We start from the raw sequence: 106918 nt of genomic DNA on the forward strand, positions 1-106918 counted from the left end.
TACCGGGACTGAGTCATTTAAAAGGCCTGGTAAATGATTTTTCTGATAAATATTTGTTCCCACTAAGTTGGCACAACTGTACTCTATATTAACCCAAAGTTTGAGCGCGATCTTTCATTTAGTTTGTTATCAGCAGTCAAAAGTATCGGGTATATTTACTCTAGTGCGTATTGCAACTTTTACTATGGATTTTTTTTTTAACAAAGAATTTATCTAAAATTTGTGTTGCGAAAGAAATTTAGAGTTCAGACATGTTGAAAATGTTGCAGAAAGCCTACGGTGACTCTTCTGTCGAGAATAGGGGCATTCAGGTGGTACGAAGCGTTGAAGACTCGCCTCGCCCTGGACGTCTTTCAATGTCGAATACTAAAGAAAACATTGAAAATCGTCATTACAGCTTGAGAGCTTGTACGTGAACTAAACATCTCTCACGAGTCAGTTCCAATCAATTTTTGGTTGATGAATTGGGCAAGAAACACATATCTTTGAAGAATCTAGGCCATCATTAAAACAAATGGAACAACTGCAGGTTAAAAATTTTGTGTGAAAATAAAAACCATTGTGCTCTCTTGCCTGTATAAACACTAATGAATACCTCGGGAAATGTGTCAGCAAAGGCAGGATCGCGGTGCCTGTTCATGTAGTTGAGGAGTGGGGGTTGGAAGGCTGGGGAGGGGGGCACGAAGGCCAAGCTAACGGCCAGTAACTCCCACCCTCGCAGTAAGCTGTCACGCTGGGGGTTCTCTGTAGTCTGGCGACACAGCTGAACATACAATTCATCTCGCAAACTGTAAAAGATAATCAACATTATTTACTATAAAAATTGTACACACCGTAAGAAAGAGTACATTATTTCAGAGCATATGAAGTAGTAATTTTCAGTGTAAACTACGAACATCAATAGTTACTTTCAGCTTCATACTGAAATTATCTCCTTATTATAAGGTTTAAAAACAACAATTAATTCATCATCATTCCCTTTCCAAATCAAACGGTGCATAGGGCACTGCATTGGTACACCGATTGCAGCGTATCTTGATCATTTTTGTTACATGAAGGTAAGATGATCAGTCTTACGATTCAGGTACCGGCCCGGGAACTATGAATATGACAATAAACTAAACAACCAAAAATATAATTTTAGCAAACAATGCATAATATCATAATAATACATTCCTAATTTAAATTTTTCAAGAGACCAAGAAACCCGAGATGGGAGTGTTTAAAAAAAATCATGAGCCTAGTTTTATTTCATATTTGCGCATTAAAAAGAAAAATTCTATAAATTGTTTTGACTGCTAATAAAAATAGTTCATTTTTAAATGACAATATTCGATACAAATAATTCTGTTTTAATGTTTTCTATATCAAAAAACTCAAGGTTGGGTTTGAAATGTGTGAACCAATAACATTAAATGAGTATTCAAAAACTACACATAAAAAGTATTAAAAGAAGAAAATATTCAGATAATGTAAATTTGACATTTCACTTAAACATTATTTTTCCAACTGATAAAAAAATATTGTCTACCACTCTATTGTAAAGTACATATACATTGTCAAAAGAATACAGAATCCAGACTTACGCAGGATTAGTGTAAGCAGAGTGCAGTAGATCTATTGCAACTGAGTTAAGCGTCATGCCGGGTCTAGCCTTTCTATCTCCCATATATATCTGGACCAGTCGGAACACCTCAGCCGCTGCCTTCTTGTGCGCCTTATCTCTCCTGTCCCCCAACATGGGTTGACTGATTCCAGAACATGTCCACGAGAGCATGTCTCGCACGGATGCCTGGAATTCAAATTACACATTTCTTTATTATTAAGAATAAGCAATACAAAACTCTACTGTCAAGAAAGAGTAAAAGTAATAAAATCTATATATTATGTTTATCTTTATAATTTATCAGTAATTTTCCAAAGTTATTTTTAGTATGTTTTGGCAAGCATTTTGAAATTTTAGTAGAGGAATTATTTACATATAGATCTTTGTTAGTATTTACAGGAGTATTTAAGAATTTATTGATCGATTTTTGTTTTAGTTTTCTATTTAAAAGGGTTTCAGTTCATGTTGGCGGGTGGCCGTTATGTATTGCAATTTGTTTAATAAAATTTAAATAATCGTGTAACATTCAACCCCTTAGCTCCTCCACTTCGTAATCCCTACCACCACACATTCTGCAATATATCGCTGAATATTATCAACCTAGTTTTATTGCATGTTCAGACATTATGGTGTCTGTATCCCCTTCAACTAACTCAGCATATAATTTATGTATTTTTTCATAAATACTATGTATACTACGGTGATGGTAAAGGTGAAAGTGTATTTTAGTATTTGCATGTTGATGCAGTGAGAGTCCTGGCGAAGAGACGGGTATGTCTCGAAACCGGTAGACATAAAAAGTCGATAAGTGGTTAAATACTAATATTTATTAACATTCATTAAAAAGTTTGACCAAAAAATTAATGCTTTGAACATAAATAATAAAAACATTTAAGCTAGAAAGTAAAAATTTTTGGTAAAAGTTCACTACAATCTTCCTATTTTATATATAAAAGGCAATGTTCATAAGTGTGTCCTTGATAGACTGAATACCTACTGGGCCGATTTACATGCGGTTTTCAGCGAAATGTAGTAAATGTTTTTTTTCATCGCTGAATAAGGCTGCATTAGCCGAGAATGCATATACAAAAAATTGAAGGATGTAATTTTTTGTATATAAAAAAAAGTTTGTTTTTGAATGTTTCAAACATTCGTTGTTTATGGATCCCAATCAATTCCTTACAAATTCTACCCATTTATTACTTTTTACTGAATTTTTGGTAATACTAAAATAATTTTAACCGACATTCAATACATTTATGAAAATCGCATTTTTACATAAAGTACACCCCTGTTGGTAGAAGAGCTGAGCTTGACATTTGCAGAAACAATTCTATTTTTGAAAAGTAAGTATTTTATGTTTTGGAATTCATACAAGTACCTAGGTTCCTACTTATCAACGAAAAGTTACACCATCTTTTTTCCTTTTATCCGAACAGTTTTTACACGCTAACACGCATAATCCGACATTTGGGTTTCAAATGAAATATAAAGCTCAGGTCAAACCCGGCTGGCGGTTAAAGAACAACTAAATACGCGTTGGCCATGACTTAAGCGTTTGGGCATGAGTTAAGTGTCATAATTTTAGAGGGCTCAGGGTGTGTCCATGTGTACTAATAGGTCAATGGTTTTATTTAAGAAAACCGAACCTGTTTCTTTGGTTACGTAAAAGCATTATGAAGCAAACTTTGTAAGTATACCTTATAATGCTTTATCTCGAGAGGAAATGCGCTCTGACGTTTCTTCATACAAACATATTCTCGTATTTTCACCCTGGATTATGGCATTAAATATTTACCATTGGCGTGTCTCAATAGTTTTGCTTTACTGATAAAGTTTACTAAGGGAACTAGAATCATCCAAAAACCCATAAAAATTACTAGTTTTATCTGCGGTCTTCGGGTGCGCGGTATACAAATATGGTAACTATTTTTGAAAACCACAAAACATACCGATACAGAAAATTTCATTCTGATACTCGGAAACGTCGATATGATCAATGAACAAACAAAAGGTACGAAATGCAGTTGTCTTTTTCGCATAGCATCAGGGAGGCATCTACAAGACAGTGACAGGAAAACAACATTCAAATACCTATTTATCGAAATTCCCTGTCACCACATATCCTCACAATTTATGTCATCCGAAACAAAAAAATAATCATGTATATGTACATATCTAATTTTAACTAAATACAATAGTTGATATCCAACTTTCGATTGTGTTCATTTAATATATATATAAGAGTATGTACTCAAATCTAGCAATAGCAAAGCATTGCCGGATTCAGCTCATTGATTATAAAAAATAAACGATAAATGATTTAAGTAAATTAAAGTTTCAGTCTTATTTTTTTTTACTTGTTTCTGTTCAACTTTTTTCCCTATACGCAGATAAATGCATTGTGTATACTCTGTGCTCTTAATACAATTTTCTGTGCTGTTCTTACCTTTTTCCTAAATATTCCTTTGGAATGTAGATTTAGATTGTCCTGAGCGAATTTCTCGATATCAGTTTCTTTAAGGGTGTGATGGAGGGCAGGATGCGACTTTACGGGACTATACAACTCCTCACACACGGCCATGGGGACAGATGGCAGTGGTACCGACATCCCCATACCCATTCCCATGCCTGTGCCACTAGCTGACTGAAATATCATAAAGTAAAACATTACAAATACATATTCAAACATTTTGTATAATGTTTACACACAGACAACATAATATGTAACATAAACACAAAAAAAACTACATACCCTATGAACACCAATTGGAGGTTCTCTCTCCTTTTCAAATCCAACAAAGGTATTGTAGTATGACACACCGTGATTCATATATTCTGTAACAGTATAAAAATAAATCAATTTATTTCAAACCAAAATTACTAATAATCTTTATATTTATATTTCCTCTGTACGTGTGATGTCACCGAACTCCTCCTAAACGGCTTAACCGATTTACGTGCGGTTTTCAGAGAAATATAGATCTTTGCGCTGTGCGTGTTCGTAGATATAAAAATCTTCAATCTAATATGTAAAAAAGAAGTAAGGAGCATAAATGTTTTATTCATCGATCTACCAGGGTTGCATTCGAGGAGAATGCATTTACAAAAAAATGGAAAAATGTTGTTTTTTTTGTGTATAAAAAAAGTTTGTTTTTGAATGTTTACAAACAGCATTTGTTTTTTGTGGATCTCAATCAGATTTTTTGCCTAAATTGATTATAATTTCTAGGTATTTATTTATTTTTACTGGATTTTTGGTAATAGTAAAATAATATTAAATTCAATACATTTTTAAAAATCATATTCCAATGCAAGTACACCCCTTTGTTTGTGAGAAGACCGGAGTTTGACGTTTGCAAAAAGAATGCCATATTTAAAAAACTATTTAGTTTATGTTTTGGAATTCAACCATTAACAGGTACCTAGTTACCTACTTAAATTCAATATTATATGAATATTAACAATTTTTAGTTTTGAAATTTAATCACACAATGAAAAGTCTATTTTCTTTTATCCAGACAGTTTTTGCACGCTTTCACGACACAATCGGACATTTTTCTTGAAATTTCTTTTGGTTTCAAATTAAATGTCAAGATCGCGTCAAAACCCGGCTGGCTGTTAAATAAAGACTAAATTCATGTTAGGCATGAGTTGAGTGTCATAATTTTAGAGGGCTTAGGGTAAAACGCAGTCTGACTTTTCTTCATTAACACGTATTCCCGTATTTTCTCCCTGGATTATGGCACTATAGCAGTGATTTTTGCATGATTTTGATTTGAGCACGACAAGGACTCTTGGGCTAGGTTGTTTGATCGTTAATAAAAGTGGAGTTTTACCATAGTTTAATTTATTAACGAATTCGGTTTTACTATCAATGCGTTGTTTCACCCCCTTTTTTCTTAAGGAAAATTTAACCTGTTTTTTCGATTCCAAATCTCAAAAATGGAATATTATATTTTATTCATTTTTTACACATTACACTGTGGAATGTGACTTTGCAAATGTCAAAAAAGCAAACAAATTAAACCACGTGACAAAATGGCATATTTAAACGGAATAAAATAACATCGGTAAACTGAATTCAATAATAATTATAAAGTGACAATTTCGTATAATAAAAACCCGAAGAACAATAACAATATTTTAATATCTTATTTAAAAACAACTATGATAAGAAAAATTAAAAGACAACAAAAATACGGTAATCCAACAAACTCCAAATGGCAGGCAAGCCAATGTTAGAGCAGGACAATGTCTGTAGGGTCCGCTAGTTATTAATAAAATAAATCAATACAATACAGTCCTCTTTAGAACAAGTCATCAGTGAGGAGTACTTTTAAATCAAAACATTTAAGACTTAATTAACTAAGACTGCGCTAAAAAATTCCTGCGGAGACGCTGCTACATTAAGTAAAAAAAATATATATTTTGAAATGCGGGTATAAAAAACGAGTTAAGATATGATAAGAGAGATATATCAAGTCCTGTATTCTACATAGACTTAAGTGACAAGTTTTAAGGAGGCATCTGTTACTGTCATTGTAAACTTTTAGCTTGCAACTGTTTTATTTTTTTGTTTAATAACTGTTATTTATATGGGTAATATTTCAACAATATTCGAGTTTATACTATCTTTCTCTAGTAATGTATTAACCATCATGTCTGTGGCTGGGGGGAGGAAGCGGCGCCGGCGGGGGCTGGTGCTGCAGGTAGGTATCGTTGGAGCCGGAGCGGTCCGAGTCCTCGTTGTCTGGCTCGTGTCCCGACAGGGAGCGTGCCCCGGAGCTGGATCTTGAGGAGTGGAGGGAGTCCGAGTCTCCGGAACCGCCCTCCAGTGGGTCACCCACTCGATAACAACCTGAAAAATGGTAAAACCAGCATATCAAAAATACAAATTCAACATTTTTAATAATACTAATAAATAATAGGGTATTTTCACTAGGGAGGAATATCGCATATAGCATTCAACACATTCATTAATTCATTCATTGTGAGGGATTTTTCAAAGACTCTTTTAGTGTTTATAAAAGCACTAAAATAAATCATTTCATTCATAAATAAATACAGAGGTCATATATGTTTTAATGCAGGGTTCTCTAAAAACATCTTTAATTTGTCAAATATGATAAATGATAATGATGTAGGAGAAGATATTGTGTCCCTATAAAAAACAGTCTGCAACAAAAGTGTCCCTGCAGTTTATTAGTAAAATAAGATCTTTATGTATATATACATACATATACAATCTATTTTTTTAACCCTAAATAGCAAATATGCTGTATCTTTTTGCTGTGCACAATGATGATCATGTTGTAGCTTGTCAACTCAGTGCTCGCCACGGTCTCTCAATACAGTTATGTCCAGCAACGTTTGTTTCACATATCTGAATAGTAAACATAATAAAAACCTTCATTTTTGTTTATTTACATGTATGTAATAATTAATAATATCTCATATTGTATTATTATTTCGTAAACACTCTTTCAATAATGTGTAATATAAATGGCAGAAATGCTGTGTATAAATAAATATGTTTTTAATTAGGAATATCTATCACAAAAATCGTTTGTCGAATCAACGAATGGGGTGTTATACGAACATTCGGTGTCCAAGGTTAGTATCAAAAACATTTTCCACTTTGTGGTGACACACACATAAACCACTTTAACTTTTGAAGTCTTATTTCAATATCACTAAATAAAAATAATTTTGACATTTTACACTATAAAAAACATTGCTTTCAGTAACGGCTATGAATCAGAATTAATTGATCATATTTTAAATAAAAAAAACTTCAACTCAAGTATAGAAATAAATATTTATATTGTTCTCAAAATTCTTCAAACAATAATGATAATTGGTATAGAATCTTTTACATTAACTCATTTACTAATAATATCACTCATATTTAGCCTAGCAACATTAGGTCAGCATTTTATACTAGCAATAGGGGTGGTGCTTTTAGAACAAATATTTTACCGGCCGAAAAAATACAAAAATTAATTATAAAAATTATATTAAAAAAAACCGTCTACTTTTGCCACGGTCCGATTGTTTAAAAAATGTACGGTTTTAGATATAAAATCGTTATTTAAAAATAATTGTTTACTTCAAATCCATAAAGACAACATAAATAGTAGTGTTTCTATGTCACAAAACGTAGGTACGCGACCTAGAACAACTAGTAACACCTTAATTCCAAAATTAAAAACAACTACAGCACAACATCATTATACTTACAGAGAAATATTTTTCTTTAATTAAATGAACAAAGGAAAAAAAATAAGTGCAGTCAGGAATACTGCACTTATTTTTTTATAGGAAGTGAAAAGTTATATTCATAATTCTTTTTTGTTTAGCACTGATTGAAAACACCTTATATATTTTTTGGAAATTTATGTTATGCTGAAAATATTTACTAATTCAAAATAAAATAATTATTGTAAGACGTCACTCCCCATTATGTACACAAGAATTGTTTTTTCTTTTACGTAATGGGAAACGTTGATGTAAATATTTGTATTTAATTTATATAAAATTTGTATTTAGTTCTGAATAAACTATGAAATTATTTTTTTTAATTACTTAGGTAAAATCTTATCAAATTGTAAAGATAAGGATGATAAATTAAATGATTCCAGAATTTAAAAATTAAATTATTTAAATAGCCCAAATTTCTATATTGCAAAAAATTTCACATAAATTTAAAATTATAATCAAAGAATAGATAAGATAATAATAACTTCTCAGAATTCACAAATCATCTTATATCCTAAATCCACAATTTTAATCAAGAAACTGGTGTAGAAATGTTATATATTTATAAAAATGATCTTCGTTTAGACAATCTAGAAAGATTGTAAATAAGTAAAGCCATTAACCGAAAACTCTCCATAATAAATAATCCATTAAATTTAACTTAGAGTCCTCTTTTAAAAATATTCCTGTTATGATTCATATTTTTCTCTTTCCTAATTTCATTCTTCCGTTTCTTTCTTACAATATTTAATATTACAAATAGCAACACAAGTAATTCCAAGTTATTTCAAGTCCCGATAATGAGGAAGTAACCTCGAAACCGGCCGACGTAAACAAGTGGTTTATACAAATTTATAAATAAATAAGAGTAAATAAAATTTATTTCAAACCATCAACTACGATCCAATCGAAAGCAAAATATGTATTCCAAAAATGAAGAAAGTTACGATATGAGTCCATATGAGTGAATCCTGTGAGAGAAAAATGTCCGCAAACTTATAACCATTATCCAGTTATGTTAAAAAAGTTAAGCCACTCCTCTGTCTTAGTCCCATTTCAATATTGTCATTAGGTATTTTTCTTTCTTTATCGGGGTTTCTAGCAAGGAAATCTAGCGCAGAACCTTCCTACTAGAAATATGAACTTTACCTGATAATTTGGCTTGCTCCAAAATGTAATGTCGCAAAGGTAGAAGGTGCTGCATATGTAAATCCCAGTTGGAGTACAATGGAGAGGTGTTACCGTTTTCACAGCCACTGCCACTCTCCAGTGTGTCCATTGCAGTAGACACTTCTAAAAAAAAAAAAATTATGTACTTCAGAGTGTAAAAATGTGTTCAATTAGAAACGTGCAAACAAACTTATACTTCCTCGTGATCATAGAACGACGGATGTGCGAAAAATGCGACATTGACTTTCTTTTGTAATCGATCTTAAAATGGTTTTAAGGCTTTATATTCCAGTTATCAAATGATATACTTTTCGTTGTAAAAACAAAAATTAACCGTTCTCATGTTAAGTTGAAGAAAATCACATGCGTTGTTGTTCTAGTTAGTTTAGCGTGATTTTGATTTTGTTTACTTTTGTACATTAAGTTTAGGTATAGTCGATTTTTGTTCTTAAAAATCGTCAATATTTGTTATTACATAAAAGTAAAACACCCCTTACAAAATTTGCAGGTTCACCAAGAGACATACGTATCGATGTTTAGGAAATAAAGATGGATCGACATTTATTATATTTATTTGTATTTATTTCATTTTTATTCAGTGGCTAAGTAGCCATTGGAAAGTTCAGGTGAAAATCCCGCAAAAGAAAATCGAGTGGAGATCGGTCAGCCTTATGGTGTACTGGTTTTTGCATTTGCCTGGCATTAAATAAATAATTATAATGCAATAAACATCAATCCACCCTATGTTATTTTATCACGCCGAGTGGATTTTTTCCATGGTGTGAAATGGGCCAATCACGTGATATCACGCAGTGGACTCGTGGTCATGTCTCCTTGACTGTGCTTTAGAATACTTTAGTATAAGAACCACGTAATTGGTTAAAAACACGTTTACAATAAAGAAACCACTTTCTCCATAATTGTGGTTTGAAGCCTTTGTATTAAACACAGTTGATATTTTTTTCACTGTAAACACAAGAAAAACAAATTTTATAATTATAAATTGTACATCATGGAAGACCGTGTTGTTTGAAAATATGTACATAAATAGATAATTAACACAATCAGGCATTTTTACATGATTTTATGTAACATAAACTACTTTTAAAAAAAAATTGATGTCACAACCCGGCAATATGTAGATAGAATGATTGAGTGTCTCGGAGGAGAGGTCTTTGCCTTTTTTATTTTTTTTTTCTTCTGTTATTAAGACAATACCTTGCCACTATATCTTGTTGATTTAAACATTTTAGAAATAGGTTTGCTACAAAAAAAAAAGCATATTTATATACTCAAAATTATTTTGACTTACTTTGTTTTCTAGGACCCCTCTGCCTTGGTTCAGATTCAGTATTATCATTAATAGGTATTTCTCTTCCTTTATCACGATTTCTGTCTTTGTCCTTATGACGATCTCTTTCTCGCTCTAATTCCATGTTATGTTTATCTATATTGGGTTTGGTCAAGTGTGGTTCCAGAGAAAGAGATTTCATGCCAAATCCCACACCTAAAAATACAAGTAAAATAAATTAAATAATACCTTTGCTATTAAATTGATTTATGATTTAGTATACATATTTTAAATGGTGCAGTACCTGCTGGTGTATGAGCATCTGGGTGGTGGTAAGAAGACTTGGAAGAATGACTATCAGGAGTGGAACAAGTCTGCTTCCCTGTGGTATTATGTTTTGAGCTCGAATGTCTTTCGGGCTCAGCTTGTTGCTTCCTGCAGCAAAATATTGATGGTAGAATCATTAACTTTTACAATCTGAAATAGCACTTACACTGCAATAATTTCGATTTACTTTATTGCATATTAAAAAAACACCCGAAACTTTTTTTAATAAAAAATAATTTACTGAATTTTTTTTACTTTTTACTACACTCCATTTACATTTTTTGTCAGTCCCTTGAAAAATGTAATTTGGGGGTTTTAATGTACATATATATGTTTTTAATAACTTTGAGAAGCAGGTAAATGAAAGAATAGGTAACCTAGTAATGTCTTTAGGTGTCCAAGCAGGTGCGGTGCGTGGCTGTTCGAGGCTCGCTTGCCTGAAACCCTTGTCACTGTACATGGCCTGCTTGTCGCTCGGGTATCCACGCTCTAAATTACGCTCTAATAATTTCTCCTCTATGCGTTCCTTGTCAATATGCCTGCAAAACATCAACAAGAATAACTCATAAAATTGAAACTTATCATATCAAATTTTTCTCATAAGTAGTTATAAGATATGTGTATATTTCTTTCTATGTACATTTTTCATATTTAAAATATATTTTTTTAACGACACTGGAAATTTGGTAGAGGAAATTGCTGTTTATTGAAATATTGCTCGATTGTATTTGTTATAATATCGCTAAAATGCTACAATAAGATATTGCTATAAGAACATGAGAGTTACCTGTCAGAGAACCTATCCCGCGCAGTGCGGTCCAAGTGGTAATGGTGGCGCTGGCGATAGGCGGCCCGGTCCAGACTCTGTTGTTGGGTGGGGTGGGGGTGGGGGTGGGGGGAGGCGTGCTCCGTGGCCAGGGAGATGGACGACACCAGCGAAGGCCGCCCAGACACCTTAACACACCGAACAATAGCCATCTTATACACATAATATCTTATTTACTATTGTATTCAGCTATAAATTAATATAATACATGGGAGTCGTAAACGTAGGGGTACCCAAAAGAAACCGAACTAATATTGTGGTAGGCGGAGATTTTGTAGTACCGGGTTTGCCCGAAGTGTTGTGTAGAGCCAACCTTTTCCAGTCAGACTGCCAAGTGTCCTAGCTGGAGAAGGTTCCATTTGGCGGGTGTGAATTTTTTCATGACAGTTGTTTTGTGTGGTTATCATTTTTGCAAAGGATGATCGAGCGCGCGGCCATGAAGTTTTGCTTTCTGCTGGGGAAAACTGGACAGAAACTCTCGAAATGTTAACAACGGCCTACAAAAATGATGCGATGAAGTGTTTGTGGTTTTCCCGTTTTCAAAGATGGGAAATGTCAGTTAAATTATTTTTTTTAGTTATAATTTTTTCTTTACATTTTACAATAGGTATGCATAAGTTACAAATACAAAAAAGAACCGTTACATAAACACAAAAAAAAAACCCACAAAGGCATGGCATGGCCTGTGTGTGGGGTGGGGTATACATTTCATTTAAATTTAAATAAAGGCTACTAGGAAGAATACAATAGATATCAAAAAATTAAAATTAAGTACTTTTTGATGACCAACCCCGCTCTGGACGACCTTTGACGACCTGAACCTATGAAAATGTCACTAAACCTAGACACAAAGACCGATGACAGACCATCGAAGAAGTTATGGAGCTATCTGGGGGGCGATTGCAAAGGCTATCTTCATCGAAACATACCGAGACGGTATACGAGGTGTGTCCAATAAATACACCGAAATGATCCAATATGGCGGCTATGACGCGTACTAGACCTGTCAGTACATACTAATGTACCTACCTCAAAACTTAAAGATAGAGCTTCAGTAGAGTATCTTCATAATCACTCAGGAAAATTTATCTGACATCATGATGAAGGTATAATGTCCTTAACTTCCGATTGTAATCGTGGCCCTGTTAGTGATTTCAATTTCAGTGCAGCGAATTTTAATCAAAGATTTAGGGATAAGAAGGGTAGCTGCAAATTTTTTATGAGAAAAGGTATGACCACTGTACCCCATCCCCCCTATTCACCCTATCTAGCCCCCTGCGACTTCTTTTTATTGAATGAAAAGATAGATGAAAGGATAGCGTTCAGCCGATTGCTAAGGTGAAGAAAAAAACGACAGAGGGGCTGTCAAGCATCACGAAAGATGAATTTAAAAATTGTTTCCAACAATGGTAAAGAAGATTGGACAAGTGCATTAGCACCAATGGAGAGAATTTTGGAGGAGATGAATGTTTTTTTTTTGGAAATTACTTTTTTTTTTGTCGGTTTCTTTTAGGTGCCCACTCATATGTTCATAAAAATATGCAAGCAGATAGAACATTAACATTACATAAGATTCCAAGGAGAACTACAATATTTGACATTTCTATGTCAAGCTGTTTCTGTCATTAAATTATTGCTAAACAATATACTTTGTTATCTATATGTTATTTTGAAATATAATAAATTCAGTGGCACTAATTTTACATTAATTTATCACAATGTGTGATACAAATTGTTGTTAAAAAAAAGGCTAGTTGTTTCTGCCATTTCTAAATTTGGCAATGTAAAAATACCTGCGGATGTGGAGTATGAGGTTGTAGGGGGCTGCCTGGACTGTGGGGGGAAGACTCACAAGATGATGTAACTGGTGCACCGCTGGTTTGCTTCACCTAGAAAGCAAATATCATCCATCAATTATTTTTATACTTATATAAGATGCCTGCCCACTCGAGGTCCTAAGCAGTTTTATATGGAAAGAAAACTTTACTAAAACTGTTCAGATATTGACTATTTAAAAAATGTTGTCATGTGCCTGCAAAAATTACTAAAATACCGATTTTAATTCATTTTTAAAAACATTCTGCACACACATAAAAATGGCATATAAAAAATTGACAACAAACCACTATGACAAAATATATTCATTTTTCTAATCATAAAATCATTGAAATTGATTGAAATCGTATAGAATTTGCGCTACCATATTTGTATGTAATAATTCTCCGTTTTATTGTACATGTTTCAACAGATCATCGATCCGATTTAGGCACCAAGAAAAGGTGTATGTGTACGTGCGTGCACGTGTGTATTACACATGCACGCATACTACAATAATGACCAAATAGAAAAATTTACTGCGTATTATTATGGTTATTAGGATATTAAAATAATATTATTTCAACAAACCTTTCGGCGTGACAAAGGTGTACTTTCGACGGATTTAAAATACTTCTCGTGCATAGAATCATCTGAAGCATCTTTACGAGATGACATAAAACTACCGCTCCTATTTAAACCTGAAAGTAAATGTTATCTTTAAGTAAAATAAATATGTACAAGTATTAAAATATATAACAATATGTAACTAGTAAAAAATTACAAAAAAAGATAATAGAACTTGAAAAACAATATTTTGAGTATGTCCAAATGTTTGTAGACAGGTTGGATTTTCGCCCTAAGGAGTTATTAAGATTTCAATTTGTTGCAACAGAGAGGAAAATCATTTTTGAGAAGAGAATGAAAAAGAAATTTCATGTTTACTGTAAGATGATGTAAATAGATAAACATGTAATAAAAGTAAATGTAAATGTTAGTTTATACACTAATTGTAATATAAGTTAACTTAAATAAATAAAAAAATAAAATTTAAAATGAACTGTCATTGTAAATGCCTAGACTTTCATATACTTTTCCCAATATTTTTCCCTCTCTGTTGCGACAAATTTAGATCATAATTAAACTTGATTATTCATAATTATTTTATATTTCAGGTCAGTCAAAAAGTTTGAGGGCATTTTGGGTTTTGGCTCAGCTGGCTCAGCGAAAACTTAAAAAATCCTGCCAAAGTCCCTTAAAAATCGAGGATGTTGACTGTTTTCTTCGATCATCATAGTGTTGTGCAATCGGAGTTTCTTCCAGCAGGCCAGACAGTCAATAAGGAATACTATTTAAGCATATTGAAGCGTTTGAGGAAGAATATTCATCGACAAAGGCCAGATTTATGATAAGATAACTCTTAATTTTGCATCACAGTAATGTGCTATATCTCCTTGTTTGCGATTGTTTATCTGAAAAGAATGTAAAAATAATTCCCTATGCACCGTATTCACCTGATTTGAGTCCATGTGACATTTTCCTGTTCCCGAAACTCAAATTACCACTTTGCAAAAAGCTTTTTGACTCGATTGAGGTGATAAAAGAAAATTTGCCAAAACAGCCATTCCGAAATCGGCCAACGAGAAGTAGGAAAAAATGTTGGCATATGTGTATTGCCTCTAATGGTGATTAGTTTCAAGGGTATTAAATAAATATTTATGAATAATTGAGCTAAGGTTGCTTTTTTTACCGATTCTGGATCACTTTTACCATTTTTTACTAGTTTATAATTTAAATAAACCTAAAATATTCCACACATGAACAAGATTTCTTTGTAATGGAAACTTTTATATTAAGCGTATTTCACAAATAAATAAAAAACACATAATCAAAGAAGTACTTATGCATTAAAAAAATTTGGAAGGCGCTGATAACCATCTAAATAAAATTAAAATCGCACCTCATAGCGTACAGGACACTACACTGGTTAACAAATTGCAACACATTTCAAATTTTCGTTCACATTGTGGAGGTCATCACCATCAAGCCGTAAAGTTGGCAGGGCCGAACACCGTTCTGGCCCGCAACCCGTAACCTGACGCAACATCAGCTCGGACAAGTAATTAAACGTCGTGCAGCGAAAGAATATGCACATTTCATCTTGACATTTGGTGTCGCCCGTCCACCAGCTCCTCGCCAGTGTTTGCTATTGTAAATTCTTTCGGTACAAAATTGTAAGAATGTAACTCGCGTGTATCTTCTCAAAAAATAACTTCAATTGTAATCCATCTTTCTCATTTAACCTTAAATCAATTCACCCATCTACCCACCAAATGGTTACCCGGCGATTATAAATCTGCACTTTTAAACATTTAATTTAAAATCCATATTTTTTCAATAACCGCTTGGTTGGGTAGCGAAAAGTCAGGATGAAATTGTCCCGGAACAATCAAAATATAATAATCACTTCTAAAAAGATTATTCATAGCTAATTTTTCATATATTATTAACCAAGGTCTTTTTATTCCATTTATTTTATTATTTTTACTCACAAATAATAATTGATTTTAATTCTTTCATCCTGGTAAAAACACGAGATGTCTTAGATGTCATAGAAAATGACTTTTTTAAATACAGTATTGCTTTTATATTTCCACTTGTTACCTTTTTCACACCTCATAGCGTACAGGACACTACACTGGTCAACAAATTGCGACACATTAAAAATTTTAGTTTACATGAAGACGCGATGTCTTATAAAATGATTTTTTTAATAAATATTCTATGTTACTGGATAATATTAGATACTGTTGGATTATTACTAACAACACATGGCAAAACATCAATACCAGAATAAGAATGATCGGCACTGATGTTTTACTGATTTACTAAGCCGTGTGTGAAAGCCAGAAAAACATCTTCAATATCCACCATTCTTATTCTGTTAACAAAATTTAAATAACAGTTCTCACCAGAATCTGGAGGGGGGGGTTGCGGTGGGTTGGGGGGTGTCTGGGTAGTTTTCTTCCTAAGCTGAGGACTACTGCAGCTTCCTGCTAGAGGAGGCGCACTCGCCCTGTTCAGGCTACCGGCCTCACTCCCCATCCTGAAGTCAGAAAACAAGATCGATCAATAACGGATGTTTCACTCTGAATATAATCAAATGAGCAGTAGGCGTAAAATACGAAGCTCGGAATTATAGTGTTATACAAAAAAATCTCCATATGCGATACACACAGTTGATGAAATTAACAAGTATCAATTCCTCAAAAGTGCCCACTGGGCGTGTTTATAAATAAATAATACAAAACGGGATAATCACCTAGAATCAGGTTTGTGCTGTGGAATTGGAATAGGTAAACCAGCTTCCTGAAAATTCAAAAATAACATTTAACATAATAATTGTTTTTATTGCCCATCTAGTTTCAGGAAATTTAAGAGCAAATAAGATCATTATGCAATTTTTTTTACCATTGAACAAAAATTACCATGATAAAATGCACAAATAAATGTCATTTGTGTATCAATCTAGTTCTTTTATGTTAACATAAGTTATGTCTGTTTTTTTCCAAATTTAAAAATTAAAAGCAAAATGGTAAATGTTATATTTCATTCGAAAGAAAATTTTCTGCTCAACAAGATATTGCGTTTGATTTTACATTAAGCATATTATTTTATTTTATTACAAGCCTTCAAAATGGAATGTCAAGTAGATGAAAGTGAGCAATTTAGACACATTCTGTTCGCATTCAATCGAGGGAATGAAGCTGCCAAAGCTGCTCGCGATATATGAGCAATGTACGGAGAAATGCTACTAATTATTAACAAATTTGTTGTAATTATTCTTATGTTATGTCCTCTTGTTAACATACACAACTTATGTTAAAACACGATAGGAGAATATTTGTGTGATTTACATAAGAATTTCCATTTTAAGACCATTTTCAATTAGTTGTAAATAACCATGCTAAAAATGGAAAACAAGTTGCGGTAGATCTCCTAATCAGAAGACCGCGACACAACGAGAACCCATCTCAATTAGAACCACAATATTAATTATTTTGATGGTTTACTCCATAATATGCATTATTAAACCTTAAGGGCCCCATTTAATATAGTGATCTCGTTTTACTTTGGTTTAATTTGTTCAGTTTTGATTAAAACGAAGTAAGCTGTTACTTGGAGCCTTCGGTAGGGTTGCGCAGCACTGCTGATGCTGCTGTCTGAAGAGCGGCCCGAGTCCGTGTGGCGAGACACCCCCGGAGGCCCACCGATCACACCGCCACTGCCACGAGACCTGCGTCCATCTGCGCTGCATCTACAATGGGTTACATTTTTATTCATCTCACAAGTCGGCATATTTAAATTAACAGTTTCCATGGCAAAATCAAACATTACCAATAGGCCTAATGTTAAAATTAATATCTTAGCAACATGTCTTATTTACACAATTTTTAAACAATCAATAAAATATTTTAGAATAAAATTGTTATGCCCTTCATATGCATAAGTAAAATTAATGCTGCTTTATGTAGCCAACCACGGGTGTTAAATCCATTTTAAACAATAAATAATTGATCGGGTACTTGCATCGGCTCCTGAACTGAACTCCTGTCCGTCTGCGATGTTGTTGTCCCAATGAAAGGAGGTGGAAACTTACAAAACTAAATAGTGGACAACTCAAAAGGACAGCGGGCTGACTGTGCCCTAGGACCCGCATCGTCTGCTCTTAGATTTGAGAGGTTGTCAGGGACAAATGGTTTTAGAACGATTGGGATTTTGCACAGAATTGTACCTACTGTTGGTATTAGGACAATGAAGAAGTTCAGCGCTGCGGTAAATTGGATATAAAAATGTTTTCTTACACACGGCAAAAATTGGAGCATTTAATTAAAAATTCATAAAATTAACTAATTTGAACTATGTCACAAGTTCTAACAAATAATGCAATGATAGTGTTGTGATAGATGCCTGGTTTACAGGAACCAGACTCACCAATCAGCAGAACTAAATGAAGAAAACTTGTGAAATCACAGGCGGAGTAATTTCAAAAATTACAAAACTTATAAAAGTCATAGCGCTGATAATACAATACATAAAAATATTAAAACTATTTTTGGCTTAGTTTGATAGTCTATTAAAAAATAAAAGTCCACCTAACTTCCTCATTTTATGAGGGATCAATGGTGTTGTGACAAAAGGGAACTTCATGTGAGTTCGATAAGGTCATGTTAGAATCTGCGTTAGGGTTTCACAAGTATTGTCTTGATAATTTAATGTACTAATGTGCTCTAGAATGCTTTTCTTTAGTTGTTTGAGCGCGTGTTGTATTGGGCGAACTCTGTGAATTTTATGTATAATGTTTCCTAGATGTATAGGGGATTTATGTCATTGTTTATTTTGTATTTATCACTACGTTCTTCTTCCTTTCGAAGCGGGGTCCAGGAAGTATGGCGACCAATTTGGAACTAACACCATATTCCTTCATACGGGGAAACTAGAACAAGGTGAATGTATCATGCCATCTTGTCGTGCATTTGATTGATCACTATTTTCGATCATTATTTTCGCAGTTTAAATGTAAAGAAATATCAAATTTTTGCTAAATTAGTTTTGTTTTTTATTGATAGTGAATATGTAAAACTGAAGAAAGATACTAGTATTTATGAAAACTTTCGGGAAAGGAGTGGGCGCTCTCATTGTAATGTTCCTTTAGAAAAGATTTTCGCATTAGCAGGACAGATGGAATGCCTGATATATTTCAAAGACTAACAGCAAACTTTCAGGTATACATCAAACAGTAACATTATATACATCTTCAAAGTAATAATGCGCGCACTACCAGTTGTAAATATGCTATTTCCCTCTATTGTCCGCGCGTGTGACGGATAAAAATTATCTCTCTCGCTCCCAAATATACACGTATTATCGAGAGTGAGATGTAAAGAGTGAGCGAGAAAATTATATATTAGGATTACTCTTTTACTACGAACGCAACATGCGACACATTGGTAAACTTTCTGTTGTATTGGTGATATCTCCGATTTTTGATAAACCGCTTTTTATGTTCCCAATAAGTATTAATTGTTTTATAAAAAAAACGTTTTTACCGGTATGTAAATGTATAACGAAGGAATACCGAAAATCTCAACCCATCATTTATTATATTTATGAAGATATTAAAGTTATTAGATGCAATGTGTACTAGCTACACATCACCAGGAGAGTTAACCAACGGTCAGGTAACGGATGGTTTCATCGCTGTCCTTGGCTAGCGGATGTAATTTTCAACCCAAGTACCTACGGCCTGTTGTATTGATGTAATCTGTAGCTAACTTCATGGTCAATAATCATAGAATGGTTTTTATCCATATGAGTGACTCTACTAGGTTATTACTCTAAGATAATATCTATCTTTTAAGGAATTAAATAGATATACTCAAAAGCAATTACAATCCAAGTTGATATTGATTTAGCGATTCTCTGCCTGGGTACAGCCCATTGTTTTGCTGCAAACTGTAGCTAACTTCTTGTTTGAAAATCCTACTTCAATTTTTGTGAGTACAGGCAGCTCTATAAGCGGTAGCGTGCATTATTACTCTAAGCACACATCGAATGTTAGGATTTTAAATTGTTCTTTTAAAATAAACAGTGCTGCAGTGGGAGGATTCAAATAGGTACTAATATATTTTCACAGATTCACCACCATTAATAGTGTTGGTTTAACAACAATTTGTCATAAATATTAACAGGAGTAGCATGTACTTCTGCTGCCCACTCCGTTAGACACCCCGCCATCTGTGAGTGACGGGGGGAAAGTGTGTGAGTTACCTGTGGTGATGCGTGCGGCGGGAGTGCAAGGGGCTAGTCTGGGTATGGGTGGCATGTTTGCTACCCAGTGGGGACACTTTGCTACCACTCCCACTTCCACTGCTCACTCCGTTAGATACCCCGCCACTCATAACATCTTTTAAGGGAGTCACCTGCAAAATGCATTTTATGTCAATATTTACGTATTTGGAATAAAATTGCAAACCATCACGCAGTTTCCCCGTAGGGATAGGCAATGAGGACAGAATGCCACACCACTCTGTCTTTTCATACAAACCTCACTTCTACATTTATACGTCTTCTCCTATTTTTGATATGTCCATCTTTAAGTATTTGTTGGATTTGATATGCTAAGTTTTTGTCAGTCTTCTTCGTTTTATGCATCCATCAACATTCACATGGTTTTTCTTTTGGCCATTCTTTCACTGTCTTTCAGAACTCCTTTCTCAATTTTGTCGATAATGCCTATCTCAGACTAGATGGATCTCAATATTTGTGCACCTATTGTATTCACCTATTATATCCCCATTCATCAACAAATCACTCACCTTGCATATATCGTAGACCTCTGTAACCTCTTCATTGCTAGCAAAGAGCACAGCATCATCAGCATACAAAAGACAACTGACAGTTAAAACACTCATTTCTGCTCCCATCCATAAACCTTTCATTTCTTTCATACAGTTATGGATGTATAGGAACAGCCACGGGGACATTACACATCCCTATTTGACTCCTTTAGGAATTTCAAACCACAATGTGAACTGTAAATTTACCCTTACAAATGCTGTGCTGTTGTTATACATTGACGCATTAGTCTGTATCAGGTTTCCGATCACTCAATAATATGATTAAACCTTAGAGTAATAATATGCCACTGGCTAAGTCACCTACACGAACAAAAACCATTAAATGATTAACAAACATGAGGTTAGCTACAGCTTACAGCAATACAATGGGCCATAGGTACTCGGATTGAAAATTGCAAATGGAAGCCGAGACCATCCGTTACACGTCTTTTGTTAAACTAAAAACCAAACAAAAATTTGGAATGCTTTTGTTCTATGCAATAGATTTAAAGGGCTTCTCTTTAAGCAGGAGTGAATTATTACTCTCGAGGATAAAACATTTTATATTTTTTCTTGGTTAACTCTTTTTGCAGATCAACAAATGCGCAAAAAAGCTTTGTATATCCCACACTCTGTATTTAGTCACATTAATAAAATAATACAACAAATAACAGAACATACCTGAGGTCCCGCCAGGTTTGAATTTGTTTGCGTCGAGATTTCACGTCTTTGCTGAGGATCGGTGTTCTGTTTAAGTGTTTGTAATTTAGCAAGTGGTATGATGTCGCAATCCACTGGCCTGTGCCATACTGTTGTCTGTAAAACTCATATGTTACCCAATGATATCAATTAAGATAATAATTTAAATAATATTATATATATGTATTAGTTCATACCTGTGTTGTAGCATTATAATAGTAAAATCTATGAGTATTATTGTCAAACAACTCCCACCACTGTGAAGAGTCTGTACGTTTCACATTTACACCCTAAAATCAATAAATTACATATAAATACTATTCGTATGAATTATTATTGAAGTTAGTTCGGAATATATAATTGATGCTCATGTTACCTCGGGTGGATCCCAGACACATTCTCCTGTCGTCAGATTGGCATACATATGCTCCTTCGTCTTCGGTTCAATTATTTCCACCCAATCGACCCTAAAATGTGTATAATGCATAGTGAATCGTGACAAATCGAAATGAAATTCCGTTTACCGGTAGTTTTATTCTGGGTGTGACATTACAGTGTCGAAATGCATTTATCGATTTTGTCAGAAATTTATTCGATAATTCAACAAAACCAAAAACATTTTTCCAAAAAAATCTAACCTTTCTGAAGACATTGTGACGTTTTTGTTATACAAAGATTTATGAAATAAATTTACATTGTATTGAAGGTTAAAAAAATAACTAATTAACAATATTTCAGTCCAGGCCGAAACAAACTAGGAATCCATTTTGGATGTTTACGTTGAAAATTGGAAACGAAACCTCGCGGATAATTTTAGAACTAGGCATTCACACAAAAAATAATGTCATATAAATATGTTCCAGGTACCTACTGTAAATACTGTTTTTTTTATGGAAATAGTCACAAATGAGTTTTTGCTTTGAATAATTGATCTTTGAGATTCATTGTTATCAATTTAATAATCGAAAGCAGTTGACGTACAACGGAAAATAGCATAAAGATTATTTTTTATATGATCTTACTTATGGACGTTCCTCACATATATTTTATAAAAGATTTTCGGACAAGTAACGAATGTTGGTAAATGGCTTAAGCTAGGGTTTCCTAGGACAGCGGTGCCCGTATCTTTACGGCCGTAGTGAACGGTGATGCGGTGGACAGCCGTCGTAGAGGTTGCTAGAGAGTGGTTTTATTTTTTAACGGTGTTATCAACACCGTTTTCTTAGGAAACAACTCTCTTGTCACCGTTACGACGGCTGTCCACCAGCCGGACCATTTCGATGAAATTCTACTTATGTGGAAAGTAAAATGTTTTGCGAAATTTATCGATGCAAAGGTGAAAATAATGATACGGATTATTACTGGGATGGTTACACAAAGCAGGATTTTTTTTTTCATTCTTGCGCAGTCATAGGATTATCTTTTATCTCTTTCACTCTCTGAGGGATGCGCCCGACGTGGTAACGGCGCTTCACAAAGGAGGTAATAATGATAATGTTTCACTAATCAGATAGATAGAAAATTTGCCCCAGACTACCTACCTCAGTAAAAAATGATTATGCTAGCTTAAATTCATCTACATGACAGACCGACAGATGCCCGTCTTTGTTATTACACTACACATTTATAGTTAGAAGTTTTATTTTTCTTAAAGAAATTGAAAATATATTTAGTTTGTAAACTTACGTAATAAAAATGCTTATATTACCAAACGTCTTGCCACTACAAAGCGCATGGAGTGATAAAATTCATGTGCAGTGAAATGTATTATTTAACTTTATTAATGTTTTTCAGTATATTTCTAAAACACAAATATGTCTTGGATGCTTTTTTCTTACGTTTAAGCTTAGAAAACATTCGATGAACTGTCAGAACAGGTGACGATTATCTTGTGTTCGGCTTATTCGAGATTTTTTTTTTTAAGATGGGTTTTACCATTTTTTGCCTGTCCAGAATGGTAAATCATACATCCTCCATCGTGACCTTGGTGGTGATTTCAGAGACAACTTTGAAAACACAGCCAAACTAGAATGACTATAAAATGGTTTCATTTTTGGGTTGATTCTGAAAGCTCATATTTTTTGCCGCTAAATCGCCAAATCGAGCTATTTAAAGTAGTCGAAGTATGTGAGTCTCTCCTTTATGCATGAATCCATTCGTTTGCTTTATTTCTTTTATACTTGATGGTATTTTGGTGCCTAATTTAATACTTTTAATAGTTTTCCATATATCTTTAGTATGTGATAACCTACTAATCATAAAATAGTTGTACGATTATACCTACCAGTCTGTTCATTATTACAAGAATTTCCAAATAAACAAACCAGCCGCGTGATACCCGATGGAGAATAGCCCGTTTCACACTATCATCTTAATCTAAACGGCAAGGTAAAATTATAGTGGATTGTCATTTATTAGAATCGTTAGTATCTTTTTAAATTTGATAATATTTGCATTTTTATTTTTTTTATAAAACTTTATAGTTAATGACTTTGATAAAAATATTAATAAAAGCCTCGGTTAAACATTATTAAAAAAATAAATATAAGCGTTTTTAGAATTTACCCAAATATTTCAATTTTGGTGACCATTTTTAAAGAGATATAAATAATTCACAATAAGAAAATGGAAACCAAGTTGGGGTTGAGTGGGATTCGATCCTTGGTCCTCTGATCCGGGAGTCCACACCACTAGCCACAGGATCACAACCCGATTCAAATAATATATTAAAATTTAACAAAAGATATTTTAAAGATAATTATATAAAAAAAAAAAAAAATTAGCATGTACCTACTCTTAAGTAATAATCCCGCAAAAGGAAATCAACTGGAAATCAGTCGGTCTCATGGTGTACTGGTTATTGCGTTTGCCAGGTATGAAATAAGTAAATAATTGTAAAACAATAAATATCTATTCACCGTATTGCATTTTATCACGCAGAGTAAATTTTTGCCGTGATGTGACTATTCATCTCTATAGATGCAAGGCGGTAAAACTACAGCGGAATTTTACCAGATTTTGGTTAAATATGGTATTTTTCGGTAAGAAACGAATTTGACGCACTAATTTTTATTTTTCAAAGATATTACAAATACGAGTAGCTTTGTTTCAAGACACTTTACATGACTACAAAAATCAGACTTAGATCCATCGGGTGGTTGTCGAGATTTCTTATAAGTATGGGACGTTCAAGGTCATTCGGTATGTACTTTTTCCACTTTTTTTTATAAAATAGGTTATTATGTTTTAAAACTTAACGGGATCGGTGGATATAAGGTCCTTAGTAAAACCTTAAGTTTGTGACCTTGAACGACCAGCGCTCATGCCACGATTTTGAAAAAATGGTGCTTAAAATCAGTTTTTTGTGTATAATTACATCCCTGAAGTTTTGTAGAAATTTTTTTTACAAAAGTCTGAGAAAATAAAATTTACTTAAAAATCGTTTTTTTATTTTCTTCTTTGGACCAATATTTTCCAAGATACACATTTGAACTAGAGATGAAAATAATCGACTAAATTTACTAATCAAATGATTAGTAATCGAATTAATAATTTATTTTCGGGAGAAATATCCATGCTTTGGGAATGCTAGGTACTTTTTTTTCCTTTATAAGAAAGAGCCTTCTACCAAAATGTGATAACATCGGCCAAAAACAATTTACATAGATTTTCAAATTAAAATTAAAAACAGCACAAATAGAAAGGAATATCAATATGAACACAAGCAAAAAACGATACCTACATTGTATAAAAACTTCAAGTTAGTTACATTTTAGAATATTTTCAAATGTTTTGAATTTTTATTTTACTTTAACTATTAATATTATATGAAAAACAGAAGTCACGTTCTTATACGGATTTTATTTCTAGAAAGCCGGGACATGAATACGAAAAAAGTCGTGTGTTTATTGTAAGTAAACCTCGACAACCACCCTATGGATCTAAACCTGGTTTTCTTAGTCATGTAAAGTGTCCTAAAACAAAGCTACTCGTATTTGTAATATCTTTGAAAAATAAAAATTAGGACCTCAAATTCGTTTATACCGAAAAAAAATTACCGTTAAATACCGTAAATTACAGTATTTTACCGCGCCTTATGGTAAAATTACCTAATTTTACATCCATAGGTGTGAAATGGGCCAATCCTGCGATATCACGCAGTGGGCTCGTGGTTTGCACGTGCACAGCGCCAGTGGTCCAGTCTCAGTGAATGTATTTTTAATACGTAGAACGTAGATAGTCTATGAATCTGTGAACTGTTTATGACAATATTATTTTGTTTGTGGTTCGAGGATTAGTTTTTGTATGTCACGGTGTCACTATCACAGAGAAATAATACTGAAAGTCACTATATCTGTAGCGCTGGAATCTGTGTCTAATCTGTGGTTTATAGTGGGTTTATCTTTGTCTGTCACCAAGCTGTCACTCTTTACTTTTGCTGTCATAAAAAAAGGTAGATTTCATATAAAATAATACAATTTTAGCCGGTAAGTCATGCATGTGTAATTGTATATTATTGTTTTCGAATAGAACGTTGCTTTTTTATCGATAAATGTTAAAACAGCATTTCCCAACCGCCGGTCCGCGGACTGGTACTGGTAAAAATCGCCATTTGTTATTTTTATACATGCATTACCGGTCCGCAAAATTTTTCTCCTATTTTCACCAGTCCGCAAGCTTTAAAAGGTTGGAAAATACTGTGTTAAAGGGTACCCATATCACAATTTCTACAGGCTATCAACTTTACCATTGTGTTAAAAGGTACCCATTTCATAAAATTTTCCAGAACCCACTCAATTCACAGTAGTACCTTAGCCTCAGAGTAATAATACGCCACCGCAAGCGAGAGTGACCTGATGTTTGGGAGCGAAGTATGGACTCGGAAAAACAGGGATGAAAGTAGTCTGAATGCTGTCGAAATGCGATCTCTCAGGCGAATATGTGGTAAAACTATGTACGATACTAAACAAATGTTGAGATAGGTACATTATGTAAGGCTGAGACAAGTATTATCGACAAAATCAAGAAAGGAGCTCTGCGCTGGTTTGGACATGTAGAGCGAATGGACAGCGAAAGAACGGCTAAGAATATTTACAATGCGAATGTTGATGGATACAGAAATAGAGGAAGACCGAGAAAGACATGGCATGACTAAATCCAACAAATACTTGAAGGTGGACATGTCAAAAGTCGGAATAATCGGCGCGCGCGCATGAGAAGATGTATGAATGTAGAGGAAGCGAGATCTGTTTGCAAAATTAGAGTGATGTGATGTTCTATCCTCTCTGCCTCCCTTTACGGGGAAACGGCGTGATGGTTTGTTCTTGTTGTTGTTGTTGCAAGCGAGAGCAAATTATTACTCTTAGACTTTAGCTAACCATTTATTCTATAAGGAAATCATTCAATGGAAATGTACAGAAAGAGAAAAATACAGAGATATTGAAATTGATTAATATAATTGACTAATTGATCCATGTCTGCGAAATATTTTTAGGTTTTTTTTTCTTTTTTCAAATGCCATGTTCATAAATGCATAAATTAATGCTAAAAAGTTTTTTAAAACTCCCATGCTGATAGAAATACAATGTTTTCTTAAAATTATCTCTGTTTTAATAAAACTCTTAGGTACCTTTTATTATTCATCGATTCAATGAAATAAATATGGGATATCGCTTATATAATCTTGTAAATTACAAATGTTTGTTTCTCTAGAGAAATTATTCAAAATACCAATACTTATTAATCTATTTTCCTTAAGAAAGTATGAAATTAAATAACTAAATGTTTCAGTTTTTAATGGTTTCAATCATTTTTGCAGACATACCTAAAATATCTGCAGAGATGCTGAGACTCTACTCAAAATTGCGATATTCTTCACCAAGTTTAGTCAGAACATGTCTAAATCGTAGTCTAAGTAAATCGGCCACACGATTATCAGTCAGACCGAAGCCGGTTATTAAATCAAATATTTTTTCAGATATCATGAGTGCTAATTCTGAGTTTGTGCTTCCAAATAATCAGCCTATAGTAGAGTTGGACTGCACTGCTGCATTTAACAGTCTAACGGATAATGAAAAACTGTACGCCCATCATCTGAGCAAGGTTCTAAAATACTTTTTTATGTCTTTAAGTGTCTCATTACTATTAGTAAATAATCAAAATTATCTTTCCTTTTCTTATACATTTTAGGCTTGTTGGACTGGGGGCTCAATTGTTTTAGTGCAAACTAGTCCCGAATCTCCCTTAATTTTCTCTTTGCTGCATAGAATTTTTACTTCAGAATCTCTAGAAAGTCTGAAATCGGCAGCACTATCTCTAAATGTCACGGATGAAAATTTTACGGTGAGACATTTGAATTAAATTGTAACTGTAGAAATTTTCACATGGCTTTCGAGACATAACAATGTTTTGGTTATAGGCATTTCTGGTGTATTCTTGCGGCTTATTTTCCAATTCTGGGAATTATAAAAGCATCGGAGATACAAAATTCATTCCAAACTTATCGAAGGAAAAGTTCTTAGTTATAGTAAAGGCTTCAAAGGCTTATAAAAACAACCCGGAACAGATAAAGAAGTTATGGAATGACTGTCACGAGCGGATTTTTTCCCTCACAGACCGCCTTAAGAGTCTCGGTCTTGGGGACAAGGTACATCTTTTTTATAATTCTATTAATATTTCCAGAATATTTTGTCTCATGTTGTTTTGTACATATCACATTCTTACCATTTATAATGAGAGGTGTATTTTTATCTACAATTTTTAAAAAAATATTAACTTAATGTGTTTAAATACCCCCTTTTCATAGGGAATATCAACTTACTTCTCTGGTAATTGTACTATGGAAGATGCAGATTTGGTTGGAGATTGGCTCCGATCTCGAAAGTTGGAAGCTTATATTTGCAGAACTTGCAAGTCATTAACAAAAGAAGGTTTGTTACGTACATATTCATAAAATCATATACTTTATTTACATTCATAAAAAATATTTACAAAATTGTAACATATTTCCTATTTTACCTTTCACAGCCGATATAATATAATATTTTCAAAAATTAAAAAATAAAAAGATTTAAATAAGTATATTATTTCAGGAACACCGCTGTATTCAATTCGTTTGGCAAGTGTCGAGAAAGGAGTTGATAGTAAAATAACACTTGATAAAGTCCTATACAAAGGGGCATATTTTGAAGTGGTGCGAGGTGATTATTCACCTATTCTTCAACAAGTTAATCAACACCTGGAAGAAGCCAGTAAATATGCAGCCAATGATAATGAAAAACAGATGTTGAAACATTACATACAGAGTTTTTCCCAGGGCGATTTGGATGAACACAAAAATGGTAGTCGTTTCTGGATTAAAGATAAAGGACCTGTTATTGAAACGTATGATTGTTTTGTATTATTTATTTTTTACGGGTTGTAGTCATGTAGTGTTGTGGGCTCACAGATTATTGGTCCAGGGTTCAAATCCCACTCTACGACAACTCAATTCCCATTTTTCCAGCACAAGTTATTAACAAATTTTATGAAATCATCTGAAAATTAAAACATTTTGGTAAATAGTAAGAATCTTTTTTTTATTTTTTAAATAAATATGCTTACAGTAGTGTGTGTTAACGGTTTTATTAAAGGTATATGGTTATATAATATTTTTCTGACAAAATCTGAAATTCTATTCCACTCAATTTCCATAAACTTATGGCAACGCCTAATAAATATTCAGATTACAATATTTTTTTGATGTTTTTGTATATTTAACTTGTAAAATTTATAAGTCCACAAATGGGCAAAAATGATATTTTAGCGTTTTCTGTTATAAATTCAAATAATCTATATCTGTGTAAAACTTATGTATTCATACGGTGTTCCATTATTTACAATAAACATGGAAAAAACCTTTGTTACTGAAGTAAGTTTGGAACTTAGGAGTTTCACAAGTTAGACCGACGATATATGCGCTGTATTTTGTTTAATTGTAACAAATTTTATTTTGTTTTAGTTACCAAGGATTCATTGAAACCTACCGTGATCCTAGTGGACAGAGGGGTGAATTTGAAGGTTTTGTTGCAATGGTAAATAAGAAAATGTCTGAGAAATTCAAAGCTCTTGTAGATAATGCAGAGAACTTCCTCATACTTTTACCTTGGGGTAAGGATCTTGAGAAGGACACATTCCTACAGCCAGACTTCACTAGCCTCGATGTCCTAACATTTGCCGGTAGTGGGGTACCTGCTGGAATTAACATTCCAAACTGTGAGTTTTTAAACTAATGTATGCTGAAATTATTTTTTAAATGTCCTTTCACTTCAAGTATCTAATATTTTCCATATAAATTTTTTACGCATATAAATTATTATTAATTTAAGAGTCCTTCTCTCTAGAGAAACCTGTTTTATTATGTTCATGTCCTGATTTGCTAGATAAATCCGTGTTAAGTTGGGACTGTATACACTAAATATATACATTAAAGTGATATACATAGATAAATTAATTTATATAATTTTATTATACTGACATATACTCATAAAATACAACTGATAATAAAAATACACATGAGCAATTTAATTATACCAATGGTTCAACAATTTTAAGATCAACTTAATAATTTATTTTTAAATTATGTTAAACTTTTCCTTGTTGTTTGCAATTCATGTATTTTTGGTATAAATGAAATAATACAATTATTAGAACTGTTGCTGGCTTGAATTCTGTTTTGAATTTATTCATTCAAAAGAGGAATTAAAAGATTATGCCATTCAATTGTTATCAATACATATTTCTAGCAATAACGATAAATATTTTCTCAATTACTAAATAACAGTAGATAAATTGATTTATTTTATAACAAGAAATTTAGAGTACAATAGAAAGGGTTATCCACTGCTTTCGATATTTTCGATGGTTCATTTTAATTTACCAATGCTTTTTTAAGTGAATTTATTTATACCACCATATATTTTTCAGTCATGTTATATTAGTGTGTGTTTTTATTATCAGCCAATGAACTCACAACTTCATTCTTAAGTGCCTCTATCACCACAACCACAAGTTGTTGTGATCATCTAATTATAATGTTGACAGATATAATATATTTTTATCAATAGTTTTATTATTAGTTTCTTTTACCATTTAAGATTTTTTTTTTTTAGAATTATGTATCTGTGTGTAGATAAATTTGGTGTGTAATGATTTAATTTGAATGTTGATTTGATCACAAATGTTTATTTTTTACTTAGAATGACTTAAACCCTTGTTACTCATTGTGAGTACCTTGTAACATGTTTTTTAAGTATCTAAATCCAAGACCGAGCTGCAAAATTATGCACTCGATCACCTTCGAATTTAGCGAGGCGGTTGACACTATTGTAGGTCTCGAAAACTAACTAGATTATCTGTCCTTTTGTGTCAAAGCGGCCGGCATGACAAGCTGCAAAATGTAGACCCGATTTTACAAAAAAGTTTGTCTGCCATGTAGACGTAAGTAATGAGGAACTTTAGCCCTATGGGAAATTTGATACAATAAATGTTTTCTTGCGCACGGTAAAAATTGGAGCATTAAAATGTACAGCTAAGTTTCCTGAAAATGTATGAAAAAAAAAAACATTTTAATTAAAACAGACTACTTTGAATGATGTCACTGGTTCACATGAATCAACCAATGATATGAGAGCTATGGAAGATTTCCAATTTGCTTGCCATTTCCAATGGGAAGAACTGAATGATAATAAGCTAAAAAGAACCCCTGACGTCACAGGTGGAGTTATTTCAGAAATACAAAACTTTAAAAAATCGTAGCGCTGATAATACGATATATAAAAATAAAAAAATTTAAAAAATTGGCTAAGTTTTTTAGTCTTAACAAATAAAAAACAAAAAAATCACTGAACTTCCTCATTTTTTAATTTATTTTTTATTTATTATAATTTTTTCTTTGCATTTTACAATAGGTATACACAAGTTACAAATACTAAAAAAAACTATTACATATAAAAAATTTATTCTTACGCGTAGTAAAAATTAGAGTATCAAATTGTACGGTGAAGTTTAAAAAATAATAATAATGATTTTAATAAAAACTTTGCATGACGTCACTAGTTCTTCCGAATCAACGAATGATAAGAGAGTTTTGATAGGTTTCCGGTTTACAGTAGTCAACTGACAAATCAGCAGAACTCATCGAGAAGGGAAGAGAACTTGAGACGCCACACGCGAAGTAATTTCAAAAATACACATCACGGTCACCCAGTAACATTTTATTATTTTTTAATCAATTCTATTATTCCTTCCATATTTATGATGAAAATAAGATTATTATTTTACGTTGTTATTTTATTACATTTTTTCTTTCGATAAATGATTGTTTAAAAAATGTATTATTATCAAAAACTAAAATGTTTGTTTAAATGCAGACCTTGCTATACAAGTATTCCCTCGACGTCTTTGCCCAACAATAGTGAGAAGATATGCAGGGAAAAGTGTCAATGTAACCACGAACCATATCTTTCTTAACATCAGAAATTAAGCCAATTTTTAAAAGCCTGGATATGGATCATCTAGATTTGTCTCAATAATTATATATTTGTGTATATTGACATTGGTTTTTGAGAAATTCCCAAGGTGCCAATGTAGAAATTTGAGAAGTCTTCTGAGGGGGTTTTATCAGACACTCGAAATATTATTCCAAGAACGAAGAAATCCCGAAAAGGGCAAAGGCATTTCGATAAATGAAAAGAAAGCAAAGTGCCAATCAGGTGAAGCAAACATTAATAGCTGGGAAAATTTTCCAGAGAAAGTTCCCCAAACAAAAACAAAAAAAAATGTTACCAAGCAACATGTAGCAACATTACAGAAGAGCCAATTAAAGTTTATTTTCTTTTTTTTCCAGAAAAAATCTCATGCATAAATATTATTTTGGCATTGTTCCTACATTCATAATTTAAATGAAAATACGAGGTTCTTTATTTTTTATAATCTTTAATTGGCTCTTCTGTAAAGTTGTTACATGTCGCTTGGTTACTTTTTCCTTTTCAGTGTTGATATTTTTTCCTCCACTAAATTTGTTGGCATGCCCGGCTTATGGGCTTCTATGGAAGTGCTACTAGTGGCAATTGGTATTATGTGAACAAAAAAAAATTATCTGCAGAATAAACAATGGACGTAGATATTCCTAAGAGTTTTTTTTTATTATTAAAATTGATTTTTACATTTTAGTCAACTGAATTTACTAATAAACTGAATGTGAATTAAAATTACATGTTCAGATTAGGGGTAGTTAGCTTCTTCCGAATATGACGATTTCTTAATTATGGTTTTTGGCTGTGGTGTAATAGCTAAGGCACTAGTCTCACACGTTCAGGGTTTCGGATTTGATTCTCGGTGAGATTTTTCTCAAGCCCGGGTGATCTGTGCTGTAATTCACATCTGTAATTGGACAAAAAACACTTTATAATATCGTTTTTACAGTAATTATTTTGAAAACATTTATCTATCAATAATTATGGTTAATTATGTACGATTTGATTTTCCTTAGATGATGAAATCCGTCAAAGTGAGGGTTTCAAGAATGTTTCCCTTGGGAATGTGATACCAGCTCACTATAAAGACACTGTAACACCTTTTCTAACAGAATCGGATTCCGATCTTTTGAACAAGTATAGAGTTCCATCTTTTGAGGTAATTTAATATTGTTTTGACTTTATGAATCATAAGTTGAAAAATCATTTTGGAAACAAATTTCTATTTATATGTTTCTAGGTTCAAGTAGGGTTACATGAACTTTTGGGTCATGGAAGTGGAAAATTGTTTTATCAAAATGCAGACGGTACATTTAACTTTGATAAAGAGAATGTTAAAAATCCTCTTACAGGTATGTTTTGGTTTTTTGGTATCATAAATAAGTTTAAAAATGGCCAAAGTATAAAACCGATGATTTTACGTGAGAAACAATAAAACATTGTCCTGAAAAAAATTTATGATACAAATTGATATTTCATTGTCATAGTATCAAAACCATCACACTTGCACGGACTTAATTTGTACCTTACAATATGGTTTTAATGGATATTAAAAGTTTTAACTTTGGTCATTTTCAGAATAATATATTAGATTACTAACTCATTTTACAATGAAATACTCTTACCCGTGTTATTTCTTCAACAAATGTTTATATATTCAACAATTTTTTTTTATGTGAAATAGTTTTTTTTTTATTTGTTAAAAATAAATAGGTATTGAATTTATTGATTTTTTTATAATTCCAAGGTGGTCCTATTGAGTCTTGGTATAAGGATGGAGAAACTTATGATTCCCAGTTTACAAATATCGGTTCAACCTTCGAAGAATGCAGAGCTGAGGCAGTCGGACTATATTTGTGTTTAGATAGAAATGTGCTCAAGTAAGTAAAACCTATATTTATTAAGTTTTGCATTATTTAAAACAATTCCAAACAAAAAAAATTCGGTATCTATCCATAAAACCTCTTCCTCCGTACATTGTCACATATGTTTTTCAATATTTTATTTTTATAATATCTTATTTTACATTCAAATGACTTACTTGGATCTTATTTCACATTCAAAGGGAAAAAAAACTAGATTTTCATGCAATATTATTTTGAGTTGCTGCGTCTAAAAGTTGTAAACATATTTTTAAAAATCCAAACCGAAATTATGTCTTAAAATTAAAAAAATTACATTTAAAATTCTGTCCCATGCTATTTTATTTTCAATGAAATTTTCTTTCCAGGGTGTTTGGATACGAAGGGAAAGTAGCGGACGATATCATTTACACAAATTGGTTGAGTTTGCTATGGAACGGAGTTGCCAAAGCTACAGAGATGTATCAACCAGCTACCGAGGCTTGGTTACAGGTAAGGTTTTTAATTGAATTAGAATTTTGAAAACAGATTTCTTAACACATTTTTAACTCTGGTGTTTTTTTATATGCAATAGGCTCACGCTCAAGCTAGATTTGTTTTGATGCGCCTATTAGAACTTGATGGCGAAGGGATCCTTAAAATTACAGAAACTGAACCTGGAAAGAATATGTTAATGACTCTGGATCGAACTAAAATTGAAACAATTGGAAAAAAAGTTGTTGGTAAGATAAGTTTTTGATTGTCAAACTATTATGATAATTTTTCAAGTCAACAAAGTTCTAACTTACACAAATAATTTTCCTGCCAAAAAATAAAATAATGCTTTGGGCTAAAGCTGAAAATTTAAGAAGTGGCACCATGCATGTAACGTGAGACGAGGACGACCTAGGAAGACGTGGCATGATCAGATAAACCAAAATCTTAAGTCTGGTCATGTCAAAAGCAGACAGAACCGAAGGGCATGTATGCATGGCGGCCTCCGTGGTGTAGTGGTCAAGACGCTTGACTCACGCACGGAAGGTTCCGGGTTCGATTCCCGGTGAGAACACAAAAATTAAAATGTAATTTTTCTCAAGCCTGGGTGTTCCGTGATGTAATTTACCACTGTAATTGGGCCTCCTGGCCTGTTGTGGTGCAAAAAAAATGTATGACAAGATGTATGAATGTGGAAGAAGCTAGGAATGTATGCCAAGATAGACGTGTGTGGTGGTCCATTCTCTCTGGGGTAGGCCCCCACGGTGAAATGGCGTGATGGTAGTAGTAGTAGTAGGCACTATGCACTATGCATCTGTTCACTAGGTATTTGAAGACATTTTGCTATCAATTGTTTTCAAAAACTAAATTAACATTTCGTGCATATTTTTTGTTAAAAAATGTTGTTAAATTTTCAACTATGTATTATTTTGCTCAAAAATGTTGGCACCCTGGTGTTGATTTAGGGCTATTTTTTAAAAAAGCAAGTTTTTTTAGGTGATTTCCTGTTAAAGTTGCAAGTTCTGAAATCCACTGCAAACACAGATGGAGCGAGAAAACTGTTCGCTCATTACAGCGAGTTGAGGGAACCTTGGGGAAGGTGGAGAGATATCGTACTGGCGCATAAACAACCACGGAAGATTCTCGTTCAACCCAATACCAAATTGGAAAGTATGTATTTTCTTTATATTATCAGTTTTATGAATGTCACTTTCCGAGCCATTCATATTTGTCCAATGCCAGTATAGGTACATTCCACATTACTATGGTTTATGGTGAGTTCTATCCGTTATAAATAAAAATAACTACATATTTAGTTGATGTAAAATCTGTATTGTAAACTCACTGAAAATTTATTTATTTATCTAAACATGAGCAAATTACGATCCCACCGTATGTAAGCTGTCTACTATTTTGAAAAACTGCCCTAGGTCAGTGATATATTATATTTAGATATGACATTCTGAACAACATAGTTAAAAAATTTGGCTCAAGATTTCTTAGGACGCGGAAGGTAGGGGGACGGGGTAAAAACGTTCATCCAATCAGAGGAGACCCGAAGAGGTATTTCGGTTTTACTCGGCCGGCATCGGCCGTCGTCCACTGACAGGGGTGGCACAAATAAAAATCAAATCTTTTTTCCAAGTTGTAAAGGTTATGATGGCAATAATAACAGTTTTACTACTAAAAATTCAACAACATAAATTCCAAGAGAAACGAAATGTGAAAACAACACAGTTTTTACAGATACAAGACAATATCATTAAATTTGGCAAAGTTATTATTATGAAAAGTAGAATCTGGATCTGGGAGAGCTTTTGGGTTTTTCCCAATGCCGTATCGTAGATAATATTTTTGTGATGCCTACCTATTTATATTTTAAAGCTAAACTCAAACCTTGTAACATGGAAAAAAGAAAGGAGCGAAGGTAAATGTAAAAGAGTGGGGGTTGTCCTCGACGGTGTATAGGGGGGGACTGTCTACTTTAATAATAAGATTTTACTGATTATGATAAAATTATAAATTAACTTATCTATGAAACTTCTTGGTTTAGTTTTACTTTTTATTATTTTGACCAACGAGCGCTTTCGCCTAAGTAGGCATCTTCAAGACTGGTGAATTGTTTACAACATTTACAGTTTTTATACTATTCTTAACATATTTTGGAGATAAGATCAAATAAGTATTTTAACAGGGGACAGAAACATACATATTTACAGCTAGTTTGCTAAACAGTTCATTTTTGGGAGTTTTTGGACCGAAATTGGGATTAAGCTTTTATTATTTAAAGGTAGGAAAAGAACACATGGCGAAATACAACAGAGTGGGAAATACACATTTTAACAGATAAAGTTAGCACAATACATGTAAACTTCCCTGTCAAGAATCAAGTATTGTGCTAACTTTATCTGTTAAAATGTGTATTTCCCACTCTGTTGTATTTCATTTCATTACAATACTTGATTTTTGACAGGGAAGTTTACATGTATTGTGCTACCTTTATCTGTTAATACATTTCATTTCTTCTGCTGTCAATGCAAATCCCCGATTAGCCATAATCTTATTTTTTTATGAAAGGTCTGCTTCTTGTTCGCCGTTTAATGTAGTTTTTCTCCCTTGTTTAGGACAGAGGTTTACCAAAAAATTGCCTAGTTAAGAGTGATTTATCAATTTTAAATTGTTCAGCTCAAAGCAGCGTAAAGAGGAGGTGACATTTCTCCAGTTCTGACGAGCGGCATAAATGTACAAAGGTCATTTTCAGAAAATCGTTTATGTTTTTCAATGTACTTTTGTGGTATTTAGGAGTTAAGATTGGTCCTTGTAGTCTTGTTTTTACCCGCACACAAAAAACACGATCTTTCCAGTCAAAGCTTAAGGCAACACTGATTTATGTTTGTGTGGGTAGATAGAAAGTCTGCTAGCGTAGATCGACACTGCAAGTAGCGACATGCTGCGTTAGATGTTTGCAATGTAACAAAAGTTTGTTTGCCGAGTTTGAAAGATTTTGTGAGGATAATTGGGTATAATTTTACATATTTTTTTAAAGGCATTTATGGTAATAAAATGAACATTTTCATAATGGTAGTAATTACTATATAATATGTAAATATAACTAGTAATTTTTTGTTTTGAAGTACATGATTATGTATTAGCAATTACGCACCACCGTCCGTCGTATCAGATAAGCTCCATATTTCTTTCTATATGTATTTTGTTTACCTGACTTTTTTCACTGTCTCATTTATACCCTACCTGACCCTAATTGTATTAATTTCTTTGGCAAAATTAAATTTGATTCTCTGGCCAACTGATATAATATCCGGAAGTTTTGTCAGTGCCTTAAATTTTGTTCGTCTACTGCACTTTAAAATTATACGCATTGGATTATTTTTAATTATCCCAAATCTTTTTAAATTTCCATAATGACTTAGATACAGAATACTAGAGCGATAATGTATGTGGGGAACAATAATTATATGTACTTATAAATGAAAGTGAAGAAGTTTTCAGATCAAGTTTATTTCTAATTTTTCGATGTTTTAAATTTTGTAATTAACATTTTTTGTGAAGGTTTTCTTAGCCATAACATCACATGAGCCAATGTCATAAAATATATTCATTATATATGTAACAAAATAATTTCAGATGGCCGCGTGGATCTTCAAGTGTATGAGCCCAACCTACAGGGACTAATACAATCGTGGGTGGATAGATTTCCTAATACTCAACTAGATGATATTTTGGAAACCTTGACTGAAAAAGATAAGAAGTTCTTTGCCGATATGGTTTAAAACATATGATGTATTGGAATATCTTCCAAGAATGTTTCAATAAAGTTTATTATAAAAATAGAAAATTGTGTTTAAATTTACACATCCCTGCTGCCTTATTCTTTGAAAAAGATAAAGTCTCTTAATATTGAATAAATTTATTTATTAAAACATTGTGGATCAAGAACCAAAATGGGATGTAATTTTCAACAACTGATGCAGATCTTAAAGATAGTTACGGTTTAAATAAAAATAGACATTCAATTTGTAAAATATATATTTTCCTCAAGAAAATTATCACAATCTATAATAATGAATTATAAAAAAAATCAATACAATAAAACAAAATAAAAAAACAAGTTTTTAATAAGATCACCAACCGCAATTTGCTACTGCTGGTGAACGATCGACCCATTTTATGCATTCTGATTGTAAATATTTCCTGCCATAAAAATAACTATTTTTAATATGGTGTGAAGGTATATACCTCATTTATAAAAATTATATGGCATTTTAGAGAAACATATATTTGTAAATACTGGAAATCAATAATAATATTGATAATTTACCTTTAATAGAATTGAGTCCAGTACAATTTCACTAAGCAAAATTAGTATTATTTTAAAATAGTAATTATGTTATTATAACTTTTTTTTTATCTATTGTTAGTGCAAAAATTATAACTGAAACATTATTAAGCAATAATATTACTTTGCTAGTAGTTTTATTGGATTTTAATCTATGGTTATGTTGATCAATTTTTATGTGAAGCATAATTACAATAAATATTCACATTTGAATTGGCATCCGAGTTAACAACTTTGTTCATTGGTTAACTGAATACCAACAATAGTGGATGTAAAAACATTTTATAAATCTGAGACTGAACCCGGTTTAACAAAATAGAAACCAATATTTCAAAACTGGTGAAAGTTCTGAAGATTAATTTCTACAGTAGTAGATTCCACTAAACCTACGCAACCCGGATTTTAAGTACACAAATTATCTATGTAAATTTAATCAAATTAATGAGAATTTTACTTAGAAAGTAGTTATTATTAAAATTAATATAAAGGTGACAGTGAATTTGTTTGATTTCTTATAATAATATGCATATCTATCTGTGTGATTCGACTCTTTTTATAACAATTTCAACTTATTCTGATTATTTATTATTATTCAACACGGATTGAATAAGCGTGAAAGTATACTGTTTGGGCTGAACTTAAAATGTTCAAAAACACTAAAGAATAAGAAAAGGCTATATTACATAATAGATGTTATAATTTCTATGATTGATGACATGTACATATTAATATTAAGGTAATATTTAATAAATTTATATGTAAAATAAAACATTTCAACATACAAAAGTAACAGTTTCAATGTAGACGATCTCACAAACTCCAAGTGAGTGCGTTAATTAGATCATTATTACTAGTAATTACAGGTTTATTTACAGCAAAGTATAACTTATTCAGACTTAACATATATTAGATCTTATTCTCCTAAAATAGTTTTCGGCACAGACTAGAATAAGAAAACAATAGGCATTTTAAAAATTATTTTACTTTAAAACATATCTTATGTAAAATCACTCCCATAAACATAATATATAAAACATTAAGGCCAATAAAAGAATTTACACATTTAACATAATAAATATCCTTTATTCAATTGAAAAGAAACAGATACGTATATAATTCATGTGTTTATAAATAGTTTTGTTATAAATATGAATCAATATAATTTTTTACATTAAGCACCAAATAATGTTATGCAACATAATTAATAGTATATTTATGATTGCATTTGTCTTCTTTGAGACTTAAAAATATATCACAAGCTCTAACATTTACACCTTTGCCTAATTAATTAGTAACCAAGGTACATTATTATGTGTCATTTTATAGATATAATAATGTCACCTAGGGGTAACTATTGCGAGAGTTATTTTATGTTTACCTTACAAATATGAGAAACAATATTAAAAATTTTGAATGAAAATGATTGAATGATAATAATAAATAAAAACTATTTTAAGTAGCTTACACTGAAGATGCTCACTACAAATGCTAACATATGCATGTGTGTATAACGTTTTCTTATAATTTTAAATACACCACACCTTTGTTATTGAATACCATTATTTTTTCATCCGCCCATCCAATGTATTTCTATTTAGGAAATACTAAGAATTTATATTATTGTTGGCAGCTATTTGGCTTTAAAAAGTAATAAATTTAATTTCCAAACAAAGCTTAACTATATTATTTCTGGGCAAACATTAACATGTAAATGCTATAAATATATTAGCTTTCTTCTATCAGTCACAAACTTATCTCACCAGCATAACATGTAGGCAAAATTGATTAACACTTATGGTATGTAAAACCAATATGAATTATTACCTTACACACCTTTTTATTTTTGTATATATTTATACAAAAGTAGATGTTTTATATACATATATTGCTCTATTTGCATAAATACTTAATTGTGAATACATCTTGTTTCAGGGTTGTGTGAAAATTTGTAAATGTAAAAAAATGAACAAAATGCATAATTTGATATCTATTGCACATTCTTTTAAAATTCTACATGAGATTCTTCTACTTAAGCTGAAATATTTCAAAAAGAAAAAACTGTGATTAATTTGTATATGTAAAGATTTTATATAGATTCTAATCCTCCTAAGGATGAGTTTTTAGTTTAACCCCAAAACAAGCTATGTATGATTAATAGTAAGGTATTACATCATATCTGATGTATGTATAATTACTAATACATTGTTTGATACTTCAAAGTATTTTTTTTAATATGTAGCGTGAAATTTTGTGTATCTTAAAGAAAAAAAGTTTTCATAACATTTTTTTAAAATCACTGATGATGCATTAAACCCGACAAGCCATCAAGACTAAAATAATGGAAACAGTAAATTGTAATGAAGCAAAAATCAGATTTCGATGGAAACGTAATTTAGCCAATGTTGTTTATATCGGCTCGGTCTGGAGATTGATCATGTTCATTGATAGATGTAGATGTGTGGTTGGATCTGGAAATGAAATGGTCAATGATCGGATTAGTGCTAATGTAAGCGTTAATGACGTAAAAACAACATGCAATATTCACATGCATCGATGTAGAAAGCGCTATTTATACTACTATTTATTAAACTGTTTATATTTCAATGATTAATTACTCGGGTATCATTATTATTTAACATTATTTGAAGGATTGATAATGTAGGAATCATTTCACAATTCATTTTTTCAAGTGAATGGTAAAACTATATAGTGACAGTATAGACTATATACAAGCGTTATGTCGGACGTACCTGATTTTTGTGTCCAAATGTGTATCCTCATCATCCCTCGAGGGGCTCATGGCTGCCAGTTTTTTTCTATTTCTAATTTTAGTAAGAACACTTTCTGGGTTCGGTTCTGTATCTCCACTGTCTCTGAGTAATATTGCAGAGTTTCGGGAATGACTTCGAGGACTGAGAGTGCCGTAAGTAGAAGTCGGAGAAAGAAATGAAAAACTTCTTCCGTATCTTGAACCTGAGTTTTTATAATCCGCCATCGGCTGATTGGCATCGTAATTATTATCAAACAATGACACGGTCCTGGAATATCTAGGCATTGAATAATGTGGATTATTTTCCCAGTAATTCTGGTGATTTGGATCTAGTAAATGCTTGCGCTCACTTCTATCCAATGATTTATGACCGCCGATCGGTAATTGGTCTCCCCCTAAAGTATGGCCTATTCTGCTCTTTGTCGGACTTCTGACTCCTCCGCTGTCTGCATATTGAGATGATTTCCCAAACTCGAGAGTCTGCGGTCGCTCGTACTTGTTACTGTCAGTAGGAGAATAATCATACCTGTTCGTCGGAGAGTAGTCGTACTTGCCGATGCTAGTGGGCGAATAATCGTACTTGTTTATATACATATTATCACCATCTGGCAGAGAATGTATTCTTTCAGAGGGATTATATTCCTTGGCGCCTGGACCTACAAGTTGACTTTTCCTACGATTCTTCTTTTCATTGAATCGAGAATAAAAACTTTTGCGGCGTATGCGATCAATCATATTTTCAGAGTCAGGTGAAGTAGCTTCGTGACTGCGTTGTGGATGTGGATTGGGATTTTGATTGCAATCAGGTTCGGAATCGACCATAAATTTAGTAAGATCGCAATCTGGAGACCAATTAGGAGAAATCAAATTATTATTAAAAGATGAAATATTTTCAATGTTTTCATTAGTCTTGTTTTCATCACAATCAGCAGAATGATTTGTACTATCATTATTATTAGAGACTTCACTCCCCCACTGTATATTATCAACTTCTTTACACTCACTCTCTTCTCTACTGTTTGATAATTCCAAGGAATTACGTTTAGTAAATATATTTTGATTTAGCCTGGGCAGGCGAGAGAAATCAATTCTTAAAGTTTTTTTCTGCGATTTTAAATCTTCCGATTTTTCCTCAGATACAGAATTCAAATCATCATTATTGCAATTATTATGTTTTGTATCCGTGATCAAAATACTATCACTAGAAGCTCCATTATAACATGCTTGCACTCGTTTACCAATTCCATTAAGAAGTAGAGACGTGGGTCTTTTTGGTTTATTAGTTTCATTTGTTTGAAATGGGGAGCTTTTCTGGACATTTTCATCCCCAACTGTACTCTCAGGGTTACTTGCCCCATCAACACTGATCTTGTTGATTTTTTCTTTTGATTCAATTTTTTTAAATAGTCCTAGAACTCTGTTAACACTTTTCTTGCTGTGAGAAGGTTTGGTATCTAGAGTGGGTAGATTGGTTACAGTAACAGCACGCTTGATTAATCCCGACTCTGTGATTAGCTCACTAGAATTTCCACTAGGAACAGAACGCTCCCGTAGCGCTCTCATGACGTTCTCGATTCGTGAAGGTTTCGCTTCATCTTTTACAGCTGGCAATAGACTCTTCCCTTTTGATTCTGTCTTTGAATCTTTTTCTTGAGAACAGCTTCTATTAAAACTGTCATTTCTAAACTTTTCAAATTTCTCTCCGATTGAATGAAGAACTGATTTTTTCTTTGTGACTACTGTTTTTTGTTCATCACTTTTAGGAGTTGTGATCAATTCTTTACCTTCTTTTTTCGATTCTATTTCTGCGACAGTTTCACTTTTTTTGGCGACTTTCTTCTTCAAAATGACTTTTTTCTTTATAGTCGGTCTCTTCTTCTTCTCGTCCATTGTACTATTTGTTTCATTTTGATTATTGGTTGCATTATTACTGGTTGACATATTGGCTGTCTCTTTCGATTCGATATTGTTTGCAGTTTGTTTTTCTAAAATGTTATGTTCAGGATGGGAGGTGGATTCAATTATTTTACTTTTTTGTTCTTTGTTGTTTAAATTAAGACCGAATATAACTTTTGAATCGCTGTTACAACTTTTAACATTTTCCTCATTATTTATGAAACTGTCATTACTAATTTTAGTATTTTCAATACAGTTCAGAGTAAGATTTTTTAATGACAACACAACAGTTGGATCATTTTTAATATCTGTGTCTACAACGTTGTTATTCAATAATTCCTTAGATATTACAATTTTTCTCAATGAGTTTACCTTATCCAAGTTTTTGCTAGGCAAACAAACATTAAAACTGACGGATACGTTTTGATCATTTTCCAATACATCAGTATTATTATGTGTACTGGCATTTGAGTTGCCGATATTCTTAGCATGATTTGTAGTTTCAGAAGTAATACCATTTGATTTCCTCGGGTCCATACTGTAAACTTTATCAGGGGACTGAGATGAATTGGGGTAACTTTTAGGCCTCAATAGTTTGCTACTTGTTGGAATACTAAGAGCCGGATCATCGTGTTGTTCCGCACTCTTCGCATTTGTCACTATTCCATTCTCTCGGCAAGCCTTAGTAGGATAACTCTTGGGTCGCACTAGTCGGGAATCATTGTTGGCACTCTTACCGAGTAATCCATCATCAATTTTGGAATTATTTTGACTAGAAGATTTAGATGTACTTAAATTATTTTCATTCGTATTATCAATATGAGAAGCAGTGCTTAATTCTTTATGAATATGAGTTACATTTCCTGTCGGGGTTGTTACTTTATCGGAATGGTGTTCACTTATGTTATCTAAAATTGGATAAAATGGCGTCACGGATCGGCTTTTATCTCGTGTTATAGGTAAACTGATTGGCGATAAACTGTTTCTATGTCCGTATCTTGCGCTTGAGTTTTCGAATATGCTTGATATGTCAGTCAATGAGGAAGGGCTACAAGGACTCGATATAGAAGTGTCCACAACTCTATTTTTCTTTCGTCTTATTTCTTCGAGAACCTTTTGGGTCTCGAGCTCTTTCTCTTTCTTATCACGCACATAAAGGCTTTCCTCCCGAGGAGTGTCAAAAAAGTCAGGTCTTAAAAATCGAGAAACTCTCTTTCGAGATGTATCTGCTGGAGGTGTTCGCAAGGCGCGGCGTCCTAGAGAATAGTATCCGGAGTAATTTGGCATATGACTCGGGCCAAACCCATTGCTTTCATAACCATTACTACCGGTAATCGGATATTCATCAGCATTTCTATCCATTGAGAAGTACTTACTTAAAACAGATTGCTCAGAAACAGGGATAGATTGTGGTGACACTGTTACCGAATCTTCCAACTTTGTTGATATAGTTTCTACGGGTGGCTTTTCGCAATGGCTCGGGAGATTAAGATCTCGGGAATATTGATGGACAGTATCTCGACTATCTTCTCGAGACCTGTTCTGCGAGACATCCCGGGTAAGCGGGCAGTCTTGTTCCGATCTAGTGGCCGGTATTTCAGATTGCACTAAAGAGTCTGGTGTGTCGGTAGCAGAGAAGCTACGCCCGTAGGGAGGTGGCGGAGAGGTGGGGTCGGGGAGGTCAGGGGGTGCGGGCAGGTGTGCGGACAGGGTGCGGCGTAAGCAGCGGGCGGCTGCGGGAGGGAGATGCGCTAAGAGCTGTCGTTGCAGGCGCCGTGATAAAGCGGGGGTGAGACCGGATAGAGTGCGCGCTTCCACTTCCGACAGTTCCATTTTGCTGAGGTCCAAGTCGGACAAATCCAAGGTGTCTGCAGGGCTAGTGAGGTTAGGCGATAAGTTGTCGATGGGTTTGTTAGCTGCGGAAGTTTCGGGCGGGGGTTCCGCGTCAGCCGTTGTCTTCTTCCGAGATCGCCTCTTAGAGCCTGTAAAAAATTTGAACACACGTATCATGCAGCCGGCCAAATGATATTTACAGTGATGTATAAGTTGGACATTACAAAAATTATTAGTTTGTACCGGAGGAAAGGATACAGTTTCAAGATATCCACGAATGATAAGGGACATTCTTAACACTATAATAAAAATGAATGCAAATTGGAAAACAAAAAAAAATGTTGAGGACATAATTAAAATCAACAGAGTTATACATTAACAAAAAAAAACAAACAAAATAGCAAGCTTTGTTAATCACAATTGGAATACAACATTTAAAAAACTACCATTCGCATAGCGCAGCCTCTGTTAAAGGTGAATATGATTCATAGCAATGTATTGTGTGACTGCTCGATATGATATGTGAAAGATTTGTGTATAAAAAATGACTTCTCCCCAATTTTATGACTATTATACCATTTTATACCCCAACCAATCGGGATATAACAGAGATATTTGTTATATAAAAGTTGTTGAAAGCGTTAAAGCACTTGATCATTCTGCGTGAACATTACGGACGTAAAGGTTGTGAACACAGCGGGAGTTGTGGACACAGCGAAGGTGGTGAACACAGCGGAGGTTGTGAACACAGCGACGGAGAGAGTGAACATAACGGAACACAGAATGTAGGCAAGAGAGAGAATGAATACAAGTACCTATTGTTTTGTGGCATTGGACGGGGATGTGAGGTTAGTCGGGCCGCCGCCATTTGGTGGAGTGTTCGGTGCATGCAGAGTAACGCGCAACCCAACTGCAACCACATTACACATACACATAGTTATTATCCAATGTGTATCGTCTCTCTACACTCACATAAAGACATTTCAATACAAAACACTTTAACTGTTGGCTTATTATTTACAACAAAACATTGTTAGGAAACACCCAGTGGAAATAGTAACTATCGCAATAATAGTCCATCCAAAAAACTAACAGTTTTTGTTTTATGTTGAAGATCTTTATTTTGTGCAATAAGACATGGGTACCTATATGTATTATTCTGAAATAAATCAAAAGAGTATTATTATTTCAATTTTGAATACATATATCTGGACAAGAAATTCCGTATCATTTAATGAAAATGAAATATAAATCAGAATTCAAATGATATGTTTATTACTACTGAGTCAATTAAAGCAGCTTCAATATAATAACACCTAGTTGATTAATCTAAAAGAATGAACTCAAAAAATGTATATGAATACAGTAACAGTCATCCGTGAACTTAAAACATATTGAAATAAATCATTATTTTAAGTGGACTTTGGCTGTTGTGATGTAAAGTGAATATTTACGTGAAAGAAAATAAATGAAGTTTTACTTCTAGATTTATGAAGAACTAGAGACACTAAAAATAAAGTATCAAAACATCAGCAGGCAAAGGTCTATTTCTCCAAAAGAATAAATTTATCGGAACAGTACCAATATTAAGAAATAATTCAAACAAAATAAATTACTGTTAAAAAAAGAAAAACACAAATCAAAATAATTTTAGTTTTAAATACAATACAACATTTATATTCTGCAACATGGTAGCTGCTGCCATGATGTACAAAATGTGCATAGTTTTTTTTTACAAAAATTCTTTCCATAAATGCACCAAGTCAAGTTTAAAACATTCCTAATCCAACGTTTTGTCCATTACGAGATTGTCTTTATTTTATACCCTTCATCAATGCTGAGAAGGAACAAAGGGCTGAAGTCCCATTAGAAAAAAAACGGATTAGGTATTAGGCTTATAAATTTTAATTGTTCCTACTTTTTTGCAATAAATGCAATTAACTGATTTTGTGTACTTAAATACTGATTTTAAAATAACCTACGCAAATCTTACTTAGTATTATTTTCAAAACACTTATTTTCCCTTCCAGCGTGTAATTTATTTCTATTATATAAAATTTATATTACATAATATTTTATATTATGCAACATAATAATAATTAATTTTGCCATTATATGAAAAACTTATATTATATTAGAAAAATCTTTTTTTACTGCATTCACGATTCTAATTATCATTATTTTACAATAAAAAAAAAAATTATTTGATTTATTAAAATTTTTTGCTAAAAAAGAATAGATGTAAAAAATTACACAGGTACAAAGACAATGTTATTAATTTATACATTTAGCATACAAATCAATTCATGTTAGGATAAAAACAGCTCACACGTAATTTTTAAATGCATGTAAATATTATTCAAAATATTGTTTTTCTTTCTGAAAATAAAGAGGCATTTTAGTGTAGCATTAAACAGTAACGTGCAGATTTAATTTTGGCATTATAGAAAAATGCTGATAATTAATTGTATCGCTGAAATGACATACCCCTGGGGAAGGTTGTGTGACTTGGGAACATCGAATCAAAATCTGATGCAATATCGCGAGAAGTACTACGGCGCCAAGAAGGACCTTCTCTCCTGCAAAAATTATCACAATTCATTATTTCACAACCTTTTATTTCACAGATTCCATACAATATATTTAAATTGGAACGAGATGAATTTGTGACGGAATATTTTTTTTTCTATAGCCATTGAAATTTTATTGACAAAAATACTTAGTAAAATACTAGAAATAGCATAGTAATATTGCTAGCCATCTCAAAACAGATTATACTTAATGAGATAGCTAGCAACCATACTTACAATTTATATTATGTACCATTATTATTTTATTATTTGTATTACTGAAAGAGTAATAGACCAGCACTCAATTAAAATAAACGCCGATATTATCAGGACTGATTTGGCACCAAATTCAAGTCATTATGATCAAATTTGTCAAAAACATATTAGTAACGTTCTCCAATGAAACTTTGTGTTTTCAAAAAAAAATTATACAAACCAATGCATTGTTTGAAATAGTGTTGTTTTGAAACCACTAGAATTTTTTTAAGATCTATAATTTTTAAATCCTCGCTTTCTGTCGTTCAAAATGTCATTCTTTCCGCCTAATTATTCTACGAGGTCAGTGGATATTTCTTCAAGTGGCGAGCCGTGATTTATTTTATAGGCAATATTAAAAAAATGTTTATTAATTTGTACCTGCATATAAGTACATAATATGTAAGTAATATAATTATCTCAGATTCGCAGATGATATAGTCCTATTTGCTAAAGATGAGAAAGAACTCGAAAACATGATAAACGAAGTTAATACAGCATCCCTGAAAATAGGCTTGAAAATGAATGCCTCAAAAACTAAAGTAATGAGTGATGCAAACCAATCATGTAACATCTTAGTAAATGGAGAAATAATTGAAAATATTGATAGTTATGTATACTTAGGACATGAAATAAAGCTCGGCAAAGATAATCAAGAGGTAGAAATAGAAAGAAGGCGAGGTTTAGCATGGGCCGCCTTTGGTAAGCTCTCATATATCCTAAAATCTCCGAAGTATTTAATTTACTTAAAGAAGAAACTTTTTGATGCTTGTGTTCTCCCTGTACTGACATATGGCTGTGAAACTTTTGTGTTCACAAAAAAAAATTTACACAAATTATCAGTGACACAGAGAGCCATGGAAAGGAGAATGCTGGGTATTTCGTTGAGAGACAGAAAAACCAATACATGGATTAGAGCGAGAACAAAGATCACCGATGTGGTCCATAGGGCTGCCAACCAGAAATGGAGCTGGGCTGGTCATATAGCCAGAATCACAGACTCTAGATGGACCAAAAAAGTCCTGGAATGGCGACCCAGAACGGGTAGAAGTGTCGGCAGGCCTCAGACAAGGTGGTCTGATGACATAAGACGAGTTGCAGGAAGTGGTTGGATGAGGTTGGCTCAGGATAGGGAAATATGGAGACTAAAGGGGGAGGCCTATGTTCAACATTGGACAAGAGACGGCTGATGATGATGATGATGATGAATATAATTATAAATGGCTATTTTTTCTGTGGGTTTGTGAAAATCAACTCAAACAACAATTATTATTAACAACGCGATATACATAGCTTTATTCTATACTATTTTAATACAACAGTTGCGCAAAAGTTTATTAACAAATGCCACAATGACATTCAGCAGTAACTGTCAACACCGAGCACCGGCCGATTCCTTTTAATATAAATAATGCCGAAAAAGGCCACTGCGGACGCCACATGTCCTATGTGATACACAATATGTCAACGGTATCCTATCAATGAAAAATAGTCCTTCGGAAATAATGTTTGAAATACTTGTTTCCAAATAGAGAATCTTTAAATAATATTTGTTATCTGCGAGCTTGTTTTAGTACTAAAAAAGCTGACTTGGGTTGGGTTAAAGACGCGAAACATAGTGTACTTTTTTGTATGGAGTAATAAGCTGAGGTAATCGGCTAGTTTCATCGTTCACTGAGAACGGGCTGGGAGCACTTCATAGATTTTTTTTTGTAGGAAGATATAAAGAGTGGTGGTGATTTATAATAAATAACAATTACTTGATTTATTTTCCCATAAACCTGGTAACTATAAAATATCATTATCGAAAGTCAAATATAGTGGTATGCTGAGCATAATCGCTTACTTTGACGACTCCCCCGTTTTCTACTATGGTTAAATGTTTGTTTATTATGTACTAATTTGTAAAAGGCATAGATAGGCGGGCGGGTTTAACTTGGATGCTATAGTGAAACATTGAATATTATAAAGCAGCACTATTTTTTATATTCAACCAACTCACCAAAAGGTCAAATCAATTATATGAGTCCAAAGTTCGCTTAGGTAATGTCATTTTTCCCTTTCTAAAATGATATTAATATTAAAAAATTATAGCTGTTTTCAAATAAAACAAAACTTGAATTTTCGGGATCGATCCGTATAACATTACAAACTTCATTCATGTTTTGTTTGTGATTAAATTTTAGAGGAAATTCACAATAAAATTATTACACATTCATATATCTAAGAAAAATAATTTAACAAATGATTTCTAGTGGCATTAAATTTTCTAGTTATAAATTTACATTGCTGTAATTGTGTTACATTTTTGACACCGTTTAAAAAGGAGATTTTGCTGAATGTATCTCCTGTATATTTCACCTATATAGATTTGTAGACCTGTAATACAACCAGCATTATGTTTTGAACATGCTTGAAAAAACAGCTATACAAAAGATGAAAGAAAGCGTGTCAACATTTTAATATGTACCTAATAGTAATATGTAAATGTATTTAGTAAACCGAGCCGCACACCAAAGTGTTATCATACTTACATAGTATTACTCTTCTTATGCTTTCTGGGCAAATGAGGGCTGTTAAAGGAGAAATGATTCATTAGCCACACAAACCATATTAAGACAGAAAATGAAAAAAAGGTTTAGAATAAAAAATGTACATTAAACCCTTCATCATTATGCGTCTTTACGCACAAATTATGTAATGAACAATTAGGTAGATTTTAAATACTAGTTGTAATGAGGTAAAGTTCAACGCCATGTACTCGGAAATAGAGGTCTCGGCATATTTCAAGTTAAACCTTAAGGTTGTAGTCTGATAAAAAGTAAAGAAATCATACAATTTAACCATTTTAAAAGGCTTTTTTTTTCTAAATCGTGCCATTAAAAAAATAAAGCAAATAAACATTAGATAAATACAATATTTTTTTAAGATATGTTTGACAAAAAATATACTTAAAAGTTTTATATAATTGAATATATTTATTTTTTGACCGGCAAATTAAACCTTTTGAAATTTATTCTACACAAAATAAATTGAACAAAAAAAACTTAAATTTTGGTTTAAAAAAATACATACAAGCATTTATAACCTCACAAATTGTGTGCTATTTTTTTCTTTGAAGATCTTGAATCTGGATCAAATTATGCCTTGAATAATCTTTTAAAAAAATAAAATAGATAAGTAATATATATTAGTTCATACCCTTTTTTGTGAAAATATATGTACATTCTGATAAATAAATACGATTGAGTAAAAAAAAAACAACAAATTAATTATTCTTCCAAATTCATTAAATCTCTCTCAAAATAGGCTCCTTCTGAAGCGATAATTTTTTTCCAAAGAACAATCCAGTCATCCATGCACTTTTTGTAAGCATACTACGGAATCGCCTTGATTTCCCTCTGCAAATTTTGTTTTGTGATTATGGTCATTGGGAGTGACTCAACAAGCAATTTAATCTGTTCATTCATTCATATTATTCATATTATTGTGAAATAAATGCATTTTTGACCACAAAAAAATAGACCAAACTAATTTGCACTCCAAATATTTTGCAGCTTTATTATTATATCGGGATTTATTATCTATAAGAATCGGGTTGTGGTCCCGTGGCTAGTGTCTCGAACTCAGGGAACAAAGGTCCCTGGTTCGAATCCCACTCTACCCCAACTTGATTCCTATTTTCTAATAGTGAGTTATTTACGACTCGTTGAAAATGGCCCTCAAAATGAAATATTTGGGTAAATCATAGGAATGCAAATATTGTTTTTTTTCTTAAATATTAAAAAAATATTACATATTGAAATTGATTAAATGAAAATGTTTACATCCAATCGTCTAAATGTATATTAATAGCATATTTCGGTATGTCATTTTTACATCATTTTTATGGCCAATGTCAATAATGTGCGTGATGTAATATCTGAGAATTGCCTTTCTCAATGATTTAAATTGAATATTCTCTTTCAAAAGTTTAATTACGCCAAGAAAATATTTTTTTTATAGTTTGTTTTTTTAGAAGAAATTCAGAGTATAACTTTCCAGTTCGATCTGTTATCTATAAATGTAATTATTGAGCACACATAAGAATATGTTTATGTGCGCCCTACTTCAAGATTAAAAAAAAATAGATTATAATAATAATAAATGATTAAACACATTTTACTTCCATATTTCGTTTTTACTAAGTTCCTACCAATGTACTAAATTGAGTCTAAATTTCAAAAGGCATAATCTGCCAGTCAAAAAGTTATTATATTTCGATCATTTACAACCTCTATGTATATTTTTTATCAAACATACCATAAAAAATATTGTGTTTTTTTTAAGTTCTTTTTATTTTTAATTGTGAATTTTGAAATAATGGCATTTTAAAATGGCAAAATCGTATGATTTCATTACTTTTTATCAGACAACAGCCTTAAAATATGTTTTTAAATAAAGATTCCAGTTCCATATCTGGTTGATGAACTATTTACTATGATCATGAGGGGTTTATTGTTTCAGTCATTTTGATTAATAATCAGACTTCATTTTTGTTAAATACTTTTTTAATTTATTAGATAGGTAAGTTAAAAAATGTATTAAAAGTTTTTTTTACCCAAAAAATAGACTGGTCTAAAGAAAAATTGGTCAAAATTTGTTCTTAAAAAATATTTATAATATACTCGCATATAAATACACAAAATTAATTTCAAATAACAGCAGTTTTTAGGGGCAGATAAAGACAGGTGATAATGATTCATATGAATTTTTTTCTCATTCTAATAATTTTAATTTTTGTAAAATATTTATTTTTTAATATGTCTGTGCTGAGGACATTACAATGTTATCTTTAATTGTATGCAAATGAGAATTCATTTATAAAACATCTCATAAAAATAATTAGAAATTACAAATAATAATCAAATTTAAGTAGCATATTTTTTGCCTTATTAGACAGTACATTGAATTAGATTTTTCGTTTTTATTACAATTCAAAGCCTAATTTTGATTTTATTGTTATGGATACATAATTTACAGATAATTTATTTTGAGGCTTTAATCAGAGAAAGAAAGTACAACAAAAAATTTAGGCTACAAATCCATTTAATGAGGAAGTTCAGTGCTACAGAAAATTTGATATAAAAAGAGTTTTCTTACACACAGTACAAATTAGAGCATTTAATATTGAATGGCAAAGTTTGTCAAAAATGTCTGAAAAAAATTATAAAAATTAAAAATGATCTACTTTTAACTATGTCACAAGTTCTTCCGAATCAGCCAATGATAGAGTGTTGTAAGAGATTTCCGGGAATCCAACTCACTAATCGGCAGAACTCACCGACTAGAACTTGCGACGCCACGGACAGAGTAATTTCAAAATTACAAAACATTAAAAAATCATAGCGCTGATACATAATTATTATTTTTTAAATTGGTTTAGATTGCTAGTATAACAAATAAAAAAATATTAAAAAAATAATTAACTTCCTCATGGAGTGTTTAAATATAGACACATATTTACACATTAGTATGAAGCGATGAATGCATGCGTATAAATAAATAAAAAGGCAGAGAATGAAGGGACAAACCTGTTGAAAAATGGAGAATTGAAGAGAGATTGGTGGTGCTGTGGGAAACCAGTGCCCTCTTCTCCATTCAATCTGTTAGTGAGGCTTCGAACCTAACAAATATTTTAGCATAAATTATAAATTGATTTGTCAGCAATTTTTAGTTAGCTGTAAATAACCATGTGAAAAGGGGAAATTCAGTTGTGATAGTGAAGAAATCAAAATTCATAGCTCTGATCCAGATTCCGCAATCCTAACACGGGGGACCATAACCCACTTATTTATGATTTAACAAGTTTAAGTTTAAAATACTTTTTATTTGGTTATATTTTTGACTAAACTTCTTTTGATTTTTACACCAAAATGTGATATAATCTGTTTATATTATTTTGATTAATTTAATTTGAAAATCCAGCCATGAAGAAAATAAAAGCAAAATGAACTTACCCTGTCAAGCAGGGTGGAAAATAAATTTTCAGCAGTGAGGAGTTCAAATCCTTCATCATCATCTTCTTCTCCTGAACTAATTGAATCCTTTTCTGCATCGGCTTTTACCCTTCTTGAACTCCTGAAAATTGTTTTTCAAATGAATCTCGATCAGATGATTTAAACAAAATTATTTTGTATTTAATTTTAAAATAAATTGCTCAATTACCTCAATCGATGCATGTGGATGTCTTCATCATCCTCAGATTCTCCGCCACTGACAAGTGAGCTATGAAAACAAATAACATCTCTATTAAATGAATTCATAATAATAACCGGTCCTCTTCTAAACCATTTTTAATTAGCATTAAGATTTTTTTTTAAATGTATTCACATTTCAAATGTTGGAAGCTCAAACATGTCGGTGAAGGGATTTTAACAAATAAAAATAAACTGAATCAATTCCAAGCGTGATTCAGATGGTAAGGAAATGGATCAGGTCATATTATTAACAGCACAAGTGGAAAGTGAATACTTGTTCATGGTCACACGCTTTAATGTAAAAAATAAATGTACCTCAATCTTCGTGGTTTGGGGAAACGCGAAGAGAAACTAATATTAGGTGTCGACATTTTAGTTGGAGTTTCGGATGGTTCGAGGCTTCCTTGGCGCGGAGTAACATAACCAACTCCTTCAACAGCTATAGGTATAATGAACTCTCTCGGGCTCTTCTTGATTGGCTCAGTTTTAGTGGTTTCTACTGAAAGCGGAGTTGGTGGATTAGGCTCCCTCTCAACTTCTGGTTGAATTACATTTCCTCGAGGAATAGAGCTTAACCTGGAATAAAGAAGCCAAAGTATTTATTTTAGGAAAACAACACTCTTAGAGTGAAAATATGATGTATGAATAAGCGTTTTAATGGCCTGGAATATGCTTTATATTTTAAGTAATCTTTTATAAGCCAATTTAAATATCGTTGATGATGAACAATGAACAACTGGTGGCTGTAGCTTTATGAACCCACACACATGTAGAACCGATGTAAAAAAACAATAAAGTTTCTGATTTTAAATGTATTTAAAACATCAAGATTAAACGGACAGGAAATCAAGAGGTTCCAATCCCACTCAACCACAACTTGTTTCCCATTTTTTAGCACAGTTCTTTACGACTAAAAGAAAATGGCTCCAAAATTTAAATATTATTATTATTAAGGTAGATTATTATTAGAAAGTTTTTTTTTCAAGCTTAAGTAATTAACCGAAGTGCTATAGTTAAATCAAGCATAACATATCCAAATTCAAAATAGCAGTCGGTGCATCGAATATCTACACTACGTAATTCTGTGGAATATAAAGACCACACTTCATGGTACGTATTTTTTAGATGAAGATTTTTATTGTTTACTCATCAACGATACATTTTGAGGTTAAAAATTGAAGATAATTTAGAAAAAATGTTACTGTTTACCTATATGGCATTGTTTTGTTTCTTTGGTATGGTAATTGCGTATGTGTGTTTGAGGAATTCTGTAATTTAGGCGCTTCGTTGGCAATATGTATCGGAATTATTCTTTCCACTGATCCACCTCTGAAATAACATTGGAATAAAAGGATAGTATACATTTTAGTGTGGTATAATAACTGGCGATGATCACATTACATAAATAAAAAAATATCGATGCTATAAACCCTGTGATTTAAGTTGAATGAGTCATTCTGTTTCGAATTTCATAAGCACATAATGAGAAATCATATTTTACAATAAATACACAAGTCCTATTAACCAATGTAAAAAATCATTTTATTATGCATGTATCTTACTGCATACTAGAGCATGTTATAAGTAGTAATATCTAAAAAGTATTTAGAGTAAAATAAAAAGCTTCTAGAACTATTTCCTATCTTATTTGTGTTATTTATAGTTGAATATATTATTTACCTGGATGTCGGCAGGAACTTGTTCCTCACATCATCTACTCGGTGCTGCACTTCGGTACGGAAGGTGCGTGGTTGGTGCGGGGGGCTGGTGGGGGGGGATCCCTGGCCGGGGGAGCCCAGGCTCAAGGAGCCCGAGGCACTACGTCCCCCAAAACCATAGGGTACAGGTGGTTTACCTCCTACAATTAATAACTCTGTTAAAACGGCATAGGTACTCTATGCATATTTATTTGACTTAAATTAAAAATTCAACCATTATGACGTATACATACGTATTTGCAGTCCTGTAGGGGTTCGCTGAATGTTTTAACACTGTTGAAACAACCAGTACATCTCAAATTTAAAGTGACAAATGCAATTACGTTAGATTTATCAGTTCCAAAACATTGAAAAAATACATTTCGATTTAAATGAGTGCATGTCTTAAATATTAATATTATGACTATGGTAGGGTACTGAACAATGTGTTAAACAAATTAAGGCTTCAGATAGTTATGCTCCTCTAATGTTGTGATGGAATTTTGCAGACAGATAGAGATTGTCAATTTTTTTTTGCTCATTCATTGAAATAAGTTTGGAAAAACTCTTTAACAATAAACATTAACTTATAATACTGAAAGCATAGTAAGTAGTACTTATTAGATTCACATTAAGTTAGTTTTTATCAACAATTTTTTTAAACTGTTCACCTACCTAGTTGGTGAGCTGTTGAGATGGCACGATAATTTATTTTTTTCCCAGGGTTTTAAAAATGAGATGAGGATAATTTTGAAAAAATACTTATTTTATTAAGGTTAATATTGTTTCCTTATTGCTTATTGCACATCCTAGAAAAGCCTCGTGAACAATATTGCCAATACAATAATCGTAAAATATACTATAACAGAAATGGTAGTACATAGAAAAAAGTAAGTCTTATATCTAAGAAGCTGGATACTTCAAAAGTGTGCGAGACTATTCAAATTAAAATTTCATGTGAAAATGCATGACACTTTTGAAGTAATCATTTGACAGAACATTTTGAAATCAATACATACACAATAAAAAAATACATACATATTTTCAAAACTGAAGCGGAAGGTTGCGAGGTTTGCCGAAGCTAGATATATAAAATTGCATGTAGGTGCATTTATTCTATAATCTAGGCGAATAGACAGTAAATCAAGGTCACAGGTTGGTGAGAGAAACAGCACCCGGGGATCGGACAATACAGTAAGAGTTTAATAAGGTTAGGCTGGATAATGACAGTGCATAATTCTAGTGTTTGCATCTCAAAATTATGCAACGAGGAATTGGAAAATCACAATGCAAAAAAGACAAAATATTAGTAAAATTGCATTACGGTTAGACTTTAACATCTGACCTTGAATTATTTTTCTTTTCAGCCATAATACAATTATTAATCTCCTTACCAATGTTAATAACGTAACAATGATTACAAAGTCCATCACCAGAATATACCCATCACCAGAGTAGTAAGATACGCACCCATGCATATACGATGAACTTTCTTTCCGTTATCATCTCCTATCGCATTCGATATTATTTCCCTCGCAACCTTCAGCTGTTTTTGCCGTTCATTTTCACCTGTAGAATTGTCATCCACACTCCTGGATTGGTGGTAGTCATTTTTGGCCTGACTTAACAGGGCCATCGACTGCTGCAGGCTCCTGGAATGAGATACCATTGTAAAAACAAACAACAATCAACACATCAATGATAAATGTTGAATATTTTTATATTTTTTGTTACCTTCTTGCATCTTCTAGAGACAAACTATTGTGTAATGAATCTTTTTTAGTCGAAGGTTCTTTCAAAGATTCACTCTTGTGCAATGGTTTTGGCATTTTGTTGTTCACTTCCGGTGGAGAGAACTTTCTGGGCTCAGCAACTGACGAAATGAATTCCTTGAGAAAACAAAAATACATTAAATCACCCGCAGACACATTATTTATTACCTTACTAGCTACATCTTATATTTAACAAATAAACATTACCTTCAACAATAATTCGAAATAAAGAGATACCAAATATTAATGTGAGAAAATGATATAAATATTTACATGTAACCTGTGGCCACAGCTATGATTTACAGAAAAAATGTGTAAAGCTATCGTACTTTTATTTACAATAAATATAAACCTGACACTTTGTAAAACAATTTTACTAATTATATTAACAGATTAATTAGGCTGTGTATTTAACTGACACCTTCCTAACCTAAAGAAATACAACTGTAAGACTAAGAAACATTTATTAATTTTACCATATAAGATATTTATGAAAGAAAATAAGATGAAACAAATAACAAGTTTTTTACAATGCATAGAAAATAATGAAAATAAAATATAACTATATACCTTATTTTTCACTTGGGGTGGTTCAATTCCAATATTTTGGAGTTTTACATTGGTAGGTTCGATGTTATTACCTAAAACGGTATGTTCCGAATCTACACTGTGCATTTTTTTATCTGCCATAGACTTCACAGAAGAAACTGCAGCATTACCTACAAAATAGATGTAATATTATAATGGTTACAAGACTCTGAGACCCTTAAAAGCACAATTAAAAAATGTTGGTACCGGGGATAACTTTACTTGTTGTTTTCTTTGCTTCACCAACTGACGGTACATTTCCAGAAGTTAAAGAAGCTCTTCTTTCAAACTGTTCCTTGAAACTCCCTACACTCACACCTGAAAAATACATATTATAATATAAATATTTATTTTACAGACCAATAAATTATTATGCATACATAGTCGACCTTAATGACATGGCACGATCGAGTCAAACAAACGTAAGTCTAGTGTTGAAATAATCAATGTGCGTGCATCAGATGATAAAATGTCCACCTTGTGATGTCATTGTTAGTGCATCAAGCTACCGCGCACTAAGCTCCCACGCATAAAAACCCGGGTCAGATTCCCGACAAGGTTGACATGATATAATATTGTAAGAAAATAATCCGGACACAATCTTTTATAAATACTCTGTGAAGTGACACCCCTCTATAAATTTCATCTTATATGTTGTGATAGACCAACATTGTATCATCTGCCGGCATACAATAACTGCCCACCTTGAATCGTGAAGAGGCAAATGTAAATCAGGCCTGCCAGTAAAATTGAGCAATTCTCGTAAGAGCATAAAAAGGGAGATACTCCTATATAATTGTTGAAATGCAGCAATGTGCGTAAAAACAAAATACATTGTAATAATAAAACCAATTTTACCTGGTATAAGAACCTTCTTGGGTTTGGGGGCAGGAGGAGTGGTGGCGAGAGGAAGAGGAGCAGGTTGTGTAGGTTGTGCTGGTTGGATACTAAGATTGTTGAGTTTCTCTGCAGCGTCTAGGATTCTTGATCTCCGCCTCTCAGTTGGTTGCTTTACACTATTGGTAGAGTCCTCTCCTTTTTTTATTGGTGATGGATCTTTTTCTAAAGACTTCCTTGGTGGAGATTTTTCCTGAAATTATTTAAATTTAATTTAAAATAAAGATAACACCTACTAGTAAATGTATGTTTTTAACACATACTTGTATATGCATATTATTAATTTTTCTTCAACTTATTAGGTGCACAACTTTGCTTCCGCCATTTTTCTGTAGATAACTTTAGCGGCAAGTAGTGGTCGAAATAAATAGATCTTAATCTTAACCTTAAAATAAACCTTAATTATCTAGAAGTGGAAACATCCACTGGCCTAGATCACCTCATAGAAACATTAGTTAATTTGTGTCTGCATCAAGTTATTCTCGATTGAAAATGTCAGTTTACGAGCCAAATTCCCGTAATTTGGGGGAGGATTTAATTTTCTACTTCAAAATTAAGAAATCTGCGGCTGAGCCTCATCGAATGCTCTCAAATACTTATGGTGAGGTCGCTACTCGTGAAAGAATGTGTCGTGAGTGGTTTCATTGGAGGCATTACTTGATGAAGACTTGTGTCAGAGTCAAGAAGAATTGGCACAATCATTGGGAGTGACTACACTAGCAATTTCAAAACACATTAAATCCATGGGAATGATTCAGAAGCAAGGAAATTGGGTGCCATATGCGTTGAAACCGAGAGACATTGAACAGCATTTGGTTGCTTGTGAACAGTTGCTTGAGAGGCAAAGATGGAAGGGATTTCTGCATCGCATTGTGACTGGGGACAAAAATAGGTCCATTACAATAACGCCAAGTGCAGAAAATCATGGAGATGGTCAAACCGAATATTTACAACTCAAAGGCCATGCTCTGTATTTGGCGGGACTAAAAATTTTGACCAGCACTCCTGGTCTTATGAAGAAGTTAAAAAATTGGATCGTCCCGTGGATAGCTTCAAAAGATGATCAGTTTTTTCAACGCAGGATTCGTACGCTGCCCGAAAGATAGAAGAAAGTAGTGGACAATAATTTGAATCATAAATGCATAACTCGTTTTTAGAACAAGGCCTCGAATTCCGGAAAAAAAACAATAGAAGCAAAGTTGTACATTTAATACATACATAGGATTATATTATATTTTTTTAATCAAATAAAGTTTTTTCAGAATTGATTATTATATAATTTATTTATTTCAATATTTATAATGTAAAGAAACTAAATAAATACATAATTTTATAATATTATATTTGATGTAAAAATACATGTTTTGTTATTTTCTTATACCGTTTTAGTAAAATAGCTACATGTATTTTTTGTTTGTAAATTAGTAATGTTTCAATATTGAATCACTAGAGTTCTTAATAATCATTTTATGAGCACTTTAGGAATATATACATATTTACAACAAAAAAAAATGTAGCAGAGCTTGCAATATTTACAAAAAGAGAAGGCAGACAATAATAAATACATCAAATTAATTTGGATAAATATGGTAGTTAACATAGGAAAGAACAGAAAGTATTAATACGTTATTTTATTAATAAATGCTACCAAAATGTTGAAGATATGAAAAAGAAATGTCACTGTAATGTGAAGGTATGTGAGATGGAAAAGTCATTCACTTTACCTTTGGCTTAACAGATTTTTTCTCATCAGCCTTTGAAGCAAGTGCAATAACTTTCTTTTTACTCGCTATCGTGGGCTTAATCGAACCATTTCTTTCTTTTAGCAAAGTTTCTCTCGTTTTGGGAACAGATTTGATATCCTTCTTTGTATTAACCTGGATAATTGTTAAAAAACAGACGCATGAAGCGGATTGTCTAAACTCGGTGCGAATGTAAGCAAAACCAACATGTCAAACAATACAAATGATAAATTACGACATTCGATGAGAAATTTTGCACTGATTCACACTCAAATAACTTTGACAAAGATGAATTACATACAAAGACATACAACTTTTGTTTATACTGTCACAAAAAGCATTTCATTATTGAAGTGAAGTAGAAGTGAGACAACTTACAGGCGTGTGACTAGATTGTGGGAGAGAAGATTGACTGGTGGGGGTTTCATTAGTCGGTGAAGCTAATTTAGCGGGTGATGTTGCTTTGCTTCCCGTGGCATTCGGTGAGATGTCAGTACCACTGTGTTTAGTTTCTGCTGATAACCGCTCGTGCGCTGGAGACCGCTCTTTGGAAACTTTGACACTACTCTCATTCTTACTTTGCTCGTTCATGGAGGCATCTCGCTGAATGTCTGTCAGCTGGTTGGTGTTTCCAGACGCAGGAGGCGATACTTCTGTTTCTTGTTGCGACGGAGCTTGGTTGACTTTGCTGCTCGATCTGTGTGACCACACATATTATATTACTACCTATAGAGAATTTATTTCTGTACTCGAAACAGTTGTAAGATTATTGTAACATTAAGAGTCACTGGTGTAGATAAATTCTTGGTAATTACATTCGGTTCAAATAGGGGGCAAGTAAAAATAAATATTTTAAGAACTAAAGTAAAACTAAATGCTGCTAGGTATTGGATTGAAGTAAAATTTTAGCAGATTTTTTTGCATATAAATATTATATTAATCTTTAATTTCGCCATTAATTATTTTCGGCCTCGTGGTGTAATGGTCAGCGCATTTGCCTACCATGCAAGAGGTCTCGGGTTCGATTCCCGCCATGGTTGATATGAAATATTACTTAAAAAGGTGTTTTTACACTAGAATATTTCATAGTCCCTGGACTGGTACCTGAAGCGTAAGACTGATCACCTTACCTTCATGTAACAAAAATGATCAAGATACGCTGCGATTGGTGTACCAATGCAGTGCCCTATCCGCCATTAGGTACGGAAAGGGAATGATGATGATGATTAATTATAGGAAGATTATTATTGACATATTTTTTAATTTCTAATAATTATTTTAATGTTTTCACATAAAATGAATGCCTAGTTAAATTATTTATCATGGGAAACCATAAAATTAGTGCTTGAAATATTAATTTGAAATGTTTGTAAAAGTAAGAATTTTTTATATTCTTAAATAAAATTACCAAAACACAATTGTTTAATTTTATTAAAAAAATTATGTAAATAGAGTAAATAGTGAATTTTTATCTAATAAAAAAATATGATGAAAGTACCTAACAAATCGTTCTTTTTTCCTTTGACTTGCAGCATTGTCCATAGAAACAGTGGTCTCAAGTTTTCGTTTTGGCTGTTCCACACCAACAATAGTTCGAGTTGGAGAAGGTTTAATGGCATCTGTACCTCCCTCTGAAATAAAAAACATATGCATTTTATTAATTCTCAGTTCTCTCTCCAAAATTTGTGTTTATTTGACCATTTCGACTCTAATACATAAAATGAACATCTTATCTTCAATTTTCCAGAATAGTTCGTATGAGAACTTTTTTTACAGATATTGAATTGGAGATGATTTATTCAAACGAAAATAATCTAATTTATTCGATTACTAAATTCATAAGAATGAAAGTACCCCCTCCCCCCTCCATGGATTTACGAAATTCGATTTTTATGTGTGAAATTCTGTAGCCACTTAATCATTCATTAGATTATTTTCATCTCTAATCTGAATGTCATATTGGCAAAATTGAATTTCATTAATAAGGGATGAAAAATAATTTCAAGTTGTTATCTATTTACTTAAGAAAAGTCGAGAAAGAAATTTGGCAGAACTAAGTTTCAATATTTTTCCATATCATCTGCCATTATCAAGAGCTTTAAGATTTGAAAAAAAAAAGTTAATAATGTAATTATGATAATATATGTATCTCACCTGCTACCATTTCTAATATTCTCCTTTCAGCGGAATTATCAATATTGGTCATGGACATAGAATGTCCAGGAGAGCCTTCAGATGTTGCATTATTGTTTGTTGCCTAAAAAAAAAATTACTTAATTTTTTTTCCAGATACATAATGAAGATGATCTAACTGAAAATGTACAAATATTATTATTAATTTGTGAAAAAATAAGTACTTTTGAATTTGTGTAGAAAATTAAAATACAAGAGTTGATTGATATGCTCCACCCCTGGCCTATTTCCAAGTGGATGAGAAAAAGTGTAAGTACCTTATATTTCGATGTACTGTTTCCAGCGATGCTTTAACATTTCTATAGCTTCCTGGCAGAACATTTGTCCGGCCCCCGCCAACCACTCATCTATACACTAATACTCATCTACACACTACCACTCATGCTCCAGCACACGAGGCAATAGTGTCAATAACTCCTATTTACGAAGCTGGGGTTGGATTGGTTAAACACCCCTCATATTCACCTGATCTAGCCGCCAGTGACTACCGGCAATCCCCAAAACTCGAGGAACATGAGGTCATGCGGTGTATAGACAAGTGGTTGGCAGGAGTCGGACAAATGTTCTGCCAGGAAGCTATAGAAATGTTGGAGCATTCTAATCATTAGCAGTGTAAGAAAAATGTAGTAAGTATACAGAAGAATTATATTATATACCTCATCTGTGACGAGTAGTTTGTCACTTCCGTGCTGGGGTGGGGGGGCCAGGGATAGTAGGAGATCCAGGCGGACGGGAGTCTCGTTGGCTAAAGCTTCTGCTAACTCTAGACAGGACACATCCGAGCCCTTATTCACCCACCTGTATGAATATTATTACAAAATTATAAAATATATGTTTTTTACTAAAAAAATTGTTTTTTATAACTTATTATGTTTTCTGTTAGGTGTTAAAGTATTTTGGAGATTTTATAAAGAAATAGTTTAAACTAAAAAAGATACGATTCATCAATGACGAACAATTAAATAGACACGTTACAAGGCCGAAGAAAATGGCATTCCAATTCGTGGGTAATTGTCTTACTTGCTAACGGACTTCATTCTCTAACGGACCTTCATCGTGATAAGACAAGATGTTGCGCAGAAAAATGACATTGCATATGAGAAAATGCGTAAATTACACTGTAACTGTGAAGAATGAAACGGATAAATCACTTCATTTGTAAATATTTACTCCTTTATTAATCGTAGCTGTACAGAATATACGCGGCATGTTCAGAAAGCAAGTGTAACAGATTTTAATATTTGAGATATTGTTGATACACTTGTTGACATGCGTAAATTACACTGTAACTGTAAAGAATGAAACGGATAAATCACTTCATTTGTAAATATTTACTCCTTTATTAATCGTAGCTGTACAGAATATACGCGGCATGTTCAGAAAGCAAGTGTAACAGATTTTAATATTTGAGATATTGTTGATACACTTGTTGACATGCGTAAATTACACTGTAACTGTAAAGAATGAAACGGATAAATCACTTCATTTGTAAATATTTACTCCTTTATTAATCGTAGCTGTACAGAATATACGCGGCATGTTCAGAAAGCAAGTGTAACAGATTTTAATATTTGAGATATTGTTGATACACTTGTTGACTATTTTCCACATAAATGCCATCCCGTCCAATGCATGTGGTGAGCCGTGGCATAAACTTCTTTGTACCCTTCTCAAAGAACATTCCCGCCAGCTCCTTACCCCCGCCTTCTGAACCTCTTTCTGTACTTGCTCAATATGAATAAAGGAAATATGTATATCTCTTTCTCACACTAATGTTTTCATGTGCATTGTGTTTTGCTGTCTTTTATTTAAAATTATTGAGGGCTACACAATGTTTGCTAAATTCAAGATGCGGTTTGGTTTATAAGGCAATAACATTTATATTTGTTACACGTCAGTGAGATACATGTTTGGCAAAATCATTTAATCATCAATAATTGTATGCTTATTCATTACAAGTGTGTAAGATAATATAAATGACAATATATAAAATAAAAATTAGACCCCAGCATCCATCGATCCTCATTAAAAATCAAATTTATAACGGATTAGATTGCACTTTCAATATTGAATTAAAAATGTATTGGAATTTTCATCAATTAAGCTACTTTATACATTGCTAAATATGACATTTTCAATAAATTATTTCTATAAACTTCTTTTTTTAAATAGGGTAGCGATAAATAAAAAGTATGAAAAAACTTACGGATTATCACAAATATGAGTAATGTCTGCTCGTTGGATAGGATCAACAGTTAACATGTCTCTTATAAGTGGTGATGCAGCTAAAACAATATTATTAGAAATTACAATCTAAAGTATAAATAAATAATTATGCTTGTGTAAAATAGATATAAAATGCATAATAAAAAATATATATATATTCGGACTTACATGATGGAGTTTTTGGCTCGAAATAATCCCCGGTACTAATTTGTTTCACTAAGCGTTTAAAATTTGAGCCATCAAATGGCATTGCTCCATAAACTAGTGTGTATAGAAGAACTCCTAACGACCAACAATCGACCTAAAATAATGTTTTATGAAATCTATAAGGTTCACATTTTTGTCGAGAACTTAAATTCAGAATTTTAGGATATTGAGAAACTAAACCAATGTTTCTAGTGGTAGCCATACTGATGATAACAATATCAAGTAGCTATGTGATAATATTGTGTTTTTAAACAAAAAAAAATTCAAAAGTAAGATCAAAAACATAATTTGTTGTATTACCTCAGGCCCAATGTAAGGTGTTCCTTTGACTATCTCAGGTGAGGCATAAAGTGGAGATCCACAAAATGTTGAGAGTAGTCGTCTTTCTTCGAATACATTTGATAAACCAAAATCAGCAATCTGAAAACCACATTTAAAACTGATTTTGAACTCGATAAATACTTGTTTACATACGCAGGATAAAGGGAGAACATATTTTGAAAAGATTTCCCTTCAATTACATTTGATCTGGAGCCAGCAACAATAACATAGGTCAACAGCCTGACTATAAAAAAATCATTATATCATATGATTTTTTTTTTCAAATTATAGCAAAATTATATACCTTCGCATTTCCATGTTCGTCTAGTAAAACATTTTCTAGTTTGAGATCTCTATGACAAATTTTATGTTTGTGACAGTAGTAACATGCTGTAGCTATTTGGCGAAAAAGTCTGAAAGAAAAAAATATGTGAGTAACTGAAACACTATAAAATTAACGCTTTCATATTGTAACCATCTACACATTGTTAAACAATATATAGGTACATACCCAAAAGAAACCGGAGTAATTAAAAAAATTATTCAATGAAATATTTTTCAAAAATACTTTAATAGCCTTTAAAATACTCTCCATTGAAGTTAATGCTCTTGTCCAATATTTTATTCCATTGTTGTCAACTCCTCGGACATTTTTTCCTTAACCTCAGCAACGTCGGGAAAATGCTACACTTTTATGTATTTTTTCATTTAAAGAATTTTGAAAAAAGTTGCAGGGGGCTAGATCGGGTGAATAGGGGATGGGGCACAGCGGTCATCATTTTTTTGGAAAAAAAATTGGTAGTCATCCTTGTCATCCCCAAATCTTCACTGCAGTTCAAGTCACTCCAGGTAGCGCCGCAACTTCTTTTGTGGTTTGTCATCAGTTCACCAGGATTATTTGCCAAAATTTTAACAGCGTTTTCAAGGACATCCAGAGTGTGGTTTGTCATCAATTGACATTTCATCCCTTTTGAAACAGGAAAACCACTCAAACATTTGAGTTTTTCTCATAGCATCATGTTTGTGGGCCGTTGTTAACATTTCAAGAGTTTTTGTGCCAGTTTTCCGAGCAGGAAGCAAAACTTTTCGGCTGCGCGCTCTATCATCTATGGCTAAAACGACGAGCTGACGAAACAACTGCCACAAAAAATTCACACCAGCCAAACGGAACTATCTCTAGAAACGACACTTATGATTCTGACTGATAAAAGGTAGCTCTACATGATCCTATCGGCAGAACCCCGTACTTCAAATACTCCGCCCACCACAATATTGGTCTGTTTTTTTAGTACCCCCTCATATACAACATCTAAAGTTATACATAAATACAAATATAATAAAGATGACATTTAAGTAGCAGAAATAATGCATAATATACAAGTACGTATGTACATCTAACTAGGAGATTTGTAAACAAATAGAAAACTAATTCCTGCATTATTTTGAAAATGTGTACATAATATAAATGTAATGTGAAGATCACACATTTATTTTGTTTACATACTATATAGTTAATATATATTTTTTAAAAACTCATTGAAATAAATTGAAGGGCATATCTGGAAAAGAAATAAGTAACAAACCTCCTGGCTTCATCTTCTTGTAAAACTTTTTGTTGACTAAGATAATCATAAAGCTCTCCACCGGCACAGTATTCCATGACCAAAATCATTTTCTCACTATTTTCAAAAACTGAAAAACAAAATAAACTTAGTACAGAAAAACAAATCAACTAAATGTTCTTGTAAATTACTCAAAGTTAGGTGGAGTACCTTCATAGATGTGTACAATATTGGGATGACGAACAGAGCTCATAATCTGAACTTCTCTCCGTATTCTGACAAGATCTGCTTCAGTTTCTATTTTGCATTTCTTTATAGTTTTGATGGCAACTTCTTGACTTGTTTTCTTGTTGATACCTAGTTGTACTTTTCCATACGTTCCTTGTCCAAGTTTCCGAATTATATCAAATCTGCGGAACAACCGGAAACATTTAAAGAATAACAAAATTCTCGCTCTTCCGTATCTCTCGCTAATATTTTTTATTTAAAATATTTAGGATTACAATAAAGTAGGCACACAGATTTTTTAAAATGTTCAAATATTTTCAACATAAACGCCTTCTTTTCCATGTGAATAATAATAAATCAAACGATTTATAAAGAAAACAAATGTCTGACAAACAAAAAAGTTTTTCTAAAATTAATATTAATCATAAATGTTACATTACCAGCTATTAATCCTCTCCATAAGCCAATGTAAAAAGCCAGATTATAATGATGTTTTTTGAAAATAACATGTTTATTTGGAAAACATTACTTTCTTAGATTGTATAAATCAAGAATACAAATATGTTTAGAAGAAATTAACAATTGATGACCTGAGATAAACAGCATTCTTATTTTTAAATAAAAATTAAAGAAATTTTTAAAATCTAACAACGGATTGAATTCAACAGCTCATCTAAAATTAAATAGAAAAATGTGAAACTGGAACTAATATTTTTCTGGAAATTTTAAATCTGAGTTTCTGCGTATTCAGTAAAATGGATGGAACCACTTTAAATGCAAAACAACACACACATGTATCGAAACATTAACCTAACAGCACACACATTGATAGTGCACGATGATAACATATACTCACGATGATAACATATATTCTTTGATAACAAGTTGTCTTCTTTCAAATGATCACTGAATCAAATTCAATTATAAACACCTCTCTCCCGCTTCCACTCCCACATAGTCTACTATAAACCATTGAGTCTTTCTAATTTTGTTATAATATTTTTCTGTGTATAAATGTGTCCATAAAAATGCCCATTGGGCGTATATATAAATAAATAAATAAATATACTTAGGTACTTGGTGTAAATTATTAAACACGGCATGAACATGAAAACCAGTTCATAATACAAGCAACATTAGATCAAATAAATGGGAGTTAAATATTAAAAAAATAGTTAATTTGTAACAATTAAGCTATTTTAAATGACATCACTAAAATTTTGTTACTTTTTTATAAAAAAAAATATATTTTATCGCTGAAAACATTTTTGTGTCGCTACTTTAACGAATGCGAAAATTGAACATTATAATCGTTTAAAGAAGAATATTAGCATTCTTACAATATTGTCATTTTTTGTTGAGGTACTACGCGGCTTCCAATTTCCAATCCAAAGTAATGCATAGTATGTACATTACTCACATCGATTCTCCGTTCTGTAGAGAACCGTCAGAGTTCACTTTCTTACCTCTGTTTCAGTCTTAGCCTGTGGTCATGGAGACGCACATCCCCGGTGTTCTCGATGCCCTCCATGATGCTCCTCTTGGGTTCGCCCACCACCATCTTGCCGGTAGCGGCTGGCTGCGGGCCCTGAAACGAGGAATCGCGACATTATTATTTATGCTGTTAGTTGAGAATACATAAACATATCTACGTATATCGAGGCTTAAGTCGAGAGGTAGGTTTTGCTTGTTGTATATACTCTACAGCAAGGTACCTCTTGAACTGCCTGCTTGGAAAGAGTTACTATACAGGGTGTTCTTTAAACCCTGACACATCCGAAATCACGATGATCAGTATGAGCAAGAAGACATATTGGCACGTTAAAATAAATTTTTAGAACAAATAAAATTTACAAAAATAAAATATTTAAAAAAACAAATGGTTGCTTACTTCTGCAGGGGTGAAACGAGGAGGGGGGAGTCTGATATACCGTCAACCGCGCGGCGGCGCCCCCTCGCTTCTCCCCTGCAGAAGTAAGCAACCATTTGTTTTTTTAAATATTTTCTTTTAAAAAAAATTCTTCGTTCTAAATATTTTTTCAAATATGCTCATGTCTTCTTGCCCATACTGATCATCACGGTTTCGGATGCGACAGGGTTTAAAGAACACCCTGTAGAGTCGAAGAATATTTGCAGGACAAGACAGCTTGGCATTAGATTCCTGTTGTTGATTCAAATTTATTCGTTTGATAGGTTTGATATTTTATTTATAAAGAATAATAATATTGACAATATTTTTAAATATATGTGCAAGATGTTGATTTCAAATTTTATGTTATGCCTAGAATAAAGCTCTTTCAAAACTAAAAAAAAAAATTGTGGGGAAATAATGTGTTGAAAGAATAAAAAAGATTTAAATGCGATTATCCCGGAACTTGTTTTAATAGCGTCCATATAGTGTGGGACTGATAATCTTGCTTACGTGTATTAAATTATCAAAATGCGCTGCATTGAATTATCAATGCCGTGCGTTTTGCATCAATGGGTGCGGATATAGAAATTACGAAAAATTATGCTACAATTTATTTTGTCGTTACATGTAAAGGATTTATTAAAATTATTTAAATTTAAAACACGTTGGTATTGAGTTTTTTCTTTAACACAACTTTACTTGAACAGTTTTTCACTTCTGCTGGGAGAGAATGCCGTGCCATAAGGCCCACGACCGCAGATACGTGTTCACCGACTTCAGTGCGCTGGAAGTTCGGTAGCTGACCTAAGCGCAAGACGCCTTTCAGATAGTAATGTGAAATGGAATGCTCAAATATTCCGGAGCAGCATTGTGCAATCAAAAGGACTGTTTATATGTGGGTAATACAATAGACATGACAAGATTGTCTTGTCCCAGCTCCGTGAACAGCCTCGACCGCGCGGGGCAGAACACTGGGACAATACGCAAATTCAGCCTTAGCTTAGTTCAACGTTAGCGCAGCGAAAATGAATACACCACAGCATTTATTGCGAGCGAGTTACGGAAAATATTATTTATTTTATATCAAGAGATGTATTGGAATTGTCTAAGAACTAAACAATAAAAATGTGCGGGAGCGACACGAGCTATTGTCACAGGGTCCTGTCCGTGCGTGTTCACACGAGGACGAGCGCGGTGGCGGAGGTAATAATAATTGTTCCGCGGAGATAGCCTGCCCGTCTATCTCGGTGGTAATGTCTCGGAGCAATTTTTTGTCCCAAATAATTCCCGAAGTAGTAGAATGATATGACTGAACTCGGAAATTAAAAACATAAGTTTCACTGCAGCGTTTAATACAAACTGCAGGCAACTACTGAATACTTATGTATAGCATACTGTTTTTAATTATGTCACGCGTCTTGCGAAAATTGTAACTGCTAACACACAAAATGTCTAAGAATCCAAGGTGGCGACATTCCAGAAAAACAATATCTTTGGTGTTGTTTGCCAGACGAAAAATTTCGTGACTCAACTGTACTCGAGTTAACTCGGGCGGCGGTGATTGTGTGGGCGGCTAATGACGCATGGTGCACGAGGTTTGGTGCCCGGAACGGTTCGATCTCCGACCTGCGATCGGCCAGTTCGGGCGACATGTATAGCACAATCACCAATCACGCACTGTGGAGCCCCCGTCGGGTTTTAGACCTACAAGTATCTGCCCGTGAGCCATTTGAAGGGGACAGGATATAAAGAATGAATGCAAAAAATGAAGTTTTGAGGTATAACGTTTTTAAGTTTTTCAACCTCTTGGACATTTAAATAACTTATGAATATAAAGGAACTAGTGCCGCGATTATGAACGCTATCTATCTGTACACATTGCTCCAATGTCAGGTCTCCCCAATATTCCAAATGCATTATAAGAATAGAAAGAATTAAAAAAAATAATTTGAAGCACCTAAACTATCGTCAAAATTTACATTTTAATAACAATGAAGAAGCTGCAGTACATCACCAAATCGATACTTCGCAATCTAGAAAAATCATCAATGATACCGTCTTCCTTTACAAAATAGTCAATAACAACTTAGATTGTCCACAGCTGCTTGAGAAAATTATAACTCGTATCCCGCATTGTACAACTCGGCTGAAACAATTGTTTCATGTTTGTATTTCAAGCACAAATAATAATATGAAGAATGCATCTTTTCCCAGAATTCTAAATTATTATAGCAAGTTTTTTTCTGAAATCGACATATATTTCCTTACTCTAAACAACTATAAAGAAAAAGCTAGAACCTTAATTGCAAATAATAATTATATCGAACTGTACCTATCTTTATATTTTATCTCTAGAAATGATTGATTGCGTCTGTCCTCTCTCTGTACGGGCCCATTTTGCACGCTGGTCGTCCGGTCAACGTGGGCAAACTCAGCCGCAGACCCCGACCTCAGACCATCCAACTTACCCGACCACCGAGTAGCGGAATTACAAAAGACGCCCCGCTTCCAGTCCACGAGGACGACAAAAATATTGTATATATGAAACGCCTAGCGATCGGATCCTCACAGGTGTAATTTTTATATATTTATTTTATATTTCAAATGGCAGATAAAATATTAATACAAATTCTGGTAAAACATTTTTAATTTTCAATTATTAAAAAAACAAAAATCTTAGCTTACATATTTTAACGTTTCACATATCGGCCGCTAGATGGCAGTAATAAAAGCAGTAATTTTAATGTTTTAATTTTGCTTATAAAATAATATCAAAATAAGACAGATTTACGTGCGGTTTTTGGGTATACGAAAATTCAAAATGTGATTTTTCTCAAGCCTGACTATTTTGTGCTAGAGTTCACCACGTGAGTATTTTGTTTGTGGTGAATTAAAAAAAAAATAACAACAGACGGCAGAAAAAGTAGCTAGCTGCAAAAACAGAAAAAAGTGAGTATTTGGTTTGTGATGTAGTTTAAAAATAAATAAATAATAACAGACAGGAAGAAAAAGTAGCTTTAATCACATATAATTTCTGTGTTCTCACCAGGAATCGAACCCGGAACCTTCCACGCGTGAGTCAAGTGTCTTAACCACTTCACCACGGAGGCTGCCAGGATATTTAGTATATTATAAATGTGTGGTTTTTAAGCGTTATTCTGAGTGACAGATTATTCTATTTTAATTTATTTTTTTGAATAAATATTTGTGTTTTTATGATTTACCCAAACTATTTATTTATTAGAAAATGAGAACCAAGCTGTGGTAGAACATGGTGCGATGCTCGGACCTCTGATCCCTGGGTCCGCGACACTAGCCACAGGACCACATCCCCGGTTCATTATTATATTTAAATTGCTCCCAACAGCAAAAAATCAATTGTGAGGCTCAAAAGGAAGAAATTTCACAGTGCCCGAGATTTAAATAATTAAAATAAGGCCCGATCAACTGAGGCCCGCAAGGCCAACAAAGCGAGGCGCGCAGGGGTGACAAAGCGAGGCGCGCAGGGGTGACAAAGCGAGGCCCGCAGGGACGACAAAGCGCGGCCCGAAGGGCCGAATTTCCTACAGTGTAACAGTCGACTGTTGCCTGCTAATTGCAATTATTTTTTCTTGATTGAAAGACGAAAGGAGGGAGGCTGATCTGGGGTTACTCCGTATGGATCCGCCGGTGAAAGGATTTATAAGACCGAGTAAACAAAAAACTTTTTCTTTTATTTTTTATTATTTTATTATTATTGTAATCTTTTTTTTTATTACGAGTGGAATGATTGTCTTTTTCAGGGTACGCTTTTTCTCTTCTTTTTTTGACATTGTATTTAGTAATATAATATATAAAACTATATTTTTTGTTTATTTGTAAATATTGTGTTTTTTGTTATAATGGCTGTTGTTTTGATTTATTTTTGCACCACAACAGGCCAGGAGGCCCAATAACAGTGGTGAATTACATCACAGAATACCCAGGCTTGAGAAAAATCAAATTTTTAATTTTTGTGTTCTCACCGGGAATCGAACCCGGAGCCTTCCGTGCGTGAGTATAGTGTCTTGACCACTACACTACGGAGGCCGCCATTTTTTCTTTTGATAAATAAAAAAAATATCGAGACGGTACACTTAACTTCTGTACTATCTTCATCTACCCCGGTATGTTCTACCAACTTGTCATCCCGACGTCATATCATAGAATCCAACCAATGAATGACCCCGAAAATTTAGTCCGCGTTCCTTACTTCATTAAAATTTAAAATAAGAGTACTTCTCATTTATATTTTAAATAGGTTTCTGTGAAAAAAGTGCCACTTCAAGGCGATTATATACTCTAAAAAAACCCAATTCAAGCAAAAAAAAATGCACGATAGAACATGATTTTTATATGACTTTTGACAATTACCAAGACGGTATGCTTAACGATCGTCTGTATTTATCTACTGAGCGATTACAAGGCCGCTTTCGAAGCGTACACTCAGAAATATAGTAAAACAGATGAAAAAACTATAATGACTCAATTTATTATTTACAGTGGTAACGGTTAAACAGTTAAACCGCTCTCATGTAGAGTCGAAGAAAATCGCATGCGTCGTTGTTCTACGATCGGTGTCGGTAGAGCATACCGAGGTAGATAGAGATAGTATAAAAGTTAAGTATACCGTCTCGGAATGTACCGATGAAGCGGCTATTGCGGCTTGCCTTAATACGAATAGCCTTCACTGTTTTAGATCATCTAAAATGGTTTTCATTAATATTTAATTATCGCTTTATTTCCATATTTTATCCCCCGTATGCATTTTTCCTAATTCAGGTATCTTGGAAAGTACAGCCTTAGTGTCTTTTGTTCAACAGAAGTATAGATGATGTGAACTGCCGCGCCGTCAGATGCCATTAACATCTACCCGTTATATCCTGTACCCTTCATTTGCAATTGGTCCTGCAATTGATAATGTATTTGGTGTTATAGTTATAAACGAGCAAATTTATTAGTTAAAGGAACAATATAGGTATATAAAAACTACTTAAACAAAATATTCATGGCAATATTTCAATTGAAACATTGATGTAATAAGTTGAATACATTATGTACATAATAAGTTGCTCAAAATAGGAACTTTATGAAAATGTTACATTATTTTATTCATATGAAAGAGAACTTTTTTTTAGTTATACACGTTTTCCTCTCTGATACCCTCGTGTCTGTATATTTTATTTTCACTTAAAATTTCAAAGATACACCTTTTATACACCTTGCATATAGTGTTACCTTACTTGTGTATACCAGTAATATCATCATAATTCTTATGTTTGTATTCAATCAAAATATTAACGGGTTTCTACCTACAAAAAATATAATCGCATTTATTAGTTATTTTATCGGTCTAAAATGTAGGTCGACTAAACAAGACTAATAGTACCTACTGTCAGATAAATCCCAATAGGGAATAAAGACCATCACGTGTATAATATGAAGTAAATTTTGGCCTGATGCCAGCCATGAGGCGGAAAGCCGTGAAACAAGTTAGTAAGTTTAAGAGCTGTGAACTTGAATGATTATTACTAAGGCTGTTCACTTCGGCCAAAATACCCTAATGATGTAGAAGGGTTAACGAACAAAATGCATTAAAAATATATAATTAACGGTTTTTACTCATTTTTAAGCAATATATTTAACATTTGTTTAAATATTCAGTTTAAAAAAAGCGATAAATAAATACGTGGGCAAATCATTATTACTATAAGTATATCCAAGGGTGAGTCAAAAACTAATGCCTCCTATTTTTAAGTTAGTTAAGTGAAAATGTTGAATTTGGCGCTATCCCTCGCACCTTTTCATGTCAAACGTGTCGGGAATCGAACCCGAGACCTCTTGCATGGTAGGCAAACGCGCTGACCACTACACTACGAGGACGACACGTGTAAAACAAGTCAAAAAACACTATTTTAAATAAATATTTCATATCAACCATGTCGGGATTCGAACCCGAGACCTCGCCACTTGCATGGTAGGGAAACGCGCTGACCATTACGCCACGGGGCCGACCGACGTAATCTGTAAACAAATCATTAAACTGCATAATCATACTGTAGTTGTAATAAAATGAAGTAAAAATAATGACATAGAATCCCCGAAGCCCTGAGTATTGAGTATTGGCTCGCAAATACTAACTTTATGAATGATATCGCTGTCACACTAAAATACCGGGAAACTAAAAAATATTAGTTTTAATTAAAAACGGAGACTAATTAATTACATAATTATAAATTCACGGTAGATAAATAATATTATTTATGACGACATTATTATTTTCGTTCACAGTATTAGTTTCGTTCTATCATACAGAAACTACATAATATTAACATGTATAATAATTAGTATGAAAATGTGTTTTTGGAACGAAACAAAAATAATACATTCCATAGATCATAAAAAGTGAATCATACATTCTGGCTGCTAGTACCTAAGGGAATGACTTTATAATACCACATACCTTAACTATAATAGCCCCTTAACTATAATAATGGCGTGGCTATTATAGTTTAGGTATATGGTATTATAAATAATAAATAATAAATAAAAGTGTAAGGTCTTTAACTTCACTAAAATCAACAGATAGAATAAATGTGGATATTCAAACATAGGCAAAATGCTGAATGTTACACAGTTTGTAAAGTGGCCACTTAAACCAGCCAATAACAAACAGGTCATAAGCCCTGTAAATGCCTAGACTTCAATGTTCCTTTCTCTAAAATAATCTCGATCCCTGTTGTAATTTGTTAATTTACAAACATTCCTTTTTAATGGATTCCAATTAGATTATTTTCTTAAATTCCTAAAAAATTTTACCCAAGTATTTATTTTTACTGAATTAAAAAAAATACTAATATAATATTAACCGACATTCAATACATTTTTGAAAATCGCATTCCTAAATAAAGTGTTGGAGAAGAGCAGAGTTTGACATTATTTGCAAAAAAAAAATATTTGAAAATTTATATGGGTGATAGGTGCCCTAATGTCGAAATTAGAGCAGAATGCAAGGCTGAGTTAAGCATTATCGACAAAATTAAGAAAGGTCTTTTGCGATGGTTCGGTCATGTGGAGCGAATGAATGATGAAAGAACGGCTAAAAAGATTTATGATGCGAATGTGTCTGGTTGTAGAAGTCGAGGAAGGCCGAGAAAGACATGGCATGATCAAGTACAACAAATTCTTGAAAGTGGTCATGTGAAAAGTCGGAATAATCGACGTGCGTGCATGAGAAGATGTATGAATGTGAAGGAAGCAAAGGAAGTGTGCCAGGACAGAGTGGTGTGGCGTTCTATCCTCTCTGCCTACCCCTCCGGGGAAATGGCGTGATGGTTAGTTAGTTAGAAAATTTATTATTTAAAGTTTTGGAATTCAACCATAAACAGGTACCTACCTAGATACCACCTCAAATTCAATACTTGAAAATTATTTTTATAAGTTATGGAATAAAATCATAAACAAGTGCCTAGGTACCTACTTATCAATAAAAAATTACATCATCTTTTTTATGTTTATCCGAACGGTTTTTACACGCTTTCGCGACACAACTAAGAATTTCGGTTTCGAATCAAATGTCAGCTCACTTTAAAACCTGGCAGACGGTTAAAGAACGACTCAATACGCGTAGGGCAGGACTGAGCGTTTGGGCATGAGTTAAATGTCGTAATTTTAGAGGGTTACAAGTGCGTCTATGTGCATTAATAGGTCGATGGTTATATTTAAGAACACTGAACCTCTTTCTATGGTTACATAAAAGCATTATAAAGTAAAGTTTTGTAAATATATTTAATAATGTTTATGTATATAATACAACAGAGATAAAAAACGTTTTTTAAGAGAAGGTAATATGGAACTCTAGGCATCCAAAGGGCTTCTGGCCTGTCATTGGCTGGTTTAAGTGGCCTCTTTGGACACCGTGTAACATTCACCATTCTGCCTATATTTGAACATCTATATTCCTTCGGTTCTTCCATCTGTTCCCTTCTCTAAAATGTTCTTCACCTGTTGTATTGTGTTAATATTAACAGCTCCCTAGGGGGTTGAATGGAGTCCATGTCTACAAAAATTTGGACAAACTCAAAACATTGTTAATAATGCTTAATCTTAAGAGGAAACGCAGTCCGACTTTTCTTCATACAAACGTATTCCCGTATTTTCTCTCTGAATTATGGCATTGGAGCAGTGATTTTTTTTATAGAAATATTTACCAGTGGTGAGTCGCTATTGTTTCGTTTTTTGAAAAAATGATTATTATGGGAACTAAAACCATAAAAAAAAAACCCGTAAAAGAGCACAGTTTTATCTGTTGTCTTCGGGCGTAGGGCATACAAATATAATTATTTTTGTAAAACGCAAAATGTACTGAGAAAGAAAATTTTATTTTGGTACTCTGGTCTAAAAAAAGAACAAAATCAGTGACAGAAAAAAATGTTCGAATACCTATGTATCAAAATTCTCTGTCCTCACACCGAAACACAAAAATAATCATGTATAATATGTACATACCTAACTTGGACTAAATACAATAATTGATGTGAAACTTTTAACTGTGTTCATTTAATCTATGTACGAGGGTGTCTTTAATCTAGCATCAGCAAAGCATTGCCGGGTTCAGCTCGTTTAAAATAAAATGTATCCCCACAAGCAGGTCATGCCGTTGCGGGATTTTTTTTGTGCTTATGTAATAGTGTATTTTGTATTTGTAACGTATGTATACCTATTGTATTTTTTTTTAATCACAAGTAAAATTTTAATGGATAAAAAGAGTTGGAAAACTTATTTACATATTTGTTAGACTAAGAAACACTCTCTCTCCAAAAATATTTTAACGTAATCATCATACAGTCTATTCTGCAGTATGGAGTCGTAGGCTGAGGAGGAGCTTACGAGACAAATTTACGTCCACTTTTAATTAAAATTAAAATTATATTTAAAAAGCCTAAAACTCATCAATCAAATTTCGTTTTAAAATAACGAGATGTACCCTCAATAATTGTAAACGTCATTAACAAAGCATCCATTATGCAAAGATAAAAAAAAAACTAATTTACAATATTTTCGAAATTCTTGATTTCCAAATAATTTGATTTTATATATTTTCGATCCACTATCAGAACGACCTTCATCCGCGCATGTCCATCCTCCTCCCCCACTACTCACTTTACGCATTTAATCCTGATTAATCAATTGAATTGAATTAATTCATTAATTTTATTCCCATTTTAATATTAATTACCTGCTCACAATCAAAAAAATAATAGCAATTCATACATTTAATGATGGTGATAATAAAGATGGTTATAGTTTAAGAATATAAATATTGCATGCACTTTTTATTTTACGATTTATTTATTCATCCATACAAATACATTTATTCATTACAAAAAATAATAATATACAATTGTATTTTGTTGAAAATATCATCATTGCCATTAAAAAAAGTAATCTTACTCAAATGACCCCATTTGAAACATCGAAAGCCAATGATCGACATTCCAAAATTTTTGCTCAATCCCAATAATATGTCAAACGAAATTATTCCAATGGTATGGTGTTACTCTTTCAATATCTTCCTTGCATAAGTGTTCTCACATCACTTATATCGTAGGCATACAAAAAATTAACCAAGTGACAAAATCAATAATGTTCAGGGGACCCATTTTAGTGTTTTTCTAGAGTTCAATAGCTTCTCAAAGATCAGATTTTTCAAGTAGGTGGTTGGTAATTTTACATTATATGTACGGTACTTTCAACTTTAATGTAAAGTATAAACGTATTTTTAAAACATTATTACTTTTATTATTTTTTTTAATTGAAAAACTTAGTCAATTTTACCTGTAAAATTTGACATGAAATTTTGCAGATAATCATTTTTGTTTCGTTCATTGAGGGTGGTAGTATTTTTTAAATTTTTTATTTCAATAATCCATTTTTTTATATTTACGAAGGTTAAATAAACACAGAAATACAAAATAAATGAACAAGAACAAATAATTAAGAAGTGTTACGTAATAATCTAAAGAATAATTTTTATTAATGAACTTTTATTTAAAAAAAACCGTATCTGTCAAATACAAAACGTATACTAACTTACTAAATACTAAATGCTAACTCTAACTTACTTTTACTGGTGACCTCACCTACAAGTAAAATTTACTAATTGTTACTTGGTCAATTCCTTGATCTTAAATTCACTGATAAAAGTGACTGTGTGTTAGTCAGTTTTACTTGTCAAAAATCTGTGAGCTTTAATCAAATGGGCACATATTTTACAAATTAAATTTTTTTGGAGTGTCGGATCGACTTGGCATTTTTACCAGTCAAGCATTATGCTAATACGATGCCAAAAAGTCAATAATCACAATTTCGTCATTTTAGCAAATGGTCACTTTTACTTGTATAACCACGATATTGAAAGTGGTATTGTTAACTTTACGTGGTGTTTTAACACCGACCACACCAATTCAATCGGGTTTAATTCGCAATGATAGGGGGGTGATCGAAGCACAGTTTTATTTGCTTCGCTTGGGGACGTATATATGACAAGTATGTGACAAATCGCAGCGTATCTTGATCAATATTTTTTTTGTAACATGAAAGTAAGATGATCAGTCACACGCTTCAGGTACCAGTCCAGAGACTATGAAATATTTTTAGTGTAAAAACACCCTTTTAAATAAATATTTAATATCAATCATGCCAGGAATCGAACCCGAGATCTCTTGCATGGTAGGCAAACGCGCTGACCATTACACCACGAGGCCGACAATATACATATATATAAATAAAAAATAATTTAAAACGAACTTCCTCTACAAACACGTTTTTTTACTCTATAAGAGAGGAACAAACGTTATGATTAATTGTGTATGCACTAACAGTTATTATTTTTTACTTATTTTGAAAACATCAATAAACACGTATATATGAAAATAAAAAAAATAGTTTAAAAATATTTTCCTAGTTATAGACAAATCAAAATCCATGTAATTAAAAATAATTTTGCTACCAAACACAAAAACAAATTACGGAGAGACACTACAATTTTCTGGCATCTAAACTTTATAATTTATTATGTACGGATATGTCGATAAGCAAAATAAATAGCGATGCTTTCAAAATTACTATCCATAAATGGATGGCTAAAAGAACTAGAAAGGAAGCTGAGGAATATGGTTCATACGTCAGAGTACAATCGGGGGTGGCCGCAGTGGGCTCGGAGGGTCTCGCGCGAGCCCCTTGTTAAATTTGACTTGGGCCGGCGGGCCCCTTGTTAAATTAAGAGAAATCAATATTCTCAGATCAAATCAATACATAAATGCAATTTCAGTGGATGGTTTAAATGTATTATAAAACATATTAAGTATTTTATATTATTTTTCATTATTATGTAATAGTGTTTTGGATAGTTAGAACAAAATGATACACCTCCCCCTTCCCCCTTCTCTCTCCAACCCATCCAACGAACCTTCCTCTCAACCACCATCCCCCGCGATCCCCTTGTTAAAAAATTGGCAGCCCACCCCCGAGTATAATTATACGTATTGAAAGTCTACTATATTTTATAATTTACGAGCTGAACTCAGCAATGCTTTGCTATTGCTAGATTTGAGTATATCCTCGTATATTGATTAAATGAATAACTGAAAATTTATTGAATTAAGTTAAAGTTATTGTCAAACTTCACTTTTACTTAACTGTATTAACATGTTCGGTGTTCTTAAATAAAAACACGAACCCTGAGCACTCCAAATTTAGGACACTTAACTCATGCCCAACGCATATTCATTCATTCTTTAACCGCCAGCCGGGTATTGACATGAACTTTACATTTAATTCGAAACCAAAATACCTTATTGTGTCGTGAAAGCGTGTAAAAACCGTTCGGATAAACTTTAAAAAGTTGGTGTAACTTTTCATTAGTGCCTAAGTCTAAAACTTAAAATAATTCATTTTCAAATATATAGTTATTTTTGCAAATGTCAAACTCTGCTCTTCTTAATAACAGGGGTGTACTTTACGCAGGATTACAATTTTCACATATGTGTTATGTTGGTAATTTTTTTTAAGCATTACCAAAAATCCAGTAAAAATACTTAAATGGGTATAAATTATAAGGAATTTAAGGAAAGCAGCTGATATAAAAAAATAATATTGCTTGTAAACATTCAAATATGATATTAACTTTTTTATGCATAAAAAATAACATCATCCTAATGAGGAAGTTCAGCGGTTTTTAAAAAAAAAAATATTTGTTAATAGACTGTTAAACTAAGTCATTTTTTTTTTAAATTTTTATATATCGTATTATCGGCGCTATGATTTTTCAAAGTTTTGTATTTCTGAAATAACTCCGCGTGTAACGTCAGAGGTTCATTTCCGCTTATTCTCATTCAGTTCTTCCCATTGGTCCAGAAGTGACAAGCAGACCGGAAATCTTCCATAGCTCTCAGATCATAGGTTGATTCACATGAACCAGTGACGTCATTTAAAGTAGTGCGTTTTTATCAAAATATTTAAATTTTTTTCTGTACATTTTCAAGAAACTTTGGCGTACAATTGAATGCTCTAATTTTTACCCTGCGTAAGAAAACATTTTTTGTATCCAATTTCCCGTAGGGCTGAAGTTCCTCATTGTTTGGTACATGCATTCTCGTCGAATGATTAATTAGGTTGAAGATTTTCATCATCATTCCCTATCCGCACCTTATGGTGCATAGGGCACTGCATTGGTACACCAATCGTAGCGTATCTTGATCCTTTTTTTACATGAAGGTAAGTGATCAGTCTTACGCTTCAAATACCAGGGACTGTTAAGTAAATAACAGCATTTATCGATACTATTCCTGGCCGATTACCTTTCGTTCCCATCCTTCCTTTGACCCATCCTTATGGTACCTACCTAACATCAAGATAGAAGATATTCAAAATTAGAAGATTCGGATTTAGAACAAAAACAAAATAACATTTTTGACTTGACATAAAATCGGATAAAAAGAGCTTGGAATCGTCGCGCGTCGTGGAAAACATTGTCTCATTTTATACAAAAAATAAAATAAAATGAGACAATGACAAGAGACAAGACAATCATTTTGTAATCCAGTGCCAGAAATTGAAGAACATTCAGACCATATTAATGGTAGGTATTCATACCATGTTCCTATTCCTTTCTCAAATATTTCCCAATAACAAAATTGAATGAAATTCGATTTTCATTTACAGTCCGCCTTTTCGTTAACAGGGACTATGAAATATTTTAGTGTAAAAACACCCTATTGAATAAATATGTATTTCAAAGATTGAAGATTTTTTGATTGAAGAGTTTAAATCATAACAATTAAAGAAGTTTTTAAATTCTTTTTTTAAATGTTTTTTGTCTTTTTTCATTATAAAGCATTTCGAAAAACTAAAGGTAATTTATGCACGGTGTTTATTAACACATAATTTAATTTGACAGTGCCGCTGCTAAATGATATAAATGAATCTGCGTTAAGCGAAAAGTAAAAATGTAATGTTATTACATTCCTACTATACCAAGTAAAGAAATACACTAGAGCTGCTTCCTTACACAAATAATGCACACACATAAAGTTTATTTATTAGCGGTATTTCAAAATGATCGCGGAAGCGTAAAAACAAAATATTACCCCTAATAATAATATACCATAATAATATAATTCCTAATCGTACACATACGTACATTGTGATTGGCAATCGTGCGGTACTATAAATTTTAATTCATTAAATAAATTTATATATTGACACAATTTAAAATACAACGGTAGTTGGCCCAGTTCTGAAATTTAAAATCATGACCTATTTGCCAAAAAACAGAATATTTTCTGGTGAATTTACTGTTTCAAAAAACATTTAGATTACTTACAATCATGCTAATGAGTACATACATTATAAATTATCATCATCATCATCTTTCTATCCGCACCCAGTGGTGCATAGGGAACCACACTATCACTCCAACTGCAGCTTATCTAGATTGTTTTTACTTGGAACGAAAGGTGACCAGTCTTAAGATTCAGATGCCAGTCCAGGCACAATACAATATTGCAGAGGACGACCACCTTCTAAACCGATATTTCACGTCCACTCTTCTAGGAATCGAACCTAGGACATCAAACATGGTTGGCGAACGCACAAACCACTACACTACGAGTCACTTCCACATCTCCAAGATATACGTTCAATAATAAAATGAATATATGGTCAACAATCATACACATAAATATTATTTTGAATTTGAAATGACTATTTATTGGAAAATACCGTGCACACGTTCGTAAAGAAAGATATATCACAAAAACACGTACATAATTTATTACTACGATAAGATTTAAATTATCGCAGCATCGTATTTTTAAAATTTGACTGAATAAAAAATATTAAGAAAAGCAAAGAAATTATTAATTCCGATTTTGGACAAGCGAATAGGTACTCGTATATTGACTCATAACACAGTAAATATTTATTATACTAGAATAGATTTTATAATGTTATTTCCGTCTTTAAAATAAAATCAATAAACGTTTGGGGCAAGCAGTAGGAGCGCGGTCCCCAACAGCTGTTGGCTGTTGGACTAACAAAGCCAGGAAATAACATATTTTGTCAATGCATTCGGAAATTCAGAGGAAAACCGGAAGAGGTGCAGACCGTAAAGTTTTGGTTAGTGAAATCGTACAAATAAAGTCATATTAAATAAAGGGTTAAAAGTATTATTACAGGGAACTAAACGTACTTACAAGAAAAATCAGACGGTACTTTCAGCGTCGCCATCAATTAATGGTGTGAAGGTAACGTTTTACGGGAACGTGGAAAAAAAGATTCTGAGAGTGTTGTATTTTCCGGACCCGAGATCTGAGTTCGATTTTCTACTATCAAAACTTCGTTCTTATTTTTAAACACGACATTTTTACTTAAAACACAACAAACAAACATGTAAATTTCTCGCAACAGAGGGAAAACATTTTTGGGAAGGGAATATGGACGTCTATACACCGAGACTGGGCCGCTGTACACGTGCGAATCACGAGCTCACTGCGTGATAAAATGTCGGCCATTTTTGTTAAGCCTCCTCCACACCAACGAACAAAATATTTTACGTAAAAAATATTTCTTGTTAAAATCAAATAATGTTTTTAAGGATAACAATTAGAACTCCAGAAAATTAAGTTAAATGCGCTAACATGCTAGGATATGACAATACAATAAACAATAATAATGTCATGTCGTATTAGCAAATGTAATAATGAAATATAATATACAGGGTGTTCATTAAACCCTGTCAAATTCGAAACCACGATGATCAGCATGAGCAAGAAGACATATTGGCACATTTAAATAATTTATTTGAACTAATAAAATTTTAAAAAATAAAATATCAAAAAAAGTAAATGGTTGCTTACTTCTGCAGGGCAGAAACGAGGAGGGAGAGGGGGTAGTCTGATACTGCGCCGCGCTTCCCTCACTTCTCCCCTGCAGAAGTAAGCAACCATTTGTTTTTTTTTTAATGTTTTATTTTTTATAAATTTCTTGGTCCAAAATATTTTTTAAATATGCTAATATGTCTTCTTGCCCATACTGATAATTGCGGTTTCGGATGTGACAGGGTTTAAAGAACACCATGTATGTATCTAAAATATATATGTAATATGTACAGATTGTTTATATATTAGTTTATACAAAAAAGCCGCACAAGGCAAATAAATAATACCTACATTAAATTATTGAAGGTCCCGTGGTAGTGTTGTGGACTCACGAATCAAAGGTCCGAGGTTCAAATGCCACTCTACCACAACTCGATTCCAACTTTTTCAGCGCAAGTTATTTACAAATTTTGTGAAACGGTTTTAAAAAATTAAAGATTAAGGAATAGAATAAAAGCTCAACTTTATATTTTTATCTACTGTACATACTAACAAAATCAACAATGAATTTTATTTTATTTTATTTTACATTTGGTTTATTTAAAAACATTAAATGCAAATGTTTTTTTAAAAGGGGGTGCAAACATTTGGATGGAAAAGCTTGGCCCCATTCGATCACGTGATTGTCAGACATTTTGTTTGTTTACACGGAAGATCTTACAAAAAAGCTTGTGATGTGTCATTGGTTGGTTAAATTGGTCACTTTACACACGGTGTAACATTCACCATTCTGCATATATTTAAACGTCCATATTTCCTCAACTCTTCCATATGTTGACTTTGAATAATGGACGTTACACAACGTGGAAAGTGGCCACATAAACCAGCCAATGACAGGTCATAAGCCTTGTAGATGCCTAGAATTCCATATTCCTTTTTCAAAAATGATTTTTCTCTCTGTTGCAATAAATTTAGATCTAATATCCTTGTTAGGGATAGAATCCAGCCTGTCTACAAATTGGACATACTCAAAACATTGTTAAATAAACACATATTTTTAAAAATAAGTAAAACATTTTTCTGACGTAATATACTAATTAATATAAGGACCAACACAAGGCTAGTAGAGAGAACCGGTAAAACATAGGTCTAGGATTTAAAAAAACGTGTCATCAATCGGATTTAAAAATGTAAAGGTACCCTCCTCGCGGTATCTTTTCATGCAAACGATGTTTGTAGATTGTGAAGATGTGAAGCGATGCGCGGGGACATGGAGTCGTCGAAAATAGTCGCTTCCAGGCCGGGCGGATTCCGAGCGCCTGTTTATTTATATCGGTCGAGAGAAGAGCAGTTGGCATATTGCCCGCCCAGCCGCGCCGCCCTCCGCGCCGCCGCCGCCTTCCTTACCCGCCGCGCCACACTTGCTAGCAGCGTGTTGTTGTGATCGATCAAACAATCCATCCTTTCAAACGGACGTCGACAAATTATCGAAACTGTGTCTTCGGCACGAGGCGTCCCTTTATCGTTATAAATAAAGGATAATTGCCATTTCAATGGATATTTTGACAATCCATGTTAGTACAATTAAAATCATTAATTTTGACTACATTTCTAGGCGTTATTTGTCCGAACCGATTGTAATTATCCAGGAAAATGTTTTTCGTGTAGTCAGAAGTTAATGACTTCGACGAAAGCCTCATTCGGTTGATTTTAAGTAAAAATAAATAAAAAAATGTACGAAGCGACCGCGAGACCAAAATATCGCGACAAAATAATGAGTAGGTAAGTGAGTACAGAATACTCTCATTTAAATAACTCTTGGCCTTTACTATCAATTTGATCACATTCTCAGAATTCCGGCTGTGAATCAATGATCTCACCTGCTTCTAACTACTTTGTACCTAAACATGCAGTAATCTAAAATTACTATGCACGTCTACATAATATTGCGCAAGATACGTATCTAGTTAATACTATACTTGTACTTTTCGAAAAATAATTTAGAGGGAAAACATGGTATATAATACTACAATTTTAATTTTAAATAGAGCAGACCAGGACCCGTATTAACGATGGGAAGTTAACACTTCTTGTCTTCAATTTTATCTACAAAGTAAAATTAAGTTTTCGTTGCGAAATAAACAGGGTATTCTTTAAACCCTGTCACATCCGAAACCACGATGATCAGTATGAGCAAGAAGACATATTGGCACATAAAAATAAATTTTTAAAACGAATAAAATTTACGAAAATAAAATATTAAAAAAAAAACAAATGGTTGCTTACTTCTGCAAGGGTGAAGCGAGGAGAGGGGAGGGGGAGTCTGATACACCGTCAACTACATGGCCACGCCCCCCTCGCTTCTCCCCTGCAGAAGTAAGCAACCATTTGTTTTTTGACAGGGTTTAAAGAACAACCTGTAGAATACGTATACATTTTTTTTCTAATCATGTTTAATAACAGGTTACCAACGAAGATACTTCATACAAATATAAACATATTTGTAAATAAATAACGATTATATTTTATACCGTCTCGATATGTACCGATACGTTTGGAATCGCGGCCTAGTAAACGACAAGATGCTGAAGATAATGGTTTCTAGATTTTAAATGCTTATGTAAATATTTAGGTACCTAGTTAAAAAGCATAATATGGAACAAATTCGACGAAACATAGTCGAATGAATTAGGTGATTTCAATTGGATAGTTGTTAATATGAGGCAGGTTCTATAAGATAAAACAGTCCTTTGTTATTTAAAATAAAAGCCTGTTTAGGATATGGTAGTAATAATTTCACTAAAGGTATGCGAGTAAATACAGGCTTAAAACGACCAAACCTTTGACTGCCACTTAAGTAAGTAACTAGCAGACTGTCTAGCCATTAATTTATTTAAGAAGCGTCGCATCGTCTGAAAACATCTTCATAGGTTTGTTAGCATATCTATATCATATAAAAGGCAATGTTTGTATGTGTGTCCTCGATGGACTGAATAACTATAGCTACTGAAACGATTTACGTGCGGTTTTTATCAAACTGGTGGGCTTTTTTTATTTTTTTATTGTGCGTTTCTATGATTTACCCAAAACTTGTTAGAAAATGGGAAACAACTAATGCTAGAGCGGGATTCGATCTTCGACCTCCTGATTCGGAGTTCGCGATTGGCGATATTGTTTTTTTTTGCACCACAACAGGCCTCGGGGCCCAATTACAGTGGTGAATTACAGCCAGTACACCCAAGCTTTATCATATTATTTTTTTGTATTCTCACAGGAATCGAAACCAGAACCTTCGGGTCGGTCAGAGGCCGCCTCGTCAAATGTAAATAAATTAACAAACATAACATATTTTCGTTCATTTGGTTCTAAATAATTTTCTTCTATTGTAATTTATGGAGAAATCACATTTGTGAACGTCTGTTTTGTTCACACTTGTGAATTAAAATTAATGAGTACTTATAAAACATACTGATGCATTCAACCAATTAGCATGGGTATGCAATTTTAATATTAATTCAAAACATAATCATTTATACTGATTCAAATACAGTCAAAATGTTTGCTAACAAATTTAAGATAATAATAAATAAAATAAACGCATAACAATATTATAAGATGACGATTGGAATGTCGAAAGAAACAGAAAAAAACGCATAGACATAAATATTTCAAATTGTAATATTTATCATCTAAAAAGTAGTTAGAAAGGTTTTTAAAGTAGTAGCGAAAAAACACACACGTACGTATTAAAAAGTAGTGAATAAAATACAGAAGTCTCAAGATTCGGGAATTTACTAATTCAGGCAGAAATAATGTGATTCGAATAGGAAGGAATTTTCATATCTGACTGTACTGATCATATTATTTACTATATTGAGTTATTATATTGAGTTCATATTATTTACTATATTGAGTTGACCGAGTATTGATTCAAAGAGCTATGACAATAATATATTTATTTGACTTTATCATCAACAATATTACAAATTATACATGTTATCCATTCAATTAAAAATGTCATTATTAAGTGAGTTGCTTAATTTTAATCAATTCAACCTCAGTCATTTCCCTGTTACAATAATCCAATAAAGCCCACTTGTACTTAATTTCGGTTGAAAATTTATTTCAAGAATACGATATCTCCTGTTCATTGATATGATATAATACTGCAGGGGATTTTTTAACAATTAAAATGTAAATTATATCGCATTACGATTTTCTCGCAAACTTCTCGTGAATTGAAAATTCATATTGTTTCACGATGTTCTCGCACACATGCACACTCATCTAGAATTAGAAAACCATATGTTTGAGGTGTATTTTCTAAATGTCAAATCAATCGTTTCGTGCATTTCCTGCAAACTTTACATAAATCTGAAAATCATGTTGTTTCACACATTTCCTGAAAGTTTCACATGAAATGGAAAATGTTGTTTTATGTTTTTTTTTTTAACTTCTAACCATATTTTTCATGTATTTCTTGCAAACTGTATATGAACCGGAATATCTTTTTATTCCCGCTTTTCTTGCAAACTTCTTACGAAGCCTTTCTGGAAAACTTCTCACGAATCGACAAAAATGACTATAGCTATGACTATACATCCTAATAATACAGATAAGTAGAAGCAGTAACTCGGCTGATTGGTGACTTTCTGTTTTCACTGACCTTAAAAGAAGCATTGCATTTACCGCGGGCTGCATGCTAATTAGCGTCGCGGGGGACATTTTTTAGAGCGGTTACGCGAACGATTCGAGTTACGATCGACACGAGAAAACACTTTCTCCGGGTGATATTGGCCGGGATCAAGGCAGACGCGGTCCGCCGAGTGTAAATGCCACCTGTCTTCAGTCTAATGGCGGTGGAGCGGCGAGGGGGCGTGGGCGGGGGCGGGGGCGGCCCGTGGGACGCGAATGCCACACCACTAACTACTAGCTACACACACCGGTGTGGCATAAATAATAACAAACTAACATTAGCACGGTGAATTCATAATAGCACCTAATTGCTTAAAGTACTCGCTAATTGCAATGCAGATTTACTAACAAAATTTAGCATACAACACCCATGTTATGGCAATACGCTGTATCTTAAAAAAAGATAGTTTTGAGATAAATGATTTTAAAGATGTTTAGACATTTTGTTATGTTCCTCGCAAAGTAATAACAGGAATAATTTTGAATTTGGTGAGAAGTTGGATTAACCCTTCATTCAAAACATAAATAAAAAATGAAGAAATAAAAAAAATGTATTTTGTATTTTTAATAGAATTCACAAAAGCACGTTCTGCCGGAACATTGAAAAAGGAGCTTTTTGATTTATAAAGGTTTATACGCAGCAACTCTTTATATGCGCGCGCACTGTGCCACGTTCCGCACGGCGAAGGTTCTGTAATGGCAAAATAACGTATATATGGAGTTGTCCTGGCAGAATGCTGTATTTTAAGATGCAGTATTCTGTCTTGCACAGCATTGTATCATCGTCAATTCCTGAAGTAACAACAAAAATATATAAGTAAATCCATATAATATAACTCCATGAATGGAATTGATCGAGCGTTGTTAAGCCCGAGTGCTGTTATCTATAGATATAGCTTATTGTCATAATATGGGCGAGAAACACTTTTAATATGTATGTAGGTAGTAGGAGCACATAATAAAACACTCTAATGAAAATAATCGGCTAAAGTTAATATTTCTTTTCATCCTATTCCCTTTCCGCACCTAATGGTGCATAGGGCACTGTATTGCTACACCAATCTCAGCCTATCTTAATCATCTTTGTTACATGAAGGTAAGATGATCAGTCTTACACTTCAGGTACCAGTCCAGGGACTATGAAGTATTCTTATTTGAAAACACCCTTTTTATAAATATTTCATATCAACCATGCCGGGAATCGAACCTGAGACCTCTTGAATGGTAGGCAAACGCGCTGACACCACGAGGTCAACAAAATTTAATTGGTCGAAAAAAAAATATTGAAAAAAAAGTATTGCGTTTATGTATTTTTTTTGTAATTTAGGAGCACAAAGCGATGTATAATTAGCGTCTCATTATTTAATATAATTAATTATCTAAATAAAAAAGGATAGCTCACAACATAGAACTTATTAGTCCTAGTAAGATAGTTTTTGTATTTATTGTATTTTTGTATGAATATTAAAAATATTTTCAGGTATCCCATATTTTTAATACTATTTATATTTATCTAAATTTCCAACAATGTATTAACATAATTTATTTATACATCAACGGTTTAAAGAACCTTTTACAAAAAAATCTTTTGCAGAAATAATCACAGCAGTGAAAAATTCATTATCTAATACATAATATAAAATATAATAGAATAGTCAGCACTAAAAAAATCAGTGAACATAAAATATATTTAAAAAAAAACAATAATAAGTAAAAAGAAACATAACATCTCTAAACACAAAATATTATGTTTTTGATATAAATATTTATGTTCTTAAAATAAATATAACAAAGTGAAGTTAAGAATAATTTAACATAAAAATAAAGTGGTTAGTATTCCAGTAGGTAATAATAAAAAATAAAATTAAAGCAACGATAATACTTTTAAAAAATAACTTTTTTAGATCAACAAGAAAAATTATTGGATAACACCTTTATTTTATCAGTTGGTTGGAGGAAGATCAACAATGTTCGATTTATATTATGTACAATACGTTAAGATGAAGAAATGAACAAATACATATCCAATGAAACAAAGTTAAATTTAATTATACAATAAAAAATAAATCCATTTCTTTTCTAACAAATAACGAGAGAGACGACATTTTAATTCATTAACAGAATTTGTATAGAAAATATTGAATATTTATTTATTCAAACTGATTTCCATACCTATAAACTGGTGGTTTAACTTAAGCTGGCGCATTCACACTAACGCATTTAAAATCTACAGGATTTTGATTTATAAAAAAGTTGTATTAAATTTTAACCAAATGGGCTACCTTCTTTTAAATTCGATGTTGGATTAAAGGGTTGTGAATATAAAAAAAAATACAATGGGTTAAGAAAATGTAATGTTAATTTACTAAAAAACTTTGTTTCATTATTTTATATTTTTCAAATCATTTTTCAAAATGTTGCATTTTACTAATCATAGTCCTTACAAGAACAAGGGGCAATTTAAATTTGAAAAAATAAATAAATTGTAAGCAATTACTCTAGAACTAGAATGTGAAGTTGTGTAGATTGTTTTAAGTAGATACATAACAAGATTTATTGTTTATCAATAAGTGTGTATACATATTTTTTCCGGTATAATTTGTACTGTGCATTTTAATTACACTCTATTAATTATTACTAAGATGAACACAAAATATCAAATAAAAAACATGCTTGTTTAAAACTAAATACTCGTAAATATATGACATTTTCTTAAGTAATTGTTTTTTTTTCGCTCTAATCCAAAGGAGATTTATAAAAACATTTAATATAACAATATATAACATCAAGATTTTTAAAATCAGTATTCTGTTCATTAAAAATGTTTTTGTGTAAGTTTTGTGAAAGCGCCATCACTACATAATCGATCTATTTATAATTTGATTAAATGAAAATACCTGCATATTTATAAACCAGTGTTTTTATTCCATAACTTAATACTCGTACATATTATATTTTTACTATTAAGAATTGCAGCGAAATTCAGACGAACGCAGAAGCATCCTGTGTATATTGTATATCATTAGCATTAGCAACTAATAAAGCGATATTTGTATATGTCACGCTCATAAGCGCATCTGAGCGCGAGAGACAGATTATTTTCATAATGCGTATGCCGTGCGATGACATACCATGGGCTTATTCACGGATACTACACAATGCGTATGTGTAAGTATAGCGCACGCGCCAGCTTATAAAAATCCACCAGTATCCTGGGTCTGATGAGTGCATTTCGAAGTTGGTTCGTGAATTGTTACAAAAAATCATTCTTTACTTCTAGAGCGCCTACCAGGTATTCGAATTTGAATTAGTTCAAGCTGAGTAGGGCAGTCAATTATTGATTTCATTATTTTAAATAAGAATATCAAATCAGCTATAACTCCACGGTCAGACAATTCTTTCAATTCTGAGGAAATCATAATTGAAGGATTGTATAGGTATTTTTAATTAATCTATCTTCTATGGCAATGTTTGTATGTGTGTCCTTGATGGACTGAATAACTACGGGACAAAACTAAATAGCTGCGGTTTTCAGCGAAATGTAGATCTTTGCCGTGAGCATATTTATAGCTCTTAAAATATTATATTTATTACGTAGAAAAAAAGTTAGGAGCGTAATTTTTTCTCATCGTTCGCCAGGGCTGCTTTTACCGATAATGCATATACAAAAAATGGGAAAGATGTTTTCTTTGTGTATAAAAAAAATGTTTTTGAATGTTTACAAACAACATTCGTTTTTTATGGATCCCAATCAGATTATTTCCTTAAACTCTTTATAATTTTTACCCATTTATTTATTTTTACTAGATTTTTAGCTATACTAAAATAATATTAACTGACATTCAATACTTTCCTAAATAAAGTAAACCCATATTGATCAAAAGAGCAGAGTTTGACATTTGCAAAAATAATTCTGTATTTGAAAATTAATTATTTAAAGTTTTGGAATTCAACTATAAACAAGTACTTAAGTACCTAATTCAAGCATAAACAAGAACCTAGGTACCTACCTAAATTCAATATTTGAAAATGAATCATTTAAAGTTCTGGAATTCAACCATAAACAAGTACTTAGGTACCTACTTACCAATGAAAAGTTACATTCAAAAACCTGTAAAAAGCACAGTTTTATCTGCTGTCTTCGGGAGCACTGTAGATTTGAAATGCGTTTGTGTGAGTTTTGTGAACGCGCCAGCACTCTACCTGTACGCGGATGAGTAGGTAGTAGGTAGGTAGGTACTGGAAATAAAAATCGATTTTGGCAACGCATCGTTCATTGTGACGAAATATCGATCCGTATTTCGTCCGAAATGCGAAGTTGTCAATAACGTAGATTAAGGACACTCGGACACTTAATTATGTTCTAATGACGATGAAGCCTAAAATGTTGGCAATTCTGAAAGTCTTTATTATTTGTACCAAGAAAAGATGAAGAATATATTTATTAGAAAAAAATAATAACGTACAGCTAATTAGTACAGTCATCGTAGTTGCGCCGTTAATATCTATTAAGTGGCACTATAAAATTTGTTAAATAAATAAAACAATTAAGATTTTTATGGTAATTTTTTTTTTACATAATTTTTTATTTAGAATAAAAAGGAAAATGACGTTATTTTATTTTGAAACAATATTTAAGTAGATTTTGTTAAAAACAAACTAGGTAAACTAAATGAGAAATTAAAAATACTTTTAAAAAATAAAAATCACTGAACAGATATTGCCGGCGCAACGACGAGTTTAACGGCATACCGAGACGGTATACTTAACTTTCCTACTATCTCTATATATCTCGGTATGCTCTACCGACCTGTCGATAGGTGTTTTCATACGATAAAATGCAATCAATTAGCGTTTCAGAAACTTTACTCCGCGTTCAATGCTAAAGTATTTCTTTTTCGTATTTTAAATAGACTTCTGTGATAAAAAGTACCCACTTCAAAACGATTAAAAACTGAAATAAATCGCAATCAAAGCAAAAAGTGTTGGCTTGAACATGTTTTTTTTAATGACATTTGACATTTCTTAAGACGGAATGGTAAACTTTTTGTCCATTTCTATCTACTTCCGTAATACAAAGCCGTCTTTACCGCCATGTGCTCTCAGAAAGATAGGAAAAAAGATTATAATGATTAAATTTTTTCATACTGGCAATATTTTTACCAAATCTAAAAGGTCACGTGGTCTAACGCACGCGCAATAATTACATGAAAGTTTTCAAACCAAACGGCTAGCAGCTATAGCCGAATTCCCTAGCATGCAACAGTCAGTTGACAGTTGCCTACTCCTGTCAACGCCCATAGGGTTTTTCTGAACGATCAGCTCTTGAATAATGTTACATTATAATTTATTATTTAAAATGTTATCAGCACTTTCCGCCCACATCAACTGTATAATTTAAGGAAGCACATAATATATTAAAAACTGGTATACCTGATTGAATATTATCGTAAATTTGAGGGGGAGAAAATGATAAAAATGTTTATTTAGATTTATCAAACGCGATAATATTTTATACATATTTCATTATAAATAAGAAAAAAATATTCTGTCTTATTGTACTTGTATATTTTTTATTTGTACAACAACAGCCTAATAATATGAAGATTATCGTTAGATACTATACTACTTTTAGATTACAAATTTTACCCTAGAGGTTTATCTTGATCCATTTTTTGCAATGTCAACTACTGGTACTTTGGTTTTTTGTTTTTACTAGTAGTTGACATGAATAGTCGGCCTCGTTGTGTAATGGTCAGCGCGTTTGCCTGCCATGCGAGAGGTCTCGGGTTCGTTTCCCGATATGGTTGATATGAAATATTTTTTTGAAAGGGTGTTTTCACACCATAATATTTCATAGTCCCTGGACTGGTACCTAAGAGTAAGACTGATCATCTTACCTTCATGTAATAAAAAAATAATCAAGATACGATCCGATTGGTGTACCAATGCAGTGTATTATGAATGAGTAGTTGACATGTATGTCAATATTTATTTGGTTTTTTGCTTGAGACTACTCGATTCTATATATATTTAATTATATACAGTAAGTTGTTTTCCCATGATTGGTTGTTTTACTATGGTTTCACTACAATATATTTAAAAAAATACAACTTTCTTACTATACGTGTGTTTAGCATAATGTGCCAAATGCTATTTTTTATTCCTTTACTCTGTATCTTTTTCTCTAACCCTACTTGTAAACACCCTCCGCGCGTTTCTTCATCTTCTTGCGGTGCCTTGTCAGGTCTCTCCGACTTTGGCGATCACTACAGCGAATGAATCTCGGTCCTGCGATACTCTTGTATTCCGCAGCCAGCACAACCGCTTATTGGATGTACTCGCCATAGTAATTTCTGGAAAAAAGATGACCAGAGTGGTTTCCCGTTGCCTTCTCTGGTGGATTCTTCGGGCGTTTATACGAATTAAATAGGAAATAAACATTTGTGATTCTTCTTCTACAACCGGGAGCAGTAGTCGACAAGTGGGTGTAAATTATTACCTGCGGTTTATATCAATGTATTGCAAAAGAGTAAAAGAACGAAGATCAACAGGCGCAAAAATTAAACGAATATAGATGTTGAAACATAGGCAGAACGGTGAATATTACACAGTGCTTAAAGTGGCCACTTTAAGCAGCCGATGACAGGACATAAGCTCTGTAAATGCCTAGACGTCTACATTCCCTTCTCTAAAATGTTTTTTTTATATTTGTTGTTATTAATCTTAATAACTCCGTAGTGGATTGAATCCAATCCTTCTCTATAAAAAATTTGAACGAACTCAAACTATCGTTGACAGTTTATATTAGTTTATTATTCCTGAAAAGTAATGTTAATTTATTAACGAATGTTTGAATATTTTAAAGATGTGAAAATTTTTTTTAAACAAAATTATCTACCATGTCAACTACTACCACAAAGAGTGTCAATCACTGGAACATACACATTTTCGAGTGTTAACTACTGGTTTAACAGCAACCTTTTTAAAAAAATGTATTCATATTTAAAAAAAATTAACAATACTATGAGTTCATATTAAATGAGGAAAAAATATAGTTTAATTTAATATTAATATTGAGTGATAACTATACTTACACTTAAAATCATAAGTTGTTAAGTTCTTTGATTTGTAAAACTGGCGACTACTCCCACAGTTACCTTAAATTGAGTTAATTTCAATAACATCAGTTTCTATAGCCTTTAGCATGAAATATCACGATAAAAAGATCAGGATAGGTCTTTCACCATCTTATAAATATCAAGATAACTGCTGCTTGAAATGTACCTACCTACCTAATGTATGTAATGCGAATAAAAAAAACATAAATAGGAACTGAAGAATTTGTTCTTTGTTCCGTTGGTTATACTACCATGTGTTACTTCTTAATGAGACAACAGCATTTATTTGGCAGGAACAGAGCATACACAGTTTGGGAAATATAATAGGTAGGTACAGTACATTCGAATGTTTAATAAGTCAATATAAAACTGTTAGTGCCTACCGGTAAAGCAAGTAAATTTTTATACATACAATTTATGCTCATGAAAGCATGCGCATTTGAACGATTTATATGAAAACTTTCTGTCACACCACAAATTAACATAAGCTCATTAAACTTTTTTTAAAACTTAGTACATGTAAAAACTAGCACTTTATTACTTGCGCAGATAAAGCACTTATTTTGTTGGAATAAAAAAATAGTCATTTTATTAGAATATACTTTTATGGCAAAACAAAATGTTATTATGGTTGTATTCCGTAAAATACGGGTATGCGTATTCTAACGAAAGCGAATCACAAGAAGAGGATGAATTGAAAAAGAGTGGTTTTATCTCAAAGAGGAAAAAAATTGCGTACAACTTTTAAAGACTTTGCATAACAAAAAAAAAAATTGTTCATGACTTCATTGTTACATATTGTTCTCATGAGACTTTAAGTTTCTCAACAAAAACCTACACGTGATGTGAGGTCGTTTGGGTTTAAGACAGCTACGGCATTATATGAAAAATCTTTTTAAATTGGTCGTCATGGACAGTCGTATTTCTATGGAAACATTTCCATTAAGTATTCGGAAGTACCTACATTATGATGAATGTAGGCATGGGTAACGATTACCTTCGCGAATTATGAACAACGTAGGATATTGTGCCTAATATTGCCTAAGGGGGAATGTAGGGCAGAATAGAGTACGTTTAGTTGTGTAGGTATCGTTAGTAGTCCAAGGTGCGTCCCACGTCCCGTCCTGGCGCAAGCGTTCAGTCTCGCGCGCCTACGAGGACATTGTGCTAACATGAGTACCTAGTACCTACACTACAATATGGGTAGATGAAGGTACTTGATAAATGTTTACTTGAACAATATTCACATTTTAGGATCTTCTAGAAAGAAAATTCCTCTCATTAAGTCTCGTTATTAAAGTTTGTTTTTTTAGTACTTATATATATATATATATATATTAGACAAAAGAAAAGTAGCCAAAATTTTCAGTCTAACGCTTCTAATTCGACACGTGAATTTTTAATTAGTTTTCCAGTTCGAAAAGGGCCAGCTTAGATTTATATTAAGAAAGGCCATTTAATACAAAAAAATTGGTGCAGATTGCGGAAAATAAAAATATGGATTTAACATAAGTAGGTACATGACTCGCCAGACGAATTCGTAAGGAATTGGACGATGTGTTATGTATAGGTACATATTAAAACTTTTTAGTACCATATTATATTAACTTTTCTTTTATGGAGTAAAATGTTTAAAATGCATTTTTTAAACATCATTTCAGAAATCTTAAAAGATAAATAATATTGAACTTATTTTCCACTTTTGTGGTCGAATTAATTTCTTTTAAATTCTGCCAAACAGATTAAGAGGCGAAAGCGAAGAAACAGTAGTGATCGACCAAACCATTGTTATTTCTTTAATTTAAAAAAATACACTATGTTTCAGGGCCAGACCGCGAAAGTTCAGCGAACATTATTCCTCATGCGCAAATCTTTAATTTCTCGGACTAGCATCGCTTCCACAAACCCATACCCCTTTCCTACGAAGCCGCTTCCCTTGTCCGCATCCGGTGCGTATCGCTTCGTTGGTCAAATACGTTTTTTGTCTATTTTTTTTGTAGGGGAGGGGTAGAGGTTTGTGGAAGGGATGCTAGTAAGAGAAATTAAAGATTTGCCCATGAGGAATGTTCCGCTGACGTTTCGCGGTCTGGCCCTGAAACACCGTGTATAAGTAAGTACTTTCACGAAGTAATTTCACCAATAATTCATTTGAATATTTTACTTTACTTATTAACATTTTAGTTAATAACTATTTACTAACTAAATACTACGCTTCAATGCTCACCTATATCTTAAATCAGAAGCGCTTGATATTTGTTATATTATTTAATGTATTTATTCCAATACGCATTTGTATTATTTATTGCATAACAGACTATGAAAGCCAATTACTACTCAGAATACTTGGGCTTTACACAGCAAGGCAAGCGTTTTATCCATTACACCATAGTGACCATAGATAAGGGTCGTGTTTAGTTAGCAACTAAACGAATATTTTGGTGAATAGCAAATAGAATCTTCTTAATTCTATATTAAGTCATTCCACTATTGAGTTATATGCCAAGTCATTAAGCATTTCTGGCAAAGGCGGGTATTTAAGCATATTATTGCTTGTTACTTTATTATTATTGCTATCATACCTTTATGTAAATATTATTCTGTCCCAAAATGAGTTTGTTGTAACTCCTGGGAGTACAAAAAAAAAAGCACCCAAAACGATCAAGAATACAGTTTGCAAGTTGGGTACTAGATCATAGAACACCGCACGCTCATATAGCTTGATATTTATTAAAATTTTAATAAATCAGTGATTTCATATTTCTAAACATTAAAAATATAAAGTAGACACGTCAACGCGCACGTTCTTGTACTGTTGGTATACGGAATACGGACGTTATTCACTGACTCCCTGCACGGTAAAACTTTAATCATGTTCATAAAAATCATTAATATTCGAAATCATCCAACTTATATTTTAGAGGTTAAATTAAAAAATGTATTTATACAAGCAAAAGAGTTCTTTCTCGGTTTAAAAACGTGGGTGGTATTTTGTTAATTGTCCTAAATATATCTGAAACCCCGAAAGTCGGAAAATTGGGGCTTCGATGGGGTCACATTTGGGTGAAGTTGCCCAAATCAAATCGTGCGAAAATAAAAAATAATACCACATATTCACATAATTACATACTATATATCGAGGTTTTACTGACAGAATGCATTAAGTCGTTAAAACAATTTACGGGACAATCGCATTTAAAGCTATTTCATTCTTTCAACGCATTATTTCTCCCACAATTTCCAAGAGTAATCTTTATTCTAGGCATAGCATAAAATTTGAAATCAACTTCTTGCACCTAAATCAAAAAATATTTGAAATATATAAAGACTGTTAACTTAATGCATTCTGTCAGTATAGCCTCGATATATTTAAAATGTTTTGAAATATAGGTGCAAGATATTGATTTCAAATTTGATGCTATGTCTAGAATAAAGATTACTCTTTTGAAGCTTTCAATGAAAGAAAATTGTGGGAGAAATAATGCGTTGAAAGAATAAAAATCTTTAAATGCGATTATCCCGTAACTTGTTATACTGACTTAACGCATTCTGTCAGTAAAGCCTCGATATTATGTATTGTATAGTCCGGTTTTATATAACGATAGTTACCATCCGCATTATGAACTAGCATGAGAATTTCAACGAATGTTCCGTTTCCCCAATAAATGCGAAACAATGCAGCCTTAATGTCAAGTTTATTTTATTGGGAGATAACAATCACTGTGGGATTTTATAATAGGATGTTGTAGGATGGAGTCAGCGATAAACGCAATAATGTGTCTATTGTGATAGTTTTATGCGATAAAATAAATCCTAAAAAACAAAACGTTTAAGCCATCAATTATCTTCCTTGGAAGTCACTATGCTACACATTTATACGGAGAAAACGTCGCGGCATGTAGCGACGGAAGGCAAAATTATCAATAAAAATATATAAATCGATTGTTCACTATTACAATCTGACTTATTGTCTTTTAGCACCTAGTGCTCATCCAATAATCAACATCTCAACTTAAGTAAGTGCTAGGTTATGAGATTTTTTCGTCTGGAAAATCCAATCATATACGACTACTCACTAAACGATGAACTATTGTCATCTGTGTCTAGTATACGAGATTCAGGTATTATGCTTGACACTAAACATTATTTTACAATTCATATTGAAACTTCTTGGATTTATTAACAGAAGCACAGCTGACTTAAAAAATATCAATACCCTTAAAACTCTCTTCTGTTCCCTAGTTTTCCCGCACCTAGAGTATTCCTCTGTTATCTGGTCTCCATATTATGATGTTCACATCAAGAATATTGAATCAGTTCAACATTGATTTTTGAGAAAGATAGGCTGGAGGTTGGGCTTATACAGAGACCTATGTACGTATAATGAGTTAGAAACTACCTCAAATATATCTTCTCTTCAAGACCGTCAAAAAAAATCCGACCTTATAGTCCTATTTAAAATTTTCAACTTACTCTTTGAAGTGCCTGAACTACTGAGCTCAATAAATTAAATATCCCAACTAGAAACCTCAGACAAAACTTACTCTTTCATACCGATAACCATAGAACTAACTATGGTTTTCATTCCCCTACGCCCAAAATTCTTAAGTCTGCCAACAAACATACCAGTTTCGATTTCTTCAATAACAAATTGTCTTCTTTCAAACGATCACTGAATCAAATCAAATTATAAACTCCTCTCTCCCGCTTCCACTCCCACAAAGTCTACTATCTACCATTGAGTATTTCTACTTTTTTATAATAATTTTCTATGCATAAATGTGTCCTTAAAAATGCATATTGGGCGTATATATAAATAAAATATAAATTTTTTTTTTTTAAATAAAAAAACATTGCTTTTATGACATCCAAATGAGCATTTTAAAGGAAAAGAAAGTTAATGAAAAGTCAGTTTATACGAGTAGGTATAGGGTAGGTACTGGATATGTACTGAGATACAGTCAAACGAATCGAATACGGTGATACGTACAACATATGCGGCACAAACCTTCGAAAAATTGACTATATAATTTAGTGTATGCATATTATTACTTCTTCAAATCTCTTATACTTCGTTATTCGCCAGTCGTTTAGTACCATTTAGTTAAACAAGCCAATATTTATCGTATGTTTGCAGTTTTTGGCGATTTTTTAGGTTCACTACCGAATATGAACGAACACATAGAGAGCTATTGAAAGGAAAAAATATGACATTGTGGTATCTCAGTTTATTAATTTCTAAAAAACTATAAAAATTTACTAACAAATCAAGTTGAAATTTAAATAATTTTATTGCGACACGAACCTGTAGGTACAATTGAAACAAACAAAAAACGTTGAAAGATTTGAAATAGATTGAGTTTTTCTACGGACATTTCTTGGTGGAACTGCATTTTAATTATTATAATTGAAATATTTTATAATAATAATAATAAATCTTTACTAACCATAATACACAATGAAATAAATACAAAAATAGAACAAAGGTATACATGGTTAAATGGCGGTCTTATTGCCAAGAGCAACTTCTTACAGGCCTGACCAAAAACAAATAAAAACTACAATAATGTTAAAAAGTAATTAAAACAAATAATTTAAATCGTGTACCCTTATTTAAAAAAACATTTTTTTCATGAACCGCGATTTTCATTGAATTTAACTCTACCGCTTTCATTGCCCCTTTCACTGAGAGTTTGGCAGATTATATAGAGAGATAAAAAAAAAACAATTTAATTGGATCAAAGAAGTACCTGTGCCACATTATAGAGCGGAAAAAATAAGCACGTCGATTATTTTTTTCGACACGATCGTGTACATTTTTTTTTTTTTTTAATATGCTCAGTTAGTATATGTTTGTAAATATTTCAATGTACTTATTACATAAATAAATATATTTAGAACATATTTTCAGGGGAAAGTATTTTTGCAACGCATCTATTATATGTACATTATAGACTACGGACGAGCGTTATAATTAAATAAAATTATAGAATAAGTGTAAAATATATATGTGTGTAAACTCGTTGCAAATGAAAAAATTGTATAGACGAAGATTAAAAAATAAATACCTTACTACTATTAGGTTCTGTTAATACAAGCCATACATATCGTGCTTAGCGGATAAAAAATGAATGGCCTGCATTTTTTAATACCACGCACGCCATTTCGTGCGTACAAAAATAAAAATACCCGCGTTCATCGTACTCGAAGCTTCCGGTGGCGGTGGAATAATGCAAGTATTAGTTCCACTTTCGATAAAGTATCACTCTCACTGATCGGTTTGATTCAATACTCAGTACATCATCGATCATTAATAACTCTGGCCGAGCGCGCACAAGGCGTCGTCAGCGTCAGTGGATATGAATGATTTTATTTTATGTTCCTTTTACGTGAAGGCACTAAATGGTGTAGATGCTCGTAGGCGGCAGTACCGAATTGGAAACTAATAAATTAAACAAACGGCATAGGTATATTCAACAAATACTATATGAATCAGCAGAAAAAATAAGACGAAGATTTTAATAAACATGCCTTCATTTAATTTGCTCCATGAATTAATTTTTTGGTGAATTTAATTTTAAAGTAGAACATGTGATTTTTTAAACTATTTTATTACATTTGTTTTTTTTTTTTATTGGAATGGAAATACTGGGAAATTAATAAACAATACACAATAATTTCTTTTCTGGGATATTTAAAGGTATGTTTTTACTTTCTTATCCGCATCAAATGGTGTACTGGGTATTATACTGTTATAGGAATATGAAGATAAGACGATCAGTTGTTTTATGGTTTAGATAGGGATAGTAAATGAATGTTGCAATATTGCGTTAAAAAGTAATCCAAACTTTTAAAAATCCAAAAAAAAAAAACAATATTGTTTTCAGTAAGAAAGCAGCGTAAATTGGACAGTTAGAATGTTATCGGTTTCCAGACAGAATACAGTTAGAACGCAACATTTCCTTGCTAGGTTGTGTGCTGTGTCCTTTAATAAATTGTTTTTTATACTTACAGCATAGTTGACATAAATGCTTTTTTTAAACATTTAAACTTATAGGTATATAAGTTGATCATGTTATTTCACCGCCGGATTTCAGTGGCTTTAACATTCAGATCGAGATGAATCATCACTATACCAGCGCTGATGTCATAAATGATTTGACATACAAATAATTCCGATACTCGGTGAACCCTTTATTATTATCATCAAGGCTCTTTTCAAAATAATTACTACAGCCTACTGCCCGACCTATCTACTCACCTTCTGCCTTTTACGTTGTATTGGTATCCGGTAGTCTCAATACCTGACTTTGCCTACGAACTACTTGAGAATGACGTCAAATTATCGTAATGTACGGTTTGCAAAACAGTTGACACAATTCGTGCATAGTAATGGTATAAAACATTGCTAAATAAATCGTTTTTCTCCAAGTAAACATTATGAAATACATACTAGGGAATAACATTGAAATCTCATTCGAAAAAAATAAGTCGCTTCTGATGCCGTCGTAAAGAAATTGAGCCAAATAGATGTTTAAAAAAAAACATTCAAAGATGCCAAAAACTGTTTAAGTAACTGAAGGATAATACGCTTTGAGTTCTTGATAAATATGCAACATATTTACACTTAAACATTGTAACAAGGAATATTAAGAATTTTTCAGTTATGTAAGGTGTTTTCTTTCTTGCTGGATACTAAACCAACTGCTTAAATATACAGGATTTAGTCGAACACACATTCAAATTATCGGAAATAAAAACTGAATTGATAAATGAGACAGTAGAAACGTTATAAATAAACATCGCTATACATGAAAAGTGTTCGGAGAATATCTTACCTCAGTTTTCTTTTTTCTCTGGATGAAATGGGGTAAAACTTCAGAAACTCACACTTTTAACATGAAAAGTATAAACAATTACACTGATTTAAAAAGTAACGAAAACAGTTCACTTATACTTATTTTGTTGTATTGCTTAGATTTCCGTTTTAGATAGAACATACTGCAGAAGTTCTACTTTTTCCGAAGGAAATTTATCACCAGCGACGGCCACCGCCGCCATCTTTCATTTGGCTTAATTTGTTCTATTTATGTCAGAACTCTAGCGTCAAAATTTATAACCATTTTTTAAAAACATATGACGTGCAGTGGGTATAAGAGAAAACTGTGTGTGTCGAGTTTTGCACAATATATTTTTTTATTCATACAAGAGATGTCGCTATCAAAGATATTTTATTTTTCTTTATTGAGGCCGTTTACCGAAACATCATGTGAAATCAATACAATTATAACCTTTGCCTATGGTAAAATCCAGAGACAATGTAGAACTATGTAAAATCTATGTATAAAATAAATTATACACGTGAGAATCCAGAAATTAGAATTTTTCCAATATATAATCTCATATACATAATATCTGTATAATAATAAATAATCTCTGATTTTTTTCTATTAATTTTATTCGTAGGCTTACCGTACGTCCTGGTTTGACCGGATTGTCCTGGTTTTACGGAAATTGGTTCTGGTTTATTTTGTCCCGGCCACACAAAAAAAAAATATATATTTATATATTTTTTTTAATAAGTTTATTCCAGCGAGTAGTACGATTGGTACAATAAAATACAATAAGTTAATAAAATAATATAGTTCATATAAGTTTATTCCAGCGAGTAGTACGATTGGTACAATAAAATACAATAAGTTAATAAAACAATATAGTTCATTTGCATCAAATTTAGGGTTAAGAATAAATGACATATCTTCATATTTTTTTACGTGTCGTTATCGTTTTAACTAGAATTATATGGATGCTATTTGTTTATCTAGTAAATCTGAACAGATTGAATAAATTTATTTTTATAACAAAGCAACTTTTGGCGCTCAAATTTATTTATTTCTTTGACATCTCCCCTCCACCCCTTCCGACGGCGAGTAGGAATGTAACGGATTGACTTTTTGACATCCATGGCTGCGGATTTTAGGTATTGACATTAGTGAAATAGACATTAAAGCACAAATGATTTGCGAAGAAAATAATATATTTAAAAAAAAATATATTGTAATAAAAAAAGTGTTGATCATTTTCGCTACGTTTTAATTTTTGATAAAAGAAGGCAAAAACGTAAAATTAAATTTTATGCAAAGCGGATTTTTTAAAACGAAATGGGTAAAAATGTGTAAAAAATGTAAAGAAAAAAATAAATTATTATATACCTACCTCTTATGTCTATTAGGACACATACTCATTAATATTTTTTATATGTGTGCTATTTCAAGAAATAAATTAAAAAAATAGTACAACAAATAATTTTTCTGTTCTTCAATTTTAAAACAGCCACATGTAAAAAGGGCCCAACAACATAGAAATAATACGTTACGCGAGTATAGAGAATAAGCAAACAAATGTTTTATTTTACAATTAAAATATCTAAATGGGGACAAAGTAAATTAAATTTGGAGCAGCTACCATAAATAAACGAGTTTTGAACATAATTTTTTTGGCCAATAAATTATAAAAAAAATGAACTTGTCGAGTTTACTTTACGGGACAATTGATTGAAATACGCTCCAAGAGATATGGACTATCGATAAAATTGTTTAAAATTTTGAAGAGAAAAGACAGATCAGAAATGCTTCTACGTTTAGTTAGGGAAGTTAAACTATGAAAGGAAGAAGAGTCTTCATACGAGTCAAAATATGTAAGAGATTTACGATCCAGAAGTTTAAGGAATCTATTCTGTATTCTATCTAGTTGTGATATATAAATTGTATATCGAGGATTCCAAACAACAGATGCAAACTCAAGATGGCTGCGAACGTTTGCATTATGTAAGATTTTGAGGGATGCGGTTGTTTTGAATGGTCGAGTGGTGCGTATAATAAAGCCCAGATTTCTGTAAGCCCTATTTATAGACGTTTGAATATGGGAATCAAATAAGAGTTTTTCATCCATTATCACACCTAAATCTCTCAGCTCGTTTTTCCGGACAAGACAATTACCGTTAATTTCATAATTGAAAATGATTTTATTTATGTTTCTAGTGAACGAAATAACGAAACATTTATCAGTGTGTAAGAATAGCTGGTTATGGTAACAGTAGTTCGTTAGTTTATTTAGGTCGTTTTGTAATTCCCAACAATTATTTTCCAACTTAACTTTTAAAAATAATTTAGTATCGTCAGCAAACATGAGAAAATT

The 106918-nt window shown here is 32.6% G+C and overlaps 3 protein-coding genes across 33 annotated transcripts; 1 reads left to right on the top strand and 2 right to left on the bottom strand.

Moving 5' to 3' along the window:
* Positions 1-595: 595 nt before the first annotated feature.
* LOC148271225 (rho GTPase-activating protein 39-like) lies at positions 596-22187 on the bottom strand (the record flags this gene model as incomplete). The annotated part of the gene is made up of 20 exons (XM_088241652.1): positions 22034-22187; positions 21772-21862; positions 21593-21685; positions 21378-21512; positions 20128-20279; positions 17476-17614; positions 16619-16665; positions 16269-16402; positions 13888-13997; positions 13275-13370; positions 11443-11609; positions 11033-11194; positions 10633-10763; positions 10350-10544; positions 9017-9160; positions 6264-6467; positions 4362-4444; positions 4056-4253; positions 1587-1792; positions 596-788 (listed from the first exon to the last, which is right to left on the bottom strand). Coding segments are annotated over exons 1-20 (2694 nt in total), but the record flags the coding sequence as incomplete, so codon positions are not given.
* Positions 22188-25789: 3602 nt separating this feature from the next.
* Positions 25790-38101, top strand: DppIII (dipeptidyl peptidase 3). 5 transcript variants are annotated; one of them, XM_088241684.1, is made up of 14 exons: positions 25790-26156; positions 27373-27497; positions 27585-27737; positions 27814-28041; positions 28201-28324; positions 28487-28778; positions 29395-29648; positions 32926-33068; positions 33150-33261; positions 33657-33789; positions 34140-34263; positions 34346-34493; positions 35242-35415; positions 37891-38101. In XM_088241684.1, exons 2-14 carry the CDS (start codon positions 27378-27380, stop codon positions 38034-38036), a joined length of 2151 nt encoding a protein of 716 aa, XP_088097810.1. In that variant the 5' UTR covers positions 25790-26156; positions 27373-27377; the 3' UTR covers positions 38037-38101. The 5 variants fall into 5 exon arrangements, with proteins under 5 accessions (XP_088097810.1, XP_088097808.1, XP_088097807.1 ...); XM_088241682.1 differs by having other exon boundaries at positions 25790-25882; XM_088241681.1 differs by having other exon boundaries at positions 25790-25848.
* Positions 38102-38274: 173 nt separating this feature from the next.
* Nuak (Nuak family kinase 1) lies at positions 38275-104791 on the bottom strand. Of its 27 annotated transcripts, none has more exons than XM_088241655.1 (28): positions 104560-104791; positions 69065-69186; positions 67581-67780; positions 67392-67500; positions 66113-66221; positions 65788-65907; positions 65449-65581; positions 65261-65339; positions 63711-63852; positions 63016-63118; positions 62360-62492; positions 61240-61558; positions 60844-60996; positions 59081-59312; positions 58430-58540; positions 58205-58353; positions 57597-57751; positions 57432-57514; positions 55846-56023; positions 55375-55494; positions 54481-54741; positions 54134-54193; positions 53926-54046; positions 53500-53591; positions 50461-50499; positions 47589-47680; positions 41353-45250; positions 38275-41070 (listed from the first exon to the last, which is right to left on the bottom strand). In XM_088241655.1, exons 2-28 carry the CDS (start codon positions 69157-69159, stop codon positions 40995-40997), a joined length of 7362 nt encoding a protein of 2453 aa, XP_088097781.1. In that variant the 5' UTR covers positions 69160-69186; positions 104560-104791; the 3' UTR covers positions 38275-40994. The 27 variants fall into 27 exon arrangements, with proteins under 27 accessions (XP_088097781.1, XP_088097779.1, XP_088097789.1 ...); XM_088241653.1 differs by having other exon boundaries at positions 57333-57514; XM_088241672.1 differs by lacking the exon at positions 38275-41070 and adding an exon at positions 45917-46011 and having other exon boundaries at positions 42661-45250.
* Positions 104792-106918: the final 2127 nt, after the last annotated feature.

Source organism: Micrasema longulum, unplaced genomic scaffold (genome assembly GCF_059751315.1).
Source record: "Micrasema longulum isolate JH-2025_06_02 unplaced genomic scaffold, ASM5975131v1 h1tg003014l, whole genome shotgun sequence".
Lineage (NCBI taxonomy): Eukaryota > Metazoa > Arthropoda > Insecta > Trichoptera > Brachycentridae > Micrasema > Micrasema longulum.

Excerpts from the sequence above, each read along its gene's own strand:
- DppIII (XM_088241686.1), top strand. The coding sequence starts at position 27,237 with ATGCTGAGACTCTACTCAAAATTGCGATATTCTTCACCAAGTTTAGTC. Across the intron at positions 27,738-27,813 it reads TCACGGATGAAAATTTTACG|GCATTTCTGGTGTATTCTTG; the intron begins GTGAGACATTTG and ends TTTTGGTTATAG. Across the intron at positions 34,264-34,345 it reads CTACCGAGGCTTGGTTACAG|GCTCACGCTCAAGCTAGATT; the intron begins GTAAGGTTTTTA and ends TATATGCAATAG.
- Nuak (XM_088241653.1), bottom strand. The coding sequence starts at position 69,159 with ATGGTGGTGGGCGAACCCAAGAGGAGCATCATGGAGGGCATCGAGAAC. Across the intron at positions 65,340-65,448 it reads CGAGCCAAAAACTCCATCAT|CTGCATCACCACTTATAAGA; the intron begins GTAAGTCCGAAT and ends ATATTGTTTTAG. Across the intron at positions 62,493-63,015 it reads AATATTAGAAATGGTAGCAG|AGGGAGGTACAGATGCCATT; the intron begins GTGAGATACATA and ends TTTTTATTTCAG.